The 144,179-nt window shown below is 38.8% G+C and overlaps 8 protein-coding genes and 1 pseudogene across 16 annotated transcripts; 5 read left to right on the plus strand and 4 right to left on the minus strand.

Moving 5' to 3' along the window:
• Positions 1-5,768: 5,768 nt before the first annotated feature.
• spag9a (sperm associated antigen 9a) lies at positions 5,769-32,832 on the minus strand. Of its 7 annotated transcripts, none has more exons than XM_085453966.1 (31): positions 32,344-32,832; positions 28,793-28,913; positions 26,773-26,843; positions 26,588-26,676; positions 26,316-26,466; positions 22,784-22,870; positions 21,646-21,781; positions 21,428-21,521; positions 21,209-21,330; positions 20,228-20,242; positions 19,888-19,945; positions 17,272-17,424; positions 16,968-17,019; positions 16,737-16,867; positions 16,525-16,581; positions 14,797-14,958; positions 14,541-14,670; positions 14,195-14,284; positions 13,977-14,093; positions 13,681-13,867; positions 13,386-13,601; positions 13,087-13,306; positions 12,689-12,805; positions 12,368-12,448; positions 12,186-12,253; positions 11,852-12,000; positions 11,528-11,699; positions 11,155-11,268; positions 9,587-9,769; positions 9,132-9,269; positions 5,769-7,934 (listed from the first exon to the last, which is right to left on the minus strand). In XM_085453966.1, exons 1-31 carry the CDS (start codon positions 32,641-32,643, stop codon positions 7,816-7,818), a joined length of 3,900 nt encoding a protein of 1,299 aa, XP_085310092.1. In that variant the 5' UTR covers positions 32,644-32,832; the 3' UTR covers positions 5,769-7,815. The 7 variants fall into 7 exon arrangements, with proteins under 7 accessions (XP_085310092.1, XP_085310091.1, XP_085310093.1 ...); XM_085453965.1 differs by having other exon boundaries at positions 11,852-12,003; XM_085453967.1 differs by lacking the exon at positions 20,228-20,242 and adding an exon at positions 20,725-20,736 and having other exon boundaries at positions 11,852-12,003.
• Positions 32,833-37,422: 4,590 nt separating this feature from the next.
• ifi44b (interferon induced protein 44b) lies at positions 37,423-41,178 on the plus strand. 2 transcript variants are annotated; one of them, XM_085453973.1, is made up of 9 exons: positions 37,423-37,444; positions 38,015-38,060; positions 38,484-38,522; positions 38,641-38,674; positions 38,867-39,065; positions 39,453-39,599; positions 39,850-40,021; positions 40,122-40,222; positions 40,347-41,178. In XM_085453973.1, exons 3-9 carry the CDS (start codon positions 38,486-38,488, stop codon positions 40,515-40,517), a joined length of 861 nt encoding a protein of 286 aa, XP_085310099.1. In that variant the 5' UTR covers positions 37,423-37,444; positions 38,015-38,060; positions 38,484-38,485; the 3' UTR covers positions 40,518-41,178. The 2 variants fall into 2 exon arrangements, with proteins under 2 accessions (XP_085310099.1, XP_085310098.1); XM_085453972.1 differs by having other exon boundaries at positions 37,429-38,060.
• A 2,840-nt stretch (positions 41,179-44,018) lies between these two features.
• LOC146711218 (uncharacterized) lies at positions 44,019-46,002 on the minus strand. Its single transcript, XM_085455408.1, has 3 exons — positions 45,266-46,002; positions 44,477-44,695; positions 44,019-44,319 (listed from the first exon to the last, which is right to left on the minus strand). Exons 1-3 carry the CDS (start codon positions 45,360-45,362, stop codon positions 44,063-44,065), a joined length of 573 nt encoding a protein of 190 aa, XP_085311534.1. The 5' UTR covers positions 45,363-46,002; the 3' UTR covers positions 44,019-44,062.
• Positions 46,003-47,102: 1,100 nt separating this feature from the next.
• Positions 47,103-49,077, minus strand: LOC146711219 (interferon-induced protein 44-like; annotated as a pseudogene). Its single transcript, XR_014920130.1, has 5 exons — positions 48,760-49,077; positions 48,226-48,372; positions 47,768-47,939; positions 47,564-47,665; positions 47,103-47,440 (listed from the first exon to the last, which is right to left on the minus strand). The product of XR_014920130.1 is annotated as an interferon-induced protein 44-like (transcript).
• A 2,280-nt stretch (positions 49,078-51,357) lies between these two features.
• LOC146711220 (interferon-induced protein 44-like) lies at positions 51,358-66,190 on the plus strand. The gene is made up of 8 exons (XM_085453975.1): positions 51,358-51,427; positions 53,215-53,226; positions 60,227-60,257; positions 60,962-61,163; positions 61,337-61,480; positions 62,203-62,374; positions 65,371-65,471; positions 65,577-66,190. The coding sequence occupies exons 2-8, from the start codon at positions 53,217-53,219 to the stop codon at positions 65,742-65,744; spliced, it is 828 nt and encodes a 275-aa protein (XP_085310101.1). The 5' UTR covers positions 51,358-51,427; positions 53,215-53,216; the 3' UTR covers positions 65,745-66,190.
• A 4,762-nt stretch (positions 66,191-70,952) lies between these two features.
• Positions 70,953-77,411, minus strand: LOC146711221 (lipopolysaccharide-induced tumor necrosis factor-alpha factor homolog). Its single transcript, XM_085453976.1, has 5 exons — positions 76,664-77,411; positions 73,343-73,583; positions 73,083-73,124; positions 71,877-72,021; positions 70,953-71,763 (listed from the first exon to the last, which is right to left on the minus strand). The coding sequence occupies exons 2-5, from the start codon at positions 73,560-73,562 to the stop codon at positions 71,658-71,660; spliced, it is 513 nt and encodes a 170-aa protein (XP_085310102.1). The 5' UTR covers positions 73,563-73,583; positions 76,664-77,411; the 3' UTR covers positions 70,953-71,657.
• Positions 77,412-86,025: 8,614 nt separating this feature from the next.
• On the plus strand, positions 86,026-88,885 carry LOC146711222 (myeloid-associated differentiation marker). The gene is made up of 2 exons (XM_085455409.1): positions 86,026-86,471; positions 86,890-88,885. Exons 1-2 carry the CDS (start codon positions 86,205-86,207, stop codon positions 87,448-87,450), a joined length of 828 nt encoding a protein of 275 aa, XP_085311535.1. The 5' UTR covers positions 86,026-86,204; the 3' UTR covers positions 87,451-88,885.
• A 624-nt stretch (positions 88,886-89,509) lies between these two features.
• On the plus strand, positions 89,510-92,343 carry LOC146711223 (myeloid-associated differentiation marker homolog). The gene has a single exon (XM_085455411.1). It carries the CDS (start codon positions 89,677-89,679, stop codon positions 90,538-90,540), a length of 864 nt encoding a protein of 287 aa, XP_085311537.1. The 5' UTR covers positions 89,510-89,676; the 3' UTR covers positions 90,541-92,343.
• An 8,881-nt stretch (positions 92,344-101,224) lies between these two features.
• On the plus strand, positions 101,225-106,966 carry LOC146711224 (somatostatin receptor type 5-like). Its single transcript, XM_085453977.1, has 4 exons — positions 101,225-101,511; positions 103,122-103,824; positions 103,938-104,276; positions 105,529-106,966. The coding sequence occupies exons 2-4, from the start codon at positions 103,159-103,161 to the stop codon at positions 105,601-105,603; spliced, it is 1,080 nt and encodes a 359-aa protein (XP_085310103.1). The 5' UTR covers positions 101,225-101,511; positions 103,122-103,158; the 3' UTR covers positions 105,604-106,966.
• Positions 106,967-144,179: the final 37,213 nt, after the last annotated feature.

A 144,179-nucleotide genomic window follows, 5' to 3' on the forward strand; every position in this document is an offset into this window, starting at 1 on the left:
CATGCTGTGCAGTATTGGATTAGAAAATGCTTAGCCCATCACAGTAAAAATACTGCACACTTCAACGGGAGGCCAAGGGCATTCTCACTGCAACCAAAGGAGGCTTTTAAATCACAGACGTAGGAGCACACCACGCTCCTGTGCTTTATGTCCACAACACATCAGTCAGGTGAATAGTTTAGAGCACTGCGACCTTAGCGGCATCCACAAAATATACAGTACATAAAACATTTAAATCTTTTAAGACTAGATTTCTTTTTTTCTTCAGTCATTTCTGAGGAGTTTTATTCAAGGTCATGCTCCCTCTTTATGTTACCGTTTTTTTATTGTTGAGGCCTCAATTAAAAAGCTTTTTCCGACGGCATGGTAATATGAATTTGTGATGCCCAGCACAAGCAGCAGAGCATCGCCTGTGAACCTGAAGCTCAGAGAAAAACACGCTTGCAGGTCTGCAGCAGTATGTGTTAGAGGCACGTGTATCGGGTTGGTGTTACTAAGAGAAATTCTGTGACACAAAACAAATGAAGGCTTTTGCATTTCGGGCATCTGTTGAAAAAGACCAGAAGTGATTCATGGTAAATTAGGAGACTACAAAAGAAAAAAAACACTAATGTGGATGCCCCCGGAAATTGGTTTTATGATAAAAAATAGTATTCACAGAGAGATTCAAGATGGATGCTGCGCATGCTCATGCACGAGATACACACTTCCCTCCTTGTTTACAAACTAGTAGTAGCAGATGCAGCCGAGCCTCTCCTCTCGCCTCTCTTTGTTGACGCCCTCCCCATCCTTTTGGCTCCTCTGTTTTCTTGACTTCTCATTTCCTGAATTTGTTTTCATCCAGCCTCCCCCACCAACACTAGCAGAGAATTGCTCTGATTTTTACATGTCTCCTAAATGAACCGACACACAGCTCTATCATCACGCTGACATGCTGCAGCCGTTACACAAACACCAACTCATCAAAGCTGTTGTGAGGGTACAACAAAAGAAAATGCATTTCATAGCAGTGACATTGGCTTTTTCTTATAATGAAGCACATTCACTGATTCCATAAAAAGGAACAGGAAAAAGGACCTTTAACCCTTTAGTGAAAATATTTTTAAACACACGTTGACTTTTTCTATTTCTGGAAACTTGGCCATACATTTAAAGAAAAAAAAACAACTTTTGCTTGTTTTTATGTTTTTTGCATATTTTTCCCTTAACTGTTAAACCACAGATTGGTTTGGTTTTTTGCCATATACCATTTAGGGAAATGCATTTAAAAAAACAAACCAACAAACAAACAAACAAAACAAATGGAAAATGTACTGGTAGAAAATTAGTTGTTTTTTTAAGAATTAATGACGTGACATGTTTTGAGCATCTTGCCTGGTTGTAGTAGACAACAGCTGAAGGGGGACAAAAACTACAAATGCCTGGACAGGAAACAGGAAGTCCTTTTGTTCCTCTCAGTCAGGACAAGGAAGAGGTATTTAGGCATTTAGACAGTTAGACCTGAGACATTTCGAGCAAGCCAGAGCTTTTAGGCTGGCCGGTGTAGCTGAAGGCTGAATGACCTTGCAGACATAAGGGGATGATGGCTGCAGGTTTTCCTTGCGTGTTTATTGTATTTGTAATGAATTTTATCAGGTTATTTCATGTTTTACTGTCCTATGAATGAAAATTATGTATTCTTGTTTTGTTTCTCTTGTCAGGTATTATAACATAATAGTTTTCATCTAATTAATGCAGCTTTTGTATTCTGATTTAAACAGGAAGACCAGCCGCCATAACTGTTGATGCGCTCGGTTAGAGAAATGTTTTCATTCTAGGGATTTAATTACTGTTTGAAAAGAATTCAGTTTCTTCAGAATACAAGACCTTTAAATAATATGGCCAGACACCACACATAAATGACTTTTTTTCAGTCATCATGATTCATGAGCTGTTAATAATATTCATGATTTCTCAGTCAGGTCTGCAGGACTGCAGATAAAAGCATGAAATCATGAAGCAATTATTCTTACTTAATCATAATTTCAACACTTACAGACATATACGTTCACTGCCATCACTGCTCAGTTGTTTAGCCCCCACTTGCAGACTTGACAAGAACAACATTAACTCATATGGATCATGATTAAAATGCTATAGTTGTTTCATTATTCAATGTACAATTTGTAGTTATTATAAAGAAATGATGAGTACTTTTCCATGTGTGAACCCCTGCAGATATCTTCACTGTATAGTGTTACTCATCCCTGTAACTAACTGCAAACAAAGCACTTCAAAAGATTCAACCTTGACTCAACTCAAGGATTGATTTTCATGAAGCAGAGCAGGCAGATGGAGATGTTACATATCAGTCGGTCCCTGTTTTAGCATACCGAGGGGCGCTGGGTTCACTTTACTGTAATCTGTGTTCTACCCGAGCTACACCATAAACAATGAGCCCAGAGAGCACAACAACCGACATCTCACTTTCATCCCTGCTAAGTGAAGGAAAATCCCCAAACAGGATTGAAATCCCTTAAGTGCCTCACATTTTTAGCAAAGCTTTTACCTGCAGGCTGTTCCTGCACCGCTGCTCGGTCTGAACATTTCAATTGTTGATAACAATGATGAAATTGCTTTGTGTATTTTCATGCTTTGATGCATAAATTACTCGGATATTAAATCATGAGTCTGTTTTGCAATCCTGAAATTGTGTACACGGTATTTTGATTTTTTTTTTTACCACAAAGTTGGGATCAGTGCCTTTTTATCAGCATCTCAGCTGTAATGCAGCAGCAGCAGCCTGGCGTGTTACATCCTCAGAATCCCCTGTCTGGGCTGCAACCCACTGACGTCAGAAACCTCTTTGTATGTACGCGCGGCCCTCGATGCCAGCCCCCGCATGGCTTACAAGGAGAAGGGGGGTGGAAAAAAGGAGGGAGGATGGGAAAGACGGAGGTGGGAGGTGGGCTTTATGTTGTGATGTAATTTCATGGAAGTTGTTATGTGGTGATGCTGCATCTTACAGGAGATGTGAACACCAAGGCCCCCTACTGGCCGGGTAAGAGAACAATTGAGCTCACGGTTTGTTTGTTTTTCATTATGCTAGTTGATATGTATGACCATAAAATCACATGCAACATTTACATGAACCACAGGAAGGCTGGTGGAAGGTTCGAGCATGGTCTTTCTCAGCTTATTATTGAGGTGGTGTGTGCTCATCTGACGCAAAGTACATTTTTGGAAAGGTCAGTGAAGGGATGCAAAGAGACTTGTGGTCACACCTGTGTGCCGGTTAACCTAACCTGTGTGCCTAACCTGGATGTGTTAGCATGCTCGCACAAGTCCACCCATCATAACAATCATGGAGCTGCACCATGGTGCCGTTTAAAGAGGGTGCCATGTTTTCAAATGACATTACGATTAATGTTAAACTGAGGTGATGCATCAGTCCGTTTTAGAATTAAACATACAGCACCATCTGGTGGCAGCAGAAGTCATAGATTTCAAAGATTTACATTTCAGTTGTGTTAAAAGCTCAAATATAACTGAAAAAACCTGATTATCTTTCATTCTACACAGATGTTGACCTCAATGATGTGTTTCTTTAGTCATGGGGTGACTTTTGCTTATTCATTTCTGCAGAGGGCATAAAAGGATATTAGTAAAGGACAGAAAGGGGAAAACAACGGTGAAAGATTTACATCTGAGGTCTGTTCAAATCACAGTGTTAAACAGTTTGTTTGTTTTTAAATGCTGCTGTCAAATTTTCCAACCCTAAAACAAACCACAAAAACACCTAAAGGTAATACTCATTAATTGGCTGATTTATTTCTGTTAAACTGGTATGCTTCATCAGGACTGTGCGGGTGTGGTACTTTACCCGTAAGCATTAGCAAATTCAGACGTGCCTTAAACACACAAGCAGTTTCTCTTTTACCAACTGCCAACTGCCTGTTGGAGCAAGTCTAAAAGTCACTTTGCTCATACTTTTATGAGCTTTATTGCTAATATCAAATCTTACCAAATACAAAATCAACTTCTTTTTGTTGTGTACATTCACTTTATTAGGAGGTCAAATCAGGCACTTTGCTTGTACTGGGTTGGACCCCCTTTTTTTTTTACCTTCAGAACTGCATTGTCTGTCGAATAGATTCAACTAGGCGCTGGAAACATTGCTGTGATTCTGGTTCATATTGACATGATAGGATCATGGAATGGGCCGCCACATCCCAAAGTTTCTTTACTGGATTGGACTGTGGAGACCATTTGAGTACTGAATAGTAAACTCATTGCTATGTTCAGGATAATGCTTTGCGATTACGCATTATCCAACCGGAAGCATCCAGAAATCATAAGGGTCTGACACAGTCAGGCAGTGACATTCAAAAGATGCTCAGCTGATAAAAAAGAGAACAGGAAAATATTGCCCGCACCATTACGCCAGCAGCCTGAATCACGGGGACACAAAATTAATCCATGCTTTCATGTGCTTTACAAAGATTTCTGAAATTGCCATCTGAATGATGCAGCAGAAATCGAGACTCATATGACCAGGCAACATTTTTTCCATCTTCTGTTGTCCATTTTTGATGATTCCCTGTAAGTTGTAGCCTCAGTTTCCAGCTCTGCTGACAACAGCTGGTCTGGTCTCCTGCTACTGTAGACCATCTGCTTCAAGGTTCCTCTTTTTTTCCTTTCAAAGATGCTCTTCTGCATACATTGGTTGTAATGAGTGGTTACTTGAATTACTCTTGTTATTTGAAGCATTCTGGCCATTCTCCTCTGATATCAACAAGGCATTTTTGTCAAAAGAACCACAGCTCGCCAGAAATCTCTATTTTGCACATTCTCTATAAACTCTAGAGATGGTTGTGAGGCCAAGCCCAAGCGGATTAACAGTTTCTGAAACGATCAGACCAACCTGTCTACCACCAACAACTATGTTTTGTTTAAAATGAATTAAATCACCTTTCTTCCTCATTGTTACGACTGTTGTCGTAATTATAATATGTAAATTTGAGTGTGCAGGTGCTCCTCCATGATTGGTGCATCCAGGGTGGATGGATCCTACCGATTGGCTAACGACCGGGAGGCAGCGCATAAGAAGACACCTCCAGGGACTGCCAGTTAATTCATCCTCGGCCCAACCCCGACCGTGTGTTCACTGTTTCACTATGTTGGTTTAATGTAGGAGCATGTAGGCGTGGACCGCCTTTTTGTTTGATTAGTTTTCTCCTGTTTTTGTTAGGTAGGGAGGGAAGTAATTGTTGTTTGGTTTAGTTCTTTTGACTAGGTAAGTTGTATTTACTGTCACAAAGTATTCATTGTGTGACGTGCTGCTCGGGGTTGGACGGGGATGGATCACCCTTTATGTTGTGGTCTGGCTGCGGCTAGACGGGCCGTAACATCATTCTTATGCTGAGTTTAAACGTCAGAACATCCTGTAATGTGTTCCTGCAACGTGATTGGTTGATTAGACCCATGAAGTTGCCAATGAGCGCAAAGCTCCCATCAGACTGAAAAATGTGGGGGTTTTTAAGGAAGGCTGATTTTGTGATTGAAAATCACTCCTCTCATGAGTGTACAGTGTTCTTTGGTTTCTCTGTCAGACACATGTGCTCCTCACACATCTGGTTTCATCACAGAAACAGTGAAATTACTCAGCTTGAGGTTTTTACAGTGGACCTCAGTAACCAACAGGTCACATCATGTTGGTTTTTTATAAACAGTCTATGCCTTCACCATGCCTCCCACTGGGGAAAAACACAGACACCAATACCAGCACATTATCCATGAAACTGAGTTTAATAGATTGTTAAAAATAAGGCTATGATACTGTTTTAGCAAACATTGACCACCATTTATGGCGCCCAGAGAAACAAATGGGACCAGCCTCTGGGTTTTGTTTTTAAGGATGAACATACACTAAGCAGACACACACCACACACTTGGAAAATCAAACACACACTGGCAGACACTCCTAAGTGTACATGTGTACTCTAAACACAAAACACGCACATACATACACTGACATCCACCCCACCCAAAACGGTGGCAATAAACTGAGATTTAGCCGATAATATAGCAGTGTTCTCTAAAAAAAACATGCATAGCTTAGTACATGAATGAAAGTTTTTCTCTGCACAATTTGATCTCATGGTTTGTGAAAAATTTCCAACATAATGACATTAATCCATTTTATTTAACCATTATTAACAATCATGTAAACTCGTTAGACTATTCTGTTCACAATAGCCGCCTATGATACTCTGCCCGTGTAGAAAGTTACATTCTGAACCAAGATAGGCTCGATAGCAAAGGAAATAAATACTGGAATGGCAAAAACACAATATAAAGTTACTGTTTTGAAATGGACTGAAGACCAAGGCTTCACATATAAAAACAAATTACAACATCTTCTTAATGTTGGCATCCTGCTGTCAGGTTACAGTCAAATCATGAAAATACTCATCTCTTAATCAAAGTGTCTCACAAATGGATACAAAACACACACAATGCCCAAAATAACAACAAAAGAATAAAGAAAATGTGCCTTATAGGCCTGAAATCTGTGTGTGTAACAATGAAACATGGAATGATGAAGGAATCAGGAGAGTCTCTCTTTAGTGCCGTCCGATTCAAGGTGCCACACAGAAATGTTGCTGTTAGTTAAATTTGCATCATTTGAGCTTAAATCCTGAATATATGCGCGCACGCGCTCCCAAATATTTGAGTTACAAATGAAATAGTTTTGAGATACTTCTTCGTACATCCTTTGGTTACTGGGACCATCTTCCTAAAAAATATTTGTACATTTTGTTCCCTTCATACAAACAGGACACAGCAGTTTTCCTCCAAAGCGACTAACATCTAACAATTTAAAGTGCCGACGAGCTGAAGCAAACAGGAAGCACTGAGCTGGCGGCACAGGAAGATTTTCCTCACCTACGGCACAAGGGGTTTCTTCATGCAGGCTACTGCTAACCTACAGTAAACTAGTTCTTCTAACCACAGGAAACCTTGAAGTACCCAAAGTGCTTAGACATGATTCATAGAACAAAACATCAGCCTGTTGCAACTGGTGGGACATTCGAACTCCCAAACAATGTTGTAGCCTACAGCTTTTCCTGCATAAAAGCACATTTAAATATGCAACAGTGTGTTTAATGTGCACCACTTGCTGCAAGCTATGTCTCTAATACCAAACAAACAATACAGTCGAGTAATCAGCCTGATATCGCCGGTGACAAGAAATTCGATACCTTTTTATACGTTTATAACTTGCAGGTTTTTGATGCTCAGGTCTTAAAATGTTCAACACAGGAAAGACGTCGGTGCTGGTTAACACATGTAGTGCTATAGTCTGATTACTATAAAATATACTTCAGTTTAACTCAAAACTGCCTGCTCTTTATTTAGATGACTTCAACTTCAGGTAAGTGCCTTTCTTTTGTTTACAACGAAAGCCTTTTTAACGTTTGAGATACAAAGCAACAGACAATTACCTGATCATACTGCCCATCCCACACGATGTGCTAAAAGGTAGCCTTTCCCCTGTGTGTGCACCAGCTTCTTCAACATGCAGAAGGGAACGCCTGGACGTATTCTTAAAGTTAACATATACTTCATTTTACCTATTTCAGATTCATAAACAATAAAATTTACAAAACATGGACTAAAAATAATTGTTTTTTTTTCTTTGTTTGTTTTCTTTTTGATTTCTTTACAAAGTAGTAAACTACTCAGGTATTAAGAACAAATTAAAAACTTCCAGAATGGCATGCAGGGGTTGGTGGGCACCCCTGGCATAAACACAAGAGTCTATGAAGTTTTTCAATCGTGAGAAGTCGTGACCTGCCAGACGATGAGGTGACTCCGCTCGTTCTTGGCAGGCGCCGACTGCAGGCTGGCTGTCGATTCGGATAAACCATCCAACTCGCCTACTTCATCACCTGTGGAGAAGATGATGAGTAAGGTTGCTGGATGTAGTTGTGGAATCAATTGCAAAAGCCACATTTGTACAGGTCTAGAAAGTGGTCAGGGACCCGAGGGTAAAGGGGGTTGCTGGATGAAAGAAACAGTTGCTGACTGGCTGTTAGAGGTTACTTGAAGTTGCTAGTGTGAAATTGTTTACAAAGAGCTGTATGCTGCTGTAGTGAAAATCTCATTGCCATTGGTTTCATTGCTAAAAGATCACCATGGTTGCCAGTAGTTTCCATGTTTCCTGAGTTGTCCACAAACTACTCACCAAGTGGCAGTGAAACTGTAAAAAGTACAACACAAACCAGAACCGGAGACATTTGGAACTTTTTAAATGTGTTGGTTTAAGCAGCCTGGCATAATTTTGACTTCAAAGGGAAACGTTGTCCATTTTTAATTTGCATCACAGTTTCTACAGAATAAAAAGAAGTGATTCTCATCATGTCTGTCAGGTTCTCTTCCACTTCTCTTGCTCACGGTGTACCACAAGGTTCTGTTTTGGGGCCCTTAATGTTTCTGTAATATTTGCTTTGTGTTTAACACATTTTGAGAACTTCCTGAGCATTTCTTCTTACTGCTATGCAGATGACATTTGGCTGTATATGTTTTTTAAGCACAACTTATTTCTAAGATATAAATCTTACACAAATGCTCATGCTCATTTTGAATCTCTGGTTCACTCTTTCTTAAATCACTCCAGAAATATTGTTGAGTTCTAAATTGGAAAATGATTATTCATGCCATTTTTTCTTCATGTCTGGATTAGTGTAATTTATTGTTTACTTGTCTTTTCAAAACGTAAAACTTTTTGTTTTAATGCTTTAGCACTTTAAGTAACTGCTGCAATCTGCTAGCGACCATCGCAATCATAAAGAAAATTTTTATTCAGCACCCGCTTTGAGATCAATTTCACATGGCGACAGCCTTCAACCTCCAGCAACCACTTGCCTAACAGAGATCATACATTTTTCCTGGGGACTTGAGGTTGCCAGAGGTTTGCCAACCAGTCTTTAAGCCTGTGTGATTAAGGCCTAAAGCAAACATCATACCAGAAGGGACACATTCAAGCCTTTTACTCCAAAAAGTCTAGTAAACAGCTGTTTCTTTTCAGAATAAAAACCTCTGCTGTGTATAAATATACACTTGTACATGGATTGTGTTACACCCACCCATCCTGAAGTCAATGTAGCCTTCCCCTCCACTGATGACCAGGTAGGTTTTGGTCTCAGAAGTTGCTGTGTCAGAGGATTCAGATGCAGGGTCATCAGAGCCTGAATCTGCACCACCTGGAGGTGGCATCGCCTGACCTGTGACAGTTAATTTAAAGTATGAAGAAACTGAGAACAAAAGATAGTGTTTTAGGGACTCTTTCATTCTCTTGTTACTTTAGCTACCGATTACGTTCTCATTTAATGGTTTGTTTATTTAATCTATGACAAACTAGATCGTACAATTCATATCACTGATTCAACTGTGCTCTTTAGTTCAACAAACACTCACACTCATATTCTCTTTACAATCATAGAAAACTTCACATCAACTTCAACATGGCTGCTAATTTTCCTTTGATAATGGCTAACATTACCTAACATGTTCCCACAGATTCTCTGCACTTGTCTCTTACCTGGCACTGTCACAAAAAACTTGACAGCATCCCGGTGTCCGTGGAAACATAGTTGGGCGTGAGCCATGGAGCAGTATGGCACAAAGCTGCCTGGCATTGCACAGTCTGTCACAGAGCTGTCATCACCATAGACCCGTACAGCACTGCCCGGGCGATTTGGCACTGTTCCTGTTGTTCTGTTAGCTGAAGAATACAGTAAAGTGTCATCTGCCTACTTTATGTGCTTCTTTGAAAAAAGTGCTTTCATGGATAAACGAAAGCAGGAAATTTAGAAGGTAAATGAAAACCGAAAAACAAACGAGGTCAAACAAAAACAGGTGAAGTTAGGAAACAGGTAAAACGCCAATCAAAAAAACAAAAATGCAAGACAAACTACCAAAAGATAAAAGTAGTTACAACAATTAATACCAGAAAAACTATGTAGATACAATATCACAGAAAGGAAGTCGGCAGAAGTGTATTTAAGAAGGGATTTAAATAAATCCTCACACCAGTTATTCCAAGGTCAAAGGGCTCATATTTCTGCTATGTAGCGTGGGGCCAGACCCAGATGTGCTTTAAAGGTGATAATCAAAATAATAAAATCAGGTCTGAGCATACAGGGAGCCAAAAGAAAGAAGCTAGGATTATCTGCAAAAACCAGTTATCGCAGTTATGGCCTGGTCTGAAACCAGTCTGTGACACAGGCAGTCGAACTGTATGTAGATCAAGTGAGTCAGAGCGCAGAGGAGCCTGTCTGCTAAATTCTGGAAGAACGCTTTATTCTCTGACCTCTAAGTAAAACCTAAAGTTAGAGGTTAAAGCAGACATAAGAACAGACCCTGATTATAAAAACACAGAGAACTGTACAGCCTTCACACAGACACTGATATAAAAGAAAGAAGATGGCGACAGGAAACGCAGGTACACCCTTGGAAAAGTTTTAATATTTAAAGAGAGCAGCACTCCTCAATATCTACTGAGAGCCCAGCTTTGAAGCATAAACCCATCAAACTGCACTATGTAAGCTATGTGAGACTTGTATCCATGGCAATGCCACTGTCTTTTACAGCACAGATACGCAGCGAGAAGAGACTGAGGATTTATGGATTTTAAGAGAGAAGGTGATGCTACACAATGACGGTCCCTGAGGCATCAGAATGGCCATCTGGGAGATGAGTTGAAATATGAAAGAAGAATAAAAGGAGACGGTGGAGGTAGCAGTGAGGGATTTGATATTAAGAACACGCCGCGCGTTTACGTAACTAATAGCATGCTTCAATTCAACCATATGCCAAATATGAATATATTTGTACTCAGGAATACTCAAAAATAAACAGTTTAACCTCACAACATCTCAGTTTTCCCACAGAATATTTAAATCATAAAGACTTGGACACTTTAAAATGATGAAACTAATGTTCTGCAATGCAAATAGAGCATAAAAGCTAACAGTATGTATTTATTCCTAATGCAGTAATGAGTTGAGTTCAGTGAATAAACACTGCTAAAAGAACATTTTGATGATGCATTGCTTTATGAAACAAAAGTGGACATTTAAGCAGGCAGCTGATGAGATTGTGCTGTACCTTCAGAGAGCGGGATGGAGATGATTACGCCATTTCCTGTACCCACCCACAGTCGGTTGCAGGATACGACGAGAGCGGTGATTCTCACAAATGAGAAACCCAATTTACCTGTACCTGCAACACACACAGAAGATGTTCGATCCAAGATCTGAAGAAGAAACGTTGCGACCTCCTAAACTGTTCAAAATATCACTCTACTACGTGTGTGTACAGAAAGTAAGCGCTGAATTCTACATGTATGTTGCCTTAGCGTTCATACATCAACTCTATCTAGGGATTATTTCCTATAAATGAGTGAGCATAAAACCAGAAGTCTGTTGAGATGATTTACAAAAGTGCTGATTAACTGCTAGGCAACAAACAGTTTGTATACCCAGCATCTTGCTGACATAGGGCTCAATGTCCACATCCTGGAGGTGCTGGTAGGTGTGGGCGTGAAACAAGCGTAGAGTTGAATCCAGTCGGATGGACACCCAGATGCCGTCTCCAACCCAGGCCAGCTGCCGTACCTGGCTCTCCTTCCGAGGATGAGCGTCAAAGGATTTCTGCAAGGGCGCGATAGATTGCAATTGCGTAATGTTAGAAGTAAATTGGGATGTTCCCATGACAACAATAAGGTTTAATTGGTTGAAGTTGACTGGAACAGAAAAATAACTTGCACAACATATGGTTTATTAACTTTCAATGACAGCTGTACCTCTATCCTCATGGCCTTTGGCTGGATGACGTAGATCTTGTTTCTGTAGCCGCACCAAGCGTTATCGTGGACTACGGTCATACAGCGGATAGAGTGGTGGGGCCGGCCCAGATCCAGCAGATGGTAGTTGGTTAGATCCCACTGTCCGTCTGCTTGGAAGAAACAAGAAGACTTTGGCAATTTGTGGCATAAAATTAGTCGTGGCTCAGTCACACTACAGTGAAAATAAGACGGCAACCACCCTGTGACTAGCAAAAACCACTGGTTGGCTGCTGATGAACCGGACTTTTTGCTGTCGGAGACCGACTGCAAGCAGTCTAAGTTACAGACTTACCAATGCCTCTGTGGAAAATTGCTAATGTCCCATCAGCCAGTGCTACCAGGACCCTCCCTTTAACATGCCTGCAACAGGTTATGAAGACACTTTTAAAAGTATGTTTATTAGTCATTTTTAAATGTTCATTTGTTGTGTGTGTGCAAGTCCTTAAATAAAAACACAACCAACTTTTTACTCACACTATGCTGAGGATCGAGTCTTTCAGTTTGATGGCATGAAGACATTTCCTCCACCGAGCCACAGACGAGTGGACGTACAGACTAAAGACAGGAAAGTCGAGCAGAGGAAAACTCCTGATTATCAACTAAATAAAGACATGAAAATGTATCCGAATGATTAAACACTATGACAAAAACACAGCCGCTGATAAATAAATAAACACCAAAATCAGCATGATAACCAAAAGCAAATTTTCTCCATGAAGTTACAACCTCATCAAATTTTCTCCTCCTTTTTCCCCTGAACTAATAGCTCCCTCTAGTGGCTGCTGCCTCACTTACCACCCATTCTGAGCACCGAGCCACATGGTGGGAAGTGCACTGCTCATCCTCAGGACCTCAGTCTCTGATGGGTCCGAGTCTTCTGCCAGAGAAGTCACCCCATCCTGTCTGGATCCCCTGGATAATGGAAAACAGTCCTTCATTAAGAAAACATGGAGTAAACACGTGCAGCCGAGTTTCCACAGCTGCTCTTATGGTTTCCTCTGTAAGCTAAAAATACCAGTGCTTTTATTTTGCAACAGCAAGTTTAGGCTGTTTTATTTTTAAGGTGTGTAAATTAATGTCTGGACATAATTCTTCTAGGGTTCATACATTTCAAGATTTTAAATTTGCAATTGTCATATATGCCTTAAAAATCTTAAGAATTGACTAAAGCATCTACCAATATTCACTCTCACCTCTGTGATTCAGCAACTAAGGAGTCAGTGGGTTCCACCCCGAGTGGGTCGGTGAACACGTGCTCCGTGTAGATTCCTGGCTGGTTTTGGTCAGCCCCCTGATCTTCCTCTCCTTCTTCGCCCACGCCAGCATTAGCCTCCGTTGCTTCTGTTGCCTCTTCCGCTGTGGGAACCCCATCTTCTGCTGGACTGGTCTCTCTGGACAACTCAACAGTGGGAGCTGTGGATCACAGCACAGCACAGCTGTCAAACCACACATACTGTACTCTATCTAAACATTTTTTTTAGTAGAGAACTACCAGAGGCTGAGGTGGCGCTGTGCTCAGCTGGCTGGTCGGCAACACCTGCACTAGCTGTCTGGGGAATGGCAGTGGTGCCCTCGGCTGCAGAGGCGCTATCGCTGCCTGCTGAGCCTACACTGGCCACGCTGCCAGCCAGTGACGCCGCATCCCCTTGGCTGGACTCCAGGTCTTGGGGTACAGCTTCACCTGCTGGATAATCAGTTTCCAACACACCTGACAAAACACCACAAATGACCCAGTAAGAAAAATAATTTTTACCCCAACAAGCACAAAGCGTGACCACTGGACCTACCTGGCACACTGGCAATGCAGACAATGTGAGTGTTGCAGGCGTAGAAGCTGTCGAGCAGGTCAGAGGGCTGAGTGGCATCCAGAACCATAACCTTGGTGGAGGAGTGGGTGCTAGTGCACACCCACACACGACTGGACATCTCATCCTGAACAATCAGCTCCTTCTCTTTCTCCCCTTTTTCCCGATCCTTACAGCAACGTAACACATTAGCGAATCGACTCAAAGTATAAAACATAAAGAACTATCAGAAGTCACAACTGCCTCCAAAGAGCTTCTTCCTTCCTTAAACTACTCACCTTACTCTCCTGCTCCAGCTGATCCAAGCTGCTCTGAGAACCCTTTGTCTGCTTAGAAAGCTCTGATGAGGAAAATGCCCGACCCCCGGACAGGTTGACCCCGGCAGCGCACCACAGCTGTGGGACAGAAAGAGCTTGTTAGAAACATCAAAATGTTAAAATATAACAACAATATCCTGCATGTATGCTTAGAGTTGTCTATTCATTCATTTAAGCACCTTCATAGAAGCATCTTTCTGGTCCAGAGGTCTCAAGTAAACCGGCACAGGTAAGTTCATTTTGTTTTCCACTTGTCCACCGTTTGCTACCTGTGATGGTAGAACAGTCAAAACTTAAATATTGTAAATAAAGTTTATTTTAAGACTTTTAAAACCACTACTTTTAAATTTTCTCAGGTGAACATGAACACAGGGCTGGAACAGACAAAGGATACACCTTATTATGCTGCACAGGATATGCTGGCCATTTAAAATAAACGATTTCTTCTTCTAAAGCGAACAAAGCAAAATAAAAAGTGCCGATCGCATCTCTGACCTAATGCAAAGCAATTTTTTCATTTCCCACCTTGTATTTGCTGGGCAGGCTCCAGCCATGCGCAATGACTCGTCCGTCCTCCTTCTGCACGTGAGCCTTGACCTGTCTGTACTGGCTTCTCTTCTGCTCTTTACGTGATGGAGAACTGCACTGTTCCTTACTAAAGGGAGAACCACGAGAGACACAAAGCCATCAGCTGATAATACATTTTATAGACAGGTGCATTAATGAATTTCCAACTTGGTAAAATCCACAGAACTCAAAGTCACACGTCCTCATTACTTACTCTTCATTGAGGAAGTCAAATGTCTTGGACTTCTCCGTGGGGAACTGGGAGAAAGTGCTGCTCCTCTTCACCGTGCTGCCCGGAGTGCTGTACTTCGTATTGGACTGGGATTCAAACTTTACGGCAGGGGCACTGGAGGAGGAGCTAAACAGTCTGCTGAAGCTGCACGTGGCGAAGTTACAGAAAGCCAAGAGGGAAACAGAGCCGACAGGAGCGCAGGGAAAGAGCAAGGCAGGGGTGTCACCAACAAACCAGACAATCAAGGAACTACCACCAACATTTACTGTACAGTGACATAAAGCATGCTGGGAGTCAAAGTAGAGCTAAGCACTCCCCTATTATATCTAACTAAAACTTTAACTACTATACACTCACCAGCTACTTTATAAGGCATGTCTGTTCAACTGCTTGTAAACAAAACCATCTAATCAGCCAATCACATCGCAGCAGGTCAGTGCATTTAGGCATGTAGATGTGGTCAAGATGACCCGCTGAACTTCAAACTGAGCATCAGGATGCAGAAGAAAGTAATTCAAGTGACTGTGAATGTGGCTGTTGTGGTTGTTGGTGTCACACAAGTTGGTCTGAGTATTTGAGAAACTGCTGATCTACTGAAATTTTCCCAACAACCATTTCTATGGTGAACTCAAATAACAACTCATTATAACCGAGGTATGCAGAAGAGCATCTGTGAATGCACAAGATGTTCAACCTTGAAGCAGATAGGCAAGAACAGCAGCAGCAGAAACCACATCGGGTACCACCTCTGTCAGTGAAAAACAGGAAAGGCTCAACAAAACTGGACAATGAAATAATGGAAAAAAGTTGCCTGGTCTGATGTCTCGAGCTGTGCTGCTATATTTAGATAGTAGGGTCACAATTTGGCTAAACACCATGAAAGCACAAAGCCATCCTGCCTTGTATCAATGCTTCAGGCTGCTGAAGCATTGATACAATCTTGTTGGATCTGAAGGCAAAAAGTGGTCCAAATCGATACTAGTAGGGTATACCTAATAAAGTGACCAGTGAGTGTGAATTTGTACAATATATAAGACAAAGATACATGCTTAAAGCCTGTTTTATTACTGCAGAACGATATCGTACTGCTTTTTGATTTTTCTTTCTGATTTTTGAGAATATGTTAAAAAGCTACAGAGGTGAGCTTACCAAGGCTAAGGATGGCAATTTAGATATTAAAATTCCGCAATAATAGAAATCAAATCTACCGACTTGCATGTGCAGTCTGACGTGGTAGACATAAGCAACACAACATGTACATATACTCGTATATGTAGTTTCCCTTTGCTCGCTATGAGCAGACAGAGTAAGGAAAACATCAAAAGGCACACAGCAGGCAGGAGACAGGAAAGTCCGGGGGCAAAAGGAGAGTAACATCTGAGCAGTTTGTCATAACAACAACTGATGCACTGCACTGAGAGCAAAGATTATGGATAAAGACACATCAAAGTTGGATCCTTTCAGAATGGAGGAGCACTTCTGTGTTAAACGGGGGTAGGGTAGGAGAGAGGTTTAGTGGGGAGGTCTGTCAAATCATCTTTACCTAATGCTGCCAATTCAATGGCACATCCCGGAAAAGATAAGAAAAAAGATGTATTTGAATATTTGAATGACAAAAAAAGTCAGGATTCAACTTGGAAGGCAACGTGGCAGCCCTATCAAAACTAAAAGACAAACAGTAAATAATGCAGTAAATCCAAAAAGACTCACAACTGCCAGATGCTGGATTTCTTTTTTTCTGAGATAGTTGGATTTTCCCTTGAAGCCCTAAAGAAGAGAAGACGACAATCTTTAACAATCTTTAGTTTATGTGTCCGGATATGTTGATATATGTTTTTTAATATGTATAACACAAAGTTATAACCCTAACAAAACATCAAATGCACTTTGCTCCATCCGTCCACCACTCATTGCTTCATCACCTGATCATCTCAGTCCACCGCACAGCTTCCTGCAGCTCCATAAGTCGCTCTTTGTACTGGTTCCTCTCCATCAGCACTCGGGCCATCTCCACTCTGGTGAAACGCTTCTTCTGAGCCGTAGGTAAATCACTCTGTACCGGCACACAATTAAACCCAAACATGACCACACAGAAATGCATGAATTCTACCACATAAATGAGCCACTCAACAGACACAGGATACAGGACTCACCTCTTCTTCTTCGTTAGCTTTATGTTTTGCTTCCTCCATCTCCAGGCGTACTCTGGAAAATATAAGTTTTTACACAAATGTCTATAGGAAATGGGCGTAGCCAGAGTTTCTATTTGGAGAGATACCATTAGGCACTCGCCAAGCAGAGACTCCTGCTACTTAGCTCCAATAGCACAGTAGTAAAGTGTGTCAGCGAGGATTTATACTTTGCGACCGACAGTGAATTACCTGCAGCAGCGTGCTTCATCGTCCTTGTGACTAAAGACAGAAACTAAACATCACAGATTCCTCTCATAGCTCTTACTTTTTGAGTTCCTCCTCCAGCTCTTTGTTCTTTTCCTCCAGCTTGGATTTTGCCTGCAGCAAAGCCTCCAGATCTCCCTCCAACATCTCCTTCTCACTTGTCAGTTCGTCGACTTTCTGAATCAAGTCTTTATTCACCACATTCAAGGCGTTCCTGGAAGGACATTTTAGTACGTTTGTTTTTTAATCTCTGTTTTCAAGACAAAAGGCAGCTTAAACAAAGGATTCAGTGATTCTAAAACTTACACTGAAATCATGAATTTCAAAAGTCAGTAATATAGTGCTGCATGTCCAATCAGGACACAGTGATCCAAAAACCAAAAAACAGTTCTTAAAGGTACAGTGTGTAAAATTTCACCCCATAGATGTCAGTGGGTTGCAGTCAACTGAATTCTGTTTTTTTAATTATCCCAATTGAAGTGCATAATCCTAGCTAGGACAGCTACTGTAGGGCAGACATGTTTTAGTCAGCCAAGAGAGATCAAAAACATTAAATCTAGGCTGTATGCCATAATAGTCGTGGCCTGCCAGCGTGTTTCTACTACTGTTTGTGTAAGAAAAAAAATCCTCTTTAATAGTCATTATTTCTTTTAATATATTTGAATTTGATCAACACTTACCAATAAATTAGGAAATTCAAAAGTGGATATGTGTTGGTAAATACTTCTATTCTAGGTATTCTATGCTGTTATGCCTGAGTCACCTCAAAAACTCTTGCCACTGTTAATCTATCGTCAGTGTACTCTGATAGCAAAGTGACTCTGGGACCTTTTTGCTATTTTGGGTAGGCTGTCCACTGTTACCTTGTTAGCTAAATTTCCTTCACTTTTCTGTCAGTAAGCTCTGCTGTTAGCCTCTGTTAGCAGCTGTTAGCCTCTGTTAGCAGCTGTTAAAATCTGTTAGCAGCTGTTAGTGAAACATTCCTTAAACAAGATCTCACATTGTTGAACTCGGACACCTAGCGAGTAAACTCTCATACAATGTGAAAATGTCATCAGACTGTTTATCAAAGGAAGTGTTTATTAAGCCTAATATTATCTGACATAATGATAGCTTATAAACAGCTGCTGCTCTTCTAGAGAAGAGAGAGTCTAATCTGCTGACAGTAATAATTAAACAGGCATGCACATTTTCATGTGTTAGGGCTCTGACTTCAGTTCATGACTCTTTGTACCATCCATCCATCCATTCACTTCCGCTTATCCTTTTCAGGGTCGTGGGGGGTGCTGGAGCCTATCCCAGCTGTCATAGGGCGAGAGGCGGGGTACACCCTGGACCAGGGGTGCTCAATACGTCGATCGCGATCGACCAGTCGATCGCAAAGGTAGTATTGGTAGATCGCATGGCATTAAAAAAATAGATGCCAGCCTATCATCCATCCTGTCACTTGATTGATACAGGGAAGCCAGTCAGATGACATCAGATTTTTTTCTGACGCTTAGGTCGCTGCGCATGCGCAAACAGCGGCGCGAAGTGTAGTAAAACTGACAAGCTAGTCAGCGAGTTAACTCCAATTTTTAGCTCTCGGTTTTTTCTCTTAAACCTGGCCGTCAGCAGCTACTGTCCGGACTATGCATCCCTGGCTGATTCAATTCAGTGCAAGTCATCAGAGTAAACTCAGGTAATGACAAAAAATTTACATAGTTAATTGTGTTGTGAAATATTGGATATTGCGGTTATGCATGTATACATTGTAGATATAAAGAATCCTCAATATATTTATAAATAAGTATATGTTTTGGATTTTTGTAGTGGGTAGATCATTTTGACTTGGTCATTTTATAAGTAGCTCACATGCGGAAAAAGTGTGAGCACCCCTGCCCTGGACAGGTCGCCAGTCTGTCGCAAGGCTAACACACAGGGACAAACAACCATTCACACTCACATTCATTTGCACATTCACACCTAGTGACAATTTGTATTATCCAATTAACCTATCCCCACAAGCTGCATGTCTTTGGACGGTGGGAGGAAGCCGGAGTACCCGGAGGGAACCCACGCAAACACGGGGAGAACATGCAAACTCCACACAGAAAGACCCCGGCCTGATGTTGGAATTGAACTCAGGACCTTCTTGCTGTGCGGCAACAGTGCTAACCACCGTGCCACCGTGCTGCCCTGACTCTTTGTACCTTTCGTGTACAAATTCACACGAAAGGACTCTTTGTACCTTTCGTGTGAATGTGCAGACATGAATTAAAAATCTGACTCCATGGCACTCGAACATCTAAGAGTTCTCCTTCACCTTTTTCTTTGTTTGTGGCTGGTCTCTAGCAACATACACAACTCAGCGATTAGGCAGAAGAGAGAAGTCCATTTCCACCATTGTATTCAAGATGGTGGGGGGAACATGGTGACCACTAAAATGTGGCACTCACTCCTATGTATTTTTTAAGGCTTAATTCTACGTTATGAGAATACATCAATATGTTAAACGACAGTATTAGATACTAATCAATGGATGTTTGTGGGTGCAATATTTTCAACATTGCTTTTTTCCTCTTAATGATCTCCAACAATAAAACAAAAACATTTAAAAAACTAAAACAAACCAAATTTAGAGAGAGTCATTACAGCCCTACAAAGGATGAAGAAGTGGATATTAAATTCTACTTACTTGGTCTCAAGCAGTTGTGAATTCTCCATAATTAGATTTTCAACTTCCCGGCCCATTCCTGAACAGAATTAAAGAACAACATTATAATTTTATCACCTAACAAATCTGAATTGAACACAAACTGGATTTGTCACTACTTTAACACTACATATAAAGAAGTACACTATTCACACTAAGAATAAATCCAACCAGGCATGACGTTGGACATGAAATATCTCCTAGTGAGATATTTGTTACTGTAGGTCTCACAGCACATGAAACTACCGCAACGCACAAACCCACAGCACAACATGTCACATGACAGACATGAGAAGAATGGAAAGAGTGGGTGAGGTCTTACCAATCAAACTAAGGTCTGAGAATACCATGCAATCCAAGCCAGGCGGAAAAAGAGTAGGGAAGAGAGAGAGAGAAATGCGGATATAGTTTGAGACAGTGAAATGACCAAAATGATGAAGGAGCCAGAGCTGAATGTGTAGCTGCTGACTCCACAAGCAAAAAGGAAGAGATGCTGTAAAATCTCTAAAGATAACGTACATTTGACATTTTCGGCACTCAAGAGAAGAAAAGTACAAGAGCAAAAAAATTAATGAAAAAAATAAAAGCTGTATAAAGATCAATTAGGCCAAAAAAGGAAGCACTACACTCCATCATTCATGCACCAAAATCTTTTTGAAGTAGTAGGCAGACGAAAATATATTAATGTACCCTAATATAAGACGCAATGAAGAAGAACCTTTAACAATGGTGGATGTGGAAAGAATGAGTAATGGGTAAAGGTCAAAGGAACTTTACAGAAAAATGTTTAGCTAAGGAAAGGTTGGAGGTCATACACACCAGAGTACTCCACTTGGATTATGGACAAAAGCCAGAGAATGAGACACGGGAGAGAGAGAGGTGATGTTAACATGGGTAGATGGCTAACACTTTGTACAACAGCTGGACCAAAGCAAGCGGTGTAGCTGGTGTTGAAGTTACAATGAATTTAAAGAAAGTAGAACAACATCTGCTAGTAAAGTATCGAAGTGGGAATTCAGCAGATCACCTTTAAGACCTTTTAGAAAGAAAATAAGCAGTGATTATAAAGAAGTATTCAGGCTTCTTACAGAATCATTCAGCATGTATTTCACCTCTGGCTTTTAAGATTTCAGTATTTTTTCTTTACATATCTGACATTGAAATGTACACCTTTACATAGTATATCTGTCAAACATCTGAAAAACATCAAAAATGTAGCTTTTATGTGACCTTTTCTACATAATACTCTCGGACTAACCAATCCACTTTTTTTCAGTCACTTTTATGTAAAGTTTTCACTCACCTAAAAGATCAGCTCCTTCGTCCACGTCCCCGATGAGCCCGGTGCCTGCAGAGGACAGCTCCTCAAACAGGGAGTCTGTATTGCGGTCAAATGCCATGTTTTCAATGCCTTTAGTAGGAGTGCTGACAAAAGAAAGAACAATAGGAGGTCATGTTTTTTGCCTGATGGATCTTTCATTTAAAAAAGAAAAACACCCCCAAAAGGTCCTCTTTGTATTACCTGCAGGGTCTGTACCCAATGAGATCCATGTCCAGCTCAGGGGTGGACTCAATGATGTCCTTCACATCTGAGCTGTCTTCATTTTCAGGCTGACCTGCAAAGCACACAAGCATAGATGATATAGATCAGAAGGAAGGATATGCAAGTAAACATCATAATGTTTTTGTGGTGTTGTTTTGTAAACCTGAACATAAGAGTATTAGAATATGTGACCCTACCTACTGATATGCTTCTGGTCCCTGGAGCAGCTTGCACCTCTGTGCTCTTACTGTTCCCATCTTCCCTCTCCATGTCCGAGGCAGTGGTTGACATCGGTGTGGCCGACTTGGAGCCGGTGAAGTCTGATAGCTCATCCTGTAATGAAAAGTGATTCATTTACAACAACAAAGCGATGCCTTAACTGAAGCTGTACCAAAATAGAAAATAAACCAAAGATAGAGCTGACACAGAAACAGAAGCAGCAAGAGTCCAATTTCTCTCCGCTCTTACATTATGTAGAGGGCACTTTTCACAAAGTAAAAATCCTCAACTACCGAGCTTTTTTTTACCAACTTCTTATAAGGTGAAAGAAAAAAATCACACTTACACCACAAAGATCTGACACACTATCCTATATGAGATTATATTAGTGAAATTGGAGCACAACAAAACACAGATAATCACATATAAATGAAATATACTGGAAACACTAAACGTTGCGAATGGACTGAGGAGAGCTTTCTGGCTGGATGCAAAGAGACAATATGAGCAACACAGAAAGTGGCACGCAAACACAACGTCCAAAAAACACGACACAGACTGCAGAAGGCTTCAAACAACATTTACTGAACATAAATAAGGACAACAACAGGAGCTACTGCTAGTTTACTAAACTCTAGTAAACTACACAAATCCCACGAAAATCCAAAAACTAATAATACATAACTACAGCAGTAAGTGACAGATGAAATGTACGCTAATGTAAAATGAGTGATTAGTAATGTTTGAAGAGCTACATAAATACAGCAAAAATAAAGTCAAATATATACAACTCATGCATTTTACCCAAAATCAAAAACAAACTGGAGGCCAGATGCAACCAAGCTGCTATTGACTTTTGCACATTAATAATTAACCAGCTCCATATGTGCACTTTTATTTTGAAAGATCCCAATGAGGCCTTCAGACATGGTTGCATATAGCACAGCTGGTCTGTGACGTGAGAGTCTACAAATGCACAAAGCAACGTGTTTGAAAAGATGAAACAGCATAGTGGAGCAAACTACAGAAGCCCACACACACGCAAACATAAACTGTGCTGCGCACGGCCAGTGCAGGAGCGCTGCTGCTCGTACCAGCCGCCACTCATCCAACTACCTTGCAGTCGTCTGCCAGTGAATTCCCCCAAGTAGAGTCCTGCGCACTCTTACCCTCCCTTTCCTTTGGGGGGTCACCATAGTCCAACTGCTTGGGGGAGGGGGAAGAGTAAGAATGCAGCTCACAAGTGCAGAAGCAGTTCAACAGAAATGCAAACACCTCATAGTGTGCATGTCTGTGAAGTGAATGGGACAGTTCATACATACAAATAAGCATGTGTGTGTGAGTGCATGTGTGATTATAGTTTATAGTAGGGCTGAACGATATATCGCATTTGCGATAATATCGCGACATGATCAAGTGCAATTTTCTAACCACAAAGGCTGCGATTATACTGCGATTATAAGGCTGTCCAAATTACTACCATATCCCAGAATTCATAGCGCGGCCCAGCCAAACTCCAGTTTCCAGCAATGGCGGCCGCTACTAAGTTTTAAAATTACTCATACTAATCTTTCTGGGTCACAAAATAAACTTTTAACATATTTTCAGGCGAGAAAGTAGTTGTGTAAACATCAAATATCTGCTCGGTTTATCAAGATATCCCATATTTGCAAAAGTGCTTCGACGTTTTCAGAGGCGTCTGCTACCCACCAGCTCGACAGCTAGCCGGGAGCTCGAGGGTTACTGATGCGGCCGAGAACGGCACAACTCCCGGCACATCATTTTCAGATCACCGCGGAGTTTCGCTGCTCGGGTTAAACGTAATATATAAGTCACTTAGACAACCTAAAAATGTTATTGTTGGGCTTTTTTCAGTGTTTTGTTTGTTCGTGAGTAAATCGGTTTGGCTGAGATTAAAGTTATTAGATTAGATAAAATAAAACTTTATTAATCCCCCGGGTGGGTTCCTCCTTGGTTTTCACACAGCTGACTAAACGTCAAACAGAAAACTTATTAAACAGAAGTATGAGACAGTCGAGAATTTACACCAGTGTCTGGTTATATTTTAGATAGCAAGAAGCAGACGGCCGAGTTTATTAAACTCCACCGAGACAGCGGTGACGCTAATCAGAACTAGACCGTCCAATTTCACGCCTTTAAACTTTAAAGGCGTGTTTGTGTGTGTGTTTATACAATTGCTATTATGTTTGCACTTTATGTGTAATGTTACTGACTGCAGAGATCAGTAAGATGTGTGTATTTTTTATTTATTAGTTTTATTTATTTAATATTATTTTTTAATTGAATGACTGTCTAGTAGTTCACAGATGTCGAAAAACTGAGTGTGGTAAAGCCACTGATTTTTTTATGTATATTTCTGCAATCTGCACATTGTACTGACTTTCATTTTAATGTTTACACCAGGGTTCCTTGTCAGCACTTTATGCTCAGATGTTTGTAAGCTAAAAATAAACTATTGTGTATGTTCAAATATACTGTTGTGATTGAAGAAGTTAAATAAAAATGTCAGTCATCAATTCATGCATCACCTCATGTCATCATAACAGAGGTCTGTCTTCCAGGAAAGAACAGTTTAAAATTAATGTAATATAGTATTGGCCATACTATATGATGTATTGCTTGTCTTTGTTTAATAATACAGAAGACAAAGACCTTAAAAAATAATCGCATATCGCATCGCAATCGCAATATTGGGGCAAAAAATCGCAATTAGATTATTTTCCATAATCGTTCAGCCCTAGTTTATAGATCATCAACAAGCAACAGATGAGTCTTTAGTCAAGTCAAATCAGCGTTTATTGTTTTGTAAATCTCTTTCCTACGGTGGCCCTGAGAGGTCAAATGCACTTAAGCAAATATCGTCCAATAGAAAAAATGTTGCAGAAGGACAAAAAACACAACAGAAGTTAAATGAAACAAAACTGAAGTGTTTCTGGGGACACAATAACGTAATTGTGTGATTCTTATAATGCTGCAGATACATGTTCACTATTAACCGCTAACTGTTAGCTTGTCACTTTTGTGAGCTTTTGTTCTTCCGTTGTGTTATGTGTGCTTTTGTCATTTTCAGTGTTAGAGTTCTTGAAGTGCAGTGCATTTGACCTCTCAGGGCCACTGTACTTTCTGTATAGAATCAAAATAGGTTTTGACTAATGACATGTTGCAAAGCTAAAACTATTTGTGCAGGAAGTCAGAAATAGTAATAGTAAAACAATTGTTTAGTTATGAAAAGTACACAAATATATTTATATTGATTCAATTTTTTTCAGTTTTTGTATTTTATAATTTCAGCACTTACATATTACATTACAGTAATATTACATATGAATCATTTTAATTCTTTTGTTTATTTAAGCGCTCCCCTTGAATGAAGTAAAATGCAATGACGCAGAAACATAATTATGCCAGTTTCAGAGCTAAGATGAAATGGTTTTACTTAAATGACTAATGTGGAAACTAGATCATGGCCAGCACATGCAGGTCATTAACCTGTCGTTTGCTTTTCGCTCACCTCTGCAGCACCTCGCGCTCCCATAAATAAACATGACATCGCTCCTGAACTCTGACGCCATGTTTGCATATCAAAGACACCCATGTTCAAAAGGCGGTGGCTTAACAATAACTGCCCTGTAGCTCTGATTACATAAGGCCCCATCACAATCCAGCCAGCCTCTTTTTTCCTCCCTCTCTCAGTGACTGGCTGCACGCCATACAGCGGCATCATTCCCAGAATGCACTGCGCCGCAGAGCTGGTGTCCCAGTTTTAACAAAAACGCAGCAGTGCAATGTAATAACATTGTCACCCTGCAGGTTCTGACTGCCACAGATACAAACACCGCTGACATGCCCATCAAGTACCCAAGTGACTTTAAGGAGCATCAACACCATTATATTGTGGATATATATAAAAAATATATTTTTGTTTCCCCACTTAAAACACGAATTAAATGAACTGTAAATACTGAATAAAATAACACATAAAAATGTGTTATTTGTACCTGCAGAAAACGTTTATAAATATTCATGTGACACATTTAATGATCTCCTCTGATTGCTACACCAGGGGAAGTCTGCATATTCATCAATGGCTAAAGAAGAGTCTAGAAACAGAGGGCGCCTTGTTAGATGCCTGCATAAAAAACACATAAGCACACCCGAGCCTTATCAAAGGCTCTCTATTTATAAATGGACTCGAAGCTTAAAAACCCTATTCTATCTTCTATTTTCGACCTCTGGCAAAACCACCACAAACAGGAAATCCAATTAGAGCGATCATATCATTCTCCATAATGCCAGTGTTTTTTAATAATACAGCAAAAGCACTAATTAAATAATCAATTATTAATTTTCAATTTGAATCAAGTGATGTCATTATTTAAGATTTTTCATTTCACTTGCTTTTCTTTTATTTAACATGACCTGGACGACAGCCTTCAGCTTATTTATGGAAAAGATGCTTTAAGAAGCAGAAATTAGATATGTTGGCCTTTTACATCCAGACTTCATAGACGAGGCATGAATGTGTCTTCTACACATCGGTTTTCTGGCTGACATAACGTGGCCTGAACCAGACACAGGTTTATTCTCTAAGGATAGATCACAAGGTGGGTACGACCCACACACCCACCTTGAGACTTGTGTTGGAGCGAGGCTGCGATGAGTCAGTGAACCTCCAGCTCTCTGTGCCCAGTGTCTCTGCTCTGGCCTGAGGATCTGGGATGAGCAGAGACGCTCCGCCAGATGATGGGAAGATTCCCAAAGAAAGAGGTCGCTCTCTCCTTGGGAGATTAAAAAAAAATTATAAAACGTCCCTTTTTATTGGAGAACAGACCACAAACGCTGCCTGTCGATGACGTGTGATATGAAAGTGGCTTGGCAAACAAACTTATGCGCTCTCACCTGACTCGGCCGACTGCGCTCGACTCGGAGGTCTCGCTGATCTGTTGCATTTTGATCCTCTCCACGTGCTCCATGTAATTATGGATCATCTGCAGAATTCAAAGCAAAAACACCCAAAAGGGAGCTAGTTAGTCATGACCACTGTTCAGAGTTACGCTCCGCTCCTCCCTTTCTCTCTAACCTACCTCTGTGTGCCGCTGATGGAGGGAGTTGTATTCCTTCTTCAGGTCCAGCTCTCGTTCTTCTAACCTGCCAACTGAAACAAAGGAAGGCCCTCATCAGTCTCAGCTACTTTACAACCAGCTTATAGACTTTAAATCACTTGTTAAATACTTCAGAACCTCACTGTCACATTACTGTAATTCTTCTCCGTGATCATTAGGTTTTTGCATGTGTATGACAGTCGTACGTAAAAAGGCGTGCAGTTTTTCTCTGCTATGCAGTATAGGGGGGCTGGGGGTGGGGGGGTAATCGCACCCAAATAGTTTTCAGCACTGGGCGCCTTACGAAGTGACAAAAACATCTAATCCCTTATTAGCACATCAGGTTTAGCCTAAGCCACGCAGCGAGCTGCTGCAACAGACGGGTTTAAAGCTATCGGATACTATCAATTACAACAGCTAAAGCTTCTGTGTGTTGTGCGATGATGCCTTGCCAGTGTGTACTTTGACACTATCGAGCAATCTTATTCTGCAGTCATGAGTCATCACATTCCTAGATCCCAGTAATAAAATGAAGAAAGAAAAGCTGTGCAGGGGGACAGCTGAAGCTTCTCGCAATCCTTGATGAGTGTGTGTGTGTGTGTGTGTGTGTGTGTGTGTGTGTGTGTGTGTGTGTGTGTGTTGTTTTATAAAGTAATCACTGGGTGGAGAAGAAGCTGAATGTAAGGCCATAAGCCTGACTGGATTTATGAGTCATTTAGCCTAAAATCCTGAAATGCATACCAAATGAACAGTTTACATGTCAAAAAGCAAACAGCATCATCCACTGTGAAGCTCTACACTCAAAAAACGTTTTGGCCGAAATGCTCATTTTAACTAACTTAATTTTGTTACATATGAACAATTTAAAAGGTTAAATTTAACAAATCTGGTCTGATTAAATTTGCTTGATTGGTAAACATTCAGTTTATACCAAGCACATTCTTCTTAGTGATTCCATATTAATGTTGAATTATTTGAATAGGTAAACCTTTGATTTTATTTGTTTCAGCTGCTTTTATTCAAAATATTGCTTCATGTTGACTGAAAGTTAAAAATCTTTTTTTAAGTATAAAGCATGACTTGTTTAAAACTTCCTCATCAGGCTGTTACTCTGCTGGATGCTTTATTAATCAATTAAATCTGAATTCCCCAAACTCAGCTCCAATCTCTTAATTATTGATCTTTTCCGTGTCAGGCCAGTGAAACTAAAGCACTAACATTATCTAAGCTATACTGCTGTTGCCTAACTTCTTGCTGCAACTGCGGCCGTTTAACTCAGTGGACTCGGATTTAAAGCACCTCAATGAATGAATGATTTACCATTTACTGGGAGTGGCAGCAAATTAGCTGAACCTACTGAGCAGGAATCATTCTCTCAAACAGCAATCACAACAAAGCAATAACCGATAAATAATTCACTTTTGATTTTCCACATCACACCAGCCACTGGGATACTTATGTTTGCCTTGTTAAAGCTTCTGCTGTAAGTCAGATTCGGAAAGAAATTCCTGTTTTCTTCCCACTCGCAGCTTTGTGTGAATGAATGATTTGCTTTAACCAGCCAGCTACTTAGTCACCAGATACTGGACCAGTCATTGTGTGAATCCCCTCTTTTTTTCTGACAAGACAGAATGTATGAACCAATCGCTTCCCCTCTACCGCTTAATCCACCCATAAGATGGGCGGGTAATGTACTGCCGCATTAGGAGGATGGGAATAACAGAAATCCTTTAATCCCATTACTGTTACCCCCGCAAAGATGAAGAAAGAGAGCGTGAGAGTCTGCATAGTTAATGTGTGCATACATATCAAGCCATGAGAGGAAGGAGATAGTAAGGGAGTGAAAAATAGACTAACTGCAGGAACTGAAACAGACAGAATTATTTATAATAGCGATGAGATTTCATCTCAGCGCATGGATGCTGACAGACATGGAAGTTTTTTTTGAAAGCACGTACACAATAATATAAGCGCATGTGCATGAATGTGTGTTTTTGCTCACTCTGGTCTGCATAGTTCTTGATTTTGAGCTCCAGTTGGCGGGAGTGGGACTCCATCCGGTCCACATGGCTCTGCAGGTCCTTCTTCTCCTGCTCATGAGTGTCTTCAAATTCGATGAACTTCTACACACACACACAAACACAGTTTTGTTGGACTCACTGACACTTAATGCAAAACATAACAAAGCTGGTTTGTCAGCAGTCTGATCTTGTTTGATGCTTGTTTTGCAATACGAAAAAAAAAAGACGCCGTTCCTAAATTTGGGCGTTCTATTTTTACATGACAGTAATGAAACCAAATGAGGAATTCTGCCCCACTGCAAAATGCATGTTTGAAATAGTAATTTGGTCACTGTATTTAGAATAAAAACTCTATTATAAATACAATTTAGTTGTTTTACAGCAGCGGTCCCCAACCGTTGGTACCGGGCCGCGAGAGTTGAGGCTCAGGTGTGAAATGTATGGTTTTCAGGGTTTTTATCGGTTTTCAGCATTATTTTGTTATCGTTTTTATCGTTTACTCGGTTTTCCTTGGTCTTTTCACATGTGTTATGAATAAATCTTCTTTTTTTCGGTACCGGTACTTGTTTTATTTTGTTGTATTTATCCGCGACACCTTAAAGGCCGGTCCGTGAAAATATTGTCGGGCATAAACCGGTCTGTGGCGCAAAAAAGGTTGGGGACCGCTGTTTTACAGTATTAACATTTAGGAAAACTGATGTGACGCGTACAAATATAACTGTGGCTTCTGAAAATGAAGGACATATCTCTGGATCCCTAAAAGTATTAATGGTCCTACGACTGTGACAGATTATCAAATGTGTCTTGAGTCTGATCTGCAGTGCCGCTTCCTCCCAGTTTCCTTATAGGCCGGCCTCTGAAAATGCACTTTTGTTTATGTGTGTGTATCAACGTCCACATCCTGTCCAGCTTAGCAAGCCAAGGCCCTGACGTGGCTCTCTTCCTTCCTGTGGGCACAGGAATCTTACCCTACTTTGATGTACAAGCAGATGCAGGAAACTTCCTTGCAAAGACATAATTTAGCTTATGCTCAGTGATCGACCCAAATGACACTCTTTTTCATCAGTAGCAGCCTGCTTGCCGTGGTTTTAAGGGAGTCGCTACTGTGTTTTTGAAGGTATGAATTACATAGAAGTGAAATTTAAGGTAATTACTATGGATCTTAAACTGGAAATCTACTAGTAAATTAAAATAAAATAAAAGTAAAAGAAAGTGGTAGAAATATGAGGAATCATGAAAAGTTTCAAGCATGAACATTTGCTGACATTCTCAGTCTTCCATATTAGCAGTACAGTAGTACCATAGAAGGCCTGTTTCTTCCAGGATTATTCCTGTATAAAGGAAGTTTTTCCTTCCCACTGTCGCCAAGTGCTTGCTCAAAAGGCATTAATTTCATTGTCAGGGTTTACTCTGTATTATTGTCCAGTCTTTACATTACATCAACACCAGAACTCCAGAAACAACCAATAAAATTAGTTTAGTTAATACTGCCCAGGGATGGCAGAAGGAAATTAGCTAGTAACTAATAAGGAATAATAGAAATAATCAGTCACGCTGGACCTAAGATAAAGCAGTAACTATGTGTGAGACAATTAAAACACCAGCTTCCTGTTTGTGAAGATATGATAGAAAGTATTCCTGCAGCAAACAACATCAACAGTGCAGATCAGACACACCCAAGAAATTTAAAGATGATGCAAATAAGTTTTAATGGGCTGAACTGCTGCCTTAGATGTAATTAAAGTTAAAGATATTCTCACAGCCGTCTGCTTTATTCTGCTTCATTTTTCAAGATTATCTTCAATTTAAATCCGAGTTTAGTGGAAACAGGCTCGCAAACACATCACAGCACACAGGAATGTGCTGCTATCCTTTTTTACCTGTTATGAAACAATGAAGGAGCGGGTAAAAGGTGTCATTAAAAACGACTTCCAAAAACAGAAATGTCACACCCTTCATCGGTCTGATAAAATGGGTGGGAAGGAGGGCAGTCTGTTGACACTGAAACCCAAGACAAAAACAAAAGAAAAGCAGAAATGAAAGCTGAAGGATGTTCCCCTCTTCTCACAAAGGATCACATGACCTGGAAGTAACACTGTGCCTTCCCAGGAGGCTCAGCGTACCCCTGCTCACTCCTCCTCGGGGCTTTAGATAAAGAGTCCTACCCAGGAAACCGGCTTATTGTTTCTGTGTCTATTTAAAACACATTATACTGCAAAACAATGCAGGATACAGCAGTATTGTCACTGTGTATACGAGTGTTTGTGGCTGCTGTGACCAAGGTGCAGCATCACCCACTGGATGGAGGTTCCACAGCATACCGGGCTGCTTTTCCACTGCCCCTGAGCCACAGAGGCCAGCTGTGACAGAAGGTCCGAGTCACATCGCTTCACCCTTCATATTGAGGGCTCAGGGCAGATTGACCACACACAAACACACACACCCTGCCAGAAACACGAAATCCAGGGCTCCACTTTTGCTGCCAATGTGCACCCACTCAGATATCACATCCTAAACTTTAGAAGCTGTGTCTTCATAGGCATGGGCCTACAAAGTAAGTAATTATTGCACAACAACAGTGTTATAACCTGACCGCTTTGGAAGATGTGAACATTCCCCAGCTGTGAGAGTCTGTTGTAAATAATGAGATCCGAGAGCATTACAGGAAATGTAGGTTGCAGGTGTTTTCCAGCTCTAAATAAAAACTTTTAAGTTCGGAAGGACTGTAATGTCAATTTAGACTTTATTTTTTGTCTCTTACAAATTACCCAAACTTACCCAAAAGTATGTTTATAGCTAAATTACTGGAAATCTCCTTTAAGTAAATATAAATGTATATTTCTGATATTTTCCAGGTGTTAGATATCTGAACTGTGGTCATCTATCTGTGCACACAGTATTTTCTGCATATGAAGATAAGAGCTTAAAGAAGTAACACTGTTGTGCAGGATGTTTGGCTTTGCACATGCATGAATGATGGAAATTATGCTGTTTAGTGATGTAAACATCACTAAGAGTAGTTTGGTTAAAGCCGTGGTGGGATTTTCTGTGACATTTTATGCCTCACTGTTATTCCACAAGCTCCATCCTCTTCACACTGATGTGTTTTATAAACGTCATATATGTATTTTACAGTTACAGTGATGGCCCAAAACGCTGAGTCACTTCACCTGCTGTTTCTGACTTCACTATCTGATGCAATAGGACATCATATGTGCATTTGCCAGGGATGTGGCTTTGACGCGTTGTTTCATAGATAGACACAGTTATATGACAGATCATCCCGCAAGAAAACAGAGCCAACAAGGAGACAGGGCCATTTCAGTGAGCCGTTAGCATGACTCTGCCTTGTTTACATCCCCACTGAACACCATGGATGCTGCCAGGCCACGTGTATAGGTTAATTCATCGCTCAGGGATGCTGGGAGGAGAAAGCACCTGAGGCAGGCTTCATTGCCCTCCTTTAAGAAAAAAAAAAGGATGCTGAATGTTGATATTTTCCTTCCCCCTCTCTTAGATCCATTCAGCTCACCTCCTCTGCGTGTTTCCTCAGCGCTTTCTCCCGCTCGTACTGGGTGATGAGCTGCTCGTTGTCCTCCTTCAGCAGCTCCAGCTCCACTTCGTGCTCCTGGTTCTCCGCGAACACGGAGTCCAGGTTCTCCAGCACGGCCACCACAAGCGGCATCAGCTCTTTCACCACGTCCTCGTCGTATTTACCGATAAGCCTCTCGAACTCGCGGTAAATTGAGTTGGCCAGGCCCGACACCCGCTCAGACATCATCGCTGATGTCCCCGGGTCGTCCTGGTACACAACTCCGTCTTCCAGCTCCATTTTTAGTCCTCTTCCTTTCAACTAACAGGACCAGTTTTTTCTCCGCCTTACCCCGCCACTATGAACGCCCGTGTTCCTTAAATAAAGACAGCTTTTCTTTAATCAAACGGACACATTGAGAACAGCGTACGAATGTACTATTACGATGCAAGACAGGCTACGTGGATTTCTTCCTATTTTTTCCTCGCCTGTCCCGTGCTGCGTTCAAATGCTCCCCCGAAGCTCCCAAATTCCTCAATCACCATGAGAACAAAACCACAAGGATCAGTTTCCAGCCCTTGAAGACCCAGAAGTAGCGAAAGATACTGTTTATCTTTTGAAAATATAGCACAAACAATATTATATAGACACACAACACTGTATTTTTTCACATTAAATGTAAACAACAAAATGTTTTTTTCCTGTAGCTGATTGAATTTAGAAATGTAGACGTATTGTTACACTGCACGATAATGACACGTTTATCTTGAACATGGAAGGAGACAAACAAATCCAGGCATTTTATTTCGTCCAATACAACTTGTAATTCCAACAATTCTCATAGTACGTGAAGCAACTATCCAACAGCTGAGTTGTTGACCAGACATATCACGTGATGACGTCACATCATGCTACCGGCGTAAAATTGTTGGCAGTTTTATGGAGAAAAAGTCGCCTCGAAAGTTTTCTAAATAATATGATTAAAAATAACTGAGGTTTAAAAAATGTGCAAAGTGATTTGTGTGCAACTATTTAGATAGTGAAAAGTAAATAAATATATTATAAGATTCTGGGTAATTCCCCAGCTGTGCATTAGTAAAATAAAAAACATAGGTCTGCCTATATACGTTTCTACATACACATAAAAGATGAGTGACATACCATGCAAAGTACTATGGAGAGAAATTTTCCAGAAAAGGGTTACAAATGCCAGGGCTCTAGACTAACTTTTTGCCAGGGTTACACTGGTGCGCTTTTTTTCTTAGCTGCACCAGCACAAAAGTTTTACATGTTCACTTTTTTTTAATTGCTGTCCATACAGACAATATTTATTTGTAAAGGATTAACTAACAATCTTATCAACACAAAGTTCTGTATTTAAAGCACAGTTCTACAAGAAAGGTGAGTTACTGGAAAAGTGCGTGGGCTTACAGTGCTTAAAGTGGCACTCTTTGGCAATATTGTAGACAATGTTAAACTTAATCATCATCTCGGCCTCTGACAACCTGTTTGCTGCTGCGTGCCGCTGAAAGGCACTGAGAGGGGACACTAGAGCAGTGCATTTATCGCAGCATATAATGTGTTTTCTGGATACTCTATGCTCTTTCTGCGTTCGGAGGTTGATGGCTCTGTGTCAGAGCACTGGCTATGAATTTCAAACAAATCAGGTCTTAACTTAATGAAAAAGTTATCAACTAGTGATGTGTCGGTCGCGAACGAATCGGCTCTTAGAGCCGAATCTTTGAAGTGAACGACGCGAGCCGGCTCCTTATTGGGAGCCATGTATTTTTTTTTTTACTCTCTCACCCTCTCTATGACACTTATTTTGGCTTCACTTCGCACATGAGCGAGCAGCGGGGGGAGGGGCGGTAGTTACACTGGCAGTAGCACAGGAACAGAGCAGAGAGAAAGAGAGCCAGGGACAACAACGTCACATTAGAAAGGTATAGTAATCATCCACAACTATTATCAGTTGCAGATGATAAAGGATTCAGAAAGTTTATTCATGCGGGCCCATATGACAGAGAATATGCATGTTCTTTTTGTTTTCATATTTTAATTTATATTTAATTGTGTTGTGGTTTGCAGTGTTTTGTGTTGTTTCACTTTAAATTTGCTTAAAAGGAAAAAGCTTAAAATTTAAATAGTTAAAAGTTGAAATGTGAATAGTTGTTTTGTATTATATAATTTGTTTATTACATTTTATCTGGAGTGAATAAATAAAAGTATATTTACAGTGGCCCCTAGAGACAAAGCACGTACAAATACAGAAGCACGTACAAATACAGAAGCACGTGCAAATACAGAAGCACGTGAAACCTCCAAAACTGTTAGGTGTGGCTGTGTGCAGGCAGGAATAGGACCCAAGGTGCAGACTCCGGAGACAGAACTTAAACCAAAACAGCTTTAATGCTGAACTCAAACATAACATAACTGGGGAAAAAGGTCAAAAATAAACTAACACTGGCGGATTGACAAAACACACAGCAACGTAAACAGTAGATCGCGACACGGACACAGAGAAACACAGGGCTTAAATACACAGAAGGAGCAATCAGGGAATGGGTAACAGGAGGGAAACACAGCTGGGGCAAATCAGGCCTAACGAGACAAGGGGAAGCAAAACCAGACACATTAACATCAGACATGGACTTTCAAAGTAAAACAGGAAACATAACACAGACTCCCAGGCAGGCACCACAGAGGGAACAGAGACGTGGGACCAGGGCAGACACAAACACTGACTGAACACGGGGATATAGGAACTAAGGATACACAGAGACGTGAACTAGACAAGGGGATACAGGTGATAGGGGAGACAGAGCAACTAAAGAAGACAGAGACATAAACCATAAGACAGAACTCAAAGAAACCAAAGACTAGAAAGTATAAATAATATAAGAAACTCAAATACCCTGGGTCAACGACCCAGGCATCCTAACAAAAACATGTACAAACTCCAAAACACAACGGAAGTGCTCCAGGATGCTATTGGCAGTGTTGAGCTTTTGTTACCTAGTGGCTGAACAAGCCAGGAAGTACCACGGACCGGATTTGGTGTGTGGTAGTAAAAGGAAAATGAACTTTTTTTATTTTTTGATTATTTGAATATATATGAGTAGTTGTGTATAAATACACAAACAATAAACATGTGCTTTCAACTGTGTAATTTAAGTGATTTGGGTAGCTCTGTTTTGGGAGTTCAGTTAATACTAGCAATGTGTTTTGCACAAACAGTTAAACAGTAAATAGTTACAGCTTCACAGAAAGAACCTTGAGAGCAAACTGCTGCTGAAGCTTAACCATCACTTCACTGAGTGAAGAAATGGCACATTTTTGCTAAATATGCAGAAATAGACGCACACCCATACAATTTATGGTAAACTGAGCTGCCTTGTATTTACATATGTTGAAATTGCCTTGTTCTAATGTTTTTTCTAAGGCTGCTGTGCCATTTGGAGCAAAAATGAATATAAAGTTTACAGCATATCTTGTCACTGGAAATGGTTTGCACTGTTTATATTTATATTATTGACTGTAGATATTGGTTAAAAAGGCTTTATGTTGTGAAAAACTGAAATTAGAATTGTTGTGCCTTATTTTGTTGATGTTTTTACACATATTCTATTTGAAAATACTAAAATGTGTATATTTTTTTATTTTTGTTTGTCTGATAGCATTTATTTAAAAAAAAATTGGACATTAGTTACTCACTACTTGAGTAGTCTTTTCAGCAACTACTTTTTTACTCTTACTTGAGTGACTTTTTTGATGACTACTTTTCACTTTTACTTGAGTAATAATATTTTACAGTAATGCTACTCTTACTTGAGTACAATTTTTGAATACTCGACCCACCTCTGGCAGATACACAGTTTTACATCTTAACTGGCAACACGTGCTCCCGAGACACGATGGGAGACAACTAGCCGCTCCCAACATGCCGCACAGCCCCCACCTGAGTGGTTAGCTTTCCTCAGCAACCTGTGTGTCCATAACAAGGCCTATGAGGCGTTGGAGAAGGCGACACTGTCGTCAAATATGTGTTACGGGTCCCCCAGCCGTCTCCGAGACCAAGTCGGGGCCTGGGTTTGGAGCTGGGACCGTGACGGCTCCCCGGATGGGCTGATAGGGTACCAGGCGAGCACCCTGTTCCGTTGAGAAGTTAAGGGACGTGACAAATCGTCAGTATTTTATGCGTCGGGAGTGAGAACAGGTTGGTAAACCACATATGACAGCCTGTCAAGCAAGTCCAAACCACTGGCTTACACACAGTTCAGCTAAATACGTGACAAGGCAAGCGTATGTGAGCAAGTGTGTCTGTGTGTGTGTCATCTCCTGTCACACCATACATGGCGCAACCTCTTCTCAAGTTGCTCTATAGGTGCAAAAGAGCAGAAGAGCAGAAACTTGTGGTTTCTAAACGTGCAAAAGGAAGTTACAGCGAAGAGACCGCTCCCTTGCATATCCATGGTGATACTTCATGCACATGCACCTTTTATATGTATGGACGTGTGCAGGTATAGATATATGTGTATGTGTATGTATGCATATGTATATTTAGTATGGACGTCTTGTGTGCATGCACATGTCTATACTTATAGATATTTGTAGACATCTATTACTTACATAGTAATAGCAGTGGTAGAATACTTTTATTTATGTCTTGCATATTTCCACAACCCTCTATCAATAATCACATTCTGTGTATGCTACCGTTGTATATAGTTTATTATCTTACTTATTTTGTATTTGTTTGTATTTTATTTGTATTTTTGTATTTATCATCTGCCATCTGTACCTGAGCTGGGGTAACGCAATTTCAGCGTTGTGGAATCAAAGTCTAATCTAATCTAATCTAATCTAATCTAATCTTATCTCATCTCATCTCATCTCATGTTATCTTATCTTAAGTGAAAAGTAGTGAAAGTTCCAGTGATGTGAAGTCAAGTAATGTGGTATACAGTAAACTGAGTCAACATCAATAAAAAAGAAAGTAAAAGTAAAATTATGATAAGAAAGGTGAAAGTAGCAAGAACAGTATAAATGAGCTCTGTCTGCCCCCACTGCAGTCAGACAGTCCAGAGCCACACAGGAGAAGGTAATGACTTTCAGAATAACTTTGACATTATTCTTTGCATTTCAATGAAGTTACATTTTCTTTCTAGTCTTTCTATTCCTTTTTATACATTTGTATTTTTTTTCATAACAATGTAATTGATTATTGTTATTCAGTTACAATTGGTGGTGCTACCTAAAAATGTTTCATTTTTCAACAGCAACAGACGTGTGCAAAATACAAGAAACACAAGAACAAGGCAAAATATAAGAATAGGAATATGAGAATTATAAGAATAAATATATGTAAGAATGTATGCGCATTACTGAATATGTATACCAAATATTCTGTCCTATTCGGGTCAAATATGACCAATTTACAAATTAAAAAATTCATAAATATTGTGTTTTACATCTAATTGCCTCAAGGCCTTATGACATGCTCCACACTATGCACTTGAACATATAACAGTGATGAGCACCTCTGTCGTATTTGTAATTTTTTCACAACAGTGTAATTTATTATTGTTATTTAGTTATATTTGGTGGTGCTACCTAAAATTGCTTCCTTTCTTTCTCTCTCAACCTTTTATTTCTATTTTCTATTTTCCAGTGAAATTTTAAAGACAAAAGAAAACAATATTAGACTTTCTTTGTAGGTGAGTAATGATTTTATGAAATTACAGTGTTCCCTCGTTTATCGCAGGTGTTACGTTCTAATAATAACCCACGATAGGTGAAATCCGCGAAGTAGCGAACTTTATTTTTTACAATTATTATAGATGTTTTAAGGCTGTAAAATCCCTCAGTCCATGCTTTATACACTTTTATCAGACAGGCATCAACATTTTCACGTTTCTCTCTTGTTTAAACGCTCTCAAAGTTCAAACCTTCGTACAAAAATGACTTCAGTATTATAGAGTGAAACGAAAGATCAAACCCTGTTTTCTGGTCCAGAACATGGGAGTAGAGCAGCACAACACAGTACAATACGACACAAATGATTTTGGGCAAAGAGTGTTATGTTCTAAATGTTTCAATGCATATGTATGGATGTATTATTGTGCTATAATGTTTTACAGCAATGGGAGGACAAAAGTCTCGACCTGTAAACACTCCGAGTAAGATAATACATAACACAATAAAGTCAAACAGATCAGAAAGAATTACGTATTATCAGTCATTGCTTTCTTTAAAATGTATTTTCAGTTTTTTTGTCAATTCTGTGCATGTTTTCAGCTTTAAGTGAAGAATGGAGGAAAATGGGGTGGACGTGAGTATTTGACTCTTAATGTGCTTTTGTTGCCACGTAAACGTCTTAAATCATCTACTTGCAAAAATCGGTTGCTGTCAGCTGAATTTCCCATTCTCATTGGTGTTCATAGCATAGTCTCACCACTGTATCTGCACCACTATCAGTTTCACTTTCTTGACTTTAACTACATAAATATTCTTCTTTGAACAGTGGCAAAACCAATGATCTCCAGAGCATAAATAATTACCAGCCTTATAACTCTGAGCTCCAGCACCTCAGAATTCTTCTTCATGGACCCGTTGGTGCCGGCAAGTCCAGCTTCATCAACTCAGTTGATGCTCTTTTACAAGGCAGAATGGCTGCAAGAGCTTTGGCAGATGGAATTTCTGGAAAGAGCTTCACTAAAACAGTATGTTTTAATCCTAGTATGGTTTAGTCAAGCTCATGTATTTTGTGCAATTTGTTAAACAAAAGTCATGCAATTTGTAACAAAACTAGGGGACTGAAACTAAACAGCTATAAAGCTGCACGTAGAACCAAGGTCTCTTGTTTTTCCACTAGAGCACAGTAAAGATTAGCACTTAGAGGTCTTAGGATTTGGTCTGCTCTTGCGTGACAGATGGGGTTTTTTTATTTTTTGCTTCTTGAATCTTTGTCTGAAGTTTAGTTTCACTTTACTTTTCTCCATAGTTGTTCTCACAGATATCAGCCTTATACTAAACCAGAAACCAGCTTTGTAGTCTTCAGTGATTAGGTGACCCTGTTATCAGAATCGTTAAAACCTTTTGTTTTACAGTATGAAACTTTCAAAATCCAAAAAGGAGGACCAGGAACTTTTTATCCTTTTGCCTTCACTGACATCATGGGCCTTGAGAAGGACACAGGAGTTATGCTGGAAGACATCATACTGGCCATGAAGGGGCACGTGAAGGATGGTTACACGGTATCATGAAGTTTAAGGCATTTTTGCAGACACTATTTGATGGTGTATCCAATGACACAATTTAATTATGCCTTTAAATAACACATACGGTGTATTTAAAAGTTAGATTTCCAAAAACACGTGTGTGTATATAGATATATATATATATATATACATACATACACATATGTATATACATACATATGTGTATATGTGTGTGTGAAACATTTGCGTATACTTGTTTAGTTTAATTAACTTCATTGTTTTCCAGTTCAATCCTCAATCTTCATTATCTGAACACGATCATAAGTACAACAAGGAGCCCACTCTAAATGACAAAGTTCATGTTTTAGTGTCTGTGATCGATGCCAACAAAATAAAACTTATGGATGATGATATAATAAAACAGATGAGGACTGTCAGACTTGCAGCCAGGGACATGGGTAAGAGCCAAGCGTGGTTATAGGATAAACCCAAAATGAATTAAATAAGCTGACAAACATCACCAACTCTGATATTCTTTAATATTCTGTGTATTGACAGGAATTCCCCAAATGGCAATTCTCACCAAAATTGATGAAGCCTGTCCAGAAGTCAAAAAATATATACGAAATGTGTATAAGAGCACCTGGTTGAAGGAACAGGTACTTTTCTAGTGGTAATTTTCAGTATTTAGCTGGAATATTTATTTATTTTTTACCAACAGTTTAATTCAAGTAAATTTTAAGTAAAATAAATGCTAACAAATGTTAAACTGTTGAAATTTAGATGGAGCTAGTGAGTGCGACATCAGGTATTCCACTGTACTGCATCTTTCCTGTCAAGAACTACCACTCTGAGATCCAAACAGATGATGACGTCGACACACTGATACTGGCTGCTCTGAAGCAGATGATCAACTTTGGAGAGGACTACGTTAACAAACTGCAGACCTGCTGAACCTTGTTTATTGTTGTGTTAAAATGACTTTTGGGTCTGAACAAGAATGTCAGAGTAATTCTTTGCATGCTGATTCTCATTTCCTTGGCTAAAGCATTTACCCTGCTTTGTAGACTTGGCTTTCAGTTTTTGTGTTTTGCTCTTGTATCTATCAACCTTTGAACAGACATGTAATTGTGTAAGAAAACTATACTGCTTTCATATTATACTAGGATGACCATATTTTGATTTCCAAAAAGAGGACACTTGGCCCAGTCATGAAGTACTTTAATAATACTGTTTGCTTAAAGGGCAAAAAAAAATAACTTGAAGACCTCTGGAATTAACTAATGGTACAGAGATAAGGCCTCAACTGTATAAGAAAAATTACCAGCACCGGGACGGTACTGAAATTCAGGGGCAATTCTAGGATCAGAGCTTTGGGGGTGCTGAGCACCCAGAGAGCTGCCCAGCCAGGCAAGATAAACCTGTCTCTGTCAGTCCCTGCATCCTTAAATGTTGTCCCGAGTTCTCTCTGACTGTCACTTTGGTGCATTTAAACCCCTGTTCCTCCCTGTCCTCATCGTCTGTTGTCTTCGTCTCCGTTATCAGTCATCATAATTTTACCATCTCTGTGCAAGTCTGCAAATTTCTTTATTAAATCATAAGATTCTTAAATGCATCAAGTCTCTCTGTGCCTGGGTCCTCGTCACAGAACATGACATCACTGTTTTGTACATTTTAACACAATTGAATCCCCACATTTGTGAAAGAAAAGCAAAACACTTTTTGAGAAGTCTGTAACAAAACCATCAAATCTGATAAAGGTTATTTAAATTAGGGCTGGGTATCGTCACTGATTTCTAGAATCGATTTAATTCCGATTCACAAGGTCTCGAATCGATTTGATCCACGATTCGATTCAATTTGATTTGATTTGATTTGATTTGATTCGATTCAATTTGATTTGAATCTGGGAAATTTTGCCTCAGACAGTCAGAAATATTATAATTCAGATCAGTACATTAACATATTTTTGTATCTATAAAAAGGAAGCTGACACTCGCAAGACTTTATCAAAGGTGTGAGCATCACAGCAGATGCCTTTGTGTCAAAGTAGCTGAAGATAAAACACAGAAAAACATGAAGGTTTTCCTGGCCTGGGATTTTATAAAAAAATATTCTGCAGTACATCAAAAACGAAAGAAAACCATTAATCAACATATAAACATCACCTCTGAAGTTACAGCGGTTTTATTAGAGACACAGTTAAGCTTTTTGCATTTTGCATAATTTTAAAAAGTTTAAATTTGTTCAGAAGCCTATTGAACGGCAGAAATTAGGTTTTCTTTTTGGAAGTAAGTAAAAGGGAAAAAAAACAGCGGCCGACAGCGCTGTAAACAACGGTAGACTTGTGCGTAACAAGCAAGCGAATAATGAAGAAAACAGATTTTTAGACGGGAAACTGTTGTTGAAGTACAGAGAGAGAGAGAGAGAGAGCTGTGCACGAAGTGTGATTTTACAGGGAGTGCAGACTTATTAGGCAAGTTGTATTTTTGAGGAATAATTTTATTATTGAACAACAACCATGTTCTCAATGAACCCAAAAAACTCATTAATATCAAAGCTGAATTTTTTTGGAAGTAGTTTTAGAAAAACCAGTCTTGAGATATTTCTTGGCCCAGTCTTGACGTTTCAGCTTGTGTGTCTTGTTCAGTGGTGGTCGTCTTTCAGCCTTTCTTACCTTGGCCATGTCTCTGAGTATTGCACACCTTGTGCTTTTGGGCACTCCAGTGATGTTGCAGCTCTGAAATATGGCCAAACTGGTGGCAAGTGGCATCTTGGCAGCTGCACGCTTGACTTTGCTCAGTTCATGGGCAGTTATTTTGCGCCTTGGTTTTTCCACACGCTTCTTGCGACCCTGTTGACTATTTTGAATGAAACGCTTGATTGTTCGATGATCACGCTTCAGAAGCTTTGCAATTTTGAGACTGCTGCATCCCTCTGCAAGATATCTCACTATTTTTGACTTTTCTGAGCCTGTCAAGTCCTTCTTTTGACCCATTTTGCCAAAGGAAAGGACATTGCCTAATAATTATGCACACCTGATATAGGGTGTTGATGTCATTAGACCACACCCCTTCTCATTACAGAGATGCACATCACCTAATATGCTTAATTGGTAGTAGGCTTTCGAGCCTATACAGCTTGGAGTAAGACAACATGAAGAGGATGATGTGGACAAAATACTCAATTGCCTAATAATTCTGCACTCCCTGTAATATGGAGGTGAAACACCTTCATTTTTGGATCATGATTATTATTACCTTTTTTTTTTTTTTTTACCAAGAACTCCCATTGATAACAGAGTGTCTTTTACAAAAGTAATCTTGCTACACTATCAACCATACAACCTAAAACATCTAAAACAAAAATGAAGCTAGAAATACAAAAAATACAAAGTCCTCAACATACGACACAAAAAACATTACTTATTATGCTTTTAAATTGAATAAATGTATTACTTCATTCTTCATTTAAATTGATTAGAAATATTTTTCTAATCTGTATATAAAAACATGTGATTCATTAATATTGTGTCACTGGTATTTGCCAGTCCCCCTGTGTTTGTCCCACAGCTTCTAAATTTCATAAAAAGTTCACCACAGTGATGGGTTAGGATCTATGTGTGCATTTTACAAGAGTCATCTAAACACTTTTCTTGATTGACTTAAGGAATTTTAAGGCAGGGATGAAAAACACATTTTACATCATGGGCCACATATAGCTCACTTTCATCTTAACTGAAACTCCCTTTTCTATCGGTTTAAAGAAGTTAACTGCACATTTATTCCCTCCTATATAATAGATTACTAAGAAGTGCAATTTAAATTGTGCATCTCTTTCTACATGATAAAGAAATGCTAATAAATAAAATAAATCTGACAGAATGACTTTTGGGGCTTCGATAGTAAGAAATAAATGTGTAAAATTACATAAAAAGCTTAGGTAGCTCATTGCCCAGACATTAAAAAAGATGGTTTTTGTTAATTTCCAAGAAAAGTTATGTTTTCACTGGAAATTAGGGGGGGGGGAGCCAGGTCTTTATCAGTAGAAAAAAAGCTGTAAAACCACTATCTGGGACCAAATATATTGATTTTAGGATATTTGGTGATTCTACCCTGGATGTGAGTGTGAATGTGAACAGTGGTGGATGTCTGCCTCTACGTGACTCTCCAGGATGTACCTGTATCACCTTATGAAGAAGGAGGAACATAAGTGAATAAATGGAAATGGTTTCATTTCAAATTTCATTGCAAACATAAAGTCAACACGTAGCTTGAACGGTATGATGAGACAGTCATCTGCTGAGGGTGGTTGGTGTTTGTTTCTGGGGTTGTCATCACATTTTATAAATGTCAGAGCGCGATGAGACGGCACAGTGACTGCTAATTATTTCCAAGCAAACGTCTGTTGAAGTCTTGCTGAAGCACACTTTATTCTTAAAGATGGAGTAAAACAATAAAAAGTAGCTTACAAAATGCTGTATCTCTACAAATACATCATCAGGCATAGTGAGATTCTGTGCTTATAAGTGACACCTGCTGGAGGTAAACGGGTGGCTGGTAGCACAGACCCTGTGACGTCTCCATAAAGATCTGGACGAGGTAAGGCTTTTGCCGTCTTTCTTTAATGTATGTCTCCTCTGCCAGTGACAGAGTAAAACGTCCACCTGCTCTCTGGTGGTCAAGGTGTACAGGATGGGGTTGAAGGCACTGTTGATGGGGAGGATGAAGATGACAACCCAGCTGGAGATGGTATCCTGAGGAAGGAAACATTTCACAAGCGATTGACATTTAGAGAAATATAACTGTGCTGATGCTTTTCAGCAAACTATTCTATAAAGTAACACAGTGACCTATATTAAAAATCCATGTAAAACCTCTAAGATACTATAAGGCAGCTGTTTCACTTCTTACCAGGTATCTCCACCTCCAGCAGCGGGAGGACTTTCACCAAAAGTATAGGAATCCAGCAGAGGGCATCAGAGAACACGATGAAGAAAAACCTGCTGGTCACAGCTACATCTCTGTGCAGTCTGCTCCTCCGGTCGGTGGCATTGATGCCGGTTTTAAAGATGGAGCAGAACATACTGGAGTAGGAGAATACAATCACCAGGAAAGCCACCAGGTTCAGACCTAAAGAGATGCTAATGCTTTTCATGCTGGCTGGGACTATCAAACAGCGTTATGCAGTTCATACAGTATTAAACACAGTATATAAGCGGTTTTGAACTGAGGAAAAGTGTGCAAGCCGACAGTTCTGCTTCACAGATTTGTACTGCATAGTTTTTGTACTTTACACTTTGTATATTTTGTGATAATGAACAATTTTGCATTGTTTGGATTTGCAATTTGCAAACCTGGAAATGGTCAGTATTTTGGGGACTTCTGGTGATATTCAGGGGTTACTTTATACTTCATATAGTACCAATAGAACAAAGGATATCACTCCTTTGTTCTCCACACAAACTGTTTTCCCTACAGCTAAGATTACTAGTGGACTAAAATGAGCCACCCACACTTTACACCTACTGGAGGCATGAAGCTCGCAGCAAACAGTTATTGTGCTGATGTTAATGCCAGAGAATGGTTTTGTTGGGTTGATGTAACTTGAACATTTGTTGTTTTTTTGTGCTTTAAAAACAAAATTCTCTCACTGAAGTCTTAAAGGTTGTTCCACACTTTCTGATCCACTTAAACACCAACCTAAAGATGATAATCCAGCAGCACAAACCCAGTCTTTCTTCAAAACGGGAGGGGTTTGAGCACCCGCCCCTTTCCTGGTGGGTGCCCAAAGTGCCATTTTGTTGAGGCAATTTTTTTTTCTTCTTTTCTGCTTAAAAGGAAAAAAGCATTTTTATTTTGTATATAAATAAATGTTAATGTTGTGCGACGGGATTGTGTGCTTCAATTTTACTTATAATGTGTCAAATCACTACAACAGACGGCTCAAGACGATGCCGTCCAGCATTACTGAAGTGACACTTTAACGATGCTGCATATCACAGTCTTTGTGATGAAAAACATGTTCTCTCATTAGCAGATGTAGCAGAATACATTTATCGCAATGTATGAGCTACACTTCTTGTCAAAAGAAAAAAAGAAAGAAAAAGAAAGCTGATTGTCTGCCTTGACGTTCCTTCTGCAAGCATGCACACATGCACGGTCGTCGTCGTGGGCTAGTTGAGTGGCCCCCAAGGTCTCCTGATCTGACCACCTTAGACCTTTATCTTTGGGGTCATCTGAAGGCAATTGTCTATAGTGTGAAGATACAAGATGTGCAGCACCTGAAACTACGGATACTGGATGTCTGTGCTGGCATTTCTCCTGCCGTGTTGCTATCAGTGTGTGAAGAGTGGGAGAAGAGGGTTGCATTGACAATCCAACACAATGGGCAGCACATTGAACACATTTTATAAGTGGTCAGAAACTTGTAAATAACTCGTGAAAGAATAAAGTTACGTTGAAACCAAGCACACCATTATTTTTCTTGTGACATTACCAATAAGTTTGATGTGTCACATGGCCCTCTTCCTATTGAAAAAACAAAAGTAATATCCAAGATGGCCGACTTCTAAATGGCCACCATGGTCACCACCCATCTTGAGGAGTTTGCCCCCTCACATATACTAATGTGCCACAAACAGGACTTTAATATCACCAACCATTCCCATGTTATTACGGTGTATCCATATAAATGGCCCACCCTGTACATTTGGCTGAAATATGGTAAATATTAATTCAAAAAATCAAGACATACCAAAAAACGTAGAGTTGGCTGCTCGACTTGACTGAGAAGGATGCCTTTTTTAAACCACGATCCAAAGCCCGCAAGATGAAATCACGCGTGGTTTCACAAGATTTAACATTGCTATATTATTGACTTACTTCACCTGAACATGATATGAACAACTTAATACACCCTTTCTGCACATCATGTAGTTTTTACACTATGTAGTTACATTTAATTTTAAAACATGTGGCAATTGTGTTAAATACATGCAAGATGCTTACATAAATCCAAGAGATGGCCAGTCCCTTTTTTTCAGTGCAGTCACTTTAATTTCAAAACTGTGTAATCTGTGTATTTGTTCTCTCACTCTTAATGCCTGTTTATGCCCTGTCCTTATCTTCAACGTCATGCTGCTCTGTTGTATGTTTATATTGGGGTCAGTGCATTATATATTAGTCATCTACAGAGGGTGCAAAATGCCGCAGCTCGTCTTTTAACAGGCACTCGAAAGTTTGAGCACATTTCCCCTGTTTTAGCTTCACTTCACTGGCTGCCCATTTCTTTTAGGATTCATTTTAAAATTCTTTTATTTACTTTTAAAGCTCTCCATGGCCTAGCTCCATCTTATCTCTCTGAGCTGCTACAGCCTTATACACCCACCCGCTCTCTCAGGTCAGCTGATCAGCTGCTCCTGAAGATACCCAGGACTGGGCGTAAACTTAGAGGAGATCGTGCTTTTGCTGTAGCAGCTCCCAAACGCTTCCTTTAGAGATTAGACAGGCCAGTTCTTTATCTGTTTTTAAGTCACTCTTGAAAATCCACCTCTTTACCCTGGCCTTTGACACCACGTGAGACGTTGGTTTTTTATTTTAGTTGTTTTTAGGTGATTCGATGCTGTTTTATCTTGTTTTTGTTTTAACATAGGGCTGTTTTAATTTTATGTTTTATGTGTTTTATTTATTTATTTCGCTGTTTTCTGTTATTCTATTCTATTTGTTGACGTAGTCCTCTCCAAAGTTGATCATCTGCTTCAGAGCAGCCAGTATCAGTGTGTCGATGTCATCATCTGTTTGGATCTCAGAGTGGTAGTTCTTGACAGGAAAGATGCAGTACAGTGGAATACCTGATATCACACTCACTATCTCCATCTAAATTTCAACAGTTTAACCTTTGTTAGCATTTATTTTACTTAAAATTTACTTGAATTAAACTTATACTTATAAATACTGAAAATTTAAAACGTTTTAAAAAATTTACCGCTAGAAAAGTACCTGTTCCTTCAACCAGGTGCTCTTATACACATTTCTTATATGTTTTTTTAACTTCTGGACAGGCTTCATCAATTTTGGTGAGAATTGCCATTTGGGGAATTCCTGTCAATACACAGAATATTAAAGAATATCAGAGCTGAAGTGATGTTTGTCAGCTTATTTAATTCATTTTGGGTTTATCCTATAACCACGCTTGGCTCTTACCCATGTCCCTGGCTGCAAGTCTGACAGTCCTCATCTTTTTTATTATATCATCACTCATGAGTTTTATTTTGTTGGCATCGATCACAGACACTAAAACATGAACTTTGTGATTTAGAGTGGGCTCCTTGTTGTACTTATGATCATGTTCGGATAATATAGATTCAGGACTGACCTGGAAAACAATCAAATCAGTTAAACAAGTATATAAAAATGTTTCACATGTATATACATGCACAGTGTAATTTCTCCCAAGGGTAACGAGGGATTGCCCCCTCCTGGTTTACATGTCCATGCCTCTGCCAGACTTTGATCCCCGTTGGAACAAATGTATCTCCTCCTCTGATTTTTAAATCTAACTTTTAAATACACCGTATGTGTTATTTAAAGGCATAATTAAATCGTGTCATTGTATACACCATCAAATAGTGTCTGCAAAAATACCTTAAACTTCATGATACCGTGTAACCATCCTTCACGTGCCCATTCATGGCTAGTATGATGTCTTCCAGCATAACTCCTGTGTCCTTCTCAAGGCCCATGATGTCAGTGAAGGCAAAAGGATAAAAAGTTCCTGGTCCTCCTTTGTGGATTTTGAAAGTTTCATACTGTAAAACAGAAGGTTTTAACGATTCTGATAACAGGGTCACCTAATCACTGAAGACTACAAAGCTGGTTTCTGGTTTAGTATAAGGCTGATATCTGTGAGAACAACTATGGAGAAAAGTAAAGTGAAACTAAACTTCAGACAAAGATTCAAGAAGCAAAAAATTAAAAAAACCCATCTGTCACGCAAGAGCAGACCACATCCTAAGACCTCTAAGTGCTAATCTTTACTGTGCTGTAGTGGAAAAACAAGTGAGCTTGGTTCTACGTGCAGCTTTATAGCTGTTTAGTTTCAGTCCACTAGTTTTGTTACAAATTGCATGACTTTTGTTTAACAAATTGCACAAAATGCATGATCTTGACTAAACCATACTAAGATTAAAACATACTGTTTTAGTGAAGCTCTTTCCAGAAATTCCATCTGCCAAAGCACTTGCGGCCATTCTGCCTTGTAAAAGAGCATCAACTGAGTTGATGAAGCTGGACTTGCCGGCACCAACGGGTCCATGAAGAAGAATTCTGAGGTGCTGGAGCTCAGAGTTATGAGGCTGGTAATTATTTATGCTCTGGAGATCACTGGTTTTGCCACTGTTCAAAGAAGAATATTTATGAAGTTAAAGTCAAGAAAGTGAAACTGATAGTGGTGCAGATACAGTGGTGAGACTATGCTATGAACACCAATGAGAATGGGAAATTCAGCTGACAGCAACCGATTTTTGCAAGTAATTAATTTACAACATTTACGTGGCAACAAAAGCCCATTCAGGATCAAACACTCACTTCCACTGTATTTTCCTCCATTCTTCACTTAAAGCTGAAAAATTGCACAGAATTGACAAAGAAAACAGAAAATATTTTTTAAGAAAGCATTTCTTAAAAATATGTAATTTTTTCTGATCTGTTTGACTTTATGTTTTATCTTACTCGTTGGAGTGTTTACAGGTCGAGACTTTTGTCCTCCCATTGCTAAAAAAAAAAAGCACAATAGTACATCCATACATATGAATTAAAACATTTAGAACATAACACTCTTTGCCCAAAATTTATTAGAACAATGAAAGTACCAATGCTTTCATTGCTATATTAATCAAACTGGGGAAATACAATTCACTAATGTATTTTTATTGATTAAAAAATTAAATAACAGGAAAATGTGTTTTTGAAAAAATATATTAAATTTATTATGTTTGTAATACAGTTTTAGCATGCTAAAAATATTCCCATAGTGCCACAATGATCATCCATCCTTGATTGCATTTATGAATGCAGAAGAATGCACACTTTAGTTTTACTTTTAGTTGAAGCATTTTGTTGATAAAATAAAAAATAATCCTTACCTTGAAAACTTGTACCTAATTAACGTTTTCCTGTTGTATGTGTCTGTCGAACTAAATAGGAACGACAACTTTTGAGACCATGAAGTGGAACTAATGACTGCCACCGTGTTGCAAGCTACAAATATGGGAAATACGTTCACTTTTACAAGTCTTGTTTTGTCTTCTGACTGGCGAGCACAGCACCGTCTACACTGTACATGATTTTCTTTCAGAATAAGCCAATCATCTCCTCCTGTGGAGATATTTTAAACAAAGATTCTTAGTTAATTTTAAGACCCATAACATGTATAGATGTAAATGTATCTGTAATTAGAACACACCAAATATGCTGAAAGTCTTTTTTTATGCTGAGATGGGCCTCCCATAGCTCCACCTGTAATACATCCACAGCGCACTTGGGGGTAGAAACCCAACAGCTAAAGTTTGTGCGGCTTGAATCATGAAACACGACAATGATCCCAAGTTCAACAAGAAATTTACAATGAGCCATGAAGCAATGGCCATGCATCATACTGATGTCATTGAAGATTTATTTTAATCTTTCCCTCCTTCAGACACAAAAACTAAACAAAAATAAAATGTAAAACTTTAAAACAGAAATCTCTCAGTCCTTTCAAAGCCTCTCATGCTCATTCCATTACTTTTTTTCATGGCTTACCTTGGTGTGGTTTAAAAAGTGCTTCAGAAAGATAAGGAAATCTGTTTCTTGCACCCATTCTGATTTATTTCCACTATCAATACTTCCTACTGGTCCATCTCTGACCCAGTGGTCTGCATAATGTATGCGTGGGAACACAAACAGTGGAGGAATTGTGTTGCCAATGGCATTACCGCATATACAAAGGTGACCAGGGAACATCTCTCTGCTGATGTCATTGCCCCAACTTGTTTAATATAAGTTAAATTAATAGTGTGGTAAGTTGTAACATCTGCATTATTGTTACAACTAACCCAGACTGTTGCTGTTACAACTATAGCATGAACTAGCTAACATTACAGCCAACGGCTAAAACATTAGCACTAAAGACCTACACAGAATATATCCCCATAGACATACAATAACATAATTTAATTTGATGAGTTTAACTGCAAAGCAGATAATGCTATTAGAAGATGAAATAAAGTAAAAATAAAAAATAAAAAAAACTTCTTAAATTGTCTGTGTTTGACAAAATGTGCTGATTTTTCACATGTGATAGAAGAACTGAATTGGGCATGTACAGGATGAATCACATCATTTGAAACTTAGCCCTGATTGGAGAAATTGGAAGTGTTACAACTGACCCACGTTACAACTATCCCCAGTCTCCCCTACTTTGGTGTTACTCCACCTCCAAATAAATGTCAGAAGGAGTCCGAACCGCAAAAGAAGCACGTATTCTCGGAAAAGTGGTTGAAGGAGGTGAACTGGCTTCAAACAAATGATGAAAGCACAGAGATGTAGTGAAAATCCCACTCTAGCGGACAAAAACAGTGCCTATTATACAGTATGTATGCAAACGCGCGTTGCAGGTGTGCGTCTTTTATTTTGACAGCGCACTAACCTGCATGTCAGTAATTCAATAAGTAATGTGAACAAGAAAACTATGCTTCTTTAAAGTCACATGACTTACTTGAAAAAAAAATAGATGAATATGAAAGTGAAAGCAGTAAGGAAACTAACAGAATAGCCTCACGTGTCAGCATTGCAGTCATTGTGTCCAGAACCACATCGGCGAAGGTAAGACCTTTTCAATTATACTGCTTTGACTCAAATTCAGTTACAATACCAACAAGAAAGACAATTCGTTCACTGTGTAGTTAGTCACAATCACAGCCTTGCTTATTCTGCTCTCAGAGCGTGTGTGTGTGTGTGTGTGTGTTAAAAAGTAACTCTGATAAAACGTGTGAGTTCCCCTAACTTCTCCAGGAGCATATCTACTTTCCACTAAATTCAAATTCAAATTTTATTTGTCACGTACACAGTCATACACAGTACGATATGTAGTGAAATGCTTGGACAACTGCTCGTGACCTAAAGAAAACAAAAAAGGAAAGGCTATGAATAAGATAGGAAATAAATATGAAAAATTAAAAAGGGTCAATTTAACTAGGAAGGAATAAAATATAAATTAAGGTTAAAAATGAAATAACTGTACAACACAAATTAGAATGAAGGGTAAATTTAACTGGGAAGAATAAGATAAAATATATAAATTAAAGTTGAAAATAAAATAACTGTACAACAAAATACACAATACACAATATAGAACTATATAAGAATGTATGAAGAAATCTAAATATAAATAAATATATACACAATAACAGCAGCTGTACAAGTATTAACTGGAAATGAAGAATATAGTGACCAGTGTTGTGCAAAAACAATGTCCAGAAAGTCCAGTGTGTGTGTAAGAACCATATGTGCACACACACCTTCCGTTCTATTGTTTTCATACTGGATTTCGACATAGGGATGTTTACCTCTGTGTAGCGTCCTTTCCTCTTTTAACAGCTGCTGGACTTTTATAGAGGAGAGGTTTGATGCACCAAATGCTTTCGGTTGGTGAAAGGTCTGAACTGCATGTAGTTGAGCACCGAGACTTGACTGGAAAAGAGAAAATAGAAAGTAGAATAGAAAATAGTTTAACATTGTCTTGCAAGATCTTCACTGATAAAACGCCAGATGGCCTTCTCGTCTTTAGTTTACATTTCAAATCATTTGAACACATAGAAGTTTTCAACTTTGACTAAGCAAATCTAAATTGAGAAGACGGTGATTATTCTGGATTATATTCACATATAGCTTCTTATTTACATGATAGAGCTTTAATCTGCTTGGATAGCATGTCAAGCTGTATGCACAGAAGGTGATTTCTGACAGTGTTCCTGAGGCCCTGCAGTGATTTCAATGACAGAATCATGTCTGTTTTTAATGCAGTGCAGCCTGATCCTGAACACCCAATGTTGCTGAAATTGTTCCATAATTTGCATAATGTTTGTAGATTGATAAATTTCTGCCCATATTTATTTCTAACAAACTCTGCCTAAGATGCTCTTTTTATACCCAATCATGTCACTGAGCTGTTGTAAATTAACCTATTTAGCTGTAAAGTGTTCCTCTGGCTGCTTCTTGTTAGCACCATTTATTTTTCCAGCATTTTGTTGCTCACCTCCAAAGTTTTTTTGTAGCATGTTGCTGTCATCATATTCACAATTAACTATTAAATTAATATTTTTATTAGTTTGTATAAATATACTTATAACTTATATTTATACTAATTACTAATATTTTTCATGAAATAGTAAAATATCTTAGTTTAAATACCTGTTATATTTTCTGTTTTACTGTCAATAAAATATTTGTTTATGAGACTCAATTGAAGGATTCTGAATCTTGGAATGGACTCAAACGCATATAGTGAGGATGAAGGGACCATGAAAGACTCTGAATTGCAAATCATATCTAGTTTCATCTTTTTTTATTTCAGTTTGCTGACCTTTTCATATAATTGTCTTGTTTTACAGATATGGGCGGAGGTAAGTCCTGGCCTGTTACATGTCGCACTTGTTAGGTATTTTAGTACCATGGTAGCATTTACTGGATATTGTTTTATAGTGACATTATGCAGGAAAACTCTGTCATTCAATAAGGCCCCTTTGTTTTAGTTATTTTTCTCTTTGACCCAAGAATTGATGTGTGAGAATCACAGGCTGGTACAAGGTTGAAATACCACAGAGATCACTCCCTCAGCTACATTAGTTTCTTAATCTTTTAGACGCCTGTTGAAGGCCAAATGGTTTGTTTCAGATTTCACTAATGAAAGAACTCTTCGTTTTGTGCCTTGAAAATATGTCGCTGAGATAATCACAATTGTAGCTGAACTGATACACTACACAAAGGATGCTTCTTCACCCAAGGGCAGGAAGACGCTCCCTTATCTTGGTCTGTACTGGTTTAAACTGATAATCTGCTGTCTCATGAATTTTACCCTCTATATAAACTGTTGTACTTGTGAATAAAGTTGAGTCAATTTGGGAAGACAACCTGAAGCAGTCTCTGTTTTCTTGTTCTCCCAAGCTGCTCCCGAGCTCGTACTAACACGCTGAATGGCATGCTTGAATATTACTTGAGAATATATTTGACTGTGTTACAGACTAAGGGACATTCTCTGCTGATAGGTGAAGGTACATTCTCTGCTGATAGACGTCCACGCCTCGAAGGAAGTCGATCCACGGATTAGGCCCTGGAAACCGTTTCCTTCAATTTTGGTGTCAGAAGTGGGATCCTGACGAAGGTAGGCACTCGTCTTTTATTTTATAAGACTGTGTTATGCCTTTCTCAGTGATCCACATAGAAACGGGATACGCTGACGAGGCCTTCTTCAGTGGCCCACATAGTAACAAGTGGGATACACTGAGGAGCCTTATTTAGTGGCCCACATAGAAACACAGGAAGTTGCCTGTTGTTTTGTAAATAAAAGCAGAAAGGACACAGGAAGTTGCCTGCTGTCATAAACTAAGAAGTTGCTCACCAGCAGAAAGGACACAGGAAGTTGCCTGGGGTCATAAAACGAGAAGTTGCTCGTTAAAAAGTGAGAAGTTGCTCACTAAAAAGATAAAATTGCTAGCAAAAAATCAAGTAACCTCAGGTGTGCCACAGCAAAAATAAATACTAACCTAAATCCTCCTAGCGTGTAAACCCCTCTGGAAATCACTGACCATGGGTCAGAATAATTCAAAGACCTTAGACGGGTCCGATAAAAAATCAAAATTAACTGTAAAACCGAAAAAAATAAAATATAAAATCACAAATAGCGGACCACCACTTGGGTGGGCCTGATTATAGATATATATTATGTCAACGAATTCCAGGTGTGACTGAATCTCAGCTTATTGAAGAAGTAGAGGAACTAGACCCTAAAAATGACCAAGCAGCCAACACCACCTCGTTTTTGTGGATAAACGATGACAAAATCACAGCCTTTTTTCAAAATCTAAAGAAATTTCTGCTCACAATGTCTAGAGATAAAATTGATTTAAATGCAGTAACCATGTGTAAGCAAAAGCCAGATGAATCCATTCTAGTGTTTATGAAACGTTTCACGCACTGCTGGACTAATGAGGCATGCATGCCTGAAGGTGGAAATGATCAGATTTTCATAACAACATTCTTAAACAATATTCATCCAGAATGTTCACAACTATTGAAGATGACTGCCACTGATAATCTCTATGACATGAAAATAAAGAACTTTATCACACTTGTCAAAACAAAAGCTGGTGCAGATCTTTTCCCCAACAGCACGAAGGCTAAAAGTGTTAAGATAAAGTTGAATTTTGATGTAGAAGGCTCAGAGGAAAGTGAGAAACTAATGTATGCAGGATTACCCGCTCCAGCACAGCAAGGAAGTTTCAGAGGACGGAAGGATAAAAGTAGAGATATGTGTTTTTATTGTGGCTCAGTTTTCCAGCAGCCGCAGACACCCAGAGCAAAAATGAATTTGTGTATTTCATTTAACATAAAGGGTGAAATGTTTGCTGACACTGATAACAGCTTATGTTTTCTCTGCCCTATGTACCGACATGATGGAGAAGGAACAGACTCTGTGTCAGCTGGACCCTCAGCAGAGAATGAACTCAACATCCTTTTTGTCCGGTACTCTATGTCACACACTGTGCCAAAAAAATGTGTACAGACGCCACTACCAGGTAATCCCATGACTGGGAGCCACACTTTTGTTTCTCTCACACTGTTCAACAACATGATAACTGCTCACACAAGTGAAGGTCAAACAGTGATTTTGTTACATAACTCAGACATAGTTTATGACATAACTACACCATGTCGTCACATAGATCTAACCTACCCTATCGACTGTACTATTTCTGCACTTACATTGCCAGCTGAATACCAGAATATGACATTGTGGTCAAGAAGTAAGAATGATATAGGATTTATTGACTGTACACTTTATCACGTACACCTATTAAAACACAACAAGCCAGTATATGTCAAGCAACATCCCATTTCTGCCGAAAAAGCCGCAGCCCTAGATGTCATGATAGGAGATTTATTGACTACAGGAGTAATAAAGCCCACACTCCTGTCAATCCTGTGCCAAAGCCTAACAAACCTGGCGTATGGCGTTTCATACAAGACTTAAGGCAAATTAATGCAGTCAACATTCCTCTGCCACCTCTCGTTTCAGATGTTCACAGCATATTGACATGCATTGCATACACATTTTACCGTGGTGGATTTATGCTCCGCTCCTTTTTCTCAGTAAGACACACAGCCGTTATTTGCATTCACACATAGAAATAAGCAGTACACTTGGACTCGTTTGCCCCAAGGCATGATAGACAGCTCTGCTGCTTTCTCAATGGTGCTTCACTCCTCCAGGGCTGCACCCTGATCCACATGTGGATGACCTCCTCCTCTGTGCTGAAAGTGAAAAACTATGTCAAACTGCTACACACATGCTTCTCCAGCACCTCCAAAAGACTGGCCACAAAGCATCTGCAAAGAAAATGCAGTACTGTCAGACTTCTGTTCAATATTTGGGATTCACACTGTCTCACGGAAAACGTTCCATGACTGCAGACAGGGTCAAAGCTGTGACCTCCGTCCCCCGTCCCACTACACAGAAGGAAATGTCGTCCTTCTTAGGCATGGTGAACTATTGCAGACAGTGGATACCAGACTGTTCTTTTCATGACCACATTCTGCGTGACTGTTGTAAAAAAGAGAAGCCTCCTAGAATACTGTGATCCACAGAAATGACTGCCTCTTTCAATGCATTAAAGGGAGTGCTGACCTCCGCCACTCAAAGGTGCTGCCTGAATTGTTCAGGGAATGCCGGCCTGCCTGAGGGCAGTAGCAGCTTGCTCTATCATGATAAGGGACTGCGAGAAGCTCACACTCTCACATGACACTATTCTACACACCAATCACCAGGTCATGACCATTCTAGCAAACATAACTACACAACATATGCAAATCTCACCATAAAAGCGAGCAGCACACCCAATTCGCCAGCACATTTATTGATCCTATGCTGTGTTCTTCTGACCGACAGGATGGCTCAGACGACCCTGACGATCATGACTGCATGACACGTATACAGGAATCCACAGCACCACGTCCAGATTTAGAGCAAACACCTATCCCAGACTCAGCCACGGTTTATGTGGACGGGTCCTGTTCAAGGCCGAGTGACAACTCATTTCTTTGTGGCTATTCAGTGGTAACATTGCCTGACATTATACTAGAGGCTCACTCATTACCATTTCACTCAGCACAAAAAGCAGAGCTCATGGCTTTAATACGCGCCTGTGAGCTACATTTGGATAAGCATGTGACGATTTACACAGACAGCCGCTATGCATTTGGCGTTGTGCATGACTTTGGCACATTGTGGAGACAGAGAGGATTTAGATCTGCTGATGGAAAATAAATTGCTAAATTCTGATTTTGTTCAAAGACTTTTTCAGGCTATACAGCTGCCATCGGCCGTTGCAGTTGTAAAAACGAAAGGACACAGTACAGCTGACACAGACGAAGCAACAGGTAATGCCTTAGCAGACGTGACAGCCAAGGCTGCAGCTGCATCACAGCTCCCACCTCCGCAGGAAGTATTATCTTTGCCTTTACAGCTGCCACTTGTCACGCTCCCAGACTATTTAGAAACAAATCTTGACCTAAAATTCATACAAGAGCAAGCCTCTGCCTTAGATTACACTTACTGGGAAAGTAATGATTGTACCTTAGATAACAGAGACGGCTTATACAAAAACCTTGAGGGTTTGATTGCCCTCCCATATTCCCTGATGCCAGTCCTTGCCCGACATTTTCACTGTGTGAGTCATGTCGGACAAGGAGGGGTAATAGGAGCAATAAAATCAAGATTTGTAATCAAGAAAACATCACACGCAGTAAAACGCATATTAGCAACCTGTCTAACATGTGCACGAACTAATGTAGGTAGCTCAAAAGCAAAACATCAGCATTTACCACAACCAGATTTCCCATTTCATACATTACAAATTGATTTTACACACATGCCAGCACAAGGAAGCATCAAGTACTTACTGGTAATAGTGGACCAATTTAGTAAATGGGTAGAAGCTTACCCAACATCAAAAGAAACTGCAGAAGTAGTCTGTCAAAAGTTGTGCAATGAAATAATACCCAGATTCGGAATACCTCACCAAATTAACAGTGATAGAGGACCTTCATTCACATCAGAAGTAATTCAAAAGTGTGCTAAAACTCTAGCAATAGACTGGAAATATCATGTGCCATACCACCCTCAGAGTTCAGGAGTTGTAGAAAGAATGAATAGGACCATAAAAAATCGCCTGACTAAAGCAATGATAGAAACAGGAATGACCTGGATCAAACTACTTCCTCAAATCCTCTGCGAGATTGGAATGACTCCATCTGCAGTAACCAAATTATCTCCATTTGAAATAAGACTATTTCCAACACCATGGTCAGCTTCCAGAGGGGCACCGCTAGTAGAAGGTGATGTATATTGCATTGTCCACTGATGTTCACAACCTGGTAGAAAAACTGAATAATAACTATCAGAAAGTTTGTCTCTCTCAGCTTTTCCCCTCCACAGTTCCACCAGTGGAGACAAGGAGATGCATGTTGGAGAAGTCACTAAAACCAAGGACTCTCTGGGAGGCCGCGCGTGTTCCAGCCCCAGACTGTACTTGCAGTGACGAGAACCAGCATCCTCACAGACGGACAACCTCAGTGGATTCATGCCAGCAGGGTTAAGACCAGCCCCACCAAACCACCTAAGGCGTCGGATCAAGTAGATGACGTCTCCGGCGAGCCAGCGCCCGGATCCAATACACCTACACACACACAATCACTGATTAACACACAACGCCGGAAAGAGCCAAGACTCAGAAAGCCCTTTGATCCCCCGCCTGAACAACAACAAGGTACTCGAACATCCAGCAGGAACAGAAAGCCTAGAGTACCACACAATGTCTAACCTGATAAAGATAGACTCGTTTCATCCTGATAATGGAGAAAATGAAATGCCCATTGTCATCACACGACGCTTATACGGGGTCTCTCGAACCTGGGACCAGGCCAGGAGACGACTAAAGAACTGTCTTTTTTATATATTTAGGTTATTAATCATATCTACTGCATTAACCTTAGGATTTTTATTTACTATTTCGTATTGTAAAGTGCAACCCTGTTCACATTTCTGCAAGCCACATTTTCAATGATAACCCATATAGCTACCAGTACAGCTACTTCAATGTATTTGCAATTAGCACAAATTGATCCTGAGGATGTGCCAGATGTTACCAATGATGTTCCTGATGTGTATATTGAACATTAGGTTGTGAACTATTACATTTTATGATTTGCTTTTTATATTATGTTATTACATTTGTGATTTTTCCTTTCTATTTGAGTTATTATTTTAAAAAATAATAAAAGAGGGGAACTGTTAGGTATTTTAGTACCATGGTAGCATTTACTGGATATTGTTTTATAGTGACATTATGCAGGAAAACTCTGTCATTCAATAAGGCCCCTTTGTTTTAGTTATTTTTCTCTTTGACCCAAGAATTGATGTGTGAGAATCACAGGCTGGTACAAGGTTGAAATACCACAGAGATCACTCCCTCAGCTACATTAGTTTCTTAATCTTTTAGACGCCTGTTGAAGGCCAAATGGTTTGTTTCAGATTTCACTAATGAAAGAACTCTTCGTTTTGTGCCTTGAAAATATGTCGCTGAGATAATCACAATTGTAGCTGAACTGATACACTACACAAAGGATGCTTCTTCACCCAAGGGCAGGAAGACGCTCCCTTATCTTGGTCTGTACTGGTTTAAACTGATAATCTGCTGTCTCATGAATTTTACCCTCTATATAAACTGTTGTACTTGTGAATAAAGTTGAGTCAATTTGGGAAGACAACCTGAAGCAGTCTCTGTTTTCTTGTTCTCCCAAGCTGCTCCCGAGCTCGTACTAACACGCTGAATGGCATGCTTGAATATTACTTGAGAATATATTTGACTGTGTTACAGACTAAGGGACATTCTCTGCTGATAGGTGAAGGTACATTCTCTGCTGATAGACGTCCACGCCTCGAAGGAAGTCGATCCACGGATTAGGCCCTGGAAACCGTTTCCTTCAGCACTAGTCTCAGAGCAAAATGCATGATCGTTCCATTGATCCAGAGTTTAAAAAAAATTAAAAACATTTATGATTGGGTTTTTTATTTTATTTTTACAACAAACACTGAAAACTGTGAAATCCTTATATGTGAAACATTTTTAAAGAACTTTTATTCTTCAACCTAACCAAATAATTAAGGTGAACATAAAAAAAAAACCAGTAACAATATTAGCAATAGATGCTCCACCTAGTGTCACTCAAATTTTATTAAATGATAATGATGTTAACACTTGATAAATTTTCAAATTTTGCATTGTGACACTATTTGTTTATGTTCCTGTCTTCCCATTATGTTAACATAGTGATTTTCCTCTTCAGGATTTAGTCAGCCATGGAGGCCTTTGCCAAAGTGAGTATGATAAACATATATTATTGTTTTGGCTTCGTTCTGCTCCTTAACACAGAATTTTTTGTTTTGGTAGCTGACTGTTGTGTGTGATAGAAGAGCATCGCTGTTATGCTAACAGTGCAAGCCATATCTTATTTCAATGTTTTGTTTTGTTTTAATTAACAAGAATAAACAAAAAATTCTTGATTTTGTGAAATTTCAAAAATATCAAAATAATGAAACCATTCTTCTCAAACCCATTCTTAGCGGGCCAGCTAGTGAACAAGAATGTAGTTTATATAACTCTGTTGAGACTACAGTGGTGTGAAAATGTGTTTGTCCTCTTCCTTTTGTATTCGTTTTTCTTTTTTCACAATTAAATGTTTCAGATTATCAAATAAATGTAAATATTAGACAAAGATAATATATGGAAAAACACACTACATTTTCTAAACAAAGGCGTTACTGATTGAGGGGGGGGATCCAAACCTACATGCCCAAGATCACTGACATAATATTTGGTGTTGTTTATCCTGCTCATGATAGCTCAGTTTTTGTTGGTAAAACACAAAACTGGTATAGCCTAAAAGAAGGTTTTGGCTAAAGTTCAGGAAATATTATTTATGCTAAATTTTTAGAAAAATTAAAGTGATACCTTTTTATTTCTAAAAACAAAAACAAATTATTTGTAAAGTTTCAGTGTCTGTTTGGTTGATTGTTTGCAGGAATAACCAGGATACGCTGGATTTTCTGAAATCGTACAGTCCTCGAAATCATGAAGCTACCCATCTCAGAATTCTGCTTATTGGACCAACTGGTGAGGGGAAATCTACCTTCATCAACTCTGTTGACAGCGTTTTACAAGGCAGAGTTGCTAGTCGAGCTCCAACAGATCACCACAATACAGCAGATTCATTCACTAAAAAGGTATGTATGTTTCTATCTATCTATCTATCTATCTATCTATCTATCTATCTATCTATCTATCTATCTATCTATCTATCTATCTATCTATCTATCTATCTATCATTTTTTTACTGTCAAATAATGACTGTAGCTGCTTTAAACAAAGACTTATGAACTCCATCTTCTGTTTTCAGTACAAAACATATAAATTCTCCAAAACCAATGAAGGTCATTACTCATTTGTTATTAATGACATCATGGGCATGGAAAGGAACAAAGGCGTTCATGTGGAAGACATTAAGCTTGCCCTACGAGGACATGTGAAAGATGGTTACGAGGTAGAATCTTTTGACCTTTGGCTTTGCTTCATATGTCTAGTTTTTTGGTTTTGTTTATTTGTGTTCTTATATGGGTTCATACGATTTGCAAATCACTAGATTTGCATTTACATTTTAGTGTTACAATGTTTTCATTTCAAAAGTATGGGATATAGTAGGGGAATATATGTTTACAAATTAATATTTTATATGCCTACAAGATAAAAGTTAATATCTTAAAAATAAGCTGTGTGAGTTCAGAGTTGAGTAATGGTGTGTAGTCTTGGTGATCTTGTGACAAGTTCTGTTTATGATGTGCTACCTTTCTTTTGAGTCATAATAATTTTAGCAGTGATATTCTCAGTCTCAGCATGAGCCTGCTATTCTTCTTTCAAGCATCACTCCCTCCCTGTATACCATGTCCTCAGGCATTTATCACAGGCTGATAATTTCTGGACTTCAGCAGCCTTTAAGTCCTTATTGCATAGTAAGTTCATTCTTTTCTGACTTTGAAGACCCTTGATTCTGACTTCTACCGTCTTTCATCCTATCTCATCTTCTCCACAGTCAAAACTTCGTAAGACTTTTTTCAGGGCTCTGTTTAGTTTGTGCCTTCTGAATATAATCACAATTATTACTTAAACTCTTGTTTATTTAATAAACAAGAGATATAAACTGAGATGAGTTTCAGTAAGAAGAGGTGTAATCTTCTTTACACCTCTTCTTACTCCATTGTTTTCTAGTTTGATCCTGAAAACAAGCTGGAAGAGGTAGATCTAGGATACAACGCTGCTCCTGAACTGAGTGAAAGAGTTCATGTTGTGGTCACTGTTGTTCCTGCTGGCGTAGTGTCTTTACTAACTTCGGACATGATCGCAAAGCTGAGAGATATCAGACTGGCAGCCACTGCGTTGGGTAAGGTAGCAGTTGCAAATTTTTCTGTAATACATTATTTGGACTAATTACAGTGGGGCAAAAAAGTATTTAGTCAGCCACCGATTGTGCAAGTTCCCCCACCTAAAATGATGACAGAGGTCAGTAATTTGCACTAGAGGTACACTTCAACTGTGAGAGACAGAATGTGAAAAAAAAATCCATGAATCCACATGGTAGGATTTGTAAAGAATTTATTCGTAAATCAGGGTGGAAAATAAGTATTTGGTCAATAACAAAAATACAACTCAATACTTTGTAACATAACCTTTGTTGGCAATAACAGAGGTCAAACGTTTACTATAGGTCTTTACCAGGTTTGCACACACAGTAGCTGGTATTTTGGCCCATTCCTCCATGCAGATCTTCTCGAGAGCAGTGATGTTTTGGGGCTGTCGCCGAGCAACACGGACTTTCAACTCCCGCCACAGATTTTCTATGGGGTTGAGGTCTGGAGACTGGCTAGGCCACTCCAGGACTTTCAAATGCTTCTTACGGAGCCACTCCTTTGTTGCCCGGGCGGTGTGTTTTGGATCATTGTCATGTTGGAAGACCCAGCCTCGTTTCATCTTCAAAGTTCTCACTGATGGAAGGAGGTTTTGGCTCAAAATCTCACGATACATGGCCCCATTCATTCTGTCCTTAACACGGATCAGTCGTCCTGTCCCCTTGGCAGAAAAACAGCCCCATAGCATGATGTTTCCACCCCCATGCTTCACAGTAGGTATGGTGTTCTTGGGATGCAACTCAGTATTCTTCTTCCTCCAAACACGACGAGTTGAGTTTATACCAAAAAGTTCTACTTTGGTTTCATCTGACCACATGACATTCTCCCAATCCTCTGCTGTATCATCCATGTGCTCTCTGGCAAACTTCAGACGGGCCTGGACATGCACTGGCTTCAGCAGCGGAACACGTCTGGCACTGCGGGATTTGATTCCCTGCCGTTGTAGTGTGTTACTGATGGTGACCTTTGTTACTTTGGTCCCAGCTCTCTGCAGGTCATTCACCAGGTCCCCCCGTGTGGTTCTGGGATCTTTGCTCACCGTTCTCATGATCATTTTGACCCCACGGGATGAGATCTTGCGTGGAGCCCCAGATCGAGGGAGATTATCAGTGGTCTTGTATGTCTTCCATTTTCTGATGATTGCTCCCACAGTTGATTTTTTCACATCAAGCTGCTTGCCTATTGTAGATTCACTCTTCCCAGTCTGGTGCAGGTCTACAATACTTTTCCTGGTGTCCTTCGAAAGCTCTTTGATCTTGGCCATGGCGGAGTTTGGAGTCTGACTGTTTGAGGCTGTGGACAGGTGTCTTTTATACAGATGATGAGTTCAAACAGGTGCCATTCATACAGGTAACGAGTGGGGGACAGAAAAGCTTCTTACAGAAGACGTTACAGGTCTGTGAGAGCCGGAGATTTTCCTTGTTTGAGGTGACCAAATACTTATTTTCCACCCTGATTTATGAATAAATTCTTTACAAATCCTACCATGTGAATTCATGGATTTTTTTTTCACATTCTGTCTCTCACAGTTGAAGTGTACCTCTGGTGCAAATTACTGACCTCTGTCATCATTTTAAGTGGGGGAACTTGCACAATCGGTGGCTGACTAAATACTTTTTTGCCCCACTGTATATATATACATATATATACACATATATATACATATATACACATATATATACATATATACACATATATACATACATATATATATACATATATACATACATATATATACACATATATACATATATATATACACACACACACACACACACACACACATATATATATATATTAGGGGTGCAACGATACTCATATCGATATTGAACCGTTCGATACAGTGCTTTCGGTTCGCTACGCATATGTATCGAACAATACAAAATTTGTAATTTATTTTATCAATTTTCCTTCTGACGATGCTGTCTGTGTTGAGCGCTCAGTGAATCTGCGTTCGACTACTCCGCCTAGGCTGCACTGTCGAGCGCAGATCCACTGAGCGTTCAACACAGACAGCATTGCCAGAAGGAAGAGCGCAGGGCAAGCTAGCAAGACAGAAGTTAAGCTCTCCTTGCAACATGGCAAATTGAACCTCATTCAGATCTGGCGTTTGGAATTATTTTGGTTTTCATGTGACGTATGACCCTGAAGGTAAGCGCGTCATGGACTAAAGTAAAACAGTATGTTGGATGTGCCATGCAATGCTCAATTACATGGGTGGGAACTAGTGTGTTAGCGCAGTTAGCTCGTTAACGTGTTGGCCGTCTAGCCCCACGCACGGGGCGATCAGGGGTAGCTCGTTAACGGAGATTTGCCGTGTTGTGGCGTTAACGTCATTTCAACGAGATTAACGCTGACAGCACTAGTCGGGCTACCAAAATCTATCTCTGCCCTGCCCGTCGGGCTATTGTAGGAAGGAAAAATATATGTCAATGCTTTTGCATTCTTTCGGAAATGTAGCTGGGTAATTATGTCATTGGCATCGGTGAGCCACTGTCAATATGTGACATATTGAAATCGCGTTTGAATTTGCGCTTGTTTTTTGCTTCCACTTTGCAATCGCGCGAACTGTGTATAGAGAGCGACAGCACTGATTGGTGAGTGATGATAATTTGCGCACCAATTCCTCTGACATCGTCTTATCAATTGTTAGCTTACTATGCAAACATGACAAGTGAAATCTCCCGCAGCAAGCTTAAACATGTGAGAGGTTGATCGCGCAGAGAATCGCTGACCGTTATGTGTGTGTGTGTAAAAGCAGCAGGATATATATTTTAGTTCTGCTGAGCCAAATAAGAGAGGTCATATGTATGTATATATGTGTATATATATGTATGTATATATGTATATATATGTATGTATATATGTATATATATATATAAATATATATATATAAATTTATGGAATATGCAGCAAAAAAAGAGGGAGAAAAACAAATGTTTATAAAGTGATTACGTTTTTACATTAACAGAAATTCCCCAGCTGGCTATTCTCACTAAAGTTGATGACGCCTGTCCCAAGGCAAAAAAGAATGTGAACAACATCTACAAGAGTGACCACCTGAAGAAACAGGTAAATTTTATCAATTTTGAATGCACTTTTTCAGTTACATTTTCTAAATTTAGCACTGAAATCTTTTTACAGTTACTGAATCACTGAAATCTTTTCAACACTCAGGTCTACAAATTTAGCCAGCTTCTGGGCCTCCCAGTGAACAGCATCTTTCTTGTGAAGAACTACAGTTCAGAAATCAATACAAATGATGCCACTGATGCTCACATCCTGTGTGCACTGAAACAGATGATTGTCTTTGGAGAAGACTATCTCAGCCACTTGAATGACTGAGACATGAGAAAATGAAACATTTCATTTAAACATCAGACTGAATATTTATTCAGTCGCACGTTTTATACCTAGACTGTCTGTTAATTTTCACAGTCAGCTTTCTTTCCTGGCTTCAAATAGGCTAAAGTTCATTAATATGTAGTAACTCTTTTCCTATCTCACTGACTTAATGCACAAACTTTTAATAATACATTAGTCTACAGTGCCTTTCCTCTCATACACATCACACCACTGCTTTTATGCAAAAACTGTATTGTTTTCAGTCTGTATTGTGTGTTTGACCTCGTCATGTTTTTCCCATAGCACAAGTCACCAGTTTCTTCTGCTTGATTTTACTTCCTCCCCAGTGTGATTGTCTCAATTGTTTTTATCTGTGTCTGTTTTGCCCCTACGGTTTCCACTTCTTTTGTATTTTTTTTAATCACTTAAAAACTCAGATTAAAAAAAAAGAAAAGCTTTCAAATTGTGTGAATAGAGTCATTGTGTTTCAGGACTAGGCTTTACTCCAGGACATTGTGGGTGTGACCTTTAGTCCAGATGTTTCCCAGAAATATTTTCCAGTTCCTCCTAGGGGATCTCACACTGCCCCCTGCTGGGTGTGCCAGGAAAAACCTTTAACCATTTGATCAGATGGCTCCATGTCAGCTGCATCCTTTCAACATGAACGGGGAGCATGGCCACTAGCTCTGCTAGCTCCCTGATACCAATTTTTCAAACATGTTAGATAATGGATTTGCATCTATATTAGTTTCATACATTAGTTAGAATAGAGTCATCTCCAACAGTCATTCACTGGATTAGAAAGAATGAAAGAAAGAAATAACTATATGGATGACATTTTCACTCTTGGGCCAGCACGGTGGCATGGTGGTTAACACTGTTGCCACACAGCAAGAAGGTCCACCATCTGGTTGGTGCCTTTCAGTAGGGTTTGAGGTTGGACTTCCTTTATTTTACTCATCTATTAGATCATCCTAGCTTCTGAAGTAAAAATACTTGTTAAGTATTTTTGTCTGAGTTTGTTATTTATAGAGAAAGACTACAATATTCTGATTCGGGACTCTCCAAGCCTTCACTGAAGAAAGACAACCTATAGAAGTTAAAGTTGTACACAAAATTTGTTTTTCCATTTGATTTTTTTTAAGTCATTCGTGTGACTGTTCATAATCTAATTGTACATTTAGCTGAGCTAAATTATGTATGGGACTCCCTTAGTACTCACTGAGTACATCATACATCAAATTTAATGAAGTCCTTTTGTGTGGGATTGCATCTCCCCCCATGCTCTTATCTGCTTAACTCTACTTTTGTCAAATAAAGACTCCGAAACAAAAACCCTTAAATTATCTTCAGCTGACTGAATATGGTTTCAGGGAAACCAGAGAGGTGGTTCAGGCACAAGGATGTCTCCTGGGGGGGTGTTCTGGGTTTGTCCCACTGGGAGGAAGCCTGGGGGCAGAACCAGGACACGGTGGAGAGATTGCTGCGTAGCACGTCCGATAGGCTCATCTACAGAGACGTCACTGCAATGGGTCATTTTATAGTGTACAGAGGAGAGAGTCTAGTGGGAATGAACAAATTCTACTTTTAAACAGTTCATCAGTGAAAAATCATACAGGGTAAAAGCACTGGAAGGTTTCATAGGTAAACATATACCGATTTTTGCCATAATGTGGCACAGTGAGACTTTATTCATGTATGAAATACACGCGCTTGATTAAATCACACTCAGAATTAACACATGCTTTAAAAGAGACAATATCCCAAAACGTTGCATCCACCAAGAAGTGAGTGGTCGCTCTTCTTCATAAAAGAGGGTCAACGAGTCAACAAGTCAGTGAAGCTGGACTTGGGTCCAGCTCGGGTCCAGGAAAAATTCAGGCTCTAGAGCTCATTTTTATCAGGTAAGTAATTCTTTGAGCACTGGAGATTATTCTCTTTGTCGCTGTTCAGAGAAGAAGAATTATTATGTTAAAGCCTAATAATCAGAATTTTATGGTTAGATTTAGATGAAAGTTGTGTACTGTAAAAGAGAAATGTTTAGCTGTTACGGTAAATAAGTCACCTTATCAGCGGAGACCATAAGGCAGTTGGTATTGTGATTCAATAAACTGAGGCTTAAATAAGGCTGTTTCCTAAAAGTACAAATAGATAAGTCAGTGAAACTGAACTCCAAACTGAAAATCAGTGTCACGCCAGCACTTCACTCGCCCTGAATAACTGATCCTGAATCAGCATGACCTTGTTCCACTTTGACCTTGAGTGGTTCTCTCTCTCTCTCCCAGTCACCATCTACTGTGTGTGTGTGTGTGTGTGTGTGTGTGTGTGTGTGTGTGTGTGTGTGTGTGTGTGTGTGTGTGTGTGTGTGCGCGTGTTGCTTCTGCTTATTTGCAGGAGTGGAGATAAGTCTCTTGTAGCAGAGTTTCTCAAGTTTATATGTCTTCTAAAAACCACAACCTGCTTTATCGTCCCATCTCCGGCTCCTTCCTGCTGGATCACCCTGTTGCCGCACCAACCCGACTTAGCTCTTCCATCCACCACTTCTGGTTTCCACTTGCCTGCAGTCAGCCTGTGGCCTATTTACTGAAACTGTGAAACATCCTTTCTCAGTCAATCAGGCCGACTCTGTTATTTGTTTTAGGAAATTGCTAAAAACTAATTTTTATATATATTTGATCATTTTTGGCCTTAGTTTGCAATCATGTATGTGTGTATGCATGTATGTTGGAATGAATGTTTGTCATTATGGCTGATTACATGTCTGTATGTTTTAACATGTACACTTATTTTCAATCTCTGGCTTTTATTTGAAATGTTAAGCACCTGTAATTCTGTTTTGAAAAGTGCCATATAAATGAAGTTACAATAATAACAACAACAACAACAACAACAACAACAACAATAATAATAATAATAATAATAATAATACTGCCTCCTCACTTTTTTTTTAACATATTTCCCTTTAGTCTCTAGCACAGTGTAGATTGATGACAGGGGAGAAGGCTCTGATAGGCTGGGTGAGGTCTGCAATGATACAGTTGATAATAAATCTGTTAGGATGACATTTGAGCACCTATACTGTGCAAAGTCATTGCTTATTACTAAAAGGCCAGCCAAGGCTGATAGAGAAACCCATATGCTGACTAGTTTCATCACAGCTTAGCTAAACACTTACAGCGCATGAAATACAAACTTGGTTCAAAACTGGCACGTACTGTTTTCGGGAAGTTTTCCTGAGGAGCTGCGTTGGCCAGAGCTCGGCTGATCGTTCTGCCTCGTAAAGCATCATCAACCGAGTTGATGAGGCTGGACTTTCCAGAACCAGTGGGTCCATAAAGAAGAATTCTGAGATACTGGATCTCACTGTTATGAGGCTGGTATGTATTTATGTACTGTAGATCATTCTCTTTTCTATTTGTGGAAGAACATTTGCGGTGTTAAAGCCAAATAAGCTAGTGATGCAGATACTGTATAGTTACAGTACAGACGCAGTTCAGAACAAGGTTAATGGTGACTGATTGCAGAAGGTAATCATTTGTAGTTTTAGTCCATGAAGCCAAAAAGCAAACACTGAACATCAGCACACATTCATCTTCATTCTAGTTTCCGCCATTCATTTTCTAAATCTAACAAAATACATAAAGAACATTAACTGTGCAATGTTTCCCAGTTGTTTTTGTAAAGCTTAAACTTGATTCTCCGTTTTAAACGTCTTACTCTTAGAAGACAAGGAGTCATCAGGTTGAGAGCTCTGTCCTCCCATAGCTACAACAAAGCACAATATTACAGCACCTACACCTACATAGGCACAAATATTCTTTTTGAAAAGGGCCGCTGGCAACATCTCCACAACATGTAGACCAACTAATGCTACTAACCCTCATCTCCAGGCAGAAAAACATGCAACACTAAAGAGAAGTAACTAGTTACAACCATTATAGATGGTTTCAATGTCATAAAAATTAATTAATTAAAACTAATTAAGCTCAAGAAAAAAACAGGAAGTTGTACTGAACATTTTTCAGCCTCCTTACCTCAAACAATGTACCAGGGGAAACTACTCAGCTGTGTATGCTTTTTGCTTCTCTCTAAAATAAATGTTTGAGCTGCTCTTTTTTTGTTGACAACTACACAGAAAGATTTTCTATTTTCATGTCACATTTTATTTAAAAGTATTTTCCCTTATCTTCCTCCATGTGCTTTACATGTTGTCACAACACACCCTGGGATTCTCTCTCTACAGCATCCAGCATGCCGTGGGATTATATCTAAAACTTTCACAAGGTTTTGTGTGTGTGTGTGTGTGTGTGTGTGTGTGTGTGTGTGTGTGTGTGTGTGTGTGTGTGTGTGTGTGTGTGTGAGTGAGTGTGTCGACCTTAAGCTCCCTACATTTCTGCACAGTATCTTAGCTATTCTGTGACTGCACTCTTCTGGACAGAGACCTCCAGTGTTGTACCTGGAATCTACTGGAGCCATTGGAGGACTTACAGCTCGCAATGCTCATATTACCACTAGAACTACTTCAGATGGTTTTAGCTGGTGTTTTCTCTGGGGTGGAATGATTGTACATAACAAACCTTTGAATTTTTTAAGTTATTAATTACTTTAATGACTTTACAAAACAAGACAAAAACTGATAACTGCAAGCTCGACTTAAATTTGCAGCTGCCCACATGGACAAGTTTACCACAGTGTTTGTCAAACACAGCGGTGGTAGCATCATGCTCAGGCTTTTTGCTGCCTGTGGTAGTGATACATTGTAGATTGAAGACAAAGTAGATTGATTAACAAAGAAGGAAGACAACCTCAACTTCACCTCAAATCAACAGTTGAAACTTGGATCTTCCAAGGACATTGATCCCAGACACAAGCCAACATTGTTTTTGAAATGGATAAAAAAGGCTGACATTAAACTTCTGGAATGTTCTTCCCAAAGCCCCGACCTAAGCCAGCCTTTTTAGAAACGAACAAGTTTATCTGAACTCCTCCAATTCTGGTCAAATTAGCAGAATTATTCCAGAAGCTTGTTGATGACATGGGGATAAACATTTAAAAAAATATGTCAGAAGCTGAAGAACTACATGAAGAACAACAAAAAACAAATAATCAAAATGAAAATTCCTTGGCTTTGTAACCCTAGCCCTTTTCTCACAAGTTAATTAAAAAATTTAACATACCTTCAAACGAAAGTGCAAAATTGAAAATCAGTTAATTAGTTAATCTGTTTGTTTATTCATTAATCGTGTGTGTTATGTGTCAGACAGACACTTAATCACACAGTCAAACCGCAGTCAAACAAAACAAAATCATGTTGTTTTTTCAGGATGATTCCAACATCAGATCAATGATGAAATTAGCCTCCTAACCACACTCATTTATCTGTGCATTTAATTACCACAAAACAATATTCCAAGGATATTCCTTTATTGTCCGAGTTTTGCTGGTTACACAGAAATAATTTGGAAATAAGTTTAAGAGTTTGGGTGTCTAAGTAATTCAAAGCGCATTAGAAGTATTGCAATACAAAACTAGGTATACTAAGAGAAAACAAACAATAAAGATGATACATATAAAATATCGTGTAATCAGTGGCATAAAATTATATGATAAAAACATACAAAGAAGTTTATGAAAAAAATATAATCTATTAGTATTTACAGATTTAATTTTTGTATTTGTAATGTTACAAATGTATCTGGTGTATAAACTCAATATTTATTTATCTCAAAATAATACAGAATTACAGCATGAGCAACTGCCCAGATTCACATCTGAGCAAAGGAGAAAAACTCATAACTACAACATGCACCTGATAAAAGTATTTATTGGTATGTTGTTTGGCTTGAATCTCTTGATTTACAAATCTTCCACTGATTTCTGTCATAATCAAGTGGGTAAGAGTCATCAAAAGATTCACATTCGCTTATAAACGTAGATGACTCTGCCACAGGATGAACAGTGGTGCTCCACATCTTGACAGGAATCAACGCAGAATGGGATACAGCAGCAAAGAAAGCACCTGTAGGTGGAAAAAAGCACTTGTAATGTTAAGGTTTTCTTAAGATCAAATATGTGTCTCAGCTCTTTTAGAGTTTTAGCTTGAAAATCCTCTACCTAAATGGTTGTATTTACCCAAAGAAGACGAGGCCTCCACAAATAGCCCACGTCAGCAGGCCCGGGGTGTGTTGTGTCCTGGTGATCACTGCCTGGTGGCAGTGAGGACACACAGTTTGTCCAGGAACATCTTGTAGCCTCGGTGTTACTACAATGTTAGTCACTGAGGAACAGAAATGTGTAAAACACAGAATAAAGGTGTTTATTCCTATTATTTCTATTAACCTTTGTTTCCATTTTAAAATTCAAAGCACAGTCGAGCTTCATAGACTGGCTTTAAACTGACTATCAAACTGGCAGTGAGGATCTCATGTCTGTTGCATCTTGCAGCAGACATTTGCAAGATGCAGGCTGATGACCAGAACTCTCCTGCAAAGGAAAACCAAACAACCCTCAAAACTTCCATAAGGAGCCACCTTATGTTGATTGATCTCAAGCCAACTTCCTGCAGCTGGCCTGCTCCTATTACTTAACTATAACCAAACCCAGTGTGGTTTCAAATCATTCGTCAAGTGTGTGACCCTTCACTTGCATTACTTAAGTCAGTGGAAATGTGTTCCCCATCCTTGCCTTGTATCAACAGCTAAGACTCGACATCACCACTGGAGGGTGCAAGTAGCAAGCAGTAGTGGTTGCAGTAGTAAGTTGTGGGTGGAAAGGGGCTTTTTTTTCAAAGCCTTTCTGTTGTCTTGTATTTTAAAGTAATGAGCCATTCAAGCACTAAGGTTTCTAGTAGCAGATGTCCAGCACAGCATAGACCAGTAATATAGTCTAGAAGTAGAAGACTACTGGTATTAGTAGTAGTATATAACTGTACAACTGTGACATAGTTAATGTTTTACATGTGTTTAACACACAAATGTGGCTTTGGAGTGAATTCTTATGCATCTATTTCAAAAGGCAGGACTCAGGATGTGACTGCACATGGGGTGAACTCTGAACAATTGCTTTTCCCTGTAGAGAGGCTACAAACAAGCCTATTCTTCAGATCAGTTTGATATGAGACCAAGAATTTCAGCCAGTGTCTACAGAGGCAGCTCTGTTCACTTTACACGCTGGAGCAGATGCACATTCATTTTTTTTAACAGCTTTTTAACAGCTGTGAGAAGTTACACTTTAACCTTTTAATGTTTTTATTTTCCCATGATGCATATTTGCATGCAAGAGTTCTGAGAAATCATACAAAGACACGTAGGTGTACTTTACAGGATCAGGTTGCCTCACCTGTTGTGACAGGTGCACCCGGTGCAGGAGCAAAGACACCGCCTGTTAAACAAAGTACACAAGTCATCACAACAGGGACGAATATACATACGTAAATAAGTACTTTACTATACTGTTTGAAGAGAACTGTCACTCTATAATTTATCTCTTTAATCTTTAATCTCTTTCATTTGTGTATTTAAGCAAACACATAACAACAAAGGTTTATTAGAATATTTTGGTATAAAAAGCAGGAATAATTTGTGAGTGCAGACACAGACCTGGCTGATATCCTGGAGGAGAAGGTGCTGGCTGAGGGTACGTCCCTGGTTGAGGGTACGTCCCTGGTTGAGGGTACGTCCCTGGTTGAGGGTACGTCCCTGGTTGAGGATACGTCCCTGGCTGAGGATACGTCCCTGGCTGAGGCATTCCTTGTCCATAGTCCAAGGGTGGGCCGGGGTAAGGTGGAGCTGATTCCTGTGGTGGATATCCTTTTTCCATCTTCAGAAATGTAAACTGAAACTGAATAAGTACAAATAAAAACTTAAGACGTATTGATCTAAGTTTTCTGGCACTGCAACACAGTATTTGAGATTTGTGTCACTTTCAATGAGTGACGAGGAACTTGTAATTTGCTTTGTCCAATGCAAACAGGAGGCAAAATATTAATTGCATTTGTTTATTCAAAGGTTTGTGTGTGACAACCAGTTATATGGTTTCAGAGGAAACATTAGCAGATGTTGGTGTGAGCTAAAGCTTTTTAAAAGCTAACCACAGCATCACATAAATATTTCCAGTGGTTGATATCCTTCTAATGGTTTATGAGGTTAGTATCTGACTATTGCTCAGATACTGAGCTCATTACCCAGTGTAGCACAAAAAATATGTTAAGAGGCCCTCCAATCTGTAACCACAAGTATTCAACTCAACTCAACACAATTGCAGTGGCTTAGATACGTAGACAGAAATCCAAGATTCACACTCTTTTGGGGGTGGGGGGGGGGGGGGGGGGGGGGTTGTAGTTTTTCTGCAGTTTATATTATAAATATTTAATATTTAATATAATGCTAGATCCGCCCCTGCACAGTTACCAGCCGTCAGCTACGTAGAAAAGGATCCTGGTGTAGAAAGTAATATTAAATAAATTCGAACTACAGCTTATCAAGGTTAAACGTGCTGCTGTTGTTCAGCCGCTGGTTTCCTCTTTCTGGCACGAAGTGGGCCAAAAACAAGCAAGAGAGACGAACTTGCGACAGAAAAGCCGATCAGCTGATCATTGATCAGTTTCATGAGTGAGGTAGCAGCAGGAAGGGGAGGGAGAGAGAAGAGGCAGTCGCTCCATATATCGTTGTTAAGCTTAACGCGGGAATGCTTTACAAACATTCAGAGATGAACTTACACACTTGCTCTACTTCTCTCTGGGATCACTTCCTCGGAGATGAAATGCTGGTTTGGTAGTGAGGCTACAAATACACACAGCCTCTATCACGTGAGCACACTGCTCCCACGTGCTACGGTTATGAGCTGAGTCACGCCAGTGTTGCAAGTTTTGTGAGGTGCTTTTTTGATATTTAAAGGATCGGATTACATTCTTTATTTCTCTCCGATATCCGATCCAGTAATGTAGGTCAGTATCGGACCGATACATAATATCGGATCGGTCCATCTCTAGTTGAAACTTATCATAGTAACTCCTGAAAAAAAGATTAAGTAAAATTGTGGTTCTGTATGAAAAGTAACTGCCCCATTAACCTAACAAATGGTTGTGCCGCCCTTGGCAGCAGGAACTGCAATCAAGCATTTGAGATAACCTGAACTGAGTCTTTTACAGCACTGTGGAGAAATTTTGGCCCACTCTTCTAAGCACAATTGTTTTAATTTAGCCTCATTGGAAGGTTTCTAAAATGAATAGCCTGTTTAGGCCACACCAAAGGATCTCAACTCAACAAAGTCTGGACTTTGACTAGACTGGGCAATAATCTTTATTGTCTAGAGCTTCAGCCTATGAGCTGAACTGGAAATTCTCCTTTAGGATTTTCTGGTAGAGAGCAGAATTCGTGTTTCCATCAATTACAGCAAGTCCTTCTGATGCAGAAAAACAGCCTCACACCACCACACTACCACCAACAAGTTTGACTCTTAGTGTGAAATATGATATTTCCCATAAGTCTCGAGGATCATCAACATGTTTCTTGGCAAATCTGAGACGAGACTTCATGTTCTTTTTGGTCAGGAGAGGTTTTCTCCTTGAACTCTCCCATGGGTGCCATTTTTACCCTATCTCTTTCTTATTGTTGAATCATGAACTCTGACTTTAACTGAGCTGAGTGAAGCCAGCAGTTCTTTAGATGCTGTGCTAGGTTATTTTGTGACCTCCTGGATGAGTCTTCAATGCACTCAACCACTCCTGGGAAGGTTCACCACTGTTCCAAGTTTTCTCTGTTTGTGAAAAATGGTTCCAAAGTCTTCAAGCCTTAGAAATTGCTTTGTAACCCAGACTGAAAGATGACTGTTTCATGGCACGATGTGTTGCTTTTTGAGGGGTTTTAGCCTATTTCACATCATCAGACAGCTTTATTCATACAGGCGCAGGTAGTTTTGAAGAACTTTATTCCCTTTATAAACAAAGTCATTACTTTAAAAGTTATATCTGTCTAATATTAAAATGTGTTTAATGATCTGAAACATGTAAATGTGACAAATATGCACAAAAATAAGAAATCAGGAAGTGGGTAAATACTTTTCCATAGCACTGTATATATAGCGCAGTCATCTGAAGTACTAATAACAAAGAAATACTCTCTCCAACATAAGCAAATACCTTAATGATAAAAAAGTAATATTTACTAAGTGTTATTCAAGGGCTCAAGTAAAGTGGCTCCAAAAATGTTCTTCCTGAATGTTACAATTTTATATAAAATACTATGAAAAAAACTCAACTAAGACGGGTTGCTCATATAGTTGGTGTGGGGTTTTTTTGTTGTTGTTGTTTTTTGTGGTTTTAACTTCGACAGTGTTTTGTATTTTAAAAATTAAATCTTAATCCACATCTACACAGAGCTGAAATGAACTGAAGTACCAAACAGGAAAGTAACAATAACGAAGCTATGCTACTGTGTAACACATTTACTTAGTTTGTGAGACATGATGCAATCTGGTTTGAATGCACTTTACTCAGTTTGAGTCCTGTTGTACATTGACTACAGATTACTGGTCTTAGTCTCTTTTTATAATACAGAGCCTACATTGTGTACCGTGGGCTGGTCAGTGTGGTAGGAAAGAGGCCCAGTCAGTCCAACCAAGCCTTTCTGTATCTTGCTCTAAATCCATCCTAAATCAATTACAGAGAGCTACAAACCACTTAAACTAATGAGGCGCTGTCATTCCCCTGAGCACACCCTGTGCACCTCATCCAGTTTTGTTTGAATGTTCTTTCTGAATAAGCGTTAGTGTTGATGAAGCTATGAAGCATAACTACAGAAGAAATACCTTTTTTTCCATTTCTGTTCTACAAAAGTACATAAAAAAACAGGCAGTCTAACTATGAACCAGGAAGAAACTCATCCTTATTTGACAGCAAACGTAAAACAACATTAACTTACCTCTTATCTCACCAAAAAAAAGTTTTTTCCTGGAGCTCTCTGTCAGTGCCTGAAGGGGAAACACAGTAAAACCACAACAGGAAGGTCCATACAGAGTACCGATGGACACGACTGCTACAAAATCTTGTAAACCAACGGAGAAGAAGCGTATTTCTTCAGTCAGCTTCGGAAGGCTTTTGAGCTGTGGATCTGTTAGTCTTCACTCTCTGTTTCCCCGTTCGCTCCCTCCTCCCCTCATATGTAACTGGGTGTGTCAGAAGAAGAAGAAATGAAGAAAAGCATTTCCCTGTTCGCTCAGTTATTGTTTAAACAACCCATAAAAAGCACAGCCATAAGATATATGTGAGCACAAATATGAAAAGACAGGGAGAGTGTGTCCCGCTGCTGAGAATGAAGTGTTCCTTGTTTACCACAATTCGTCTTATCAGTTTTAGCCTGTGTCTACAGCCCTGCCTACGTGTTTAAAAAAACTACGCACGCATAGAGTCCGATAACAGCATGAATCATCTCACTTAACATCTGGAGATCAAGAAACAAGATTTATTTTCATGTGAACCGTTTTTGTTTTGTTATTTTCTTAGACTTTGGTAGTGTAAACCAATCAATGCATGGTACAGCTTTTGGTTTCTGTATTCTTGTTTTTTTTTGCCTACATCTGTGGTTTCCTGTGGTTTTGACTTCCTCAGTGAACTCAGTAAATGAAAACTTATGTGGCCATATTTTCTTTCACATCCAGCCTTGCTCTTTAGAAGCACAATGAGAAAACTGAATTTCGTAAGGACATTCTCAGTCTTCCAAAACAGTTTGAATGTGCTGACAAAAATGTGCTCAACCAGATTTACAATACAAGAAATAATGTTGTACTGAATAATAGAATAGCAGCTATATAAATGCCTGCTATTCTATTATATATCCACTTTCCTCTCAGGTGCTACGTGCTTTTACATGAATATTTGTTTCTCATTTCCTGCATGAGTGTTGTACGTTTACTTCCACATTTTTGTGATTGCTTCCATTTGCCCTCTAAACACATCACTTTGACACACCAAGGTCTTGCGATATTCAGGAAAGGACGCTGAGAGGTTCACGGGACTGTTACAATACCATTACTCATCAGTTCTGGAAGACACTGCAGTGTCCGAGTATGAGTGCAGCCGGCCTGACCAGTGTCTGCTTTCAATTTACGACCACTAGAGGTCAGCGTAATTCCAGTGTTGCAACACTGTTTTTTATTTCCTCTAAACTTAGGGAGCAGTTCAAGCATCCTTCAGACTGGAGAGTGCGCCAGCACACAAAGAGTATCTCAAGCATCCGGTAATTGCAACATAGATTGGTATTTCTTGGGAATCAATTCCAGGCTTAAAACTAGTGTGATATCAGGCTTTAATATAAGAAATGTTCCTGTTTCGTGCCATCAGACAGCACTAGATTGCTTTAAGCAGAACAATGATTGTTCATTGACCATAAACAAAGGTTTGCATACTGTAGACTGTATTATATGCTAATCTTGAAGTCCATCCATTCATTCCTTCATTACTCAGGGCCACAGGTGAGCTGGAACCTATCCTAGCTGTTGGAGAGTAAAAGGCGGGGTACACCCTGCACAGGGCACCAGTCTGTTACAGGGCTAACACATAGAGACAGCCAAGCTTTCAAGCTCACATTTACATATGATCCATTTACAATGGTCATACAAATATATATTCATAAAGTAACAAAGGAGTAAACATTTGCTTTTTTTAAAAAAAGAAAAAAAGTGCGAGGAGCCAGACATGTATAGGACAATCTAATCTAGCGCTACTGGTCTGAATGTTAGTGATGTGCAACACCACTAATTTCCTTTCCGATCCGATACCAAGTAAAATTCAGGGTGGTATCGACGATACTGATCCGATACCGATACTTTGTACAAAAACTTATTTTATTTATTGTATCTCAAGTTATAGCGTCATAATGATTACAGGACATCAGATTACTTGTTCTTATCACTTAATAATGCAGAATTCATCATATAGAAATAAAAAACTTGAATTTGTGCACTATTTGAACACCTTGCCTGCCTGCAGCACTAAAGGACTCCGTGAGACACGTGTGTCTCACCCTAGCAGCACCTGTCTCTGTCCACTCCTCCTCTTCAGTTCGCCTCAACATACGCTCGTCATGTTCTGTGATATGATTTACTCTGAGGTGTTTGACAAATTTGTGGTGTTGCCACAACACCTCACTTTCTTGCAAACCACGTCTGTGGATGTAAAATACGCACATAACTCCAGTTACGCTCAGTCATTGTTCTGAGTGCGCACGCCAGAGGCTGCGACACATTTATACAGCCGTATTTCGCACATGACTAGTAGTAGTAGTTCCTTCTAATGTAGACAATCCGAATGAAATAGGTTCTTCCCACTGTGTTCCTGTTAATGATAAACTACAAATTTACCCGAAATTACTAAAATATCGATATTTTACTGTGAGAATCGATTCTAGAACATACAGTGGCTTGCAAAAGTATTCACCCCCCTTGAATTTTTCCACATTTTGTCACATTACAGCCACAAATATGAATCAATTTTATTGGATTTCCACGTGAAAGACCAACACAAAGTGGTGTACACGTGAGAAGTGGAACGAAAATTATACATGACACAAAAAAAAGATTTCCCAAGCCTTGAACATCCCACGGAGCACTGTTCAAGCGGTCATTCAGAAATGGAAGGAGTATGGCACAACTGTAAACCTACCAAGACAAGGACGTCCACCTAAACTCACAGGCCGAACAAGGAGAGCGCTGATCAGACATGCAGCCAAGAGGCCCATGGTGACTCTGGACGAGCTGCAGAGATCTACAGCTCAGGTGGGGGAATCTGTCCATAGGACAACTATTAGTCGGGCACTGCACAAAGTTGGCCTTTATGGAAGAGTGGCAAGAAGAAAGCCATTGTTAACAGAAAACCATAAGAAGTCCCGTTTGCAGTTTGCCACAAGCCATGTGGGGGACACAGCAAACATGTGGAAGAAGGTGCTCTGGTCAGATGAGACCAAAATGGAACTTTTTGGCCAAAATGCAAAACGCTATGTGTGGCGGAAAACTAACACTGCACATCACTCTGAACACACCATCCCCACTGTCAAACATGGTGGTGGCAGCATCATGCTCTGGGGGTGCTTCTCTTCAGCAGGGAAAGGGAGCTGGTCAGAGTTGATGAGAAGATGGATGGAGCCAAATACAGGGCAATCTTGGAAGAAAACCTCTTGGAGTCTGCAAAAGACTTGAGACTGGGGCCGAGGTTCACCTTCCAGCAGGACAACGACCCTAAACGTAAAGCCAGGGCAACAGTGGGATGGTTTAAAACAAAACATATCCATGTGTTAGAATGGCCCAGTCAAAGTCCAGATCTAAATCCAATCGAGAATCTGTGGCAAGATCTGAAAACTGCTGTTTACAGACGCTGTCCATCTAATCTGACTGAGCTGGAGCTGTTTTGCAAAGAAGAATGGGCAAGGATTTCAGTCTCTGTGCAAAGCTGGTAGAGACATACCCTGAAACAGCGGTCCCCAACCTTTTTCGCGCCACGGACCGGTTCATGCCCAACAATATTTTCACAGACCGGCCTGTAAGGTGTCGCAGATAAATACAACAAAATAAAACTAGTACCGGTACCGTAAAAAAGAATATTTATTCATAACACACATGAAAAGACCCAGGAATACCGAGTTAACAATAAAAACGATAACAAAATAACGCTGAAAACCGATAAAAACCCTGAAAACCATACATTTCACACCTGAGCCTCAACTCTCGTGGCCCGGTACCAAACGACTCACGGACCGGTACCAGTCCGAGGCCCGGGGGTTGGGGACCACTGCCCTAAAAGACTGGCAGCTGTAATTGCAGCAAAAGGTGGTTCTACAAAGTATTGACTCAGGGGGCTGAATAATTAAGCACACCCCACTTTTCAGTTATTTATTTGTAAAAAATGTTTGGAATCATGTATGATTTTCGTTCCACTTCTCACGTGTACACCACTTTGTGTTGGTCTTTCACGTGGAATTCCAATAAAATTGATTCATGTTTGTGGCTGTAATGTGACAAAATGTGGAAAAGTTCAAGGGGGGCGAATACTTTTGCAAGCCACTGTATGTTCTAGAATCAATTCTCACATTAAAATATCGATATGTAAATGACTGGTATCGGAGGAATCGATATTTCAGGATCAATCCGCACATCACTACTGAATGTGGCAAGTGTTTCACATTTTTGCACTGAAATCAAATCCTGGACAGTTTAACAATGAGCAAGTAGCTGCAGCTTGTTTGTGATTGAAAATAAAGACAAAAAAAATAATGCCTTGTTTTACTTTATTTTATTTTAATTTACTTACTGAAAGTTAGGGCATAGTATATATTATTCTGAGGGAAAAGTGAATTTAACCCCTCTTACTTCCACCCATGTTGCAACAACTGATTCATAGTGTCTGTCATAATCACACAGGAAGTCTTGCAAAGTGAACCTGTTCACTAAATGTGATTTTCTTTTCTTCATCAGATTCAACCCAGAAGGTATTTATGTCTCACCCTGGGGTTAAATCAGTGATCTTTTTCTTTTTAGGTGAATGTGTAAACCACTATGTTACTTCATTCAGTGCATATTTTCACAATACTAACTTATCTCCCCAGGTAAAAAAGCAGATAAGAGCTCTATTAAAATATTATAGTGTACAGATCATAAAACAGTGTTGGAAAGGTTTAGTCATCAAATTGAGCTACAGATGGAAGTTGCTCCAGTTTTAAACAAAGTAAGATCAATTACAGTCCAAATACTTTCATACATACAAAAAACAGAAATGGAAAATATGTCAAACAAAATTAGAAAAATAGTGTTGTGTTCCTTTACTTAAGTATATATTCAGACAAACACTCTTGACACCAAGGTTAATTTAGGATTACAGCATCCATCAACAGCAGAGCAGGGCAGGAGGCAACTCCCAGGGAACGTTTGCACAGATTTGTGTCCACGTTTGTGATCTCAGAACTCAGGCCCAACCATGGGACTCAATGGACGGCAAGCATAAGTGTTTGTTTCTGTTCTAAGAACAAATGAGCTTGTGGTTCCTCTTCCTTCCCCTCACTCACACGTCTAATACAAACACACACTGGGTGGGTGTTGGGGTTTATTTGCCTGCGCTTGGTACATGGCTGGCAGTGATTGGTTTAAGCTGCACATTTTTCAAAAGTCACACTGACACAGTTTCACAGAGCTTGATATTGTTTCCTCCAACATCTCTAGAAACTAACATTTAACAAAATCCCCAGTGATTTGTGTCTTTTTCCATTTTGAGAACATTTGAGGACTTTGTGGCCTATGACCGTACCCCTGGGTGCTTTTCAATGATAAGTGGTGAATAGTGGGAATGCTGCGACCTAACTTGACCCAGCGATCATTCTTGTTGCTACATGTTTGGCCTTCATTTTCATTGGTTTTCGTTCTATTGTCATGCTGTGAGCTGTCATCTCAGACTGAAACTTCCTGCAGTCTGGGTAGGCTAACTGTGAATGAGAAACTGTTTACTTGGAGTAATGTATTTGGGTGTGTATGTATCATTTTGTGCAGATGTCGTCTTTAGCTCAGTTACTCTGTGATTCAGAGTTCTGGTTTTGGGGGGATTTTTTTTTTATTGAGAACAATGATAAATACACTCAAGTCACAGGGTTGCTTCCACATCCATTTTTAAACAATCACACTTTTTTTGCTGTCGCTAAAGTACTCCGGCTGTGCATTGGAAAAGCCGCAGGTTTAAGGATGTAGGCCAAGTTCAGGTCTCAGTTTAATCAGCGTTCATAGTAGCTTGTACTACTGCGTATGCAATTTTAAGCAAAAGTGACCTGATAAAGACAAAGAAGTCAAGTTATCTTTCCTGTTGGGGCCTAAGTGGCCATGCTTGGAAAGTCTCTCTTATCAGCACAATTCCATATTATTATATAATTATTTTTATTTCAAATAGTTTTCTATTGCTCTATTTCCTCTATTTTTAGAGGAATAAACTTTGTATTCAGCATTTCTCCCATTTCTAAGATGCTTATTGTGGGGCCAGGATTCTGTCTGGTGCGCATTACAAGAGTAAGAGGTCATCTTTTCACATATCTGGCATTAAAATAAACAAATGAAGTTTGTAAGTTATAAGTTTAGTATCATTCGTGTGAGGGACCAGTTTACACACTGATTGTTTAATGCAAAAATCAAAGCTAAAGTTTGTTATTATGTTGTTATGTGATATTTGTTTTAAATGTGTGCCCCAGTATCTGATAAAACGATTAGCTGTTATTGTAGCCTCTGTTCTGTTCTGTCATCAGTAGGGATCTCTCTCTCAGCCACACATTTCTTGTGAGAGTTGTATGTGTTGACTTTTGTAAACTAGAGCCAATGGAAATTTGGAGCAGTGTCTCAGGATGATCAGTGGGGGGTAAAATCATAAAATAGTGCTGTCCCATGTAAAGTGAAATACTCTGTAACCTTAGTTATAAAGTATAGTTGTTGTAATAGATTATTATAAGGGAGTGAGAACTGAATCGATGGGATTATGTAGTATTCAGAACACTTTCCCAAATATTTAAGGGATGAGTCAGAGTTAAAATAATAGCTCTGTGCCAATCCTGCACTATTTCAACACAAAAGTTGATCCATAAAATCTTTCATCTACAATCCTGTGAAAACATGTTTTTTCACAGGACTCTGTGCAGTCCTGAGCTCCCCATGAACCAGTAGCTTGTAGAACAACCTTTAGCAGCAATAAATTTAAGTCACTTTCAGTATGACTAATTAGTGTCCCGCATCATGGAGGAACTTTGCCCCTCTCTTCGTTACAACTTTGTTGAATTTTGCAGGCACGGCTCTCTGAAGGTCCCACCGCAGCATTTCAGTCAGGCTGAGGTCTCGTCTTTGACTCGACCATTGCAGAACCTTGATTCTTTCCTTTTTCAGACATTTTGTTGTCGATTTGCTGCTGTGCTTGTGATCATTGCCCTGTTGCATTATGGGCAAGTTTTAACTGTTGGTAGATGACCTCACAACTCAATGAATGCAAGCTGCCCAGGTTCTTTAGCCACAAAACAAGCCAAAATCATGACCGCTCCACCACCGTGCCTAACAGCTGGTATGAGGAGCTGCTGTAGTGCTGATATGCTATGTTTGCTTTTTCCAAATGTTTCGCTGTGCATGGCTATACATCTCCACTTTGGTCACATCTGTCCAAAGGACATTGTACCAGTATCTTTATGGTTTGTTCATTTAAAACTTTACAGACTTAATCTGAGCTGCCATGTTGTTTTTAGAGAGAAGAGGCTTTTTCCTGGAAACCCTTTCATATCTATTTAGTCCAGAGAAGTCTGTGATGTGGCATTGCTCCAGACTAGCAACAAAATCTCTGCTTTTATAGAGGTGCTCTATCTGGAGATCAGATAATACAGGCATCTAATTATCCATACCTGGTTGTGATTTACCTTCTTAATTTCTACTGATAACTGAGTTGCTTGTGAGCTTCATAAGCAGCACAAATGAATTCAAAAGCACAAAAATGATCAAAATAAGCAACATCAGCTTCTAACGTTTTTGTTATCAGTTAAATAATTAAGGTTTTATAGGATTAGTTAAGTCTCCACTTAAGCCATCTACGTCCACTGTGAGCGACCATCTTTGAACAGAGGCGGTGGTTTACAACACCAACTGTCTGCCATCTATAATCCAGTTTTGAGTTCCCTCCCCAGACGTCTTAACGCCCACTCACATCCTGGGCCATCTGACCTTAGGAATTCGCATGATAATGTGGGGCCAGGTTTCACAATGAGCTCACCCGAAACCCTGGCTGATTGGGACCCACACCCAGTTTCACACCTTGGCTCACGTGATTAGGTAGAGGATCATCAGGGGGTCCTTTGTCCCTCTGCGCGGGGTTACTCCCACTAGGTTTAAATCTGGGACTCTCCACCATTTGACCTTACAACTGAAGAAGCTTCTCGGATGAGAGGTGAAACGTCTTCAAGCAACTTAAAGAAGTCCAGACGCTTTTCTTTGCAAGCTCCTCTGACTACGATGACCTGGATGACTGAGAACCTTCACAGACTTAAGTCTCCACTGTTTTACCCATAGACTGTATATAAAGATGGATGTTTTCTCTGGCTCTGAAAAATGAAGCTAATGTGAAATTGGCTTAAGCTCTTTCTCAGTGCCAACAGGGGGAAACTGTGTTGATAATAGAAATAAGTTTGACTGTGTTGAAGCTCACTTCATAAACCCTATTAAAACAATTTAAACTTTAACCCTGTAAAACTTGAATTGACAGGAAGTTCTTTTTCTTTTAATTAACATTTTCTTGACTAGCCACTTTTTTTAAATTGGGAGATTAAATATTAATCTGCATATATGAGTTTTAACTTGTATTATATTTGCTATATCCAGAAGTTAATGCAATTTATTGCTTTAAAAGGTGGTGGGGGGGAGGGGGAGAGGGGCACTTGGCATTAAAGGGTTATTTATCTAACAATTGTAGAAAGAGGTCTCAGTCTCTACTTGCTGTTCTTTTTCTGGTGCAGCATGATGTTTGTTCAGTGACTTATGGTCCTGTTTAGTGTTGCTAGATAATGACTTGCATGTGTTATGGGGGGGTGGGTTTTTTGTACTGTAGTGTGCTGTCCCTCTGTTCCTGATTTTGGTACAGACCATTCATAACATTCTGTTTCCAAACCCTTAGATGCCGATGCAAAACTCGAGGCTTCAAGCTGGGACTTCACTAACCGATGAACAACATTACTGAACACTGACTGCATCCACAGGCTATAAGTACTGTCCACGTTAAAATGTTAAATAATTTGTATAAGTTGCACAAAAATAAGGTTTGTGTCGTGCATTAACAATTGTGCAAGAATTGCCAAAGGTGCTTGTTTGTGTCAGCAGCTGAGAGTTACTTGCTGCACTTGCAGTAAATCTTGAATGTTGGTTTTCTTTGCAGTAACTCGGATTTTTTTAAAATTATTCAGATAAACAGAAGTATTTTTTCACAATATAAAGCAACTCTTTCATATTTCTTTGAAATAATCCTACTTTACATCTGTAGATAAAACAATATGCCATGTTGCTAAGGACCATTTCCTCAGCTTCTTGTAACATATTAACAGATTTAAGCTGTAAAGGCCAGAACATGCCACTAATTTAGAATTCGTAATGGATGAGCAATAGGGTGAATAGAGAAGTCTGAGTCCTGTGTCAGCAGGTGTAGTTCCTGTTATACCTAACAGCTTAGTCAATAAACCAACCCCTCTACAGTGATAAGCAAATGTGAATGTCATACATTTCTGCAGCTTTGGATGGGAGGCAACGAGGGAGCGGCCGCAGTTTCCACATACCTTCAGTTACATTCGACAGCATTTCTGCTGAGACAGAAACCAAACAGCTTCTACATAGCATAATAATAATTTTGAAGTGAGAAAAATAGAAGAGGTGCTAAATTAACAATAGATCCAGCTGTAATCTGTCTAACGGCTTACAGTCAGCATGGTTACGGTGGACTTCAAGACACTCACAGCGCCGGTGGGCATTTTAAGGATACTGGCAGTGGTCTTAACCTGCATCTCCTTCAGCCTGGTGGCATCACTGGGCCACATTTCTGTGTCCTTCTGGGCCTGGTGCATGTTCAGCTGGTGTTTCTGCTTCTGCATCACCTTCCTCGTGCTCCTCCTGGAACTGACAACTCTAAATACAAAGCTGCCCATCTCCTGGGATGACTTCACTGCTGCATTTGCCATGTTGGCTACCCTGATGGTATGTGTCGATTTTTATTTTTTAAACTCCAATGTCATTTGTCTGTTCTTGCTATAGCTGTTGCTGCAGGTTGTATGAAGGACTAGCCAGCTTTCTTCATGATCACTGCCACTGAGACTTTGCTAAAGAAAATAAAAGTGTTTTAACCTGAACTTAAATTTAAAGGTTTCATACGGCTCAAACTACTTTAAGTACAATTAAACTACTTCATGAAAAATAAGATGCAGATTACTATGTTTTTAGAGATAGACATATCAACAACACCCTAAATGATGAGTTTAAAAGTCCCATGGTAGAGCTTTATTTTTTTTGCAGCTTTATCAATAATCTATAACTAGTTAAACGGGGTGAAACACTAGAAATCAGTCAAAATCAACTCTGAGTATCTTAAAAAGATTCCACCCTTTCTTCCACACAGATGTTCACAGCAGCTGTGATCTATCCATATTTCTTCGTCTGCTCTAGCTGCGGCAGAGGTATTGGTGCCAGTGTCACGACCTGCTTGGCCTTCATCCTCTACGCCGGTGAGGTGGGGCTAACCCGGGCCAAACCTGGTGAGATCAGTGGATTCCTTTCCACAGTCCCAGGCCTCCTCAAGGTTTTAGAGGCCTTTGTGGCCTGCATCATCTTCATCTGTTTGGACTTGACCGTTTACTCTATCTTCCCGGGGCTCCAGTGGTGCGTTGCCGTCTACTCCATCTGCTTCATTTTTGCCCTCCTCGTCATCATTTTTACCATCGGCCGCCTGCTGTCTCTCTTCCCTGCGCCCTTCGACAAAGTCTTGACGGTGTGCAATGTGCTGGCAGTGCTGATGTACTTCACAGCTGTGGTCATTTGGCCATTTTACAGCTTTAGGAACAATTTACGCACCAATGATTTTTACATAGTCATTACTGTGATGACCTGCTTGAACCTCATTGCTTACATTGTGGATACAGTTTACTCGTTTAAGCTCGTCTTCTTCGTCAGCAGAACATAGGTTGCAAAAAGTCAGCTTGAACTTATCTTTGATTGATTGATTGATTGATTGTATGATAGTTATTTTTATGATGGTTTATGTCATTCTTTTACTGCAGATTTCATATTAATTAGAGTAGCTTTTTTTAACACGATTTTGCATTTTTTGAAGCCATAACGTAGCTGTGGTTGATTCAGCGTTTTTTTTATTCAGGTTTATGAGCCTGTAAAAGTACCGAGTGGGAAACTCATTCAGTGTAGTTTCTTACAAATCTCACCCTGATAAAGAACATTAAAATCCAGTCATTGTGGTTACTGAATGTTATTGAACAAGCCTACATACCCATATGGTTGTTTTAGCACCTCGGTAATAAAGTATGATAAGTAAATCTTAAATAAATACCACTTTCATGGTTTCAGGGTTAAATAATGAACTCCCCTTTGAGAATGTTTGCAAAGGTGTGTCCAAGTGTGCATATCCTGCAATACACACAGCTATGGGTTTTGAGCTAACAACTCCACTCCCTTTTTTTGATTATGGGCATGGAGTAAGTGAAAGAGAACAAAAAAGAGCAGACTTAAGAAAGTTTTTTCTTGTTGTAGTTTTTTTTAAAGGCTGTCTTTAGCTGTTAAAGAAAGAAGCTGCTTTGTTTTGTCCTAATGATTTAACTGCTGATGATGAGCTGAGCTGTCGAACGGCTCCTCATGTGTGTTTACACAGGAAAAGAATTACTGGACGTTTACTGCCAGAACAGGTTTATTTAGGTTTATTTATTCAATCCAAAGCTCTAAAGCCAGTTGGAACAATAATCAGTAACCACTTTGCTGTTTGATTAGTCTACAATGGTTCTGGTTATTCTTTCAGTAAACAGTGAAAAATGCACAGTTTAAACTGGTTGTATTTGGATTTTGTCCAAACAGTAATAAAACATTATTTTTATAAATATTTTAAAGTTTTTAAAGATGAAGCACACCTTCACTCAGTGTCACAAAATAAAAATTTCCCTTAGTAAATCTATTACTTAAAGGGAGAGTACAGGATAAGTACTTTTCCATTTTAGTTTTCTTTTAACAGACCATTCGAACCATAAAAGCAGTTGCTCAAGGTTAGCCCAGTTTGCTTATCAGAGTATAAGTAATAAAACTGATAACCACTAGCATATATGGTTGAAGCGTAACCTTTCACCCATCATGTACAGCAACCCGCATACAAAAATGGGAACAACTATGAAAAGTGATTGTATGTAGTAGTATGTAGTTTTGTGAGCAATGAGAGATTTTTGTTTTTGTTTTTTGTTTTTTAAAAAAGGAAAAAGCTACAAAATGGAAAAACTGGAGAGGAAGAGACCACATGGGTCACATCCACATTCTGCATCTGCAGATTTAATGTGTGTTAAAGTACCGTAGTGATTGTGTGTTCTTTTAAATGTATTCTTATAAATGTACACTTTTCTCTGCTTCTTTGCTTTGTGGTTTGTTTAACGTTTTCTTACATTTTAAATATTCCATGAATGTTTAAGGAAATGAATCATATGATGTCCAATGTGTTAGTGTAAATGGAATAGTACTTATATAACAGTACTTATTATCTATTCTAACCCTCATTTATCCAACTTTTCACACACATTCGTACAAGCTCTTCATTCTATAGCACCTTTTGTAGCTTTCACGCTAACACTCACACGGATGCACCATGGAGGGAACTCCGGTCAGTGTCTTCAGTGCCTTGCCCAAGGATAGTAGCCAGGGATTTTACCACTGCCACCCACTAAAATTTAAAAGCTCAATAACATAACTTAGTGTCCCAAATTGCTCTCTTTTAACTACACAGAAGCAATAAATCAAGTCAACAAAACTACAGGAAAAAAACGCATTTGTTTCTAGGATATGACCTACACCCCATCACTATGCTGTACTGAGCTGGGTTTGTGCCAAAGACCAGAGTCCAGTGTGGGTTGCGAGGCTAACATGATAACGCTCATGAGTATCCAATCAATGGCGTGAAACAGGGGTCATAAACAGCTCAGATAAGCCCAGGATGCTCTGAGTGAATGTGCACCACCACTTGCGTTTCTGTTTCAAAGAACACACCTGCTCTGGTCTTTGCCTTCATGGACATCTTTAGCTGCTATCATTTAAGCTGGTTTCAAAGTCAAAGGCTTGCTGTACACTGAGTACAGTAAACTGACTTGGAAAACCAAAGAATACTTTTTTTTTTTAAGGTCAAAGACACTCATCCTGTCCAGACATGGTGAATGTAGATGTCCGATCCCTTACCCAGCCAGTGGGGATCATGCGAATAATGGCAGCTATCCTCACTTGCATGTGTTTTAGCCTGGCGGGAGCGGCAGGAGCTAATTCATCTTCCTACTGGGCGTGGTGCATGTTCACTTGGTGCTTCTGCTTCTTCTTCACGTTTCTGATTGTCATCCTGGAGTTCACCACCGTCAACAGCAAAGTACCTTTCGCCTGGGATGACTTCACTACCGCTTTTGCAATGCTTGCGAGCGTCATGTGCCTGATCGTCTCCATCATCTACCCCACTTTTTTCACTTGCAAAACCTGCCACCGTGCTATCGGTGCCTCCGTGGTCTCCTGGGTTTGTTTCGCCACATATGCAGGTGAGGTGGTCTTAACACGCCTTTATCCTCGTGGGGAAACCAGCGGGTTCCTCTCCACGCTGCCGGGGATAATGAAGATGCTGGAGACCTTCATTGCCTGTCTCATCTTTGTATCCCTGGATCAAGGCCAGTACACTGGTAATTCAGGAATCCAGTGGTGTGTGGCTGTGTATTCCTTGTGTTTTATCTTTTCCATCATCATAATCCTGCTCACCCTCGCACAGCTGACCTCCTACTTGCCGATCTCCTTCGACATGGTGGTGATTGTCTATAACATTTTGGCAGCAGTGATGTACACGACAGCTATGGTGATCTGGCCACTCTACAGTTTCTCTAACAACAAACAAAGACCCCCTAACTGTGATCACTTCTGTCCCTGGGATAAGCTGGTGGTGGTCACCTTCATGACAATCTTTAACTTTATTGTTTACACCCTGGACACTGTGTACTCCATACGTCTTGTGTTCTGCATCATGAATCGTGAAGACTAATATGAAACAAAACATGCTCTGTGTTTGCATCACTCTTAATAGAACAAGGTTATAAAAGTGTTTCAATTTTTTATAAACTTGTGTTATACAGCTGCTGACCAAATAACGAATCCAACATAGTCTATTATAATCTAAAGTGCTGTCTTAAATAACTGCATAAAAGAAATGTAAAGTACCAAAACATACTCAGTTAATGATTAGATCTGTGGTATCACTGTCGTAAGATCTAAAAACAAAACAAATATCTGAGGGGAACTTTGGATCCTCAGGTGATCGAACAGTACAGGTAATAATGTTGAGGTCATCTATAGCTCTGCTGCGTCGTGTAGTGAAATTATATGCCAAATAAAGGTGGGTGTGTTCACATTCATCTTTTTACTTGACGGTGTCACAACTTTCTGATGAAAGGAAGAGTTTGACAGTTGACATTTCGCTGTATAATAAACACGGTGGTTATTTTTCAAAAAAAAAAATGAAGGCCAAGAGCAAAATGTTATTGATGTACTCTTGAGTATTAGCGTAAAGCCTGACTGATATGTTATTTGTTTAGGCCGATACCGATATCTGCTGATTTAAAAAGTCTGATATCCAACATTGGATGATATAAATGTAAACAGATTTCAGCCAATAACTGCACATTTGCTGTTTGTAGTTTATATACTTGTTTACATTCTGGCCAGTCAGCTGGTTGTTGTGTTTGTGGCAACTTTCCTGTTGCCAACAAGAAAGTTACTGAATGCCCTCTGCTGGTCAAACTTCTCAGCATGAAGACTCGTGCTGCATGAGTGCTTCTCCAGTCCCTTGGTTACTTTTTAATTTTCATTTACTGGCCAATATAAATGCCAGTACAGTCAGATCGACATTTAGATAACGGTATCTCCTTCGAAGGTGAAGGTCGATATTGCTACCTTCATGTAGAACCAAGTATCCTGCATTGAAAAGTGAAAGCAAAAGTCTAGTATCATTTTGTTTGTGCTGAACTACCTAAAAATGAACGTGTCCTAGTTTCAACAATAGTAATCTACAAACCAATGCGTGACATTGACATGTATGTTCATCTTTTAGATCCAGTTAATAACAACTGTTTCCATGTTCCCAGACTTTCTGCTATTCGGGTGTGGTCACCTGAATTATATAATAAAGACCACATTTTGTTCCCTAAATGTCAAGCCAGTGTTGCAGATAAATATATAATAAAACCAAAATCCTTAGTGTGCAGCACAAACAGGAAAATATAAACACTGAAAGGCAAACAGACCTGTCACTGAGATGGGGCTGGAAGAAATGAGAGAAATACAGGGACTTTTTTTTTTTCTAAAGGCGGAGATGAAGCAGAGACAGCAGTGAGACGGCAAGAAATTTCCAGACCTTGGTGGGATACGTGGGAAAGCCAAAAAAGAAAATGAAGTTGGATTTGTTGGAAGGTGTTTTCTTTCTTTTTTTCCCCCCTTTCTTTCTTCTTTAGAGATGTGCTGGGCAGGCCTGGAAAGCTAGGAAGCAAAAAGTAGGACCTCAGTTAATTCTTTTAAAACAGCTTCATCCAGATCTTACATGTAATCCCAAAAGTATTGTGCTGCCCGGTATACCAATCTGTGTGAGTGAGCTTGGGTCAAATAGAGTAAGTGAAGCATGGAAATTTAGCTTTTCTTCTCATGTCAGTCTGTCAGAAGGAAAGACCACATTTAAGTAAATCGTCTATATATGCCAGACGTGACAGTAAATTGGATTCTGTAAGGTGTGCTTTGATTTAGATTACCGAATGGACAACTCACGATCAACAGTTCACGAGTTTCTTCCACTTCAGGGGGGAAAAGAGGTATGAAAAAGTACACTGTACAATACATCCAAAATGTGCCTTCCTTATTAAAAGGAGTTGCAGTAAAATGTATTTTGTGACTGTATTTACTATTCAAAGCATCTATGTAAAGAGGTGTTACATTTAGTGTGGTTAAATCAACCAACGCTTTCTCCCTGTGTGTTTGCTCATTAAATACCAGCAGAGTTAGAACTAGTTAATGATTACCACTAACTTTTAGTTGGAATACTAAAGTAATACGGAAGAGAACAAAGAATTGTTGATAACATAAAGCAACTGTTCAATTATTAAAGTACAAAACTACCATAGAAAACATAATGCAAAAGAGTTTAACACAATCTTAAGCTGAATTATTATTTTGAAAAATGAAACAAACAGTTTCAGTTTAAGAAGCCTTATAGTGCGCAGAGTGCACAGTGAACACATAAAAAATAGGACCCCCTGATGATCCTCTAATCGCCTGAGCCAAGGTGGGAAACTGGGTGTGGCTCAGGCGATTAGAGGATCATCAGGGGGTCCTTTTGTCCCTCTGTGGGGGGACACTCCCACTAGGTTTATATCTGGGACTCTCCACCATTTGACCTTAGAACTGAAGAAGCTTCTCGGATGAGAGGCGAAACGTCTTCAAGTAACTTAAAGAAGTCCAGACGCTTTTCTTTGCAAGCTCCTTTGACTTCTTCTTCTCTAGTTTCACCAAATGCAGCTGCTAAGGGATTTGAGTTCTCCTAATAAACTTCTCCTTGACCTAATATTGTAAGATCTTTACCTCACATTATAAAGTCAGTGTTTTGTGAATTAGAACTAAATGAATAAATACAACCGAAGTGAACTGAATGGAAGCTGAATTAAATTATATTTAAATTTATGGCCAAAATATTGAACTGAAGACTACTCAAGGCACATATTTGATGCTTAAAAAAAGCAGTTGCTGTATCTTCATGCAGGTTTTTTTTTTTTCCTTTCTTCATTTTTTTTTGTCTCATGTGTCCAAAGAGACTGCAGCTGCAGATTCAAAATGCAGTCATTTTACCACATGCACAGCCAAAATCCAACTACACAACACAAGAAATGTTCTGTTTATCAGCACTGAGGAGACACGTTTAAAAAAGTCAGATTGAAAAAAAACATCTGGAGGCTTGATGAGTATATTCAGCTTGAGATAGAGGTCGACTGATCGTCCGTCAGCGTGCATGTGACTGTTCAAAATCAGGGATTCTGGCTGTGAAAGAAGGCTGAAAGTCAGCAGTGTGAGTTAACACAGCATGTATGTTTAATGCAACTGGTGATCTGTATGTCCAGCTAATCTCGTAGGGCATGCTATTGCAAGAATATTTCATTCTGGGACTAACAAGGCAGAACAATCTGAACCACACATCACAAACCAAATGGTATGTGATAAATACAGGCACTGGTACAGCCACAGAGAAAACTAATCTACGCACAGGGTTTAGGCCGTACATTAATTTTAAGCAAAAAATCCAGGCCTACTCTATGTCAGCATGTCAGCAATAAAATTATGCTAACCCAGTTATTCGTGTGCAAGTAACATGGCCCAGCTGGTAGATTTGATTGTGGCAAATTTGTGTAAACCCATGTGTGTGTATGTGTTCGCGTGAGGCATATTCTTCGTCACATCATCACCGAGCAATATTCAGATCAATCACTGCTATGCGGCCGTCACAGTGTTGTTCAGAAAATAGCACAGAAATTCATTTGTCCCCATGCTGAACTTTCTAGACCGAATTGTTATGTGATTTATTGAATTATGTTCCCAACTAGATGTGAAAAAAACACGGTAATCTGTGTTTCAAAAGAGGTCCTTGAAAAAAGAGGTAAGAAGCGCCAGAGGTAGGTGCATCTGACAGGAAAGAGAAAGGAAAGACCATCAGGAGCAGCAGATGAGAGGCTTCCTGTCCTGGAGAGGAAAGGGATGAACGTGCAGACCACCCCAGAGTCAAAGCAGAAAGTCAGCCTGAACGTTTGCTAATGATAACATGTGGATAGTATGACTGAATTTTATTGTTGGGAATTACTCATCTTAACGTCAACTGACTCTGCTTTTTAAAGGGTTTTGTTAGAGGGGACACATGCTCCTTTCCTTTCATACCAACCTGCAGTACATTCATCAAACACTGAAAAGCAAAACCTTTCCACGGGCGCAACCTCAATTGTTCCCTTTAACTTGCTTTCAAAGCTGCTTCATTTATACAGTTAAATTCAGACATCATTGTTTACCTCCTTAATAATTATCACCAAATATAAAAGAAATACTATTTCTGCAGCACTTTTGAAATCACAAAAACATAGAGCTTTAATAAGACTGAAACATGAGAATAATAACTACACCCACCTGCTGCTTTATTAGTTGTGCTTTCAGCTTGTACCTTTACAACACATGTCATATTCAACAAGCTGCCATACCAGCATGACAGGATCACATAGTTGCTGCAGATTTGTCAGCTGTACATACATAATAAAAATCACACCACCACATCCCAAAAGGGCTTGGAATGCTGATCTACATGATCAGCAATAATACTCAGGTACTTGTGGCATTTAAACAATCTGCAACTGGTACTAAATGGCCCAGAGTGCGCTAATATCCTCTATACTACACCAACAACAACAACCTGAATTATAGGTGCAACATGGGATGGCTCATGTTGGTTGTACCAACATGAAACCCCTTACCTTCGAGGTGTGGCACCTTGTGTGGTCTTCTGCTGCTGTAGCCTATATGCTTCACAGTTGCTCGTCTGCATACAACTAGATTTTTAACTTATTGTTGCCTTCCTATGAGCTCAGAGCAGTTTGCCCATTCTGCTTTGACCTCTGGCATCAATTTGGCCTTTTTGCGCAGTGAAATGCAGCTCATTGGATATTTCCTCTTTTTCAGACTTCTCAGCAAACTCAAGAGATGGTTGTGTAGAAAGTCCCAGGACATCAAACTCAAAGTCACTTAAATCACCGTTCTTCCCCATTCTGATGCTCAGTTTGAAAGGCTTTCTTGACCACATCTGCATTTCTAAATGTACCGATTTGCTGCCATGTGATTGGCTGATTAGATATTTTTGATAAACAACAAATTAATGTGTACATCAAATTAAAGGCAGGTGACTGTAAATCAAATACCACAACTAAAGTGTACAAAAAACAATCTCTATATAAAAGAAAAACCAAATGCAAGTCATTTACTTCTTTTTAAAGCAGATTTGGAGACACTTCTGTGCAGGTCTTTAAAATGTCGGGGAACACAGACTCGTGTATTTTGTTAAACAACTTGAGTCAGTTCAGTTTAGCCATGGCTTATTCATTCATTTAATATTTCTCTCTTACATACACACCTCTCTGCAGAGGTTATTCTGAGCTGCTTCCTTTTTGTGTAGATCCTTCAATTCTCCAGGGGGGGAGATGAATGCAGGCTGACACAGTCTCTCCAGTAAAAGCCAAACGATGCCTAAATGCTTAGTGACATGTCTCGTTTTAGAAATTGGTTGTTGCATCCAAAACTAGTGTCCCGACAAGTTATAATTATCATTGTCAAACTGGCTTATTTTGATAATACAATCTAGCCTTTCAGTCTTTCCTAATTAACTCCTCTAATTTGCCCTTCAGGGTAAAGTATAAAGGGGCTTTTGTTAGAAGGAATATTAAGCACTGCTATTATTAGCATAATGAGAAAGGGAACATGGACCTGTGTTCAGATCCTCTCAAACTATGCGATTTGTAAAGGCTCGAAAAAATATAGGGTTTGACGCCTGAGTGGTTGACAAGCAGTGGAAGAAGGTGATGTTATGAGCTACAGAATTTAATAAATATCACTACACTGTCCACTTCATGGAAGATGTTTATTTTAATAAGTGAAACCAGTAGTAAATTTTAGTGCTTAAACTGGTAGTAGTAGTAGTAAAACAGGTCTGATCTTTGATCATAAAATATTCAAACTTCCCCAAAACTTCAGCTCTGGCTCATATCATATATAAAACTACTTTATTACTAACCCACTGCACCGTGGACAGAGACAATGTTATCCTGTCTTCCTCCCCTCACCCCAACCGGTTGTGAGAGATGGCCGCCCCTCCCTGAGCCTGGTTCTGCTGCAGGTATCTTCCTGTTAAAAGGGAGTTTTTCCTTCCTACTTTCACCAAAGTCCTTGCTCATAGGAGGTCACTCTGCTTCCTGACATTGGACCCACATTAAACTCATGGACTGAACATACACACACCAACAACCACCAAAAACTGAACACACACACACTTGAGCAAAAACAAACAAATGGCCAACTGTACCCTCATACACACAATAATAACATGGCCTGAACCACCACTCACAACCACTAGCACTTTATATAACCACTGTAGAAATTATCCACATATCTCACTGATCTAAACTGCACTACTGTCAATGCTGTATAGACAATCATTCTATACAATACAATAATTATAGTCCTACAACTGTTTATAACTTGTATAGTTCATATTTCATATTTCTCTATAGTTTCACATTTATATCTTGTACATAGCTTGAACACTCACTACAGCCTGTACATACTTATAGTTATAGCATATTCATAATATACCTTCATACCATGTACATTGTAACAATAATAGACCCATTTTTGTAATATATCTATATATCTAAATTATTGTTAATATATATTTTGTAATATATCTATATTGTTGCTAAAGCACTTTCTGGATGGATGCAAACTGCATTTCATTGCCTTGTACTTGTGACATGTGCAATGACAATAAAGTTGAATTATATTCTATTCTATATGATTGTTGGGTTTTTCTCTGTATGTATTATTGTAGGGTCAACCTTACAATATAAAGCATCTTGAGGCGACTGCTGTTGTGATTTGGCGAGGTATAAATAACACTGAATAGGCCATAACTTGAGTTAAGTTCAAGGTAAAGTTACTTTAACTTAACTCTGTCTTTATGTCAAATGATTTATGAACTTGTTTTTTGTCAGTGATGTGACATGCAAATACAGACAAAAACATGTAATAAATCCTCAGAGTGATGGTGTACTTTTGATTGTATAACATAAAAATGCATCAGTTTTGTCAAAAAAATTATAATTTAACTAAACTATCTTTATCTTTTTAATCACTGATCACTTTCAAACCATGACCCTGCAGTAGAAAAGTTGTTAATAAATTGGATGAGTGGATGAACCCATCTCTGCATAGATATGTTGAAGTATTTTATTAAAAGAAAAGGCCTTTATGAATGACTGATATCTGATGGCCTTAAAAAAAGTGTGCATGGTTATTAGAATAATATTGAAATCCCACTAGGGGAAGCTGTTACTCCACAAACACCCTGAGCCATTAAGCACTGTCTTATAAAAGAAAATAATTGAATCAAATTGTTCCTCTGTTGTGTAATACTTCTCCTTTCAGATATTTTTTGAATATATATATATATATTTCAATAACAAACAGCTTCGGCATTTCATTGAATTACACTAAATCTGTTTAAATCAGGAACTGCCTCATTGAAGTGTAAAGTCCAGGAAGTGCCGTAATAACTGCAAATACTGCAGCTTTTCACATTAGCGAGATACTTTAGCCTTGCGGGTGGTTTTAAACTAGCAGGGAACGTGCCAAATTATAAAATGTTTGTTAAAACTCTCATCTTGGCACACATTTGACAAAGGGGTTGCTTGAATCCAGGTAAACCTTGTTAGCTTTTAGCACGATGCTTGTCCCCACATGCTAACACCGTGCACATTAAGGTCACCACAGCCATCGGCTCCATTTGAAGTCTGTGTAGAAGCAAACAGCCTCATTATTTGCCTTCGTTGTAACAAAAGTAAATGCGCACAGGTGGCCTGGTGATCACTCTTAAATCACTTTTAAGTTGAAGCAGAAAGTAAATAAATGCAGGCTTTTTTTGTTGGATCAAGATTGTCGTGTCTCCTACCACTAGGCACAGGCCAGTTTCTATAATACAATTTAATTAAACTTGCATAAAAGCTTATGACATGACTGCACTGTGATGTAATCAGATCACAAGATAATAAACAAAACTCTTACCCCTGGGTGCTGTATGTCAAGAAGGTCACTCTAAATAGCTAGCTCACTTCAGATTCTGTGAATTTTAGCTGTTTTTAGCTCTGCCAAGGTGATTTTAGAGGGAGTTAAACACATAGATCTGTCAACACATAGACACACAATCCCCACTTTGGACATCATCTGATTAATCTCTCTCTTCTGTCTTCCTCTTTCTTTCACTCATCCCCTCTGTCTCCTCTTTATAACCAGAGGTTCAGTATTGATTTAGCTGGGTCAAGAGCTCCTCCAGTTCCAAGCACATAAGTATCGCTCCATTTACCTAGAAGTAGTTCTCTCATCGATCTCTGCCAGCTTTTTGCCGTCGGCCAGACAAAGTCAGTGACAGACACCGCTCTGATATCATCTCAGTGCCCACAGAGAGAAGGCTTGATATAGAAAGGCAGGGGGCATGACAACCGCTGTAAGCCACAGTGACTCGTATGAGAAAAGAAAGGCAGAGATCAAGAAGAAAGGAAACCGTTATGCTTCACTTCCAACTGCATTTCAACATTTTTATATTTTCTACATGAAGCCGTTATTGGACCGTGAATTTACTCATGAAAGAAAATGCTTTCTCATGTTTCTAATGCAGGCTTATTCATGGATGATCTGATATCCTCGTGTTGGTGTTGTTCCCAGACCATCATGAAAATGTTGTTCCAGGTTCAACATTGCAAGTGACCAATCACATTGTTGTGACGTTATTCTTTTGCGCGCCAAGCCATTCGTGCATTTATGAAATTCCAATGTTGCAAGGACAATATCAATTCTGCTTACCGTTTATTAAAGGGTTACGGTTAGGGTCAGGGTCAGGGTCCGTTGATCGGCGGACAGAGGCGGTTTCACGCAGCTTTAGTACAGTTTTTTGTTTTACGCCGTTTTTTCCCGAAGTCGCAAGAGTATGACGTCACAACATTCTGATTGGTCACTTGCAATGTTGATCCTGGAACAACATTTAGTATGATGATCTGGGAACAACACCAACACGAGGATATCAGATCAACCCTAATTCATAGATCATTCATCGTTTAATGAAGGGAAAAAAGATGCTTTCATAAGTAAATGACATGTATAATACAGAAAAACTAAATTAAATTAAATTAAATGAAAAAGGAAGCACTACGAGAGTGCAAACCACTGCCAAGGCAGCTCACTCTTTGAGCAGTAGTACTGTATTGTGTGTATGTGTGCTCTTTAAACATACACTAAGAAGTTTGTAGTGTAGTGACATATAAGAATAGCATGACAGATGTTGGAAGGTCAGAGGTCAAACGTGACATCATGTCTCCTATAATGTGATATTTAGAATCTCTAGATATCATTCTCTACATGCTTACATGTTGTCAATACAAAATATGGCAGTAAGAAACACAGTTTATAACAGCTCTGTATGACATCATAATAATTTTGACCTTCAAATCTATTGACCTTGAAGGAGAGAGTCAAAGTTTAACATATAGTAAACTGGGTTAATTTGGTTTGTTTCAATACATGACAACAGTTTGCCATAGTTCAAATGATAGTGTGATTATTTGGTTAGCATTAAATTTGGTCTGCATATGATGCGGAAATACGTGTGTGTAATCTTACGTGTTCACCTGTAACAGAAAGAAGAGTTATTACACAGTTTTATAAAGAACAGAAGGAATGCAAAGAGCGTTCCTTCGACAAAAAGACAGAATAAATCTGCATCCCTCAGTAAGAACAATGCAGCTGGATGAAAGATCCAGGTGTTTTCTTCTAGCAGCTAATGCAGTCTCTGAGGAGAAGTTTAGAAATGTCTGGTATGCTGACTTTATTCTAACCTTCACTGCACCAGATTTTGGCTGGAGCCACAGTTTAGACATCTAAACTGTATTTGAGCTCCTCTTTAATAGTCCTGCTGTTAATAGTTACAGACCAGTTTAGCAACTTTTCATTTGTTTAGTTTTCTATAAAGTAAAAAGCATTTGTGAAGCTCTTTAGTTCTGGAAAAACTAAACAAAAACAAAAACGTTGGCTGTATAAAATTTGAACCCATGAGCCTGCATTGGTGAGAGCTTAGTATAAATGAGCCTTATCATTATCCTGGTATCCTAAATGCCCCTACACACCACCTGTCCCTTCAGGGCAAGCCTCTGTGCACACCTGTCCGGCAGTGTTTACTTATAAACAGTTGATCTGGTTTGAACCAGTGAACTGGACCTTTCAAACTGTGAGAAGTCACTGATGTCCCTGTGTGGTGTTTTAGCCTGATACAGACATGACACTAATGACATGAGCGGGGCATTGTGTGAGTGTGCCTCTGCAAGCGCACTCTGCCTGCATATGTGGTGTGTGTGTGTGTGTGTGTGTGTGTGTGTGTGTGTGTGTGTGTGTGTGTGTGTGTGTGTGTGTGTGTGTGTGTGTTAACGCTGCACTGACCTGGATGACAACAACATGAAACTAATTGCTTGAAATTAGGCAGCTTTCCCACACAATTATCATCAAATGTCTTCCTCAAAAGTGCACCCTCACCCTCCCTTCCACTTTCCTTCCCTTTTGCTCTAATATCTCAGGTGCCCAAGGCCACCATCAAGGTAATTTATTCCTCTGGCTGGAGCTTGGCACTGCTCCATCTCCCTCCACTATTTTCACAATAATGGTAAAAGTGTCGTGTTATCATTAACCTAAAGGGCGGCAATAAAAGTCGCAGTAAAAAATTAAAGGAAAGGAGGGCTGTAATGCATGCTTTTATACCAACAACTGACCTCGTGGGTGGGGCTTCCTCATCCGAAGGCGGGACGAAGTTTCCCCACACATTAACACTCACAGTGAGTCGTGGATACTACAAGACCTTCTCATCATTGCAGGAGAGCATCTCTCCGCACACTGGGTTTTCTTCTCTAGAAGAAGCTTGAGGAAAATCGTGGGGAGGCGAAGATAACAGCAGTCTTGGCGTGGCTGGTTATGGAGACTGGACCACGGAGACTTCGGGAAGATGGCACAAAATGAGAAGTCAAGTGAGATGCTTCCTGTTTAAAAGAAATTGTGAAAGGAGCGTTGGCGTTTCCAAAAGCGCATGAGTGCCTAAGACGCGCTGGGTCGTGGAGAGGCGCACGGGAGCGCACAGGTTGGTGGAAGCAAATGCTTGGACATGAATTACATGTTAACTTAGACTGAGTTTAAAGAATATTCGAAGAGGTATTTTAATAGTTTAACTAATATTTACCAAAAGTGGGCAAAAATACGTTGTCATGCTTAGAAAAATGTTCAAGAAGCCTTAAAGTTTTATTTATGAAAGTAGTAGTTTAGTTGATTTCGTTTATTGTATATGAATATGAACGGTTAAACTGTCTCCCTTAACTGGGGGCTATGGTGGAAAACAAAAATGGCAAGCTTAAAGCAGCCTGAAGGCTCAGGGGCTGGACATATTTTGTTTTCTCAACATTATACTGCGGGCTGCGCGTCACTCCTTTGTTTTTCAGCGTGTTTCGGTTAATATTTACGTCACACTATTTATTTGTGCAACAAATTTTCACAGCTTCAGCTGGGAACGCCCGACAACAGGCAGTTATAAGATTATTTAAGTGAGCTACCGAAGGAGCAGTTACTACAAGTGCGCGGATTATTAACTATTAGAATGCTGGCTGCTTTGGTCGTTGCCATCATTACTCTTTGTTGTTTTACATCGTGTGACACGTTTATGGCGCCTGGGGGCAACTTTGAGATGCCAACATGAAACAGAATACCAGTTTGAAGGTTTTGGGGTGTTTTTAACAGCAACAACAACATAAAAAAAAGGTAGAAGCTGTAAATAGGAGAAGAAAGTTGATTGTTTTTGCCACTTTTTACTCTCTTTATGTCTGATGAATTGGTTCAGCTGAAGTTAGTCTGCAGTTTTGCTTTGAGCTTTGCATCTGTACCAGCTTTTGAAAATATCTCTCATTTGAATTACATCGTTTTGGTTTAGTTTAGCGCCTCAAACAAATATACATTAAAAAATCTCACTTAAAGGTTGGGGGGGGGGGGGTTAAACCAAAGGGAAGAATCCTCCTAGATCTGTGAAAATGCAATATAGATTATCATGTCCTTTTTCTTTAATATAAAAAGCGAATGTAATCAAATACGTAATGCTTGTGCTGGCCACAAACACATAAAATGATGATCACGGCTGCCTGTTCTGGTGAAGTGGCAACTGTTTTGATTGCAGCAGTGAGCATATGTGAGAAGAAGTGAACTCAAGAGCCTTGGGAGGCATTTTCTTTACTCTCTCTCTCACTCAGAGTATTCACTGGAGAGTTTCTCCTGGTAAATATGAAGAAATCGGTGCTCTCCCCATATGTTGCTGATTCTCTGTGATCCAAAGGGCAGCAAAAATAGAGTTCCTAAAGCAGAAACCTACAGAATAGTAAATCCTCCACAATATAATAAACTATAGCTCTTTTCATATGCACTGCAGCAGCAGAGGTGCACAAACAGAACTTTACTCACTACCGTGTCAGTGTGCACCAGTGTGCAAGTAGCATTAATAATATTCTGGTACATTTATGGCTAGAGAGTGACTGTCATGTATGCAGACTTCTGAACTCTCTATCCAGATAACAACCTCATAGAAAGCACACAGATTGTTAACAGCACTGCAAATGCATTTGCAGCAGTGAAAACATTTACGGGGTGATTTAGGTTTGTGGTATAATAATTGTACAACTCTGTCTTTTTCTCTTTTGTGACTTTTTCTAGCATAACTCCAGTGGACATCAGCTCTACCTCCTTGAAGATGGAGGACTACAGTGGGATATTTGAGAATGTCAGCATCTCTTCCACTTACAACTTTACTGCGGACAGTTTCTCAAACACCACCATGCTGCTACCGTTTAACAAGGTCATTGTCATCATCCACACCATCGTCTTCATCGTGGGTTTTCTGGGTAACACACTGGCCATCTACGTGATGGCCCGCTATGCAAAAATGAACACAGCAACTAACATTTACATCCTGAACTTAGCTGTGGCGGATGAACTCTACATTCTGGGGATTCCCTTCATAGGGACCAACAGCGTGCTTTCCTATTGGCCATTTGGAGAAGCTGTCTGCAAGATCAGCATGACTGCTGATGCTATGAGCCAGTTTGCATCCACCTTTTCCCTGACACTGATGAGCATCGATCGCTTCCTTTTCGTGGTTTATCCTGTTCGCAGTGTTAAATGGCGGAAACCAAGGTTGGCGAAGATAACTAGTTGCATAGTCTGGGTTGTGTCATTCCTGATTGTTCTGCCAGTCATCATCTTCTCAAGTGTACAGGAGGACTTTAAGACCTGCAACATGAGCTGGCCTGAACCACATGATGTGTGGTCTGCTGTCTTCATCCTCTACACCTCTATCCTGAGCTTCTTTGGTCCTCTGATTGTTGTCTGCCTCTGCTACCTCTTCATTGTCATTAAGGTAAAGTGACAAATAAAAGCACCCTGTGACTTAGCTAATATATTTTTTTGTTATTCTGCTGAGATTCTGCTCTCACGCTCTCATTAAAACTTTCTTTTAATTTTCCTTTTCAGGTGAGGTCAGCACGTGAACGTGCAGGCCTGACTAAGCGGCGCAAATCCGAGCGCAAGGTGACACGCATGGTGGTCATCATCGTGCTGGTCTTTGTATTTTGTTGGCTTCCCTTTTACACCACCAACATTGTCAACCTGATTCATATCATCCCTGAGCACAGTATGGACATCTACTTTTCCGTGGTCATCCTCACCTACGTCAACTCCTGTGCCAACCCGTTTCTTTATGCTTTCCTCTCCAAAAACTTCAAAGAGAGCTTCCAGAAAGTGCTCTGCTTTCAGAAAGCAAATGTTGCCAGAGCTGCACAGGTGCTGCAGGGTAGACAGAATGATACCAAGGTAAACCAATATCCTGTTTTCTCATACAGCATTTGTGCAAAGTTTTAATAGGAACAGTAAGACACTAACACTTGAAGGGGTGGTGGCGGTGGCGGGGGGTCACCTAACCCTTTTTATTGATCCAATTAGGTGCAAAGTTTTTGCATAGATTACAGCTGTATTTTAGGTTATTGTCCGCAGCTTACAGGTTGCATTGGCTGGTTAGCACTAGACAGTCCTGGGTGTTAAATCCGTGCATGTTCTCACGGTGCCTACGTGGTTGCTCTCCACATACTCCAGCTTCCTCCCACAGTGCAAAAACATGCATGCAAGGACAATTGGCTTTTATAAATTGGCTGCACGTGTAAATGTGAACATGAATGGTTATCTGTCTTTCTGTATTGGTCCTGCAACCTATCCAGGGTCTACCTCCCATGGCACTTGCAGCCATGAATTGGATTAGCAAAGAAAAATGGGTAGATTTTCTTTTCCTTTTTTTTTTCTTTTCTCAACATATATAAAACACTCACAACAGCCCTGAAACAAGCTATTTTTACAGTCTTCATCTGCACATTGTGTACATTTGTGCGTCTCAAGCGGTTCCTTTTAATTGATGTGGCTTTTCTGCCAACTCTGCTTCGAAGGCCAGAATCCAAGAAAGGCCAAGAAACACATGTTTACCATTGACACTCGGGCATTTTTCATGCAGGTACCATTTCATCTGAACTTGTGAGGCATGTTTCTTCAAAGTGGAGATATTGATGTTGTTCTCTTGGTTACCCGTGAACCCTTACCCTCCACTTGTATTTCTAGTCTGGTTAGAGCTAGCTCATAACAAGCGTTATATCTCTATTTCATTGAGTAAGAAGAAGTTGAAGTGGCTTATTTGAGGGTTAGTCTAATGATCAGTTACACTTTTAAACAAGCTAAAATTAAGTAGAAATATTATTGAGTAACGCAATCCTTCACTGGAATACAGATTAGTTCTGAAAATATGCCTCTGCATTCCTGCCCAGATATGTGTTGAGATCTTTCAAAATAATGGCATTTCCTAGAAACACTAAACTTCTGAGCACTTTTTTTAGCGCATGTGAATGTGTCAACACAACTAAATGCCTTCCTGTCTCTGAATTGCAAATATCAGCTTGTACTTTTGAATAAGTCTGAAAATTGTAATAATACTTACCCAGATCCAGATCTATATGTATATGTTTTCCATTGCTGCATTTACTGCATCTCTAATCCAGTATTGTGCCTGCTTTTGTCTCCATAGTCCGTCCAGCTGAAGGATCTCAGGACCGCTCACAGTGAGCCTCTCAATACAAAAAATGTGGTGAATGGCCAATGACTGCTGATCCACTATGTACTGTTTTGATACCACATGGAACCTGGATGCTTTCTCCCTTGTCATTTAATAACCTGCCTTTATTAATGATCATTTCTTCCTGAGTGGAACATTCAAAGGAGTAAAAAGAAGTCATTGCAGCATATTTTTTATGGACTTTGTACTAGACTGACTGTGTTATACAAGGCATAAGTTTATGTCATGATGACGTAGAAAACGTCATCGGATTACAAAATGCTGAAAATTTTCAATTTGCATTATTAGACCCCATGCTTTCTCACCTCTATTAGCTTGTCATGGTGCTGTTACCTGTTAATTCAGTCAAATGTGCATTTCAGTGAAAGTACTGACTTTACCTTACTGAGCGCATTTGGGACTAAACAACTATCATACTCTTTTCTGTGTTGAAGTAACTGTGATAAAAACAAGAGGGGTCTTTTAGTGCTCAGCTTAAAAGAAAATTAGGTTAATTTTTTTGAAAAGTGAAAGCATTCCTTTAGAAATAAACTGTGTATAACAAAGTAGTTAATCAGTTCTGTGGAAATACCGGTATACAATTTTAATGACGTTAGATTGAACGTATATTCATGTATCAGGTATTAGCCTTACATTCACGCCATCTTTGACCCGGGCTCCTATTGTACCGCTTTATCTCAGACACTGTTCGTTCTTTAATTTGTGAATTTACAGTATTCGGTTTGTACTGCTGTTACTAGACTTGTGACTGTCTTGTTGATTGATGTAAAGCTGGCTGAATGGTCATGACTGTTACGGTGGATTTTCATGTGACAGGTTTTTTGGGACATATTAAAGTCAGTCTGACAGACTGGAGTGGACAACACGGGGAAGTAAAGCAGCATTCTCAACCTGGTGGACAAACCTGCTGAGCAGCACTTACCCGTCTTATATTTGTAACATGAGTCAAGCAAAAGCATGTGACCAGTCGTGACTTTGAGCTTGGTTAAAAATCCAGATGGACTTGTGAAAGCCTTACAGGTGAGAATGGAACAAGGGAATTTTTTTGTGTTCAAAGCACTGTGAATTATGAAAAGACGAGTGAATTTGAGTTTGTTATGCATATGAAAGTTAAATGTGTTGTATATGGGTCACCTATACGAAGGAAAAAAATAGTGAAGCTACTTTGACCATTAATAAACGGTGACGTCTGTTACTCTGCATCTCCATGGTCACAGTTGCTCCAAGACAGTAAGAACAGTAACTAACTAAACAAAATTAATTGTATATATATATGTAATATATATATATATATATATATATATATATATTACAAAGTTGCATTATATGTACATTTATTCCACTAACTGTGATTTTATGTTTTTTTAAATAAAAGCAGATGTATGTTTCAGCACGTTCCCATTGAATCTGATAGTAAATGTTAATATTTTTATGCATTATTCCTTCCATTCATAAAAGTAGTAGGAGTAGTAAAAGGGGAGTAGCTGTCTCATTTTTCTTATGAAGGAAAATGGTCAAATAGTAAGTAAACACTGGTATGAGAGCTGTTAGACATATAAAATGCATACATCAAAACAAAGTATCTAATATTTCTAAAGTAGCAACATGTTTGTATATTCTCTAATTTGTAGATATGGAATGGGGCTGACACACAGCAGGATGTATTATAAGTGCACAGTTGTGATATGTGCATTCACTGGGCCTCTTGGCAGCCACACCTGTTCACCTGCTAAATTCCTTAACACAATTATCTAATTAGGCAATCACACTGCAGCAGTTCAGTGGATTTAGACACATAAACATGCAAGATAACCTGCTGAAGTTCAAACAGAGCATCAGAATGAGGAAGAAAGGTGACTTTGAATGTACCGCAGTTGTTGGTACCAGACAGCCACCAACTGAGTATTCCAGAAACTGCTGGGACTTTCCCACATAACCATCTCCAAGCTTAACAGAGAATGGTCAGAGAAAGAGAAAGCGGGCTTGTTGTTGTGAGAGGTAATGGTAACTCAAATAACTCATTGCACCAAAGGTATGCAAAACAGCATCAACAGATGGTCCACAGCAGCAGAAGACCATGCTAGGTGGCAGGTCTTTTCAGCTAAGAACAGCAAACTGAGTCTACAGGTTGAAACAGGCTCATCAAAACTGGATAACAGAAGATTTTAAGAACGTTGTCTGGTCTGATGAGTTTCTACTGCGACTTTTGGCATAAACAATAAACATGGTTCCATCCTACCTTGTTTTTACAGTTCAGGCTGGTGGTGGTCGTGGTGTAATAGTAGAGGGGATATTAGCTCACTGAGAAATTTTAAACACCGAAGCCTACATGAGTATTAATGCTGACCACTTCATGACTGCAATGTACCAGTCTTTTGATGGCTGCTTCCAGCAGGATGACACACCGTGTCATAAAGATCAAACCACCTCAAACCAGTGTCTTGAAGTTGACAATAAGCACCTTTGGATGTCATGTCAATATGGACCAAAATCTCCTAAGAATGTTTTCAGCACCTTAAACCTGTTGAAAGTGTATTTTATGTTTAACAGGAAGGAGGATTATACAAATGTTGGGCAGGGTTTTCACATACAAAGACGCAATGACATTAACAACCACATAATATCCCCACATTAACACTGACAGGGTGTCAAAGGTGCTAAAAAACCGTCTCATCATTTCAGGAAAGGATTTTATTCTCTGTCAATCTAAGAAGTGTAAGAAAATCATGCAAAAGCAAAAATAATGTCAGAAAGGTTGATATTCTAAATTCTAATTATTCAGCCATTAATATGAACATTTAAAGTGGTTTTTAAGACTTGGAAAAATGTCAGTCCCAGTGCAACCTGAAGGGAATGGGTGATGGAAGTGTTTGTTTTCTCAACAGCATACTGCGGGCTGCATGTCACTTCTGTGTTTTGGACCATGTTTCAGTGAAGCTTTGCATCAAACCCCAGTTCCAAAAAAAATTAAGACTCTGACTAAAGTGTAAATACAAACAGAGAGGATTGATTTGCATAGAAAATGTATCAGATGTTTAGTTTGAGACATTATCATATTTTGTGGAAATATTAGCTCATTTTGAAAAACACTGGACCTCTAAGAGGTACTAAAAAGAAACAGCTGGAGGTTGTTGGGTTAATTGATAACATGTCAACTTAGGAATATGATGGGGTATAAAAAGCGCTTCTTTGAGAGGCAGAGAAAATGTAAAAATGAACAGTCACCAATCTGAAAAAATGAATTATTATTACTATTATTATTACGATTATTATTATTATTATTATTATTATTATTATTATAATAATTCATTTCTAAATTGCGTAATAAATTTCAGAATAATGTCCCTGAACATAAAATTGACAACACTGTCTTCCTCTCCTCACCCCAACCCAACCGGTTGTGGCAGATGGGCCCCGCCCCTCCCTGAGCTTGCTCATAGAGGGTCATATGATTGTTATGTTTTTCTCTGTATGTATTATCAGTGTTAGGGAGTAACGGAATACATGTACCGGCATTATGTATTCAAAATACAAAATATGGGTAACTGTATTCTGTTACAGTTACTGTTTAAATAGGTGATAATTAGAATCCAGTTACTTTGTTGAAATAAATGGATTACACAGCGGTCTTTTCCTGCTTCATGTGTTGGGCTATCCCCGCTCTAATTTTGGTAATTCCACGCATTGCTGGAAACCCAAACAAAACAAGCAATAAGAGGCGCTGTCAAGAAATCTGACTGTGCAATGCAAACTCTGTTTGCCAGCAATCAAGCTGCTCTCGGTGTCAAAAGACTCCAACCTAAAGAAACATCTGGATGCCAGTTCTTTAAAAAAAAAAAAAAAAAAAAAAAAAAAGAAACTAGCATTGACCTACTGCAACTACCTTGTTTCTTCAATGTACTATTGCTGTGCAATTTATTACTATTACTGAAGAGTGCATTACAACCTCCTAGCTGCAAATAATCATTTGCAGTTCTGAAAGCAATACCTTTCAGAATGACACATACAGTGGGGCAAAAAAGTATTTAGTCAGCCACCGATTGTGCAAGTTCCCCCACCTAAAATGATGACAGAGGTCAGTAATTTGCACCAGAGGTACACTTCAACTGTGAGAGACAGAATGTGAAAAAAAAAATCCATGAATCCACATGGTAGGATTTGTAAAGAATTTATTCGTAAATCAGGGTGGAAAATAAGTATTTGGTCACCTCAAACAAGGAAAATCTCTGGCTCTCACAGACCTGTAACGTCTTCTGTAAGTAACTTAACGGAATACGTTACAAGCTACATTTTGGGCCGTGTGTTCTGTAACCTGATGTATGATACATTTTAAAAGTAACCTTCCCAACACTGTGTATTATTATTTACAATATAAAGCACTTGAGGTGACTGCTGTTGTGATTTGATGCTGTATAAATACAATTGAGTTGAATTGGATAATATCGTGAAAAGATTCAAGACAAGGTCAAAAATCAGTATAGATTTCTGTGATCTTTGGGCACTCAGACAGCATTTTATTAAAAACAGCCATGATTTCGTTGTGGATTTTTTTTTCAGGATACATATTATAAAATCATGTCTGTTTTTGATGAGGCTTGTACACACTGGATATCCATGCTGGAGTGTGTTATATAACAGGATTACCATGCTAAGCATCTAACTTGTATTATCAAAGTGCATAAGACCCATTAATTTAGGTAAAGTATTATCCACATTTGTATCATAGGTGTGCCCACTAGTGGAATGAGTCATGAGGCTGTGCCACATGTTGCATGAGAGCCTGTTGATGCACACTGTTTGCTCTGGAATTTAACAAGTAAAGCTACTATGTAACTTCTGACAGTTTTATGGAGCGTGGTGGCAGGTTATGACATACAGATAGTCGACATTGGCCCCTCAGACGATGCACATGGTATAACAGTCCAAACAGCCCAAAGTTGTAAAAAAAAAAACCTCGTTAGCAAGATTTAGGATCTATGGGGAGAAAAAAAAATCTCTTATGAGTGGTAAGGGAGACACTTCTACTGTTTAAACTTTTGAACTCACTTTGGCCCTGAAACTGTCAAAAGTACTAAAAGGTGATGAAGAACGATAAAAAGAGACAGCTTTTTCCTGTCTCTGTCTCTGTCTTTGCTTGCTTTGCTATGTGTCGTCTTGTTGTTCGGTGTTTTGCTGTTTATATGACTGTTTAATAAGCTCTGTTTCAAGATTCTACTCTTTTCCAGAGAATCTTTTTAAATGATTTGATTTTAATTGGATCTAAAAGGGTGGATCTCTATATCATTGGCTGGATAAGGTTATCATGTTAGATTCAAAATTTTCGACCCAACAATTCTGTTGTGGAAATCAATGCACAGGCTCAGGAACACGTGCAGAAATCACTGTCCATAAATATTCCTCTTCTCTAAAGAACAAGCCTGCACCTCTCCAGGCCTTTTTCCATCTGCTCTCATTACCAATCACAATGTCATCTTAATCGACAGACTCCTACTTGACCTCATCTGTCAACCTCTTCATCACCACAACAAACAGGAAGGAGCCAATCTGTGATGTAGTCGCACCCCCACCTTGAACAACTCATGCCACCTTTCCAACATCATGCCGTGCCACAGCTCTTAGCACCCTAAGCTTTCTCCAGATCCACACAGACTCGGTGCTGCTCCTTCTAACCTTCTCTATAACTCTCCATCAACACTCTCAAAGCAAACATCACATCTACAGTGCTCTTTCTCTGCATAAAGCCATGCTGCTGCTTGCTAATTGTAGCCGTTCTCCTCAAACATATCTTGACAGCTCTTTCCCATAGCATCATGCTCATCACCTTTCCTTCTGTCTTGTCAGCAGCTCTGCACACCACTCTTATTCTTGAAAATCTGTGCCGGTGCAATTCTTCTCCATTCCTCAGGCATTCTCTCTGATTCTCCAGGAATCAAACTATTTGGTTTGACAAGTAGTTTGACGTCCCACTTTCTTCTCTCCTAAACATTTCCACACTTCCCCTGGTATGTTATCTGGACTAACTACCTTTCCACTCTCCATCTTCTTCATAGCTGCCCTCACTTCCTCCTCACTAATGCTCTGCATTTCCTAATTCACTAACTTTCCTACATCTATCTTCCTTTCTCTGACATTTTCTTTATTCATAGGCTCATCAAAGCACTCTTTCCACCTTCTCAACAGCCTCTCTTAACTCATTAGTACATTTCCATCGCTGTGCTTAATCACCCTGACCTGCTGCACATCCTTCATAGCTCATTCTATGCCTACCCAGTCAGTACAAGTCCTTCTGTCCTGCCTTAGTGTCCAGCTTCACAGACAAATGACTACAAGTCTTTTCCTTTCCATTTGCCACCTAGTCTCCCATTACTCCTGTCTACTTTTTCGTCTCCCTGACTTTTCCACTTTTTCTTTGTCAACCTCTCCTGACCTTCTTTGAATACGTTCCCGTCTTCTGTCCAGAGAATACTCCAAATCTAAATATATCTTAAAGATTGGTTAAATTATTTATCTGTTTTGCTTTGTCTGTGACTAGAATATGTGCTCATTTTTAACATTTGGTACTCCGAGTCTGAATTATTTGATTTGGGTATTGCACCTCAAACATGCTTGGACGGAATATTCCTGCAGAGATCTATGTTCCCTCGCTTACTTTGACTTCAAACGAACTTTCCATCTAGTGTTTTTTATAAGCTGAAGTAAAGAATGCAAATGATAAACTCTTCTTAATAAAATGTTTTGATTATTTTGTCATCCTTTTGCATGCAGAACAGTTGTGTTAAAAGACTTAACACTTGTGCTGAATACGGTGAATGCTGCCTGTTCAGTTACACGGGACATGATAAAGTGGTCATTTTTTTATGGCAGCAGGGAAAAGATGTGAACAGCAGTGATCCTGAGCGCATTCAGGATTCTTCATGTGCATTTCCTCTTGTTCAGTGTTCAATATTGCAGAATGAGATGCCAGATGGTTCATCTTTCAACAGGGGTTACTTGCCACTTAGTTGTCTTATTCTCTCTGTTATTCCATTATGGAAATCTAATCCTGTGACAGTAGCAGCACACAAAGCCTGCTCAACTAATGTCATCCTCTTCCAAAGCGCAGCCTCCCATTAAAAGAAATAGCATGTTGGCCACATGCCCAAACAATTCACAGGAGAGTTTCTCCTGGTAAATATGAGGAAATCAGCGCTCTCTACATATGGTAATTCTCTGTGATCCAAAGGGCAGCAAAAATGGAGTTCCTAAAGCAGAAACTTACAGAATAGTAAATCCTCCACAATATAATAAACTATAGCTCTTTTCATATATGCACTGCAGCAGCAGAGGTGCACAAACAGAACTTTACTCTCTATCATGTGCACCAGTGTGCAAGTAGTATTAATAATATTCAGGTACATTTACAGCTAGAGAGCGACTGTCATGTATGCAGACTTCATGTATGCCCTCATAGAAAGCACACAGTGTCATGATCCCGGGTCGTTGACCCAGTGCTTTGAGTTTATTGTTATTATTTTCCAGTTTCTGCTGTTTTGTTTTTGTTCTTAGGGTTTGAGTTGTGTGTTTAGTGTTCTATTATCCCTACCTGTGTCCTTCCTCCGTGTTCTCTTCGTGAAACAGTTTGTGAGTTTCCTGTTTTACTTTGTAGGTCTGTGTCTCGTTATGCCCATTAGTTCCAGCTGTGTCCCCTCCTGTGTGCCATTTCCTAATTACCTGGTGTGTGTATTTATACTGCGTGTCTGCCTGTGCTCCTCGTCGTGTCGTCTGTGTTTCTCTGTGAGTCTTCTGTGCTATTCAACATTTACTCTGTATTTTTCCACATCTCTCTCTGCCCAGCATTCTTCATCTGCCACCTCTGTACATCTCCCGCTGTCCTTATGTTTTTCAGGTTTGTTTGTTAGTTTTTCCCAGTTTAGGGTTATGTTCAGTTCTGCCCCCACCTTTGTTATTTTCACTGTAAATAAATCTCCACTCGCATCTCCACTGCCATCTGCATCTTGGGTCCTCCTTCATTCCACCACACGACTGCTGCCCCAGCCGTGACACACAGACTGTTAACAGCACTGCAAATGCATCTGCAGCAGATAAATTCCTGCTGTGAAAACATTTTATGGGATGATTTGCGTTTGTGGTATAGTAATTGTACAACTCTGTCATTTTCTCTTTTGAGACTTTTTCTGGCATGACCTCAGCGGAGGTGAAATCGAGGACTACAGTGGGATATCTGAGAACGTCAGCATCTCTTCCACTTACAGCTTTACTCCTGACAGTTTCTCAAACACCTGCTGTATGCTGCTACCGTTTAGGTCATCATCATCATCCACACCATCGTCTTCATCGTGGGTTTTCTGGGTAACACACTGGCCATCTACGTCATGGCCCGATATGCAAAAATGAACACAGCAACCAACATTTACATCCTGAACTCTACATTCTGGGGATTCTCTTCATAAGGACCAATAGCGTGCTTTCCTATTGGCCATTTTGAGTCGCATCTGCAAGATCAGCATGACTGCTATGAGCCAGTTCACCTCCACCTTTTCCCTGACACTGATGAGCATCGATCACGTCCTATTCATCATTTATCCTCTTCGCAGTGTTAAAACCAAAGTTGGTGAAGATAACAAGTGGCATAGACTGAGTTGTTCAAAAATGATTTTTCCACTGAAATTCTGCCCTCATTAAACTTTCGTGTTAAAATTTTACTTTCAGGTGAGCTCAGCATGTGCACATACAGGCTTGACTAGGCAGATTAGATCTAAGTGTAAGGTGACACTCCTGGTGGTGACTTTTGTGCAGGTGTTTGTACTTTTTTGATTTGTATTTTTTTTTACTTTCAGCATTGTCAACATGATTCATATCATCCCTGAAAAAAGAATAGATATCAACTTTTCCATGGCCATCCTCACCTACAGTGGGACAAAAAATATTTGACAGCCGCCAATCGTGCAAGTTGTCCCACTTAAAAATATGAGAGAGGTTTGCGATTTTCAGCATAGGTTCACTTCAACAGTGAGAGACAGAATGTTAAAAAGAAATCCAGGATATCACATTGAATGATTTTTAAAGAATTTATTTGCATAATGGTGTAGAAAATAAGTATTTGGTCAATAACAAAAGTTGACCTCAGTACTTTGTAATATAACCTTGGTTGGCAGTCAGACATTTCCTGTAGGTCTTCACCAGGTTTGCACACACTGCAGCTGGTATTTTGGCCCATTCTGTCATGCAGATCTGCTCAAGAGCCATGATGTGGGCTGTCGCTGGGCAACAGGGACTTTCAACTCCCTCCACAGATTCTCTATTGGGTTGACGTCCACTCCAAAATCTAGAAATGCTTTTTACGTAGCCACTCCTATGTTGCCTGGGTGGTGTGTTTGGGATCATTCTCATACTGGAAGATCCAGCCACTTTTCACCTTCAGTGCTCTCACTGATGGAAGGAGGATTTTACCAAAAATCTTACAATACATGGCCTCATTCATCCTTTCCTTATTGCAGATCAGTGTTCCTGCCTTTGCAGAAAAGCAGCCCCAAAGCATGTTTCCACCCCTATGCTTCACAGTGGGTATGGTGTTCTTGGGATGCAACTCAGCATTCTTCCCAAACACAGCGAGTGGCATTTATACCAAAGACTTTTATTTTAGTTTTATCTGACCACGTGACATACTCCCAGTCCTCCTCTGAATCATCCAGATGGTCTCTGGTAAACTTTAGATGGGCCTGGACGTGTGGTGTCTTAAGCACGGGAACGTTTCAAGTGCTGCAGGATTTTATGCCATGACGATATAGTGTGTTACTAATAGAAAACTTTGTTACTGTGTTCCCAGCTCTCTTCAGGTCATTGACCAGTCCCACCTGTGTAATTTTGGGCTGTTTCCTCACCGTTCTCAAGATCATTTGTACCCCACGAGGTGACATCTTGCATGGAGCTCCAAGTTGAGGGAGATTGTGAGTTTGTTCCATTTTCTAATAACTGCTCCAACAGTCGATCTCTTCTCACCAAGCTGCTTGCCTGTTGTGGACTGGCTCATCCGAGTCTTGTGCAGGTGTACAATCTTGTCCCTGGTGTCCTTAGACAGCTCTCTGTCTTGGCCATGATGGAGGATAAAGTCTGACTGTTTGAGGTTGTGGACAGGTCTCCTTTATACAGATATCAAGTTCAAACAGAATCCATTAATACAGGTAATGAGTGGAGGATAGTGGGACAACTTGCACAGTCGGTGGCTGCCAAATACTTTTTTGCTCCACTGTATGTCAGCTCCTGTCAAAACCAGGTCTTTATGCTTTCCTCAGTAAAAACTTCAAGGAGAGCTTCCAGAAGATCCTTTCCAAAAGCAAATGTTGCCAGAGCTGCAGGGGTGCTGCAAAGTAAAAAAGAATACTACCAAAGTAAAGCACAATCATGTTTCCTCGCTTAGAAACTGCACACAGATGTAATGTGATCCATGCACATCAACATTCTTACGCCTGTCATTAAATATTCCGTTTGCAGCAATAACAGTCTGGCAGACCTCTGACCTGCCACAAGTAGGATTTGTTTGGCACTACTTCAAGATGTTTCTGCAGCTGCTCGGTCAAAATCAAATGGAAACGCTGTTATAGACTGCTTCTTCTCTAAACACATTAGAGCTACACTTGAGTCATTGTGATGTTATAGAAACACACTGGGTCAAATTCAGTGGAGTTTACAGGGTATGGTGTGGCTTGCAAAATGGATCAAAACTTCAACACCAAGAAATCTCATCACACTTCCTTCGCCATGCTTGGAAGTTACCATCAAGCACTTCATTTGTTCTATCGCTTACCTTTTTTTTTTAACCCAACATCAAACAAAGATTTATCCGCCATAAGAACTTTTATTGTCTCCATTCTCTCCCTTCTTTGCGTTTATTTGCTCATTTTAATCTTTTCCTTTTATTGGTCCAGCTTTTTTCTTGGCAAATGTGTTAAAAAGGCCAGTATCTAAAAAATCACCTCCCATCTCCTTTTCCTAAACACCTTTCCTTGACCTTGATGGAAGACAACAAAGAAAGGTGTGCAGAAGAATTCAAAAGAGAAGCATGGTGCACATAGAATACAAGATATAAAAATATCTATCACTTTGCAGATTTTGCAGACTTTCCCAAAGAAAATTAAGCTTAGAGTCATTTTCCAGTTTCACACAGGAGAAAATTTGGTGTATAGTAACACAGTCGGTGTTTGTGTGTCACAATCAGGTAAAGAATACTAAAATTTTCAAATGTGGGTCAAAAAAGGTATGCCAATCTAAACTAGAAAGTGCATTTTCTGAAGAAACTGCAGTGTGAATGCTTGAATCTGAATGTATGCACTGAAATGAATTAATTACAGAATTTAAGTTAAAAATTTTGAATGAGATAAAAAAAAAACCCGAATTTAACCTGAAAACAAAAGTGCTGAACTGCTAAAAGGTGAAGGTTACACAGAAGAAGAAGTTGGAAAAAAGCTGAAAATGTTTTAAATGTAAATTAGAAAACCCTAAGAAATGAGAAAAGAACATTTAGAGTCAGAAAACATCTGAATGAATATTAAAAGTTCATATTCTTTGAATCACTGAATGACTCAAATGTGATCCCTCCACTCTGATCCACACAGTTTAAAAAGTTTAAATGCCTGAGCTTTGAAAGACACGGTGTTGGAAAGAGAACAATAATGGCGACGTTTTGAGGGTAAAATGATGGCTGTAACACTGTGGACACAGCAGCAGTTGAAAGAGAAGTGCTTAAGATGAATCTTGGTACAGTGGCAGGCAGAGCTCGTTAAGCAGGCAGGTGTGAGCCTGGTTGCTATAGTGACCGCACCCAATGGCTCCATACACACGTACACAGACATGCGCCTCACTTTTGCTGCTTAAAATGAACAGAAAAGTCAGGCCGAAACAAATCGTTCCCAAATGAAAAGTAAAAGTCGTATTGACAAAATTCTTTCACTGTGAGCGACAGCAATGTCTAGTCTACCAAATTCTCAGTTTTCATGTCTGTGGAGTTTATTATATGGACGTGGTGACAGTGGAAAGACACCATGCTCTTCTGATTTTCAAACGAACCTTCTGAGCCATTTTAACATTAGAGTCTATGGAAGAGTTGGAGGGAGGAGGCTGTGCATTGGTGACATTTATGAAAGAACCATAACACCTAGTACAATAGTAAACACATTGGATGAAAGAGGACAGCCATGGCTACGTTTTGAGGGTAAAATCATACCTGTAGAGCAAACGCTGCGGACACAGCAGCAGTTTTAAAAAAGATTTTAAGATTATTTTTTTTGCTCCTCTCACTCTAGCAGTTGAGCTGCCTCACTCTAGCCCCAACATTCCGTCCCATACACACCCATTATAAACTCTGAAACGGGTGAAAAAACATCATGAAACTTAAACTGGAACTGAAGAAAAAGTATAATAGATATTGAAAAGATAAATACAAGTTGAATAGTTGAATGTCTTGTCTTCGTTTTAAAGTTTGAATGGTGGCTCTATGTGAACGTATGTTGAAGTAGTAAGAGTTTAAAAATGAGTAAGTTGAATGAGAATTTGAAGGGTCTCCCCATTGAAATACATGGGAAATTTTTGTTGAATAAAGTTGAATAAAATTAAAAATATAAATGTTAAAAATGAGAAAAATACAAGCAATCATGTCCAAAAGAATAGGAATCTAATGGTGTTTGAATGGTTTTTCTAAGTTGAACGGTTTTGAAGGAGTAGGCTTTCAAAAAACGTACGGAATAGATAATAAAATATTATAACTAGAAAGTGCATTTTCTGAAGAAACTGCAGTGTGAATGCTTGAATCTGAATGTATGCACTGAAATGAATTAATTACTGAATTTAAGTTAAAAATCTTGAATGAGATAAAAAAAAAACCCGAATTTAACCTGAAAACAAAAGTGCTGAACTGCTAAAAGCTGAAGGTTACACAGAAGAAGAAGTTGGAAAAAAGCTGAAAATGTTTTAATTGTAAATTAGAAAAACCTAAGAAATGAGAAAAGAACATTTAGAGTCAGAAAACATCTGAAAGAATATTAAAAGGTCATATTCTTTGAATCACTGAATGACTAAAATGTGATCCCTCCACTTGGACCCACACAGTTTAAAAAGTTTACATCTCTGAGCTTTGAAAAACAGTGTTGGAAAGAGAACAACGATGGCGACGTTTTGAGGGTAAAATGATGGCTGTAACACTGTGGACACAGCAGCAGTTGAAAGAGAAGTGTTTAAGATGAATCTTGGCAGAGTGAGAGAGAGAGCTCGTTAAGCAGGCAGGTGTGAGCCTGGTTGCTATAGTGACTGCACCCAATGGCTCCATACACACGTACACAGACATGCACCTCACTTTTGCTGCTTAAAATGAACAGAAAAGTCAGGCCGAAACAAATCGCTCCCAAATGAAAAGTAAAAGTCGTATTGACAAAATTCTTTCACCGTGAGCGACAGCAGCTTCTAGTCTACCTAATTCTCAGTTTTCATGTCTGTGGAGTTTATTATATGGACGTGGTGACAGTGGAAAGACACCATGCTCTTCTGATTTTCAAACGAACCTTCTGAGCCATTTTAACATTAGAGTCTATGGAAGAGTTGGAAGGAGGAGGCTGTGCATTGGTGACATTTATGAGAGAACCGTAACACCTAGGACAATAGTAAACACATTGGATGAAAGAGGACAGCGATGGCTACGTTTTGAGGGTAAAATCATACCTGTAGAGCAAACGCTGTGGACACAGCAGCAGTTTTAAAAAAGATTTTAAGATAAATTTTTTTGCTCCTCTCACTCTAGCAGTTGAGCTGTCTCACTCTAGCCCCAACATTCCGTCCCATACACACCCATTATAAACTCTGAAACGGGTGAAAAAACATCATGAAACTTAAACTGGAACTGAAGAAAAAGTATAATAGATATTGAAAAGATAAATACAAGTTGAATAGTTGAATGTCTTGTCTTCGTTTTAAAGTTTGAATGGTGGCTCTATGTCAATGTATGTTGAAGTAGTAAGAGTTTAAAAATGAGTAAGTTGAATGAGAATTTGAAGGGTCTCCCCATTGAAATACATGGGAAATTTTTGTTGAATAAAGTTGAATAAAATTAAAAATATAAATGTTAAAAATGAGAAAAGTAGAAGCAGTCATGTCCAAAAGAATAGGAATCTAATGGTGTTTGAATGGTTTTTCTAAGTTGAACGGTTTTGAAGGAGTAGGAGTACAAAAAACGTACGGAATAGATAAAATATAATAACTAGAAAGTGCATTTTCTGAAGAAACTGCAGTGTGAATGCTTGAATCTGAATGTATGCATTGAAATGAAATAATTACTGAATTTAAGTTAAAAATTTTGAATGAGATTAAAAAAAAAACAACCAAATTTAACCTGAAAACAAAAGTGCTGAACTGCTAAAAGCTGAAGGTTACACAGAAGAAGAAGTTGGAAAAAAGCTGAAAATGTTTTAATTGTAAATTAGAAAAACCTAAGAAATGAGAAAAGAACATTTAGAGTCAGAAAACATCTGAAAGAATATTAAAAGGTCATATTCTTTGAATCACTGAATGACTAAAATGCGATCCCTCCACTTGGACCCACACAGTTTAAAAAGTTTACATCTCTGAGCTTTGAAAGACAAGATGTTGGAAAAAGAACAACGATGGCGACGTTTTGAGGGTAAAATGATGGCTGTAACACTGTGGACACAGCAGCAGTTGAAAGAGAAGTGCTTAAGATGAATCTTGGTACAGTGGCAGGCAGAGCTCGTTAAGCAGGCAGGTGTGAGCCTGGTTGCTATAGTGACCGCACCCAATGGCTCCATACACACGGACACAGACATGCGCCTCACTTTTGCTGCTTAAAATGAACAGAAAAGTCAGGCCGAAACAAATCGTTCCCAAATGAAAAGTAAAAGTCGTATTGACAAAATTCTTTCACTGTGAGCGACAGTAATGTCTAGTCTACCAAATTCTCAGTTTTCATGTCTGTGGAGTTTATTATATGGACGTGGTGACAGTGGAAAGACACCATGCTCTTCTGATTTTCAAACGAACCTTCTGAGCCATTTTAACATTAGAGTCTATGGAAGAGTTGGAGGGAGGAGGCTGTGCATTGGTGACATTTATGAAAGAACCATAACACCTAGTACAATAGTAAACACATTGGATGAAAGAGGACAGCGATGGCTACGTTTTGAGGGTAAAATCATACCTGTAGAGCAAACGCTGCGGACACAGCAGCAGTTTTAAAAAAGATTTTAAGATTAATTTTTTTGCTCCTCTCACTCTAGCAGTTGAGCTGCCTCACTCTAGCCCCAACATTCCGTCCCATACACACCCATTATAAACTCTGAAACGGGTGAAAAAACATCATGAAACTTAAACTGGAACTGAAGAAAAAGTATAATAGATATTGAAAAGATAAATACAAGTTGAATAGTTGAATGTCTTGTCTTCGTTTTAAAGTTTGAATGGTGGCTCTATGTCAATGTATGTGGAAGTAGTAAGAGTTTAAAAATGAGTAAGTTGAATGAGAATTTGAAGGGTCTCCCCATTGAAATACATGGGAAATTTTTGTTGAATAAAGTTGAATAAAATTAAAAATATAAATGTTAAAAATGAGAAAAATAGAAGCAGTCATGTCCAAAATAATAGGAATCTAACGATGTTTGAATGGTTTTTCTAAGTTGAACGGTTTTGAAGGAGTAGGCTTTCAAAAAACGTACGGAATAAGAAAATATAATAATAAAGATTAGAAGAACAATACTGTGAATGCTTTTCAAGCATTCACACTAACTAGAAAGTGCATTTTCTGAAGAAACTGCAGTGTGAATGCTTGAATCTGAATGTATGCACTGAAATGAATTAATTGCTGAATTTTGAGTTAAAAATTTTGAATGAGATAAAAAATAAAAAAAAAACAACCTGAATTTAACCTGAAAACAACAGTGCTGAACTGCTAAAAGCTGAAGGTTACACAGAAGAAGGAGTTGGAAAAAAACTGAAAATGTTTTAAATGTAATTTAGAAAACCCTAAGAAATGAGAAAAGAACATTTAGAGTCAGAAAACATCTGAATGAATATTAAAAGGTCATATTCTTTGAATCACTGAATGACTCAAATGTGATCCCTCCACTTTGATCCACACAGTTTAAAAAGTTTAAATGCCTGAGCTTTGAAAGATACGGTGTTGGAAAGAGAACAATAATGGCGACAATTTGAGGGTAAAATGATGGCTTTAACACTGTGGACACAGCAGCAGTTGAAAGAGAAGTGTTTAATATGAATCTTGGCAGAGTGAGAGAGAGAGCTCGTTAAGCAGGCAGGTGTGAGCCTGGTTGCTATAGTGACCGCACCCAATGGCTCCATACACACGTACACAGACATGCGCCTCACTTTTGCTGCTTAAAATGAACAGAAAAGTCAGGCCGAAACAAATCATTCCCAAATGAAAAGTACATGTCGTATTGACAAAATTCTTTCACCGTGAGCGACAGCCATGTCTAGTCTACCAAATTCTCAGTTTTCATGCCTGTGGAGTTTATTATATGGACGTGGTGACAGTGGAAAGACACCATGCTCTTCTGATTTTCAAACGAACCTTCTGAGCCATTTTAACATTAGAGTCTATGGAAGAGTTGGAGGGAGGAGGCTGTGCATTGGTGACATTTATGAAAGAACCATAACACCTAGTACAATAGTAAACACATTGGATGAAAGAGGACAGCCATGGCTACGTTTTGAGGGTAAAATCATACCTGTAGAGCAAACGCTGTGGACACAGCAGCAGTTTTAAAAAAGATTTTAAGATTAATTTTTTTGCTCCTCTCACTCTAGCAGTTGAGCTGTCTCACTCTAGCCCCAACATTCCGTCCCATACACACCCATTATAAACTCTGAAACGGGTGAAAAAACATCATGAAACTTAAACTGGAACTGAAGAAAAAGTATAATAGATATTGAAAAGATAAATACAAGTTGAATAGTTGAATGTCTTGTCTTCGTTTTAAAGTTTGAATGGTGGCTCTATGTCAATGTATGTGGAAGTAGTAAGAGTTTAAAAATGAGTAAATTGAATGAGAATTTGAAGGGTCTCCCCATTGAAATACATGGGAAATTTTTGTTGAATAAAGTTGAATAAAATTAAAAATATAAATGTTAAAAATGAGAAAAATAGAAGCAGTCATGTCCAAAAGAATAGGAATCTAATGGTGTTTGAATGGTTTTTCTAAGTTGAACGGTTTTGAAGGAGTAGGAGTACAAAAAACGTACGGAATAGATAAAATAGAATAATAAAGATTAGAAGAACAATACTGTGAATGCTTTTCAAGCATTCACACTAATAACTAGAAAGTGCATTTTCTGAAGAAACTGCAGTGTGAATGCTTGAATCTGAATGTATGCACTGAAATGAATTAATTGCTGAATTTTGAGTTAAAAATTTTGAACGAGAAAAAAAAAAATCCCGAATTTAACGTGAAACCAAAAGTGCTGAACTGCTAAAAGCTGAAGGTTACACAGAAGAAGAAGTTGGAAAAAAGCTGAAAATGTTTTAATTGTAAATTAGAAAAACCTAAGAAATGAGAAAAGAACATTTAGAGTCAGAAAACATCTGAAAGAATATTAAAAGGTCATATTCTTTGAATCACTGAATGACTCAAATGTGATCCCTCCACTTGGACCCACACAGTTTAAAAAGTTTACATCTCTGAGCTTTGAAAGACAAGATGTTGGAAAAAGAACAACGATGGCGACGTTTTGAGGGTAAAATGATGGCTTTAACACTGTGGACACAGCAGCAGTTGAAAGAGAAGTGTTTAAGATGAATCTTGGCAGAGTGAGAGAGAGAGCTCGTTAAGCAGGCAGGTGTGAGCCTGGTTGCTATAGTGACCGCACCCAATGGCTCCATACACACGTACACAGACATGCGCCTCACTTTTGCTGCTTAAAATGCACAGAAAAGTCAGGCCGAAACAAATCGTTCCCAAATGAAAAGTAAAAGTCGTATTGACAAAATTCTTTCACTGTGAGCGACAGCAATGTCTAGTCTACCAAATTCTCAGTTTTCATGTCTGTGGAGTTTATTATATGGACGTGGTGACAGTGGAAAGACACCATGCTCTTCTGATTTTCAAACGAACCTTCTGAGCCATTTTAACATTAGAGTCTATGGAAGAGTTGGAGGGAGGAGGCTGTGCATTGGTGACATTTATGAAAGAACCATAACACCTAGTACAATAGTAAACACATTGGATGAAAGAGGACAGCCATGGCTACGTTTTGAGGGTAAAATCATACCTGTAGAGCAAACGCTGCGGACACAGCAGCAGTTTTAAAAAAGATTTTAAGATTATTTTTTTTGCTCCTCTCACTCTAGCAGTTGAGCTGCCTCACTCTAGCCCCAACATTCCGTCCCATACACACCCATTATAAACTCTGAAACGGGTGAAAAAACATCATGAAACTTAAACTGGAACTGAAGAAAAAGTATAATAGATATTGAAAAGATAAATACAAGTTGAATAGTTGAATGTCTTGTCTTCGTTTTAAAGTTTGAATGGTGGCTCTATGTGAACGTATGTTGAAGTAGATACAGTTTAAAAATGAGTAAGTTGAATGAGAATTTGAAGGGTCTCCCCATTGAAATACATGGGAAATTTTTGTTGAATAAAGTTGAATAAAATTAAAAATATAAATGTTAAAAATGAGAAAAATACAAGCAATCATGTCCAAAAGAATAGGAATCGAACGATGTTTGAATGGTTTTTCTAAGTTGAACGGTTTTGAAGGAGTAGGCTTTCAAAAAACGTACGGAATAGATAAAATATAATAATAAAGATTAGAAGAACAATACTGTGAATGCTTTTCAAGCATTCACACTAACTAGAAAGTGCATTTTCTGAAGAAACTGCAGTGTGAATGCTTGAATCTGAATGTATGCACTGAAATGAATTAATTGCTGAATTTTGAGTTAAAAATATTGAATGAGATTAAAAAAAAACAAAAAAAAAAACGAATTTAACCTGAAAACAAAGGTGCTGAACTGCTAAAAGCTGAAGGTTACACAGAAGAAGAAGTTGGAAAAAAACTGAAAATGTTTTAAATGTAAATTAGAAAACCCTAAGAAATGAGAAAAGAACATTTAGAGTCAGAAAACATCTGAATGAATATTAAAAGGTCATATTCTTTGAATCACTGAATGACTCAAATGTGATCCCTCCACTTTGATCCACACAGTTTAAAAAGTTTAAATGCCTGAGCTTTGAAAGATACGGTGTTGGAAAGAGAACAATAATGGCGACAATTTGAGGGTAAAATGATGGCTGTAACACTGTGGACACAGCAGCAGTTGAAAGAGAAGTGCTTAAGATGAATCTTGGTACAGTGGCAGGCAGAGCTCGTTAAGCAGGCAGGTGTGAGCCTGGTTGCTATAGTGACCGCACCCAATGGCTCCATACACACGTACACAGACATGCGCCTCACTTTTGCTGCTTAAAATGAACAGAAAAGTCAGGCCGAAACAAATCGTTCCCAAATGAAAAGTAAAAGTCGTATTGACAAAATTCTTTCACCGTGAGTGACAGCAGCTTCTAGTCTACTGAATTCTCAGTTTTCATGCCTGTGGAGTTTATTATATGGACGTGGTGACAGTGGAAAGACACCATGCTCTTCTGATTTTCAAACGAACCTTCTGAGCCATTTTAACATTAGAGTCTATGGAAGAGTTGGAGGGAGGAGGCTGTGCATTGGTGACATTTATGAAAGAACCATAACACCTAGGACAATAGTAAACACATTGGATGAAAGAGGACAGCGATGGCTACGTTTTGAGGGTAAAATCATACCTGTAGAGCAAACGCTGCGGACACAGCAGCAGTTTTAAAAAAGATTTTAAGATTAATTTTTTTGCTCCTCTCACTCTAGCAGTTGAGCGGCCTCACTCTAGCCCCAACATTCCGTCCCATACACACCCATTATAAACTCTGAAACGGGTGAAAAAACATCATGAAACTTAAACTGGAACTGAAGAAAAAGTATAATAGATATTGAAAAGATAAATACAAGTTGAATAGTTGAATGTCTTGTCTTCGTTTTAAAGTTTGAATGGTGGCTCTATGTGAACGTATGTTGAAGTAGTAAGAGTTTAAAAATGAGTAAGTTGAATGAGAATTTGAAGGGTCTCCCCATTGAAATACATGGGAAATTTTTGTTGAATAAAGTTGAATAAAATTAAAAATATAAATGTTAAAAATGAGAAAAATAGAAGCAATGTTGTCCAAAATAATAGGAATCTAACGATGTTTGAATGGTTTTTCTAAGTTGAACGGTTTTGAAGGAGTAGGCTTTCAAAAAACGTACGGAATACAGAATAAAATATAATAACTAGAAAGTGCATTTTCTGAAGAAACTGCAGTGTGAATGCTTGAATCTGAATGTATGCATTGAAATGAAATAATTACTGAATTTAAGTTAAAAATATTGAATGAGATAAAAAAAAAAACCCGAATTTAACCTGAAAACAAAAGTGCTGAACTGCTAAAAGCTGAAGGTTACACAGAAGAAGAAGTTGGAAAAAAGCTGAAAATGTTTTAATTGTAAATTAGAAAAACCTAAGAAATGAGAAAAGAACATTTAGAGTCAGAAAACATCTGAAAGAATATTAAAAGGTCATATTCTTTGAATCACTGAATGACTCAAATGTGATCCCTCCACTTTGATCCACACAGTTTAAAAAGTTTAAATGCCTGAGCTTTGAAAGACAAGATGTTGGAAAGAGAACAATAATGGCGACAATTTGAGGGTAAAATGATGGCTGTAACACTGTGGACACAGCAGCAGTTGAAAGAGAAGTGCTTAAGATGAATCTTGGGACAGTGGCAGGCAGAGCTCGTTAAGCAGGCAGGTGTGAGCCTGGTTGCTATAGTGACTGCACCCAATGGCTCCATACACACGTACACAGACATGCGCCTCACTTTTGCTGCTTAAAATGAACAGAAAAGTCAGGCCGAAACAAATCGCTCCCAAATGAAAAGTATAGGTCGTATTGACGAAATTCTTTCACCGTGAGCGGCAGCAATGTCCACTCTACCTAATTCTCAGTTTTCATGCCTGTGGAGTTTATTATATGGACGTGGTGACAGTGTAAAAACACCATGCTCTTCTGATTTTCAAACCAACCTTCTGAGCCGTTTTAACATTAGAGTCTATGGAAGAGTTGGAGGGAGGAGGCTGTGCATTGGTGACATTTATGAAAGAACCGTAACACCTAGGACAATAGTAAACACATTGGATGAAAGAGGACAGCCATGGCTACGTTTTGAGGGTAAAATCATACCTGTAGAGCAAACGCTGTGGACACAGCAGCAGTTTTAAAAAAGATTTTAAGATTAATTTTTTTGCTCCTCTCACTCTAGCAGTTGAGCTGCCTCACTCTAGCCCCAACATTCCGTCCCATACACACCCATTATAAACTCTGAAACGGGTGAAAAAACATCATGAAACTTAAACTGGAACTGAAGAAAAAGTATAATAGATATTGAAAAGATAAATACAAGTTGAATAGTTGAATGTCTTGTCTTCGTTTTAAAGTTTGAATGGTGGCTCTATGTCAATGTATGTGGAAGTAGATACAGTTTAAAGAGGAGGAAGTTGAATGAGAATTTGAAGGGTCTCCCCATTGAAATACATTATAAATTTTTGTTGAAAAAAGTTGAATAAAATTAAAAATATAAATGTTAAAAATGAGAAAAAATAGAAGCAATGTTGTCCAAAAGAATAGGAATCTAATGGTGTTTGAATGGTTTTTCTAAGTTGAACGGTTTTGAAGGAGTAGGCTTTCAAAAAACGTACGGAATAGATAATAATAATAATAAAATATAATAATAAAGATTACAACAACAATACTGTGAATGCTTTTCAAGCATTCACACTAACTAGAAAGTGCATTTTCTGAAGAAACTGCAGTGTGAATGCTTGAATCTGAATGTATGCACTGAAATGAATTAATTGCTGAATTTTGAGTTAAAAATATTGAATGAGATAAAAAAAAAAAAAAAAAAAAACGAATTTAACCTGAAAACAAAGGTGCTGAACTGCTAAAAGCTGAAGGTTACACAGAAGAAGGAGTTGGAAAAAAACTGAAAATGTTTTAAATGTAAATTAGAAAACCCTAAGAAATGAGAAAAGAACATTTAGAGTCAGAAAACATCTGAATGAATATTAAAAGGTCATATTCTTTGAATCACTGAATGACTAAAATGTGATCCCTCCACTTGGACCCACACAGTTTAAAAAGTTTACATCTCTGAGCTTTGAAAGACAAGATGTTGGAAAAAGAACAACGATGGCGACGTTTTGAGGGTAAAATGATGGCTGTAACACTGTGGACACAGCAGCAGTTGAAAGAGAAGTGTTTAAGATGAATCTTGGTACAGTGGCAGGCAGAGCTCGTTAAGCAGGCAGGTGTGAGCCTGGTTGCTATAGTGACCGCACCCAATGGCTCCATACACACGCACACAGACATGCGCCTCACTTTTGCTGCTTAAAATGAACAGAAAAGTCAGGCCGAAACAAATCGCTCCCAAATGAAAAGTAAAAGTCGTATTGACAAAATTCTTTCACCGTGAGCGACAGCAATGTCTAGTCTACCTAATTCTCAGTTTTCATGCCTGTGGAGCTTATTATATGGACGTGGTGACAGTGGAAAGACACCATGCTCTTCTGATTTTCAAACGAACCTTCTGAGCCATTTTAACATTAGAGTCTATGGAAGAGTTGGAGGGAGGAGGCTGTGCATTGGTGACATTTATGAAAGAACCATAACACCTAGTACAATAGTAAACACATTGGATGAAAGAGGACAGCCATGGCTACGTTTTGAGGGTAAAATCATACCTGTAGAGCAAACGCTGCGGACACAGCAGCAGTTTTAAAAAAGATTTTAAGATTAATTTTTTTGCTCCTCTCACTCTAGCAGTTGAGCTGCCTCACTCTAGCCCCAACATTCCGTCCCATACACACCCATTATAAACTCTGAAACGGGTGAAAAAACATCATGAAACTTAAACTGGAACTGAAGAAAAAGTATAATAGATATTGAAAAGATAAATACAAGTTGAATAGTTGAATGTCTTGTCTTCGTTTTAAAGTTTGAATGGTGGCTCTATGTCAATGTATGTGGAAGTAGTAAGAGTTTAAAAATGAGTAAGTTGAATGAGGATTTGAAGGGTCTCCCCATTGAAATACATTATAAATTTTTGTTGAATAAAGTTGAATAAAATTAAAAATATAAATGTTAAAAATATGAAATTTAGAAGCAGTGTTGTCCAAAAGAATAGGAATCTAACGGTGTTTGAATGGTTTTTCTAAGTTGAACGGTTTTGAAGGAGTGAGATGCCAAAAAACGTACGGAATATATAATAATAATAACTAGAAAGTGCATTTTCTGAAGAAACTGCAGTGTGAATGCTTGAATCTGAATGTATGCACTGAAATGAATTAATTGCTGAATTTTGAGTTAAAAATATTGAATGAGATAAAAAAAAAACCAAAAAAAAAAACCGAATTTAACCTGAAAACAAAGGTGCTGAACTGCTAAAAGCTGAAGGTTACACAGAAGAAGAAGTTGGAAAAAAACTGAAAATGTTTTAAATGTAAATTAGAAAACCCTAAGAAATGAGAAAAGAACATTTAGAGTCAGAAAACATCTGAATGAATATTAAAAGGTCATATTCTTTGAATCACTGAATGACTAAAATGTGATCCCTCCACTTTGATCCACACAGTTTAAAAAGTTTAAATGCCTTAGCTTTGAAAGATACGGTGTTGGAAAGAGAACAATAATGGCGACAATTTGAGGGTAAAATGATGGCTGTAACACTGTGGACACAGCAGCAGTTGAAAGAGAAGTGCTTAAGATGAATCTTGGCAGAGTGGCAGGCAGAGCTCGTTAAGCAGGCAGGTGTGAGCCTGGTTGCTATAGTGACCGCACCCAATGGCTCCATACACACGGACACAGACATGCACCTCACTTTTGCTGCTTAAAATGAACAGAAAAGTCAGGCCGAAACAAATCGCTCCCAAATGAAAAGTAAAAGTCGTATTGACAAAATTCTTTCACCGTGAGCGACAGCAATGTCTAGTCTACCTAATTCTCAGTTTTCATGCCTGTGGAGCTTATTATATGGACGTGGTGACAGTGGAAAGACACCATGCTCTTCTGATTTTCAAACGAACCTTCTGAGCCATTTTAACATTAGAGTCTATGGAAGAGTTGGAGGGAGGAGGCTGTGCATTGGTGACATTTATGAAAGAACCATAACACCTAGGACAATAGTAAACACATTGGATGAAAGAGGACAGCCATGGCTACGTTTTGAGGGTAAAATCATACCTGTAGAGCAAACGCTGCGGACACAGCAGCAGTTTTAAAAAAGATTTTAAGATTAATTTTTTTGCTCCTCTCACTCTAGCAGTTGAGCTGTCTCACTCTAGCCCCAACATTCCGTCCCATACACACCCATTATAAACTCTGAAACGGGTGAAAAAACATCATGAAACTTAAACTGGAACTGAAGAAAAAGTATAATAGATATTGAAAAGATAAATACAAGTTGAATAGTTGAATGTCTTGTCTTCGTTTTAAAGTTTGAATGGTGGCTCTATGTCAATGTATGTGGAAGTAGTAAGAGTTTAAAAATGAGTAAGTTGAATGAGGATTTGAAGGGTCTCCCCATTGAAATACATTATAAATTTTTGTTGAAAAAAGTTGAATAAAATTAAAAATATAAATGTTAAAAATATGAAAAATAGAAGCAGTGTTGTTCAAAAGAATAGGAATCTAACGGTGTTTGAATGGTTTTTCTAAGTTGAACGGTTTTGAAGTTATAGGATTACAAAAAACGTACGGAAAAATAAAATATAATAATAATAATAACTAGAAAGTGCATTTTCTGAAGAAACTGCAGTGTGAATGCTTGAATCTGAATGTATGCACTGAAATGAATTAATTGCTGAATTTTGAGTTAAAAATATTGAATGAGATAAAAAAACAAAACAAAAAAAAAAACGAATTTAACCTGAAAACAAAGGTGCTGAACTGCTAAAAGCTGAAGGTTACACAGAAGAAGAAGTTGGAAAAAAACTGAAAATGTTTTAAATGTAAATTAGAAAACCCTAAGAAATGAGAAAAGAACATTTAGAGTCAGAAAACATCTGAATGAATATTAAAAGGTCATATTCTTTGAATCACTGAATGACTCAAATGTGATCCCTCCACTTTGATCCACACAGTTTAAAAAGTTTAAATGCCTGAGCTTTGAAAGACACGGTGTTGGAAAGAGAACAATAATGGCGACAATTTGAGGGTAAAATGATGGCTGTAACACTGTGGACACAGCAGCAGTTGAAAGAGAAGTGTTTAAGATGAATCTTGGTACAGTGGCAGGCAGAGCTCGTTAAGCAGGCAGGTGTGAGCCTGGTTGCTATAGTGACCGCACCCAATGGCTCCATACACACGTACACAGACATGCGCCTCACTTTTGCTGCTTAAAATGAACAGAAAAGTCAGGCCGAAACAAATCGTTCCCATATGAAAAGTACAAGTCGTATTGACGAAATTCTTTCACCGTGAGCGACAGCAGCTTCTAGTCTACTGAATTCTCAGTTTTCATGCCTGTGGAGTTTATTATATGGACGTGGTGACAGTGTAAAGATACCATGCTCTTCTGATTTTCAAACGAACCTTCTGAGCCATTTTAACATTAGAGTCTATGGAAGAGTTGGAGGGAGGAGGCTGTGCATTGGTGACATTTATGAAAGAACCATAACACCTAGGACAATAGTAAACACATTGGATGAAAGAGGACAGCCATGGCTACGTTTTGAGGGTAAAATCATACCTGTAGAGCAAACGCTGCGGACACAGCAGCAGTTTTAAAAAAGATTTTAAGATTAATTTTTTTGCTCCTCTCACTCTAGCAGTTGAGCTGCCTCACTCTAGCCCCAACATTCCGTCCCATACACACCCATTATAAACTCTGAAACGGGTGAAAAAACATCATGAAACTTAAACTGGAACTGAAGAAAAAGTATAATAGATATTGAAAAGATAAATACAAGTTGAATAGTTGAATGTCTTGTCTTCGTTTTAAAGTTTGAATGGTGGCTCTATGTCAATGTATGTGGAAGTAGTAAGAGTTTAAAAATGAGTAAGTTGAATGAGAATTTGAAGGGTCTCCCCATTGAAATACATGGGAAATTTTTGTTGAATAAAGTTGAATAAAATTAAAAATATAAATGTTAAAAATGAGAAAAATAGAAGCAGTCATGTCCAAAATAATAGGAATCTAACGATGTTTGAATGGTTTTTCTAAGTTGAACGGTTTTGAAGGAGTAGGCTTTCAAAAAACGTACGGAATAAGAAAATATAATAATAAAGATTAGAAGAACAATACTGTGAATGCTTTTCAAGCATTCACACTAATAATAAAGATTAGAATAACAATACTGTGAATGCTTTTCAAGCATTCACACTAATAACTAGAAAGTGCATTTTCTGAAGAAACTGCAGTGTGAATGCTTGAATCTGAATGTATGCACTGAAATGAATTAATTACTGAATTTAAGTTAAAAATCTTGAATGAGATAAAAAAAAAACCCGAATTTAACCTGAAAACAAAGGTGCTGAACTGCTAAAAGCTGAAGGTTACACAGAAGAAGGAGTTGGAAAAAAGCTGAAAATGTTTTAAATGTAAATTAGAAAAACCTAAGAAATGAGAAAAGAACATTTAGAGTCAGAAAACATCTGAATGAATATTAAAAGGTCATATTCTTTGAATCACTGAATGACTCAAATGTGATCCCTCCACTTTGATCCACACAGTTTAAAAAGTTTAAATGCCTGAGCTTTGAAAGATACGGTGTTGGAAAGAGAACAATAATGGCGACAATTTGAGGGTAAAATGATGGCTGTAACACTGTAGACACAGCAGCAGTTGAAAGAGAAGTGCTTAAGATGAATCTTGGTACAGTGGCAGGCAGAGCTCGTTAAGCAGGCAGGTGTGAGCCTGGTTGCTATAGTGACCGCACCCAATGGCTCCATACACACGTACACAGACATGCGCCTCACTTTTGCTGCTTAAAATGAACAGAAAAGTCAGGCCGAAACAAATCGTTCCCAAATGAAAAGTAAAAGTCGTATTGACAAAATTCTTTCACCGTGAGCGACAGCCATGTCTAGTCTACTGAATTCTCAGTTTTCATGCCTGTGGAGTTTATTATATGGACGTGGTGACAGTGGAAAGACACCATGCTCTTCTGATTTTCAAACGAACCTTCTGAGCCATTTTAACATTAGAGTCTATGGAAGAGTTGGAGGGAGGAGGCTGTGCATTGGTGACATTTATGAAAGAACCATAACACCTAGTACAATAGTAAACACATTGGATGAAAGAGGACAGCCATGGCTACGTTTTGAGGGTAAAATCATACCTGTAGAGCAAACGCTGTGGACACAGCAGCAGTTTTAAAAAAGATTTTAAGATTAATTTTTTTGCTCCTCTCACTCTAGCAGTTGAGCTGCCTCACTCTAGCCCCAACATTCCGTCCCATACACACCCATTATAAATTTTGAAACGGGTGAAAAAACATCATGAAACTTAAACTGGAACTGAAGAAAAAGTATAATAGATATTGAAAAGATAAATACAAGTTGAATAGTTGAATGTCTTGTCTTCGTTTTAAAGTTTGAATGGTGGCTCTATGTCAATGTATGTGGAAGTAGTAAGAGTTTAAAAATGAGTAAGTTGAATGAGAATTTGAAGGGTCTCCCCATTGAAATACATGGGAAATTTTTGTTGAATAAAGTTGAATAAAATTAAAAATATAAATGTTAAAAATGAGAAAAATAGAAGCAGTCATGTCCAAAATAATAGGAATCTAACGATGTTTGAATGGTTTTTCTAAGTTGAACGGTTTTGAAGGAGTAGGCTTTCAAAAAACGTACGGAATAAGAAAATATAATAATAAAGATTAGAAGAACAATACTGTGAATGCTTTTCAAGCATTCACACTAATAATAAAGATTAGAATAACAATACTGTGAATGCTTTTCAAGCATTCACACTAACTAGAAAGTGCATTTTCTGAAGAAACTGCAGTGTGAATGCTTGAATCTGAATGTATGCACTGAAATGAATTAATTGCTGAATTTTGAGTTAAAAATATTGAATGAGATTAAAAAAAAAACAAAAAAAAAACACGAATTTAACCTGAAAACAAAGGTGCTGAACTGCTAAAAGCTGAAGGTTACACAGAAGAAGGAGTTGGAAAAAAACTGAAAATGTTTTAAATGTAAATTAGAAAACCCTAAGAAATGAGAAAAGAACATTTAGAGTCAGAAAACATCTGAATGAATATTAAAAGGTCATATTCTTTGAATCACTGAATGACTAAAATGTGATCCCTCCACTTGGACCCACACAGTTTAAAAAGTTTACATCTCTGAGCTTTGAAAGACAAGATGTTGGAAAAAGAACAACGATGGCGACGTTTTGAGGGTAAAATGATGGCTTTAACACTGTGGACACAGCAGCAGTTGAAAGAGAAGTGTTTAAGATGAATCTTGGCAGAGAGAGAGAGAGAGCTCGTTAAGCAGGCAGGTGTGAGCCTGGTTGCTATAGTGACCGCACCCAAGGGCTCCATACACACGTACACAGACATGCGCCTCACTTTTGCTGCTTAAAATGAACAGAAAAGTCAGGCCGAAACAAATCGTTCCCATATGAAAAGTACAAGTCGTATTGACAAAATTCTTTCACCGTGAGCGACAGCAATGTCTAGTCTACTGAATTCTCAGTTTTCATGCCTGTGGAGTTTACTGTATGGACGTGGTGACAGTGGAAAGACACCATGCTCTTCTGATTTTCAAAAGAACCTTCTGAGCCATTTTAACATTAGAGTCTATGGAAGAGTTGGAGGGAGGAGGCTGTGCATTGGTGACATTTATGAAAGAACCATAACACCTAGGACAATAGTAAACACATTGGATGAAAGAGGACAGCGATGGCTACGTTTTGAGGGTAAAATGGTGGCTGTAGAGCAAACGCTGTGGACACAGCAGCAGTTTTAAAAAATATTTTAAGATTAATTTTTTTGCTCCTCTCACTCTAGCAGTTGAGCTGTCTCACTCTAGCCCCAACATTCCGTCCCATACACACCCATTATAAACTCTGAAACGGGTGAAAAAACATCATGAAACTTAAACTGGAACTGAAGAAAAAGTATAATAGATATTGAAAAGATAAATACAAGTTGAATAGTTGAATGTCTTGTCTTCGTTTTAAAGTTTGAATGGTGGCTCTATGTCAATGTATGTGGAAGTAGTAAGAGTTTAAAAATGAGTAAGTTGAATGAGGATTTGAAGGGTCTCCCCATTGAAATACATTATAAATTTTTGTTGAATAAAGTTGAATAAAATTAAAAATATAAATGTTAAAAATATGAAAAATAGAAGCAGTGTTGTCCAAAAGAATAGGAATCTAACGGTGTTTGAATGGTTTTTCTAAGTTGAACGGTTTTGAAGGAGTAGGCTTTCAAAAAACGTACGGAATAGATAATAATAATAAAAAAATGGAATAATAATAAAGATTAGAAGAACAATACTGTGAATGCTTTTCAAGCATTCACACTAACTAGAAAGTGCATTTTCTGAAGAAACTGCAGTGTGAATGCCTGAATCTGAATGTATGCACTGAAATGAATTAATTACTGAATTTAAGTTAAAAATCTTGAATGAGATAAAAAAAAAAAAACCCGAATTTAACCTGAAAACAAAAGTGCTGAACTGCTAAAAGCTGAAGGTTACACAGAAGAAGAAGTTGGAAAAAAGCTGAAAATGTTTTAATTGTAAATTAGAAAAACCTAAGAAATGAGAAAAGAACATTTAGAGTCAGAAAACATCTGAAAGAATATTAAAAGGTCATATTCTTTGAATCACTGAATGACTAAAATGTGATCCCTCCACTTGGATCCACACAGTTTAAAAAGTTTACATCTCTGAGCTTTGAAAGACAAGATGTTGGAAAGAGAACAACGATGGCGACGTTTTGAGGGTAAAATGATGGCTGTAACACTGTGGACACAGCAGCAGTTGAAAGAGAAGTGCTTAAGATGAATCTTGGTACAGTGGCAGGCAGAGCTCGTTAAGCAGGCAGGTGTGAGCCTGGTTGCTATAGTGACCGCACCCAATGGCTCCATACACACGTACACAGACATGCGCCTCACTTTTGCTGCTTAAAATGAACAGAAAAGTCAGGCCGAAACAAATCGCTCCCAAATGAAAAGTAAAAGTCGTATTGACAAAATTCTTTCACCGTGAGCGACAGCAATGTCTAGTCTACCTAATTCTCAGTTTTCATGCCTGTGGAGTTTATTATATGGACGTGGTGACAGTGGAAAGACACCATGCTCTTCTGATTTTCAAACGAACCTTCTGAGCCATTTTAACATTAGAGTCTATGGAAGAGTTGGAGGGAGGAGGCTGTGCATTGGTGACATTTATGAAAGAACCATAACACCTAGTACAATAGTAAACACATTGGATGAAAGAGGACAGCCATGGCTACGTTTTGAGGGTAAAATCATACCTGTAGAGCAAACGCTGCGGACACAGCAGCAGTTTTAAAAAAGATTTTAAGATAAATTTTTTTGCTCCTCTCACTCTAGCAGTTGAGCTGTCTCACTCTAGCCCCAACATTCCGTCCCATACACACCCATTATAAACTCTGAAACGGGTAAAAAAACATCATGAAACTTAAACTGGAACTGAAGAAAAAGTATAATAGATATTGAAAAGATAAATACAAGTTGAATAGTTGAATGTCTTGTCTTCGTTTTAAAGTTTGAATGGTGGCTCTATGTCAATGTATGTGGAAGTAGTAAGAGTTTAAAAATGAGTAAGTTGAATGAGGATTTGAAGGGTCTCCCCATTGAAATACATTATAAATTTTTGTTGAATAAAGTTGAATAAAATTAAAAATATAAATGTTAAAAATGAGAAAAATAGAAGCAATGTTGTCCAAAAGAATAGGAATCTAACGATGTTTGAATGGTTTTTCTAAGTTGAACGGTTTTGAAGGAGTAGGCTTTCAAAAAACGTACGGAAAAATAAAATATAACTAGAAAGTGCATTTTCTGAAGAAACTGCAGTGTGAATGCTTGAATCTGAATGTATGCACTGAAATGAATTAATTGCTGAATTTTGAGTTAAAAATATTGAATGAAATAAAAAAAAAATAAAAAAACCAAATTTAACCTGAAAACAAAGGTGCTGAACTGCTAAAAGCTGAAGGTTACACAGAAGAAGAAGTTGGAAAAAAGCTGAAAATGTTTTAAATGTAAATTAGAAAACCCTAAGAAATGAGAAAAGAACATTTAGAGTCAGAAAACATCTGAATGAATATTAAAAGGTCATATTCTTTGAATCACTGAATGAAGAAAATGTGATCCCTCCACTTTGATCCACACAGTTTAAAAAGTTTAAATGCCTGAGCTTTGAAAGATACGGTGTTGGAAAGAGAACAATAATGGCGACAATTTGAGGGTAAAATGATGGCTGTGACACTGTGGACACAGCAGCAGTTGAAAGAGAAGTGCTTAAGATGAATCTTGGTACAGTGGCAGGCAGAGCTCGTTAAGCAGGCAGGTGTGAGCCTGGTTGCTATAGTGACCGCACCCAATGGCTCCATACACACGTACACAGACATGCACCTCACTTTTGCTGCTTAAAATGAACAGAAAAGTCAGGCCGAAACAAATCGTTCCCAAATGAAAAGTAAAAGTCGTATTGACAAAATTCTTTCACCGTGAGCGACAGCAATGTCTAGTCTACCTAATTCTCAGTTTTCATGCCTGTGGAGCTTATTATATGGACGTGGTGACAGTGGAAAGACACCATGCTCTTCTGATTTTCAAACGAACCTTCTGAGCCATTTTAACATTAGAGTCTATGGAAGAGTTGGAGGGAGGAGGCTGTGCATTGGTGACATTTACGAAAGAACCATAACACCTAGGACAATAGTAAACACATTGGATGAAAGAGGACAGCGATGGCTACGTTTTGAGGGTAAAATCATACCTGTAGAGCAAACGCTGCGGACACAGCAGCAGTTTTAAAAAAGATTTTAAGATTAATTTTTTTGCTCCTCTCACTCTAGCAGTTGAGCTGCCTCACTCTAGCCCCAACATTCCGTCCCATACACACCCATTATAAACTCTGAAACAGGTGAAAAAACATCATGAAACTTAAACTGGAACTGAAGAAAAAGTATAATAGATATTGAAAAGATAAATACAAGGTGAATAGTTGAATGTCTTGTCTTCGTTTTAAAGTTTGAATGGTGGCTCTATGTCAATGTATGTGGAAGTAGTAAGAGTTTAAAAATGAGTAAGTTGAATGAGAATTTGAAGGGTCTCCCCATTGAAATACATGGGAAATTTTTGTTGAATAAAGTTGAATAAAATTAAAAATATAAATGTTAAAAATGAGAAAAATAGAAGCAGTCATGTCCAAAAGAATAGGAATCTAACGGTGTTTGAATGGTTTTTCTAAGTTGAACGGTTTTGAAGGAGTTAGATGCCAAAAAACGTACGGAATATATAATAATAACTAGAAAAATTTGCATTTCCTGCGAAAATGCAGTGTGGATGCTTAAAGCTGAAGCTGTATGCAAAAAGTAGCTGAAAAAGCTGAAAAGTTGCAGAAATTGTAAAAACTTTGCAGAAGCAAAAGAAGTTTGCTAAAATGGAATAACTTTGCAGAACTGCAATATCTTAGAGGAAACATAATACTTGGCAGAAATACAATAGCATAGCAGAATTTAGCAGAAATATTGTAACTTACCAGAAACATGATAAGTTCTCAAAAATACAAGAATTTAGGAGAAATAGTATAAGATAACAGAAAGAATATATTTAGCCAAAAATACTTAAACATTACAGAAACACTATGATTTAGAAAAATAGTACAACAGAGCAGAAATATTGTGATTTACCAGAGACACTGTGATGAACTATGAATATTGTAATTTTAAATTAAGACTATGTTTTAGCACAAATATTATAATTTGGCAGAAATACTATAATTTAGCAGAAATACTATATTAAGCACAAATCCTATAAAAAGCAGAAATGGTATGATTAAGCATAAATACTACATTTAGTAGAAATACTTTGTTTTAGCACAAATCCCATAAAAAGCAGAAATACTGTACTATGATTTAGTAGAAAGACTATAATTAATCAGAAATACTAAATTTAGCAGAAATACTATATTAAGCACAAATCCTATGAAAAGCAGAAATAGTATGATTAAGCATAAATACTACATTTAGCAGAAATACTATATTAAGCACAAATCTTATAAAAAGCAGAAATACTATATTAAGCACAAATCCTATAAAAGCAGAAATAGTATATTAAGCACAAATCTTATAAAATAGCAGAAATAGTGTGATTTAGCACAATAGTAATAAGTTAAACAGAAAAATTGGAAAAGCAAAATGGACAGCTGAAAAAATGCTGAACATGCTGAGGTTCCCTCAAATATACTTGTTAAATGACAAAAATCAGCAAAAAAATTTATGACTGCCACACAATTACAAATATGTACACATGAGGAAACACACATGCACAGAGAGACACACACACAAGATCCAATTCAGTCAACCAGTCTAAATATATTGAATTTGAATCTTACAATGGGATCATCCCATTAAAAGGCTTTCTCTCTCTCTCTCTCTCTCTGTCACACACACACACACACACACACACACACACACACACACACACACAGGGAGAGAGAAGTAAGTTTCTAGGTCAGCCTGGGAGCTGGTGAATTTGAATCCACCAATCAGAGAGGCTGTGCACTTTTCCCCACCAAAACAGGTGCATCTGTTTACACACGCAGCAGCACAGAGAGACACAGGATTTTTGCAGTCTATTTCTCATAGTGAGGACTCCCCTCAAACAAATGACCGTAATTTCCTAACCGTAGGGGCTAGAACGGTCATTCTTACACCGTTTTGTTCAGAAGAGATGGGGGAATCTTCAAGTGTTGACAATTTAATATTAAAATATGAATTTTTAGAGATATATGACATGGATGACTTGTTGACTTAGAAGCCACGAATTCCCCAATATGCAAATTTGAATGCCTGAGACCACATATGTGATTGGCTGGCTGGGAAGCCGTGCAGGCCCTGATTTGTGGATTTGAATTCCTCAGCCCTCAGATATGATTGGCTGGCTTAGAAGCCACGAAGGCCCCAATATGCAAATTTGAATGCCTCAGGACACTTATTTGATTGGCTGGGAAACTGTGCAGGCCCTGATTTGAAAATTTGAATGTCTCAGTCCTCACAGAGGATTGGCTGCCTGGGGACCTGGCAGAAATATATAGAAATACTATTATTAAGCATAAATACTACATTTAGTAGAAATACTATGTTTTAGCACAAATACTATAAAAAGAAGAAAAACTATAATTTAGCAGAAATACTATATTAAGCACAAATCCTATAAAAAGCAGAAATACTATAATTTAGAACAAATAGTATAAAAAGCAGAAATACTATAATTTAGCAGAAATACTATGTTAGGCACAAATCCTATAAAAAGCAGAAATACTATAATTTAGCAGAAATACTATGTTAGGCACAAATCCTATAAAAAGCAGAAATACTATAATTTAGCAGAAATACTATATTAGGCATAAATCCTTTGAAAAGCAGAAATAGTATGATTTAGCAGAAATACTGTATTTAGCACAAGTACCGAAAAGTACCAGAAATACTATGATTTAGCAGAATAGTAATAACTTATTGAAACACAAATGCACAGAGGGACACACAAACACAGGCTCTAATCCAGTCAACCAGTCTAACTATGTTCAATTTAAATCCTACAATGACATGCTGCCAAATAAGGGCAGGGTCCTCTCTCTCCCACTAAACACACACACACACACACACACACACACACACACACAGGGAGAGAGGACTAAGTTTCTAGGTCAGCCTGGGAGCTGCTGAATTTGAATCCACCAATCAGAGAGGCTGTTTACGTTTTCCCGCCAAAACAGGTGCATCTTTTTACACACGCAGCACAGAGACATAGACCTGCTTCTTTCAGTTTATTTCACATAGTGAGGATTCCCCTCAAACAAATGACCATAATTTCCTAACCATAGGGGCTAGAGCGGTCATTCTTACACCGTTTTGTTCAGAAGAGATGGGGGAATCTTCAAGTGTTGACAATTTATCATTAAAATATGAATTTTTAGAGATATATGACATGGATGACTTGTTGACTTAGAAGCCACGAATTCCCCAATATGCAAATTTGAATACCTGGAGCCCACATACATGATTGGCTGGCTGGGAAGCTGTGCAGGCCCTGATTTGTGGATTTGAATTCCTCAGCCCTCAGATATGATTGGCTGGCTTAGAAGCCATGAAGGCCCCAATATGCAAATTTGAATGCCTCAGGACACATATATGATTGGCTGGGAAACCGTGCAGGCCCTGATTTGAAAATTTGAATGTCTAAGTCCTCACAGAGGATTGGCTGCCTGGGGACCTGGCAGAAATATATAGAAATATATAGAAATACTATGATTAAGCATAAATACTACATTTAGTAGAAATACTATGTTTTAGCACAAATACTATAAAAAGCAGAAATACTATAATTTAGCAGAAATACTATATTAAGCACAAATCCTATAAAAAGCAGAAATAGGATGATTAAGCATAAACACTACATTTAGTAGAAATATTATGTTTGAGCAAAAATCCTATAAAAAGCAGAAATACTATATTAGGCACAAATCCCATAAAAAGCAGAAATAGTATGATTAAGCATAAATACTACATTTAGTAGAAATACTATGAGGAATACTATTAGCACAAATAGTATAAAAAGCAGAAATACTGTAATTTAGCAGAAATGCTATATTAGGCACAAATCTTATAAAATAGCAGAAATAGTATGATTTAGCACAATAGTAATCAGTTAAACAGAAAAATTGGAAAAGCAAAATGGACAGCTGAAAAAATGCTGAACATGCTGAGGGTCCCTCAAATATACTTGTTAAATGAAAAAATCAGCAAAAAAAATGCACAGGGAGAGAGAAGTAAGTTTCTAGGTCAGCCTGGGAGCTGCTGAATTTGAATCCACCAATCAGAGAGCCTGTGTACTTTTTCCCGCCAAAACATGTGCCTCTTTTTACACACGCAGCACAGAGAGGCACAGGATTATTGCAGCCTATTTCTCATAGTGAGGACTCCCCTCAAACAAATGACCATAATTCCCAAACCGTAGGGGCTAGAACGGTCATTCTTACACCGTTTTGTTCAGAAGAGATGGGGGAATCTTCCAGTGTTTACAATTTATCATTAAAATATGAATTATTAAAGATATTTGACTTCTAATGCACCATAACTGAGTAGAGCGAAGCAAAAACTGCCTTGACTTGCCCTCAAACAACGCTTTGTAACTCGAAATCTATTTGGAGTATCGATATCATTCTTTCACCGTAAGAGACAGCAGGCTTTGGTGAACAGTCATGGAAATTTTCAGGTCTCTGTGGAAATCCAAAAAAAAATTATGACGAGAGAAAAAAGTGGTTCATTTCCAGAGTTTTAAATCTGAAGAAATCTGAGCGAAGGACGAATTTCCTACCCTCAAACAAGTCCAACTCATTTCAGAACGGTAATAGGTGAGAAAGAAATTCTTGAATTGTGAGCGTCAGGGGTGTCTGAAGATATTCGGGGACAAGCCTCATGTCTTAAAGTCGCTTCGTTAAGGAGATATGACGATTCGAATATGCCTCTCATTACAGAAATCCAGCGATGATTTTGAACAAGCTCTCCATTGACTTTATATGGAGAGTTTTGAGACCTTGTGTTGGTCTGAGGAGATTTGCAAAAATTCTATAAATCCCACAACAATGATAGTGACATTTTCTGAAAGCCAGCAAAAATACCTACGTTTTGATGTATAATTTGTGGAAGTTGAGTGAAAATTGAGCAAGTAGCAAGAAGTTGTTCGGACATGAAGTGAAAATTGCAAAACCTTCAGTGGCACACTGGAAGCCAAGAGCATAGCAACCATAACAACGCATGTATTTTGTGAAAAATCACAATTTTGCAACTCAAAACTTTAAGAGGCATAAAAGTAAAACAGTAAAAGATTTGAAAAAGCTGAATCATACCTGAATAGCCCAATAATTTGTGAACATTTTAAAGTTTGAATGGTTGTTCTAGGTGAAAATATGAGGAAGTAGTTAAGTTTCAAAAACAAGCAAATTTTAGCAGAATTGCAGAAGTTTCCCATTCATTTCAATGGGACAAATTAAAGGAAAAAAGCTTAATATTTTAAAAAGTATAATAGTTAAAAATAGCAAAAATCGTAGCGTAAATTAGCAGAAATAGCAGAATAGTTTAAAATTTGAACGGTGAAAATCGGCTGAAAATTGTGGAAGTAGTTAAGTGCCAAAAAGTGTACGGAAGCAACTAGAATAATAATAATAATAATAATAATAAAGAATAAAGAGAAACAGGAACTCAATAGTGTGGATGCTTAAAGCATCCACACAACTAGAAAGTGCATTTTCTGAAGAAACTGCAGTGTGAATGCTTGAATCTGAATGTATGCACTGAAATGAATTAATTGCTGAATTCTAAGTTAAAAATGTTGAATGAGCTGGAAAAAAAAAATTTTAACCTGAAAACAAAAGTGCTGAAGTGCTAAAAGCTGAAGAAGAAGTTGGAAAATAGCTGAAAATGTTTTAAATGTAAATTAGAAAACCCTAAGAAATGAGAAAAGAACATTTAGAGTCAGAAAACATCTGAATGAATATTAAAAGGTCATATTCTTTGAATCACTGAATGACTCAAATGTGATCCCTCCACTTTGATCCACACAGTTTAAAAAGTTTAAATGCCTGAGCTTTGAAAGATACGGTGTTGGAAAGAGAACAATAATGGCGACAATTTGAGGGTAAAATGATGGCTGTAACACTGTGGACACAGCAGCAGTTGAAAGAGAAGTGCTTAAGATGAATCTTGGTACAGTGGCAGGCAGAGCTCGTTAAGCAGGCAGGTGTGAGCCTGGTTGCTATAGTGACCGCACCCAATGGCTCCATACACACGTACACAGACATGCACCTCACTTTTGCTGCTTAAAATGAACAGAAAAGTCAGGCCGAAACAAATCGTTCCCAAATGAAAAGTAAAAGTCGTATTGACAAAATTCTTTCACCGTGAGCGACAGCAGCTTCTAGTCTACTGAATTCTCAGTTTTCATGTCTGTGGAGTTTATTATATGGACGTGGTGACAGTGGAAAGACACCATGCTCTTCTGATTTTCAAACGAACCTTCTGAGCCATTTTAACATTAGAGTCTATGGAAGAGTTGGAGGGAGGAGGCTGTGCATTGGTGACATTTATGAAAGAACCATAACACCTACTACAATAGTAAACACATTGGATGAAAGAGGACAGCCATGGCTACGTTTTGAGGGTAAAATCATACCTGTAGAGCAAACGCTGCGGACACAG

The sequence above is a fragment of the Copadichromis virginalis genome, linkage group LG4 (genome assembly GCF_057382275.1).
Source record: "Copadichromis virginalis isolate Kocher_CV1m ecotype Utaka linkage group LG4, C_Virginalis_male_GT1.1, whole genome shotgun sequence".
Lineage (NCBI taxonomy): Eukaryota > Metazoa > Chordata > Actinopteri > Cichliformes > Cichlidae > Copadichromis > Copadichromis virginalis.

Excerpts from the sequence above, each read along its gene's own strand:
- LOC146711221 (XM_085453976.1), bottom strand. The coding sequence starts at position 73,562 with ATGGAAAAAGGATATCCACCACAGGAATCAGCTCCACCTTACCCCGGC. Across the intron at positions 73,125-73,342 it reads TCCTCCAGGATATCAGCCAG|GCGGTGTCTTTGCTCCTGCA; the intron begins GTCTGTGTCTGC and ends TTTGTTTAACAG. Across the intron at positions 71,764-71,876 it reads GGAGGCCTCGTCTTCTTTGG|GTGCTTTCTTTGCTGCTGTA; the intron begins GTAAATACAACC and ends TTCCACCTACAG.
- LOC146711222 (XM_085455409.1), top strand. The coding sequence starts at position 86,205 with ATGGTTACGGTGGACTTCAAGACACTCACAGCGCCGGTGGGCATTTTA. Across the intron at positions 86,472-86,889 it reads CCATGTTGGCTACCCTGATG|ATGTTCACAGCAGCTGTGAT; the intron begins GTATGTGTCGAT and ends TCTTCCACACAG.
- ifi44b (XM_085453973.1), top strand. The coding sequence starts at position 38,486 with ATGGGAGGACAAAAGTCTCGACCTGTAAACACTCCGA. Across the intron at positions 38,675-38,866 it reads TGGAGGAAAATGGGGTGGAC|TGGCAAAACCAATGATCTCC; the intron begins GTGAGTATTTGA and ends TTCTTTGAACAG. Across the intron at positions 39,066-39,452 it reads GAAAGAGCTTCACTAAAACA|TATGAAACTTTCAAAATCCA; the intron begins GTATGTTTTAAT and ends TTTGTTTTACAG.
- spag9a (XM_085453965.1), bottom strand. The coding sequence starts at position 32,643 with ATGGAGCTGGAAGACGGAGTTGTGTACCAGGACGACCCGGGGACATCA. Across the intron at positions 28,914-32,343 it reads TGAGGAAACACGCAGAGGAG|AAGTTCATCGAATTTGAAGA; the intron begins GTGAGCTGAATG and ends GTGTGTGTGTAG. Across the intron at positions 12,004-12,185 it reads AATTTTCCACAGAGGCATTG|CAGACGGACAGTGGGATCTA; the intron begins GTAAGTCTGTAA and ends GTTTCTTCCAAG.
- LOC146711220 (XM_085453975.1), top strand. Across the intron at positions 61,164-61,336 it reads CAGATTCATTCACTAAAAAG|TACAAAACATATAAATTCTC; the intron begins GTATGTATGTTT and ends TTCTGTTTTCAG. Across the intron at positions 65,472-65,576 it reads GTGACCACCTGAAGAAACAG|GTCTACAAATTTAGCCAGCT; the intron begins GTAAATTTTATC and ends TTCAACACTCAG.
- LOC146711218 (XM_085455408.1), bottom strand. The coding sequence starts at position 45,362 with ATGGCACTTTGGGCACCCACCAGGAAAGGGGCGGGTGCTCAAACCCCT. Across the intron at positions 44,696-45,265 it reads TGCTGGATTATCATCTTTAG|GTCTGAACCTGGTGGCTTTC; the intron begins GTTGGTGTTTAA and ends GCATCTCTTTAG. Across the intron at positions 44,320-44,476 it reads GCTGGAGGTGGAGATACCTG|GATACCATCTCCAGCTGGGT; the intron begins GTAAGAAGTGAA and ends TTCCTTCCTCAG.
- LOC146711224 (XM_085453977.1), top strand. The coding sequence starts at position 103,159 with ATGGAGGACTACAGTGGGATATTTGAGAATGTCAGCATCTCTTCCACT. Across the intron at positions 103,825-103,937 it reads ACCTCTTCATTGTCATTAAG|GTGAGGTCAGCACGTGAACG; the intron begins GTAAAGTGACAA and ends TTTCCTTTTCAG. Across the intron at positions 104,277-105,528 it reads GTAGACAGAATGATACCAAG|TCCGTCCAGCTGAAGGATCT; the intron begins GTAAACCAATAT and ends TTGTCTCCATAG.
- LOC146711223 (XM_085455411.1), top strand. The coding sequence starts at position 89,677 with ATGGTGAATGTAGATGTCCGATCCCTTACCCAGCCAGTGGGGATCATG.